General features: G+C 43.4%; 2 protein-coding genes across 4 annotated transcripts; both read right to left on the reverse strand.

Annotated features, from left to right (window-relative positions):
* Positions 1–11,556: 11,556 nt before the first annotated feature.
* On the reverse strand, positions 11,557–95,815 carry MTR4 (RNA helicase, ATP-dependent, SK12/DOB1 protein). 3 transcript variants are annotated; one of them, XM_087399367.1, is made up of 14 exons: positions 95,415–95,815; positions 94,569–94,769; positions 93,371–93,589; positions 92,733–93,071; positions 84,588–84,692; positions 73,146–73,256; positions 72,717–72,967; positions 48,397–48,520; positions 47,906–48,203; positions 47,326–47,480; positions 47,054–47,200; positions 46,645–46,877; positions 46,137–46,401; positions 11,557–12,348 (listed from the first exon to the last, which is right to left on the reverse strand). In XM_087399367.1, exons 1-14 carry the CDS (start codon positions 95,703–95,705, stop codon positions 12,070–12,072), a joined length of 3,018 nt encoding a protein of 1,005 aa, XP_087255493.1. In that variant the 5' UTR covers positions 95,706–95,815; the 3' UTR covers positions 11,557–12,069. The 3 variants fall into 3 exon arrangements, with proteins under 3 accessions (XP_087255493.1, XP_087255492.1, XP_087255494.1); XM_087399366.1 differs by having other exon boundaries at positions 47,326–47,483; XM_087399368.1 differs by lacking the exon at positions 95,415–95,815 and having other exon boundaries at positions 47,326–47,483; positions 93,371–93,576; positions 94,569–94,693.
* Positions 95,816–118,932: 23,117 nt separating this feature from the next.
* On the reverse strand, positions 118,933–120,812 carry LOC147883017 (7-deoxyloganetin glucosyltransferase-like). Its single transcript, XM_087400137.1, has 2 exons — positions 120,198–120,812; positions 118,933–120,059 (listed from the first exon to the last, which is right to left on the reverse strand). The coding sequence occupies exons 1-2, from the start codon at positions 120,748–120,750 to the stop codon at positions 119,113–119,115; spliced, it is 1,500 nt and encodes a 499-aa protein (XP_087256263.1). The 5' UTR covers positions 120,751–120,812; the 3' UTR covers positions 118,933–119,112.
* Positions 120,813–144,179: the final 23,367 nt, after the last annotated feature.

The raw sequence follows: 144,179 nt of genomic DNA on the forward strand, positions 1-144,179 counted from the left end.
ACTCCATCCAGGGTAGCTATTCGACATGCGCCTCTTGGAGTAATCTCCACTACGTGATAAGGACCCATGCCCCTATATTTAAGCTTACACTTGATGTTGCGGATGCTATAGAGGAGTGCGAGATCTCCTTCCTCGAGGTCCTTGTTTTTGAGGTTGTAGTCGAACTATTTTTTATGCCGTGTCCTCCACTCGAAGGCAATAGGATGCATGCACTCTCATTTCATCTAGTCATTCTAGATCGATTAAGCGCTCCGCCAAGGCATTTTTGGTGAGCCTTTCCTTAATCGTGATGTGAAGTCTGGGAACTACATATTCCATTGGCATAACTACATCCACCCCAAAGGCTAGGCTGAAGGGGATTCGATTCATGGCCACTTTGCAAGATGTTCGGTAGGCCCACAATGCTGTGATGAGCTTGTGCTCCCAGTCAGTATGACTGGCTTCAACGGTGCAAGTTATAATCTTGCTACTTGCAGCATTTTTTGGTTGATCTCTCAGCCAGGCCATTTGCCTTGGGGTAGTATGGCGCCGACTTCCTATGTATGACCATGAATTCCCTAGTCAAGATCGCTATAGTTTCATTGAGGAAATTAGTTCCTCGGTCGCTGACTAATTCTAAGGGGCACCCAAACCGTGTGATGACTTGTTTGTATAAAAACTTAGTTGTGGACCGTGCATCAACTTTTCTTGTGGTTCTCCCCTCCACCCATTTGGTGAAATAATATGTGGCCAGGATAATGTATATGGCCCCTATTCCTTTAGCTCATGGGATTATCCAGCCAATAAAATCTATGCCCCATTTCTCAAAGAGTTGATCGGTTAATATTCCCATTAGGGGCATCATGTTCGCTTTATGTGGGATTTGCACTTTTTAGTAGGGATCACATCGCTTCATAAAGTCGGGTACATCTCTGAAGAGAGTTGGCCACCAAAGGCCTACCTGCAACATTTTACGTGTTGTAACGTTAGTGGGCGAAGTGACCACTTGCTATCCCAAAATGGGCTTCTTCGAGATGTCGATATATTCATGTTCACACACACACACCTGCACATGATACCATCCTTGTTTATGCAGTATAGTTGGCCTGCAATTAGTAGCTGATATGGTGTTGTGTCAGAGGCAACCCATTTGCCAGGTAGTGGCCTATTTTGGCTGCCCATTCTGGAATTATGTCAATGAGAAATAGGGGAGCATCTGGGAGGTCATCCTCAACCATTGGGAATCCTTGAGAGGTGGTCGGCTAGGATGTGGGTCTTTCCTTTATGCACTGCAACTGTGAAGTCAAACTCTAGAAGGATTAGCATCCACCTTATGATGCATCCCGTCATGCAGGGCTTGTTAACCAAATACAGTGATGCTTGATGATCAACAAAAAAGACGAACTTGTTGGCTAACAAGTAATGCCTAAACTTCTTAACTGCATAGACCATGGCCAAGCCTTGGCATTAATCGTAAGCGATATATATGTTTGCTCCTCTCCCGTCTATGGTCTTGTAGCTGGTCATAATGAGTTCAAGCATATCTATCGCAAAAATTATCCAAAAGTGCATATATCAGACATGACATGTCCCCCAAAGCGTGTTGCCAAATTCGACAGCACATTCAGCGAGTTTGGTTTAGTGATTTGCCCAATTCAGATCAAGCCTCTAGCAGTTATCTATGGTATTTACAGAGGCATATACTATCAGATCTTCTAAGGAGGTGTTCGAGTTGTAAGAGCAATTAGTGTCGAGTTCAGCAAAGAGTGACAAAACTACATAGAGTTCATAATAATGAACATTCTTACCTTGGATACTTGAGATCCTGAAGATTACTATTGGGGGACTGAACTTGAAATCCACAAAGCACGAAAGCACTCTACAGACAACAGGACACAGCCAAGGCAAATCTTTGCAATAGCATGCAACATACTACGAAAACATTGAAACTGAGTCATGATAAGAAAACATTTGACAACGGCTAACAACATTCAAAGTATGGGGAATAATAAACATTTACAAGCCCCCAAAAACAAGCACAGGGACACTCATGCAAGCATTGGAAAGCCTCCTTCCACCCTCCCCACATGGCAATTTAACATACATTGTCTACAACTTCAACATCAACTGCAACAACACCTCGACGGTGGCAACAACATCTCTTCAAATTTTCATGGACAAGAAAGATATGACTCAAATCATCAGTGACCCCACAACAATCCATGGGACAATAATAAACCACATCTAATGACCCCACAACAATCTATGGGACAATAATAGGCCACATCTGGGCAACCAAAACCAACCAACTACATGTATTACTCTCTGGTATATACTACTATTCCCACCATCGATTCCACATAATTTTAATTTGGCTAAAGGCAGGCCCAATCATCTTGTTTCATTATATTCCCTCCCTTACATGCTCGCCTTGTAGTCTTTGTCATCATCTCTTCTCCCTAGAAGCCATCTTTTGCAACAAGACATGTGTGAGCAGCAAGGAAGAGGGGGGAGGAAGGGGGGCAAGGAGAGACGGTGTGAGGGAGGAAAGGAAGGGTGTGATTTGAAGGTACCTTATCGGTGATCCTCTTCCTCTACCATTATGGGGATGGGAGTAATTTTTACCATTATGACATGATACCATACTTTAATGGTGAGATGTAAATTACAATCATAAAATGTTCAGGTATAATTAGTTCTCACATTTGACAAAGCATTTGCATGTCAAAACATAGGAATTATGTGATTTCTTCTCGATGTCCTAATGAAGCTTCAATACTTGTCTTTTTTCTACATTTTCAATGTTTCCCCCTTATAATTATACACACAATCACTGGCTGTACAATCCAAGAGTGTCCTCCAATCTAACCTCGTCAACTTAAGCTATATCAACTTAAAGACCTTCAAACTAAGAAACAATGGTTATGATAGCCTTGTAACATAAATGGTGCTACTTTTCCTATTCTATTATTGTTTTAGGTTCCTTGCAAAATGTCTAAGTGCACTAATGTTCAAAACTCTTTTGGTTTATGTAAGGAATTGAGTATATGCCTTTCATGCATAGTGTTATGCTAGTCTATGCATGATCCTTACTCAAATATTATTTCCCTCCTCCCCTTCTTTTTTGAAATTGGATACCTCACAATTCTCTTTACTTAAACAAGTGAGGTGATGTCCTCAAGATTCCATCTTTGGTGGGTTGTTCCACTTCCCTTCTTCCTTTCTCTCCTTTCTCATTCTTTAGTCAAAATTGCATTTTTTAATTTTGCATTGTCCTAGATCTCTTAGTTGATTGTTGATTCCATACTGCAATCAATAGTCGGGTTCTATGGCATTTGTAGTTCCTAGAAAGATGTTTTGTTTTTTGTAACATCACTTTTACCTGGATGGATGCAAGTAACAGTCCTCGGCAATGGAGTATGCTTTAGTTTGATTGCCAAGGAGATCAAGGTCTTCTTTATTCTTTATGATTTCAAACCTTATCCAAAAAGGTATTGTGTGTTTAATAGTTTTTACCTTGATATATATTTTCTATTTATTTCAATTAAATGTAGAGAGAGAGAGAGAGAGAGAGAGAGAGAGAAGAAGAAGAACAACAACAACAAGAAGAAGAAGAAGAAGAAATATGTTGGATAGAGTTCTTGTGACTCTCATTGATAGAAATTTTTGAAGAAACTCTTTGTAAGGAAGTGACCTTTTCCACTTGCTATTCATGCATGCCAATGGGAAAAGATATCATGGAAGGATGCAACGGAAAGTTCTTCGTAGAGAGTATGTGTTGCATGTGTTAGTCTAATGATATGCAATCAATTGCATAAATAGCACATGCTAAGGCCAACTCCTTGATATAAATCATACATGTTTTAATTATTCACATAATCATATTCTGTAACAAAAAAGAAATATTTTCAATAGAGAATTTTCTTCTACTATTAGCTCTACATTTAGAGTTTAGCATTTAGTCAGTATTTAGCTTAGATGCCCATGTAATCCACTTCTATTCAAGAATGCCAACATGTTAAGATAATTATATCTAGTGATAAAAAGACACCTTTATAATGTGTCTTTTAATAGAATATGTAAGAAGATGAAAAGTAGCAATGTCTTTGTTGAAAAAGAAAATGGTTTTTTTCCTTCTTTTAAAAACAATCTATCTTGTTTTAAAAGGCTTAAAAAATCCACACAACTCAAGACTTAGATCTTATTCATCTTCTTCTCTATTACATTTTATAGAGGTGATTTCATCTATTCCATTTTTTAGCCATTCCCCACGGAACATTATTCCATCCACTCATAGATGAAGTGTTATCCAATCCATTGTCCTATTCAATCGCTTAAACACATATAGGAATGTTATCTTGGTCATTCACAATGACACTTGAGATGTTATCCCATCCACTCAAAGATGTGGCTTTGTTCTAGGCATTCCCATCCCAGCTTTGTTAGAACCACTCTTAGATGGGTATCTCTAGGCTCTTCAAGTGACTAGACACGATCTTCAAGATTGGAATCTTAAAAGGGGAGCTAGGTATCTTGTAGGGGTTCTCACAAATTATGGGACCCCTAAGTGCTAAAGAAAGGAATCCTTTCATGGTTATACACAACACAATGGTTTTGGTGTACACATAAATCATCCTAAGCCTCAACACCAAACAAACGAAACTTTCATCACATGTATCATAAGTTATAAATATATTGGCATCAAACAACACAAAATCAAAGTCATTAGTGGTATTGAGGAAGAAATTGAATGACAAAGCTAAGCAGATAAAATTTTCAACAAGATAAAAGTTGATATCTATGTAGATTGATGTTTGATCCCATGCTTTACTTGGATTTACTTAAGAGAATGCAAACGGTCACAGGATATGCATCCATGTGTTGGAGTATCTTCAATTGCATTGATGTATGAAGCTATGTACTTTCAACATGATCAAAGGATAATTGGTTTAGATATTCTAAAATTTTTAATAAATTTTTCTCATGCTTTGCGATGAGGAGATTCAATTCACAAGCCCTTTCCTATTGTGGATGCTTTGCATGATTTAATGTCAGTTGGCCCTCATTTATAGTGACACGTGCTTAAAATATTCTATTAGTATGGTCTAAATTCATGTGGCATAAGGGACATTAAAATACACTGAGTATAGAGTCTTGGATTTGATGATGGTCGTGATTATTATCACAATCCTTTCCCACATATGTGCAACCATGTGCATCCAACTATATGCAATAGTTTGCAAAAAAATACATGCCAAGCTCAACCACTTAATTGAAAATTCATTAGCTTGCATATGGGATAGACATCATATAGGTCTAGTTAATTATTCACACTCATATTTTCCATTGATTTTTTTTATTTTGACAAATAATCTACTCAAATTATTGGCTCCACATTTAGAGAAAGTCTGTATTTAGCTTAGATGTCGACATATAAACTTCTATTTAAGTGCTTCACTATGTTTACATAATATGATAAAAGGTAAAAGTTTTGACTTTGGATAGAAAATTTATGTAAATTGTTAGCTCCATTTTGAGAGTCTAGCATATAGTAGTATGTAGCATAGGTGCTCATGTATCCAGTTCTACTCAAGCATGTCGACATTCAAAGACAATTATGGTAAGAAGTAGTGCAATGATTAAAAGCCACCATTATAATATTTTTCTTTTTGCATATGCAAAGGATGGAATACGCAAAAAAAAAAGTATCTATGTCTTAGAAAAAGTTTTTTCTTCTGCTTGAACAAAAATTCAAAAGTTTACATGAAGATTAAGATGTATGTTTTTTCAAAGACCTAGCAATAATAAGGACCTTTTCTTGGGTCTCAAAACAATATTTTAGAGCTTCATCCTATTTTGGGATGCTTTTTCTTTAATAAAATCACAAATTCTAGCTCCAAGAGAAAATTTTCATCCCCGCCTTGTAATTTGCCACCACTGCCTCATTCATTTCAAGCCTAAATGCAAGCCAAAGCATTGGTCAAATTTTCTACTTCATGGCAAGTGAAATTAGCCATATTCAAGGTTCTAGGAGCATCTTGTTCACGATGTCAACTATTTTTACATGCTAGTTGTTGGATTAACATGTTTTCAACTTCTCCAATTTCACTATTTCATCGAAAGAAAGAGATCAAAGCAAAGGGTAGGGGGGAGGGAGAGAGAGAGAGAGAGAGAGAGAGAGAGAGAGAGAGAGAGAGAGAGAGATTAAAGAGCTCACGCATCTATGAGACAAAGTACAACAAAACAAAAAGTGACTTACCACATCTGGATAACCATTAGGAGAGATTTGGGCTCTTAAAAGGGCCTTGAATTAGTGTTTCGTAATTTCAAGGGAATAGAGAGCAATTTGAGGTGTATCAAGGTGTGGGGTAATGCCATATTGACATGGAAAAAAGCATTTAAGAGTGGGGAGACCACTTATCCATGGTTTACACCCATGATCGTCACTCCTAGCCCTTGAAACACTATTGCAAATTGTTTGGGTAATTGCAAATGTTTCACCTTAAATATTTTCTCAAAATTAGGGGAAATTCAATTGTTTCTAAAAAATGTGCATAAATTTTACAATAGCAATTTACCAAAAGGCTAAAATATACAATATTTTAGGTTATTGAAAAAAATTATTACATAGACTATACAATATTCACTAAAATTAGACACTCAAACTTCTCAATTTGGGATGCAAGGAAAGTATAATGAAAAAAATATGTAATTCAATACACTAAAAGATATTAGAACATATGAGCAAATGAAACATTATTGAATTTTTTCACTCCTTTTATTGAATTGGCTCTAGTGCTTGTACATACACATAATTTATCTTTAAATTTATTGTAAATTGAATTTAACTAGAATTATTGCTTTTACTGTACATATGATGCCTCAAATTTATTAAATTTATGAAATGATCATGCTTGAAATCATGAAGATCATAAGCTAAGTGCAGCAATTCAAATTTTAATACTCTAAAAGATAAGAAATGAAACTATTATATGCATCATAACTTATATTTGTCATTTAAATTTGTTAAAATTTGGAATTACTAAATGTTGCATTGTTTGTCACATCAAGGATGCCTTGGCTTATTCATGCTTGAGAGACAAACAAATTACTTCTCTTGACATAGAAGAGATATGCAACATATTGCAAATGCTTTGGGCAACATTTACAATTACCCAAAAAATTTGCATTTTTACAACATAAGAACCAAAATCTAAAACATAAGAAAAACAACTAAAGTATCCATTAACAACATTGAACTTATAACATGAAGTTGTATATCTATCTAATTGAATGCATGGTAAGTATACTTGATTCTCCATACATCACACCAATATTTATTACAAAGATAAACTGCACACGACACAAGCTAACTTCTTTTTACATCGTGCTTTAATTTTAAAAACATGATGATAAATTATTATGTATTAACTACCATGTAACAAAAACAATGTTTGCAAGTTTTCACATGATTTTCCTGAACTACAACATACTCTATAGTTTACATGGATATTTAAAGCATTTAAAATTGAACTTTAGAAAGTGCTAAAGCATGAAAAAAAAGAGTTCCATGCAAAAGTAGCATATTGTAAAGCTGCTTTCAGACATTACAATCAATAGTAACTTCTCAAAACATGTTTATTACAATCACAACTTCAAAAAAAGAACTATCTCAAATATCTGATCTGTCAAACTTAAACATCTCAAATATCTAATCTGTCAAATATCCGATGTTTAACATTAAGTTGAATCTTTAATTCGATGTTTTGCATCAAGTTGAAGCTTCAATTCTATGATTTGCATTGAATTACAGCTTGAAATGATGCAAAACATCAAACTAAGTTCTAAACTTGATGAAAAGCATCAAGTTGAAGGCTCAATTTGATGATTTGCATCAAGTTCAAGCCTAGACTTGATGTAAAACACTGAAGTTGATGTTTGACATCAATTTAAAGCTCAAAGTTGATTTCTAAGGTCAAGTTCAAGCATGAACTTAATATTCAATTTTAATTTGTGTATTAGAATTTGATTTACAAGGAAATATTACCGATTTTCTATGCTTATATTGTAGTCAAACTACTTGCGTAGCCAGGGGGACATTTAGGGGGTGGAGGGGTGCATCCAAGGGTTGAGCAGTAGCATAGCCAGGGGGCATAGGGGGTAGGGGCACAAGGGGCGCAATGATGGGTAGAGGAACAGGGGGTGTAGGGAGGCAAAGGGGGCATAGGGGCGAGTAGGGGCACAAGGGATTTAATGTGTTGCATCGAATTGAGCCTAAACTTGATGCAAAACATCAATTTGAAGGTTCTGAGCGTGTTCAGAGGTTAATTCAAGCACTCTCATGGCTTGAGACTCAACATGCTCAGAGGCTCACGTCTTAGCATGACTACATAACCAACTCATAGGTCTAGGAATACACTACCATCTTGAAACTTGGCTAGGCCTAATAAAGAGACCATCAAAGCCAATAGACAGGCTCCCACAATACATCCCCCTTCTAGCTCCAAAACAAGGTGACATGGAGCCACACACCATAGATAGAAAAGCAATACATCATTTTAGGAGGACTATCCAAGGCTGAGAACTTTTATCGACTCCATTACACAAGACTAAGACACATAATATTATTACAATCAATTTTTGGGGGACTACCCAAGGAAGAGTACCCAAATACATCAAGCTTCACACAAATAACAAAAAAAATGTAGCTCTCTCAAATGAGAGATGCTCCCTGAGTAGCTACCTACACAAATGTGCACATCCTCTGTGTCGATGAAGATCATGGTGTGAGGATGCCCTCAAAATATGTCGATATCATCCGTGGGAGCAACTACCAAGAGCAATCAGCCCATGACTGTCAAAATACAAGACTTTGAGATTAAAAAAGCTCTAAATTTTAAAAATTAAGATTTTTGCAAAAAATTAAAGTTCTCAAGATTTTGAGCTTTTCTAAATTTCATGCATGAAGGACTTCTAGCAACACTCACAAAACCCTAGTTCATGAAAGTCCCAAAAAATATTGAGTATCCAAGCTGAAATTTTAAAACTCGACTTTTAGGTCAAAAAACACAATTTTGACTGTTTTTCTCAAATTCGAACATTGGATTTGTTGTTCAAAGTGTCGTCCTGCAACAATAAAGAAGGGCAACTATAGAGATAAAGGCGATAGCTGAAAAACGACCTCAACCAAACCGTAAATCATCAAAAACAATGACAACTGGTAAAGAGGCCACAAACTGCAGATTCGAGCTGTTGAATAGTTGAAAAGTGACTCTACAATAGTCGCCCAACCTAGCTGATTTTCAGTGATGAAGTGTCTTAAACTCCCTCAAAATGTATAAAAAAGGATCTAGAGCAGTCGCCCTAGCTGGAACAATAGCTTAAAGTGAAGTTTTCGCAACGAAGAGCTCCAAGACCAACAACTTCATCTTCGCCAATGGCAACAACTCCAAGCTTGAACGTGTTAAAGAAGAGCAGCTCATGGAGAGACTAAGGGTGAAATGGGAACTGTCTTCCAAGAGGAAAGAGAGAAAGTAGCTCCTCTTTCTTGGCCTCCCTCACCTCAATTCTTTGGAAGAGAAAGAGGGTAAAGGAAGGAGGAAAGGAATGAAGGAAGGAAGGAGGGAAGAAGAAAGAAAGGGAGGAGGAAGAATGGCTCTGATACCACATGAAGGAACATGGTGGAGGGAGACGGAGAGGGAGAGAGAGGCAGAGAGAGAGGGTAGGCCAGGGAGAGAGAATGATATTCAAATGAAAACATAATGAAAGGAAACGAATATGAAAGAAAGAGAAATGAAAGTGCCAAAATGAAAAGACTCACATTGATAAGCTTGATGTAGACTCCTTGATGTGAGTTATGTGACACACAAGTACAATCATATATAGGATAGACACACACTAGAATACCAAAGCGTATATTGGATATCTCCCAATATGACACGCCGCACTCACACATAAGACTCTACTAGAACTCCTAGTAGAACACACTAAAACACACTCAACTTGGTTTATGGTCTAACATAACTAACATGAAAATGCAAGAGCTCATCTATAGTTCTCACTTTTGGAACAAGTGTACAACAATGCATTTTTCCTAGAAGGATAAAAGTATGGATTCTTATTTTTTGCATAACCTCTTCTTAATGGTGCTTTATTGACGTTACATCAAAGGACATTATTACTCCAACTGTAATTATTTGTTTCTAGTTTGTGCTCCAAGTGAGTATCTGGACCATGTTCGCACCCAAGTCTATTTCTAACATTTTTTACAAATAATATCTTTTATTCACAAACAATAAATTCCTTGCTTTTGCTTCTCCAATAGACATGTTCACAAAAAAAATTGGCTTCTCCAATAGACATGTTCACAAAAAAAATTGCCTTCGTTTTTTAATGATGTTTTGTCCTTGATTTGAACATGGCCAACATATTCATTTCCTTTCATTATGTTTTCATTTGAATATCATTATGTCTAAAGTCAAAAAAAGGGATTCTATATCATTTGAATATCATGATAATTCTATATCTCTATATCATTTGAATATCATGATGTTTTCATTATGTCTGAAGTCGCTTGTAGAACCCCCTCTTTTCATTTTCAACTTTCCAAAGAATCTCCTTTCAACTCTCTACATTTTGCATTGACATGCATAAGAATAATGCAACTTCAAGTGTTCTGTCTATAATTCTCACTTTTGCATGAGGCCTACAAAAATGCACTCTTATCACTAGAATAATAAGTACGGATCCGCAATTTGTTGCAACATATTTTCTTAATGGTGCTTTATCGACATTACATGAAATGACATTTTCTTCCGTCCATAACTATATATTTCTAATATTGCTCTTTCTTGACCAAGTATAATGGGCGACGGTATTGAGGATCTAGACCATGTTCACACCCATTAAGAACCTTCCGTCTTTAACCTTACTACTAAATACCATTCAACAATAAATTCCAACGTTTTTCATAAATAATATATTCATATCTTTGAAGAAACCAATGTTAACACATGCAATCTTTTGGAATCTGAAAGCTAGCAAGCCACCACATGTCATTCTATGATTGCACACACTATAATATGTGAGATCTTTTTGTTCGATATCAAAATACTAAGCCCTACAAAAGAAAAATGTCGACTCTTCCATTCTTTTGACCCCGAATCATTTCAACTTTTTCATCTTCATAATAATTATGACTTTAATCTTACAAATTATATACATCCAATCTTACAACTTATAATTTTTCATACAACAAGTGGAGGAACAAAGGAAAGAAGGGATTCTATAAGCGACTTCAGACAAAATTATGAGTAGATGAGAAAAATAAAATAAAAATAACTTAGTAAGGAAAGCTATACTCATGTTCTCATTGCCATCCGGGTTTAGAAAGATTCTAGAATCTCTTTTCAAAAGATTTCAAAAGGAAGAATAAAACAGTTTCACATGGTTTTCACCTTTTGTGGAGTGAGTCGTAGCTTCCAAACGCATCCTTCAATAGAAAATTCAGAGAGGGATATTTGAGCAAGAGCAAGAAAAAAACAATTCCACACTTGACTGTCGAAAGTATCCTTTATATATTCAGACCCCTCTCAAGACTTGCCATATCCACTTGAACCACCTTTCAGTGTTAACTCTCTATAGAGCAAGCTGAAAACATGTGCACACTGGAATGGTGTCGAAAAATCCACCCATACAATGAAAATTTACAAGAGAGATTCCATGGTAAAACATCCTAGCTCCTCTCACAGCCTATCTACACAAATAATCTTTGCTTCCAGCCGTACAACTTTGCATTGATAAAATTATCACTGCTCAGTCATGCTTCCAACTTGCGGCAATTTTTAAATATAAAAGCTTTCCATCACGGATGAGTATGGAATAGGAAAAAAATTCATCCTTCCTAAAAGCATATCCTTTCATGAATCTCAGAAGATGCTCAACTGGAACTTTACGTACCCCTACTGCATCTAGGAGCTTGCCATGGTAAGACACCTCCTGCTGTTACATATTCTTTTGCTACATGCAATTGAAAACTCCTAGCCCTCTAAACCGCTAACAATAATAATCAACATCAATTAAGTAAATGCATTAGAGATACAATGATGCAGCAAAGACAATATCTCTCTTTATTGAAGACGACCCTTCTGTAAATTTAGCTTCAAGGTCATGTTCTCCAATAGACCTGGCAGCCAAAATAAGTTGTTGTAAAACTTCTTCCAGCCGTTTCATTGCCCTGATCAGGCTGCCCTCAAAAACTTCTCCCATTCTCATGATTTCTGAAAACTTTGCTCCTTTAGACCATGCGTAAACCATTTCCATGATGTCTGGTCGAAATGAATTGACATACTCCTCTACATCGATTGGCAGCTTCACAATTTTAGAAAAAATGAACAGAAACAGATAAGAATAAGCGATCCATATCATAAATAGACTTGATATTATATCACAACAAAAAAAGAAATCAGCTCTTTCCAAATCATCATTTCAATAGGGGCAACACCCACTGCCAAATTAAAAGACAAACAAATGGTAAGGAGAACTACAAAAAGTGACCTGGACCCAAAACAAGACGATCAGTATGAAAACAATAATATATGTTTTGATGGAGCTCTAGCACGTTTCTCATTGGTAGAAACTTGCTTTTATGAGCTTACACTCAAGTCTGTTTAGTCATGTAGTGTGAGCAGTCAGAGTAGGAGGGAAATAATATGGTAGTTGTATACGACAGGATTCACAGGAAAATCAAAAAGTGAACTATCTTGCCACTTCGCAAGTATTCAGTAGAAATACCTTGAAGACTTTCCCCTAGCAATGGTTTCACCAGGTGAATCTTATTAAAGCACAGTAGAAACACTCCAAAAAGGGAGATATTTCCAAAAAATATTGCATCAATAGAACTCCATTGTGCATGGAGGACTGCTCTCCCTGCGCTCCTGCTACTCCCCCCCCCCAAGCCTCTCCCATGACAGCTCCTCCCTGCCTGCCTGACTTCCGCCCCCACCCCTACCCCCCCCCTACCCCACTTCACCTCTCTTACCGACCCGTCTTCCGCCCCCACCCTAACCCCTCCCCCCCCTCCTACCCCACTTCACCTCTCTTACCCACCCGTCTTCTCCCTCTCCCATCCTGCTCTGTTGTGCCACCTCCCCCGTCTCCCTTTTCAACCACCTCCTTTTCACGCCTCCCCCTGCTCCTCCGTCCAGCTCCCTTCTGCCCCCCCCCCCCCCCAAAAATCCTCTCCCACGAAAGCTCTTCCCTGCCTGCCTCCCTTCCACCTCCACCCACCTCCTCTGCTGCTCCTCCCCTGCTTCACCTCTCTTCCCCACCTGTATTTTTCCCTCTCCCACCTCTGCTCTGTTGCGCCACCTTCGACGTCTCCCTTTTCCGCCGCTACCTTTCCACACCTTTCCCCTGCACCACCTCCCCTGTCTCCTTTTTCCACTGCCATCTTTTCACGCCTCCCCTTGCTTCCGTCCCCTTCTGCCCCCCCCCCCGCCCCCTCTGCTGGCTCCGCTCCCCCTCGGACTGGTTCAAACAGTCCCAAGTGACTGTTGCCCCCTTCCTGGCCGCCCAGCTCTGAGCTAGCAACAAACAGGGCACAAACTCTGCTGGGCTTTCCTTGCTTACCCTTTTGGAGCCTCCAGCAAGGTTTGTACCCTGTTTGTTGCTAGGGAACCAGGCCATTAGTCCTGTGCCCCTAGCCTCTCCCTTTTCGCCGCCTGCTGCTGGCTTTTCAACAGCCAATTTGCTGGCTCTGCACCCCCTCGGACTGGTTCTTGAACAATCCAGAGGGACTGTCGCCCCTTCTTGCCACCCAGCCCCCCACTGGTCTGCTAGGCTTTCCGGCCTTTCCTTGCTTGCCCTTTCGGTGCCTCCAGCAAGGTTTGTACCCTGTTTCTTGCTGGGAAGCCAGACTACTAGTCCTGTTCCTCTAGCCAATTCCTTTTTACCATCTGTTGCTGGCTTTTCGACAGCCCAAACAGCCTTTCCTTGCTTTCCCTTTCGGTGCCTCCAGCAAGGTTTGTACCTTGTTTCTTGCTGGGGAGCCAGACTACTAGTCCTGTTCACCTAGCCAATTCCTTTTTGCTGGCTTTTTGACAGCCCAAACAACCTTTCTGGGAGGCAGTAGCCCACCGTCTTCCCCCTTTTTCCCTTTCCCTTTCCATCCCTCTGTTTTCCCCTTCTAGGCTACCCTTCGACGCTTCCAATTTGCTTTTCTCTTTGCATTGTTCTCAAGGGGATTGAAGCCTGGTGGTGACCATTTGATCAGTGGCTAGAGGGGCTCTCATGGCAGCTCCCTCGACTGCCCAAGCCATTCGGATTTCCCTCTCCCCAGATGACAGACAATAGGTGCAAATCGTAGTTCAGTCTTTGCAGGACAGAGCCTTGGTCACAAGCAGCCAAGTTGTAGATTGGATCCAAGCGAGCTTAGCGCTGGAGGGTGACCACATCGAGTAGGTCACCATCTATGAGAGGTGTCTTTCTTCTCCATCTGAGCTTCCCCGACATCATCCAGGCACTGGTGGAGCAGATCTCGATCTTCCTCCGCCCTCATCTAGTTTTCTTCAAGGGAGGTGCCCCTTCCCAGCCTCTCTGTCTGTATCACTCAACCCTCCTACCTCTTGCCTCCACCTCCAGATCCCTACCCCCCTTCCTCTGCTCACCTCTTCGTCCTCGTCTCTGCCCCCTCCACTCCCGTCACAATGAAGCCAGGGGTCAACCTTATCACCCATTCCCCCTCCTATGTCCCAACTACATCTTCACCTATTGTCATAGCCTCTGCTTGAAACCAGCCTTCAGTTAAGCGAAGGGCAGTAGACAGTAACTACCTTAGCATCCACACCATTTACAGTCACATTGCATCATATCCAGTCACTTCCATTAGTTAAGTGCCACTAATAAACAATCTTGAAAACACTTAAAGGGAAGTTAGAATGCCCCTACTCGGTAACCAGACACAAGACACCCACTGGCCCCAAATGCTTTGGGGCCCCTTTCCGTATTTATTTAATTCTTCAAATTTTACAATGAGGGCTCACCCTTGGACTGTGCTTCTTGCAATTCCACTATCTGAGCTAGACCTTGCTTCAAAGGCATCCAATTCTAGTGCACACACTAGTATCCAACTGCTAGGGCAAGACTAGGGCATTCCTCAATAACTGTGCCAACTGAGTGTGACAAGGCATCAATGCAAGATCCCAAAAGTGCTCAACTAGCCTCAAGGCATTCAAATGCAATACAAAAACTCCTTTGGCTCCTTCCCAAGCACACCCTTGACATTATCGCATGCAACCAACATGAGGTTGCCCACGTGAAAATCCTTTGCCCTTTTGTATTGGATGTGCTTCTTTTCTGGAAAACAAGGGGCAAACAAGGTCTCAAGAAGTGTCAATACACAGAGAATTGATAATCCCAATGTTGGAAGTCAAGGGCAATACTATTCAAGTCAAAGGAATGTGGTCGAAGATTATTCGAATATCAACAACAAGATCATGCATGAAGCCACATATACCTAGATGAATGGTGGGGGCGAGATGGTACCTTATCCAAGCTCCCAGCAGTGTACAGTGTCCCTCAGCCCCACGGACCATAGAAGCAAAAGGAGAAGAATTCTCCTCTAGAGGGCAGCAGATCCCATAGCAAAGGCTAGTAGGGAAAAATGAGCAGCTAGGAGAGTGAAAGAGAGGAAGAGAGCAAGCAAGTCTCGAGCAAGAGAGTAGTAGTGATCGACTAGCAATGAACACCTCGGGATTCACGAGCCTTTTCTCAATCTTCAAAAACGTCAAAATCACCAGCGGTAAAGCTTGCAAGAGGGGAGAGGGAGAGGGTAGTAGCAGGTACATGAGGAACTACCACGTGGTCCGCTCATTAATGCTCTAACCCACCCTACCAAGGACAATGTTGGTTGCCCCTTCGGCCCAACACTTGGACCCCTCTTCAATGCCTTAGTCTAGCCCTTGGACCTCACCCTCCCCAAAGCCCCGCTGCTTCTCCTTCCCCCCCCCTTCTTCTGCCTTGTTAGCCGCTCAGTGTCCGCCCCTACCCATGCCCCAGGGCCAGAGTGTAGCTTCACCTCCTAGTCCCAGCCTTCTTCCTCACAGGGTCACGGTGTGACTCCCCTAAGGTTGGCATAGGACTCTTCCCCTTTCCCTCGGATCCAAGGCAAAAGCCCCGCCTACGACAACCCCTTCCACACAGGTTCTGGAAGCTGGGGCCCTAGAACTATCTCGACATTCCAACTGACTACCCGCTTGCGCTAGATGTGTTAGTCGTGATTTTATGGACTCAAACAGGGGGTACCATTGTCACAGTTGGAAACCCATCTTGTCCTTTCTGAGACTTCAAATTCGCTTCAGAGCAATGAAGTCCCCTTCACTTTGATTTGATGATGCAGGATCAAACATTCAAGATGACGGAGGAGTGGCTATGGCAACAAGGGGAGGAAGCTATGGATGGATAGACAGCCTTTTTTTAGTTGGGTTTATATCCTGACAGATGACGCCTCGGCCTTGCAGCGTTGGTGCTCTGCTTAGGTATGGAGAAGCGAATTAGGCAGGTTACACTTTTTCTTTTTTTTCCTTTCGTTTTTGCAAAGAAAAGAACCTTCTATTAATGCTTGAACGACTTCATACAAAACAACAGCCCCGAAGGTGCTGAGTATGGAAAAAACCGAAAAAGGCTGAAAGAAAAAACCCGCCTGTTCCAGAGAAACCCAGCTCACTGCCTAGGGGATCTATGGTACTGGGACTACAATAGGTGGGGAGACTATACAACCAGCAAATCCCTCACCGAGTGAATATGTAGAAAACTCCTACAGGCCAAGCCTTGCAGCATCGAGCACGCCTCGTTACAGTCGCCCTAAAATCTGGGGTCCCATGCTTCCAGGTGGAGCGGAGGGTGTAGATGATATCTCGCCACTCCTTCCCCAAACATCCCACCACTCTGATCATCTGCCAATGAATCCCATCAAGACTCCCATCCATCTCTGGGTCTCTCTCAGTGAGTTCCTGGAGTAGGCCTCTAGGTCCTACACGGAAAAAATCGGGTTGTGTGCTTGTAGGGTGTGACAGGCAATGGAAACTCAGAAAAAGAGTGATAGCCAAAAACAAGCTGCTTGATAAAAAATGCTGCAAGTACAAGTGTGGAGGCTCAAGGGAGAGCCAACATAACAAAACCCTAGGGCTAACTGTCCTAACTAGACTATGTTGGGGTAAAGGCACATTGCTGAAGGGGGGTAGAAGGGGAAGAAGAGCAAGAGGGAGAGAGAGTGTGAGACAGAGAGAAGACTCAAGTGTGCGGGTGTGAAGTGATGAGCCACACCACAAACTCATTTGTTTTATTAGGATTAGGTTTTACCCTATGACTGTCTTAAGACAGTCATAGATGTCTTATCTTTAATAAAGGGGTGGCAATCTGCCTTTACCCCAACAACCTCCCACCTAAAGGCCAATGTGCCTAAAGGGGAGAAAAGAATAAAAATTACAGCAATATACAGTTACTGTATACAAGACCATAAAATAAGAATGGTCTCATCCTAATCCCATGATGTGGCGGCAATGTGCAAACCGCTCTGTAGGCAAGCTCTTAGTGAGCAAATCTGCAGGATTATCATCAGTATGCACCTTCACAAGCTCAAGTTGCTTGTCTTCCAGTACCTCCCTGATGAAATGATATTTCACATCTATGTGCTTGGTCTTCTGATGAAAGACCGGATTCTTTGCCAACATGATAGCACTCTGACTATCACAATGCAAAACTGGCATATCTCCTGTAATGCCCAAGTCTCCCACCAGCCGAGTAAGCCATATTGCTTCCTTGCAAGCCTCAGTGGCTGCAACATATTCAGCTTCAGTAGTTGATAGTGCAACACATTTCTGTAACCGAGATACCCATGATATAGCACCTCCTGCAAATGTGAAAATATAACCGGTAGTAGACTTCCGGTTATCTGCATTCCCTGCATAGTCTGAATCTGTAAAACCATGCACCAATGCATCCTGCCTACCATAGCATATGCACAAGTCTTTGGTACCCTTGAGATACCTCAAGACACCTTTCACTGCTTCCCAGTGCCGCTTGCTTGGATTTGCCATATACCTGCTGATGACTCCCACCGCAAAAGCAATATCCGGACGAGTGGCAACCATGGCATACATCAAAGATCCAACTGCAAATGCATACGGAACCTTGGCCATTTCAGCCTTATCATCATCTGATCTGGGGCTGTCCTTACTGCTGAGTTTTAAATGTGGAGGCAACGGGGTACTAATAGACTTCCCCCCCTCCATTTTAAAGCGCTGCAGTACTTTGTCAATGTACTCTTTCTGGGACCTGTCACGAGTAATCCGCATGCCAAGAATATGATTTGCATCACCCAAGTCTTTCATGTCAAAAGACTTATGCAGTTGTTTCTTCAAAGCACTAATCTCATGCTGAGATTTACTGGCAATAAGCATGTTAGAATGAGTAGCATCAAACTGCCATCCTTTGCCCGTTTGGTGTACAAGCAATGATCGGTCTCACACCTATGATACCCTTGGGACTGCATGAAGGCATCAAACTTCTTGTACCATTCTCTTGGCGCCTGCTTGAGTCCATACAAGCTCCTCTTGAGCTTACACACAAGCTGCTCTTTCCCTTTAACAGCATATCCCTCTGGCTGACTCATATAGATCTCATCATGGAGATCTCCGTGAAGAAAAGCTGTCTTCACATCCATCTGACATAAATCCATGTCATCATGAGCAACAAGAGCTAACACTGCTCTCAAAGTAGTCATCTTGACTACAAGGGAAAAGATCTCATCAAAGTCAATGCCCTTCTCCTGCTTAAATCCCTTGGCAACCAATCTGGCCTTATACCTCGGTAAAGCATTTGAATCCACTTTGACTTTGTAAACCCACTTGCATGGCAAAACCTTTCTGCCTGCAGGTAGCTGCACCAAGTCCCATGTATCATTTTGAAGTAGGGAGTCCATTTCTGACTGCATGGCTTTCTCCCACTTCTTTTTCTCTGTTCTTCCCATAGCTTCCTTGAAGCTGGAAGGCTCACCACAATCTGTCAGCATGATAAAATCAGCCACATTATTGGCTCCTGGAACAAACCTGGCAGGAGGCCGTTGTACACGGGTGCTCCTCCTAACAAAATGTTCCGGATTAGGCTGCTGTCCAGCCTGTTCGTCATGCATGACGGGTGGCTGTACCACCATATCTAGCTGTTCTACAGCCCCATCTGCTGGCATATCCAGTGGTGCATCATTGGCAAAATTATCTGGCTGATTTTCAGCCTGTATACCTTCTTGAACAGGGTTATCTGCAGCAGCCTGCTGCTGCATATAAATGGGCATTCTTTGCTGTCCAACATCATCATAAATAACCCTCCTGTATTCCACAGGTTGCACGGGTTCCTTGTGTACACTATCCTCTTTAAAGATGACATCATTGCTGCGTATAATCTTCCGTTTAACGGGATCCCATAACCTGTACCCCATTTCACCTTCGTCACCATAACCCATAAAGATGCATCTGATAGACTTTGGATCCAGTTTGGTGCGCAGTTCTTTGCGTACATGAGCAAAGCACTCGCAACCAAATACACGTAAGTGCTTATATGAAGGTGGCTTGCCAGACCACACCTCCTCTGGCACTTTCAACTCCAAAGCCTTGTTTGGCGACCTGTTAATAATGTGAACTGCTGTTTGCACGGCTTCTGCCCAAAAGCCATGGGGTAATGCAGCATAAGACAACATACATCGAACCTTCTCCTGAATAGTTCGATTCATCCGCTCACTTGCACCATTTTGAGATGCATTATGAGGGGCTGTGAGTTCCTGTTTGATGCCCTTAGCTTCGCAAAACTGCACAAAAGCATGTGACACATACTCACCCCCATTATCGCATCTGAGGCATTTCAGCCTGCGACCTGTCCGATTCTCAACCTGAGCGACAAACTTCTTGAAAGCATCTAAGGCATCGCCCTTATGCTTCAAGAAATAGACCCACACTTTGCGTGTGGCATCATCAATGAAAGTAATAAAATATTTTGCACCCCCTAGTGATAACTGTGGCATCTCACACAAATCAGTGTGCACTAGATCAAGTGGTGCTCTATTCTGGGGAGTTCTCCTCTTATGAGGAGTCACGGAATGCTTGCCAAATATACAATGATCACAAGTAGGCAAATCTGAAAAAGAAAGAGACGGCAGATAACCCAAACGTGACAGTTCTTGCATTCCTTTAACAGACATGTGTCCCAACCGGCTATGCCACAATGAAACCTTTGGCAGCTCGGTTATGGCAACAACATGATTACCCACACTGGAAACATAAAGAGGGTACAAGGTATCACTCTTAAAACCCTCAGCCACTACAGCCTAGCCATCAGTAATCACCCATTTGGAATCCCCAAATGTGGTGTGGTAACCACTGTCATCCAATAAGCCAGTGCTAATCAGATTTTTCTTGATTTGCGGCACATGGCGGACACCATCAAGCATAAATATGCGTCCATCAGGAAATACTATCTGTATATTGCCAATCCCTGCAATCTGACATGCATAGTTGTTCCCAAGATGAACAACTCCATAAGTACCTGTGTAGGAAGTAAACCACTCCCGATGAGGAGTAACATGAAAAGAAACACCTGAGTCCAAGAGGCAGGTGTGCATGTCATGGCCATCAATAACCAAAGCATGTGCTATTACAGCAGAAGAGCATAAAACATCATGTATGTCACTGTCACTGTCCTCTGCTGCAACATTCACTGCATCCAAGTCATCTGCCTTGGCCTTGCCTTTGCCTTTGCTTCCATTGCCTGCATCCTTTGTTTCAGCCTTCTTGGCTTTCTGATCCCGTATGAACTTGAAGCACTTAGACTTCACATGTCCCTTCTTGCCACAATAAAAGCATTCAATATCCTTTTTGCCACGGGACTGCGGGATTTGGACTTACTAGCAGATCTCCCCTTCTGCTGAGTCCTGCCTCTATCCTGTACCTGCAAGGCATTTGAAGACTTGCTGCTCGCATTATTCTTCCTGCTCATCTCCTCCATAAGGAGAGAGCTCTCTACATCAGCATAAATAAGAGTGACATTCGAATTTGACAGGGTGGTCTTGAAAGTGTCCCAACTCTCAGGGAGGGTACACAGCAAGAAAGTAGCCTTGAACTCCTCATCAAGGTTCAATCCCTGTGCAATCAGCTGTGTAAAGATGGCATTGAACTCACTCAAGTGTGAGGTCATAGCTGTACCTTCCTTCATGCGAAGATCAACCAGCTTCTTCAACCAATAAACCTTACTGGCTGAGCTCTTTTGAGCATACAATTCTTCTAGCCTTTGCCATAGACCATAAGAGGTCTTTTCAGCCTGAACATTGAACACAAGAGTGTCAGAAATAGTGAGCATGATAGCTGCCCTTGCGGACAAATCAAGCTCTTCCCAGTCATCAGCTGCCATGTCAGATGGCTTGACACCCTTCACCCTTATGGGCTTAGAAATCTTCTTTAACAGAAGTACATTCAAGCACTGTTCTGCCCATAATGCATAATTGTGTGCTCCTTCCAGTTTCTTTATGTTCAGAATCGAAGATTCACTTCCCCCTGATGCCATATCAGATAAGGAAAGTATCTGACTCCCTGGAAGTAAAAAGACTGAATAAAAATTCTGATTTCTCAGAAAAAACCTGCTCTATCAAGAGCCAGGAGCACTCACAATAGTGCTGTTTTTTTTTTTTTTTTTTTAAACTATCAGGAAATCTGCAGCAAAACAGAAAATTCCCCCAATTACTGTACCTTCTGAAACACTGTACCGTGCTCAAATAGGCATAAAAACAGTAATTTCAGACTGCTGCAGCTGCTCAACAAGTGCTTTAACAGTGCATAATCAGCTGACAAAGCACAAACACTGCTGTAAACACTGCTGTACTGGCTTTACTGATCACTTCTCCCACCTCAGATGAGGTATTGCACTGAGTTAATATGCATAAATCACTTGGCAAACACCCCAAAAAAAAATGACACTTCAGCCTGTCACAAAACCTGCAACAGAAAATGGGATAAATCCCAAGCAATCACCCTTCTACCAAGGGGATAAAATGCATCTGAAGATCTCTGTCGGTAACCCAAGTGCTATCAAACAAAATCTGGGCAAAAGCCCCTTGATCTGACACCTGAACCAAGTGAAGAACACCTCAACACTGAGGTAGCATGTAATGTGAAAATCTCTCTGACAAAATCAACCAACAGTGTAATGCATATACTGCCCTGTGTAGAAATGACATACACAGATCCCAACGTACAAACACTCAATGAGGAACCTTTTGAGCACTGTCAACGATGGACCGTTAGGGACCGAGTAAACTCGATGCGCCCTGGCCAAGCGTGGCTCAACTGAGGTTCTCTGAGTGTTGCACAAGAAATGTGACCTGCAAGAAAAATGTCACCTCGACACTGCGGAAATCGAGGCAAATGTGTGCTCTCTGGCACCACACTACCTCAAGGCATACAAAGCATCAACTGCCAGGCAAAAGCCCTATGATCTGCTCACCCGGAAACTGAGATTCAAGCCCAGTAAAAGCATAAAAGTCCTCTGCAAAATCAAGGCATTTCCTTCACGAAAACAGATAACTGTGCAATCAACCACACACTGTGGTTTTCTTCACCTCAAGCACGAGGTAAATGAAGGTACTTGCTGTACTTTCAAGAAAACACAAGAGAACTGAAGGATGATCCTGAGTGAAGAGCAGAGAGCTCTTTCTCCTTCTTTTTCTTCCCAAAAAAAAATTCTGCCTGCTGTACTTCCTGTACCTGCGCACGTGTGCAGGGTACGGAATGCCAGAAAAAAAAAATTTTCCGAATGTTCTCCCTGATGCAGCTCCCTGTACCTGCGCCGTGTAAATCCGTACGGATGTACGACTCCTGTACGACGTCCGTACGGCAAGTACGGATGTCCGTACCTGAGCGCGCGCTGCGCGCTCTGATTCTCTGCGCGGCCTGGTACTGTGCACTGGCTGCCCCTGCACAGGCTAGCAGCTAGCAACTGCTGCTGTAGCGCTAGCTGCGTGAGCAGCTGCGCTGCTCGTGCCCTGCTCTACGCCCGCGCCCGCGCCCGCGCCCTGATCTGTGCCCGCGCCCGCGCCGTTGTGCTCCGCTTGCCGCCGGTGCTGCCTGCAGACCTGCGACGCCCATCCGTACGGATGTACGGACGACGTACGTCCGTACGGCACTGTCACCTGCTGGCCCGTTGGCCCGTGCAGAGGCTAGGTAGAGGTCGAGGGGGGTGGGTAGGCAAGGGTAGGGAAGGGTAGAGGGAGAAGTGGCTCTGATACCAGTTGAAGGGGGGTAGAAGGGGAAGAAGAGCAAGAGGGAGAGAGAGTGTGAGAGAGAGAGAAGACTCAAGTGTGCGGGTGTGAAGTGATGAGCCACACCACAAACTCATTTGTTTTATTAGGATTAGGTTTTACCCTATGATTGTCTTAAGACAGTCATAGATGTTTTATCTTTAATAAAGGGGTGGCAATGTGCCTTTACCCCAACAATTGCCACCCCTTTATTAAAGATAGGACACCTATGACTGTCTTAAGACAATCATAGGGTAAAACCTAATCCTAATAAAACTAATGAGTTTGTGGTGTGGCTCATCACTTCACACCCGCATCTTTGGTGTCTACTCTCTCTCTGACTCTCTCCCCCTTGTGCTTCTCAATCTTCCTTCCCTCTCAACTGGTATCAGAGCCAGCCTCTCCTATCCTCCTTCTCCACTCCCTAGCCCCTCGGGCCTTGTGCCCTCAGCACCCTCAGCAGCGAGCAAAGCAGCAGCAGCAAGGGCGGCGCATCGCGGGCCAGTGGGACAGCGCGGTCAGGACCGTAGGGCGCGGGCAGGACCACAGGGCAAGCTGCAGCAGGGCGGCGCCGAGCCGCGCCAACAGCTGCTAGCTGCTACAGCCTTCGGGCTTCGTCCAGGCGGCGCGCAAGTGCGCGCAGGTGTACGGCCGTACGGCCGTCCGTACCGTCGTACGGACTCCGTACAGGCGTCCGTACAGTACGGACGTCGCCGTACTGTCCCTTGGTAACTACGACAGGGAGGTGTTCCCTTTTGTCTGCAGGAAGCAGCGTTAGGCATCTAGGCACGCAGGCCTAGGTGGCATTCGAGGAAGAAGAAGAAAATTCCGATTTTCTTCAAAAGCACAGCAGGTACATTTGTACCCTGCACAGGTACACAGGTACAAAAGTACAGCAGGTACATCTTTTTTTTTGGGGAAGAAAAAGAAGGAGAAAGAGCACTCTGCTCTTCATTCAGGATCATCTTTCAGTTCTCAAAACTGTGTTTTCTTGAAAGTACAGCAAGTACCTTCATCTCCCTCGTGCTTGAGGTGAACAGAACCACAGTGTGTGGTTGATTGCACAGTTATTTGTTTTCGTGAAGGAAATGCCTTGATTTTGCAGAGGACTCTTATGCTTTTACTGGGTTTGAATCTCAGTTTACGGGTGAGCAGATCATAGGGCTTTTGCCTGGCAGTTGATGCTTTGTATGCCTTGAGGTAGTGTGGTGCCAGAGAGCACACATTTGTCTCGATTTCCGCAGTGTGGAGGTGACATTTTCATGCAGGTCACATTTCTTGTGCAACACTCAGAGAACCTCAGTTGAGCCACGCTTGGCCAGGGCGCATCGAGTTTACTCGGTCCCTAACTGTCCATCGTTGACAGTGCTCAAAAGGTTCCTCATTGAGTGTTTGTACGTTGGGATCTGTGTATGCCTTTTCTACACAGGGCAGTATTTGCATTACACTGTTAGTTGATTTTGTCAGAGAGATTTGCACATTGTATGCCTCATCCCTCATTGTTGAGGTTGTTTTCACTTGGTACAAGTGTCAGATCAAGGGGCTTTTGCCCAGATTTTGCTTGAGAACACTTGGGTTACTGTCAAAGATCTTCAGATGCCTTTTATTCCCTTGGCAGAAGGGTGATTGCTTGGGATTTATCCCATTTTCTGTTACAGGTTTGTGACAGGCTGAAGTGTCTGATTTTTTTTTGGTGAACAAAACAGTGTATGCCAAGTGGTTTATGCATATTAAATCAGTGCAATACCTCATCTGAGGTGGGAGAAGTGATCAGTACAGCAGTGTTTACAGCACTGTTTTGTGCTTTGTCAGCTGATGATGCACTGTTAAAGCACTTGTGGAGCAACTGCAGCATTCTGAAAATTTTTTTGAGAAATCAGAATTTTATGCCTGTTTGAGCACGGTACAGTGTGTCAGAAGGTACAGTAACTGGAGGAAATTTACTGTTTTTCTGCAGATTCTTTTGACAGTAAAAACAGCACTATTGTGAGTGCTTCTAGCTCTTGATAGAGCAGGTTTTTTCTGAGAAATCAGAATTTTATTCAGTTCTTTTCACTTCCAGGGAATCAGGCACTTTCCTTATCTGATATGGCATCAGGGGGATGTGAATCATCAATTCTGAACATAAAGAAGTTGGAAGGGGCACACAATTATGCATTATGGGCAGAACAGTGTTTGAATGTACTTCTGTTAAAGAAGATTTCTAAGCCCATAAGGGTGAAGGGTGTCAAGCCATCTGACATGACAAATGATGACTAAGAAGAGCTTGATTTGTCCGCAAGGGCAGCTATCATGCTCACTACTTCTAATACTCTTGTGTTCAATGTTCAGGCTGAAAAGACCTCTTATGGCCTATGGCAGAGGCTAGAAGAGTTGTATGCCCAAAAGAGCTCAGCCAGTAAGGTTTATTGGTTGAAGAAGCTGGTTGATCTTCGCATGAAGGAAGGTACAGCTATGACCTCATACTTGAGTGAGTTCAATGCCATTTTTACACAGCTTATTGCACAGGGATTGAACCTTGATGAGGAGTTCAAGGCTACTTTCTTGTTGTGTACCCTTCCTGAGAGTTGGGACACTTTCAAAACCACCCTGTCAAATTCGAATGTCACTCTTATGTATGCTGATGTAGAGAGCTCTCTCCTTATGGAGAAGATGAGCAGGAAGAATAATGCGAGCAGCAAGTCTTCAAATGCCTTGCAGGTACAGGATAGAGGCAGAACTCAGCAGAAGGGCAGATCTGCTGGTAAGTCCAAATCCCGCAGTCAGTCCCGTGGTAAAAAGGATATTGAATGCTTTTATTGTGGCAAGAAGGGACATGTGAAGTCTAAGTGCTTCAAGTTCATACGGGATCAGAAAGCCAAGAAGGCTGAAACAAAGGATGCAGGCAATGGAAGCAAAGGCAAAGGCAAGGCCAAGGCAGATGACTTGGATGCAGTGAATGTTGCAGCAGAGGACAGTGACAGTGACATACATGATGTTTTATGCTCTTCTGCTGTAATAGCACATACTTTGGTTATTGATGGCCATGACATGCACACCTGGCTCTTGGACTCAGGTGCTTCTTTTCATGTTACTCCTCATAGGGAGTGGTTTACTTCCTACACAAGTACTTATGGAGTTGTTCATCTTGGGAACAACTATGCATGTCAGATTGCACGGATTGGCAGTATACAGATAGTATTCCCTGATGGACGCATATTTATGCTTGATGGTGTTCGCCATGTGCCGCAAATCAAGAAAAATCTGATTAGCACTGGCTTGTTGGATGACATTGGTTACCATACCACATTTGGGGATTCCAAATGGGTGATTACTGATGGCCAGGTTGTAGTGGCTGAGGGTTATAAGAGTGATACCTTGTACCCTCTTTATGTTTCCAGTGTGGGTAATCATGTTGTTGCCATAACCGAGCTGCCAAAGGTTTCATTGTGGCATAGCCGGTTGGGACACATGTCTGTTAAAGGAATGCAAGAACTGTCACGTTTGGGTTATCTGCCGTCTCTTTCTTTTTCAGATTTGCCTACTTGTGATCATTGCATATTTGGCAAGCATTCTGTGACTCCTCATAAGAGGAGAACTCCCCAGAATAGAGCACCGCTTGATCTAGTGCACACTGATTTGTGTGAGATGCCACAGTTATCACTAGGGGGTGCAAAATATTTTATTACTTTCATTGATGATGCCACACGCAAAGTGTGGGTCTATTTCTTGAAGCATAAGGGCGATGCCTTAGATGCTTTCAAGAAGTTTGTCGCTCAGGTTGAGAATCGGACAGGTCGCAGGCTGAAATGCCTCAGATGCGATAATGGGGGTGAGTATGTGTCACATGCTTTTGTGCAGTTTTGCGAAGCTAAGGGCATCAAACAGGAACTCACAGCCCCTCATAATGCATCTCAAAATGGTGCAAGTGAGCGGATGAATCGAACTATTCAGGAGAAGGTTCGATGTATGTTGTCTTATGCTGCATTACCCCATGGCTTTTGGGCAGAAGCCGTGCAAACAGCAGTTCACATTATTAACAGGTCGCCAAACAAGGCTTTGGAGTTGAAAGTGCCAGAGGAGGTGTGGTCTGGCAAGCCACCTTCATATAAGCACTTACGTGTATTTGGTTGCGAGTGCTTTGCTCATGTACGCAAAGAACTGCGCACCAAACTGGATCCAAAGTCTATCAGATGCATCTTTATGGGTTATGGTGACGAAGGTGAAATGGGGTACAGGTTATGGGATCCCGCTAAACGGAAGATTATACGCAGCAATGATGTCATCTTTAAAGAGGATAGTGTACACAAGGAACCCGTGCAACCTGTGGAATACAAGAGGGTTATTTATGATGATGTTGGACAGCAAAGAATGCCCATTTATATGCAGCAGCAGGCTGCTGCAGATAACCCTGTTCAAGAGGATATACAGGCTGAAAATCAGCCAAATAATTTTGCCAATGATGCACCACTGGATATGCCAGCAGATGGGGCTCTAGAACAGCCAGATATGGTGGTACAACCACCCGTCATGCATGACGAACAGGCTGGACAGCAGCCTAATCCGGAACATTTTGTTAGGAGGAGCACCCGTGTACAACGGCCTCCTAGGAGCCAATAATGTGGCTGATTTTATCATGCTGACAGATTGTGGTGAGCCTTCCAGCTTCAAGGAAGCTATGGGAAGAACAGAGAAAAAGAAGTGGGAGAAAGCCATGCAGTCAGAAATGGACTCCCTACTTCAAAATGATACATGGGACTTGGTGCAGCTACCTGCAGGCAGAAAGGTTTTGCCATGCAAGTGGGTTTACAAAGTCAAAGTGGATTCAAATGCTTTACCGAGGTATAAGGCCAGATTGGTTGCCAAGGGATTTAAGCAGGGAGGGGCATTGACTTTGATGAGATCTTTTCCCCTGTAGTCAAGATGACTACTTTGAGAGCAGTGTTAGCTCTTGTTGCTCATGACGACATGGATTTATGTCAGATGGATGTGAAGACAGCTTTTCTTCACGGAGATCTCCATGATGAGATCTATATGAGTCAGCCAGAGGGATATGCTGTTAAAGGGAAAGAGCAGCTTGTGTGTAAGCTCAAGAGGAGCTTGTATGGACTCAAACAGGCGCCAAGAGAATGGTACAAGAAGTTTGATGCCTTCATGCAGTCCCAAGGGTATCATAGGTGTGAGACCGATCATTGCTTGTACACCAAACGGGCAAAGGATGGCAGTTTGATGCTACTCATTCTATATGTGGATGACATGCTTATTGCCAGTAAATCTCAGCATGAGATTAGTGCTTTGAAGAAACAACTGCATAAGTCTTTTGACATGAAAGACTTGGGTGATGCAAATCATATTCTTGGCATGCGGATTACTCGTGACAGGTCCAAGGGACTTTTGTTTCTGTCACAGAAGGAGTACATTGACAAAGTACTGCAGCGGTTTAAAATGGAGGGGGGGAAGTCTATTAGTACCCCGTTGCCTCACAGAAGGAGTACATTGACAAAGTACTGCAGCGGTTTAAAATGGAGGGGGGGAAGTCTATTAGTACCCCGTTGCCTCCACATTTAAAACTCAGCAGTAAGGACAGCCCCAGATCAGATGATGATAAGGCTGAAATGGCCAAGGTTCCGTATGCATCTGCAGTTGGTTCTTTGATGTATGCCATGGTTGCCACTCGTCCGGATATTGCCTTTGCGGTGGGAGTCATCAGCAGGTATATGGCAAATCCAGGCAAGAGGCACTGGGAAGCAGTAAAAGGTGTCTTGAGGTATCTCAAGGGTACCAAAGACTTGTGCATATGCTATGGTAGGCAAGATGCATTGGTGCATGGTTTTACAGATTCAGACTATGCAGGGAATGCAGATAACCGGAAGTCTACTACCGGTTATATTTTCACATTTGCAGGAGGTGCTATATCATGGGTGTCTCGGTTGCAGAAATGCATTGCACTATCAACCACTGAAGCTGAATATGTTGCAGCCACTGAGGCTTGCAAGGAAGCAATATGGCTTACTCGGCTGGTGGGAGATTTGGGTATTACAGGAGATATGCCAGTTTTGCATTGTGATAGTCAGAGTGCTATCATGTTGGCAAAGAATCCGGTCTTTCATCAAAAGACCAAGCACATTGATGTGAAATATCATTTCATCAGGGAGGTACTGGAAGACAAGCGACTCGGTGTGAAAGTGCACACTGATGATAATCCTGCAGATTTGCTCACTAAGAGCTTGCCTACAGAGCGGTTTGCACATTGCCGCCACATCATGGGATTAGGATAAGACCATTCTTATTTTATGGTCTTGTATACAGTAACTGTATATTGCTGTAATTTTTATTCTTTTCTCCCCTTTAGGCACATTGGCCTTTCGGTGGGAGGTTGTTGGGGTAAAGGCACATTGCCACCCTTTTATTAAAGATAGGACACCTATGACTGTCTTAAGACAGTCATAGGGTAAAATCTAATCCTAATAAAACTAATGAGTTTGTGGTGTGGCTCATCACTTCACACCCACATCTTTGGTGTCTACTCTCTCTCTGACTCTCTCCCCCTTGTGCTTCTCACTCTTCCTTCCCTCTCATACTAAGTGTCCTAACTGACCTAGATGGTACATAAACTAACTGTACCAATAGTCCTAACTGACTATAACTAGGCCTACTGTCACGAGGACGTGAAAGTGATGTAAAGTATCTTCGTAACTCAACCTACGCTTAACCCAAGGTTAACCATGATTAAGTGTTGTAATGGTTTGGCCGTGAGGGACTGGCTAGAGGAAGTGCACACTTCCTAGAAGTTCCTAAGGGCAAAGTCTAGGTGCACCACTAGGTCCTAGGGGCAAAGCAAAGGCTTTAAAAGAGGGGCCTAAAAGTTGGGCCCAGGGACAACTAACGTTGTCCTTGGTATGGGGGTTAGGACTTTAATGAAGGGGCAAATGGCAAGGAGGAGATGCCATTTGCCATGCATGTGTATGCATGCCCTTCCCCCACCTTCCATCTCTCTCCCCTCACTCTCCCAAAGTGTTGGACGTTTTCAGTTGTTTTTGTGCAGTTTTTGAGCTGTTTGAGCTGTTTCAAGCTTGTTTTCAGCCGCTTTAACTCTGTTTTGACTATTCCAAGGCTAGTACGCACTTCTAGGAAGTGCCAGAAGTCATTTCTAAACTTTTTGGAAATTTTCGTATGAACTGTACGGACATCCGTACGTACGAACGTGTTCAGCTGCCTCCAGCAGGTGCCTGGGGTTGTCTTTTGCTGTGATGAACCTTTGTGCACATGTTTTTGGCTGCGTGGTGGCTTCTGGAGCTGTTTTGGACCAATGCAGGCTGCAGGAGGAACTTTCCGTGCTGCTTTTGGCACCCTCTCTTAGAAGGACTCAGGGACAGATCCCGAGACAATCATTTTGGGACAGATCCGTGGACCATCTTTTCTCTACAACTCTTTCTTGTTCACCCTCCGCTCTCTACCTTCATTTCTCTCTTCTCCTAATTGTTGCAAGACACATGCACCCTGCGAGGAGCCTGGACAAAGGATAGGTGCGAGGAAGGAGCTCGCCCCTCTGCCACAAACAGCGGGAGTCGGTTCCAGGTTGTTCTTTCTTGCTTTGCAGCTTTTTGCAGTGCATGCGTGTTGTGTGCAGTCCTTTCAGGACTCCAAGAGGTTCTAGGAAGCACCCAAAGGCAAGGGTGATCCTGTAGAAGGCCTAAGGACAATGTGGATGCATGTGATAGCCTTGAGGCTGCCTTGAGCTCAGTTTGCCAGTGGTTTGGATGCCTGAATGCCTCTAAGTTGTGTCACATCAGAAGTGAATGCCTGAGTATGCCTTGCCAGTGGGAATTCTAGTGGTGCACTGGGATTAGATGCCTTGAAGACAAGTAGAGGATTTGCAAAGAGGAACAGTGCAGGGTTGAACCCTTGTTGTAAAGCATTTCCATTCAGAAGCATTGAATAAATACCGTAAGGTGCACTGTGTACTATTTTCATTGAGCAGGGGCATTCTAGCCTCACCTTTGTTGTTGTCAAAGCTTGTTTCTAAGTTGTGCTAAGTGATTGAAGTGACTGAAGCTTGCATTGTGGCTATTCATGAAGTTTATGACTGAGTAGAAGAAGATCACTGCCCTTTTGTTTATCGAAGGCCGGTTTCACCTACAAGGCTCATACCAAGGTATAAGTGGCATCTATGGATAGCCCATGAGATAGCCTACAAACCCCCCTCCATGGTATGGGCTTAAGTATCCTGGACATGGCTTAGGATACCTAAATATCTAGTGTCATGGTTGCACATATTCGTCCCATAGGGATATAGCAACCTATAACTGTACAAAGTACAACAGATCAAGTTACAAAAGGTACTAAGTTTAAAGCTTGCCGAAAAGCCTCAAACTTAGGTCGAGGTAGAGCCTTCGTAAAAAGATCTGCCAAGTTGTCTTCAATGGGAACATAAGACAACTCAATATCACCTGATGATAATCGCTCTCTAACATAGTAATAGTGAACCTCAACGTGCTTTGTGCGAGCATGGAAAAATGGATTCCGTGCAACAGCCAAAGCACTCTAACTATCAATGAAGATGACGGTAGGAGCAGTCTGACATGCACAAAGATCTGCAAGTAGCTTCCGAAGCCAAACACACTCCACTGTAGCTGTAAAAGCTACTCTGTACTCAACTTCACAGCTAGAAGTACCAAGTGTACTCTGCTTCTTGCTGAACCAAGAAACACATGAAATACCAACCATAAAACAGTTGCCACTATGTGACACATGAGTGTCAGAACAACCAGCCCAATCACTATCAGTGAACCCATACATGACAAGTGAAGTGTTAGCCCCATAAAGAAGGCCTAAATGCTGAGTGCCTTTAAGATATCTGAAAACACGCTTCACGGCATGCCAATGGTGCATAGATGGGCTGTGCATATATCTGCTCAACTGTAAGACAACATACTATAGATCAGGTCTCGTATGGCATAGGTAAATCAAACAACCAACTGCCTGCTGATAGAGAGTGACATCACATGTACCGCTGCCATCCTCAGAAGAGAAGTGAAAATCAGTCTCTAATGGTATGGATACTCACTTGCAATCCTCAAACTGAAAATGCTGCAAAAGCTGTCCAATGTACTTGGATTGTGACATCAAAATGCCCCCCTCCCTGCTAGCAAATTGGATGCCCAGATAGTAGTGCACAAGACCAAGATCAGACATAGCAAATGCCTGCTGCAAATCAATTTTAAAATCTGCAATTTGCTGAGTATGTGTCCCAGTCACAAGCATGTCATCCACATAAAGGACTAAAATCAGCAATTCTGTCCCACGCTTGCGGATGTAAAGCGTAGCCTCTACAGGGCTGTTCTGAAAGCCAAGTGTGAGCAAATGAGAATGAATTCTCAAATGCCAACTTCAATCCATAGAAGGCCTTTTTCAAGCGGCATACCTTGCTTTCAGAACCTTCAACCTCAAAGCGGAGGTTGGGAAACATAGGCCTCTTCCTGCAAATGCCCATGAAGGAAAGTTGTCCCACGCCTCTTTAGGACTGTTCTAAAAGCCAAGTGTGAGCAAATGAGAAAGAATTCTCAAATACCAACTTCAATCCATAGAGGGCCTTTTTCAAGCGGCATACCTTGCTTTCAGAACCTTCAACCTCAAAGCCAAGAGGTTGGTAAACATAGACCTCTTCCTCCAAATGCCCATGAAGGAAAGTTGTCTTAATATCAAGCTGATGTATCTGCCAACGAAAGTGGGCAGCAAAGGCAATAACAATGCGAATGGTAGTGATCCTAAAAGTGGGAGCAAAAGTCTCCTCAAAGTCAATGCCATGCTGCTAAGCATAGCCCTTAGCAACAAGACGGGCTTTGTAACGGTCCACTGAACCATCAGCTTTCCGTTTGATTTTATAAACCCACTTAGTTCCAATGGCATTCTTGCCACGAGGCAAATCACACAACCCCTAAGTGTCATTCTGATGGATAGAATCCAACTCAGCTAGAATGGCCTTCATCCAACAATCATTCTGAAAGGCATCTTGAGGACATAAGGGCTCTTCATTGCATGCTGTAGCAACCAAAGCATAACCAACAAAACTAGCATGCTCTTTCCAGACAGCTGTTCTCGTATGGGCTGGCAAAGGAGTGTCTTCTTTGCTATCTTTTAATGTGTCAAGGAGCCGACGGGGTACCTTTTTGGGCTCCTGAATTTCTACTCTTTCCTGGTCAAGAGCCCTGTGCAAATGATCCTGATCAATGATAGGCATATCAGGCTGAAGTTTTGGCTGAAAATGACCAACAAATGGATTTTTTTTTTCAGATGCTATGCGCTTCCTGCATTCAAAGATATCATGCCCAAGTTTCCTGCAATAATTACATTTCTGCTTCTTTTTGTTATCCCCTGAAGAAGAGGCACCATGTGAATGATCAGCATGGGAATGAGAGGGCTTTCCAGCTGAAACCTTGCCTTTACATTTTTGTTTGTGATAAGCAACAAATGCTCACACGACTTTGCTCCTCCTGAAGAAGAAGAGCAACCAGCTAGTCAAATGAGAAATGATTGGCATTACCCCCTACAACCAACCTCAATGTAGTAGCAAAACCTTGATATGAATCAGGCGACCCATCAAGGGTATTAGAAACCAGCTGAGAATCAGACATAATCTCATCAATGTTGGCCAACTGCTCTTTCAAATCCTTCACATTAGTGAGATAGGCATCCATGTTACCACTATTGGGATATCTCAAGGTGTATGCCCCAGGCACACCTTGGGTCCTATGTGTGTGTGTGCTAGAGGCACAGTTAGGTGCCCATAAGCACTGTTAGGTGGTGGTAGATGCCACATAGACTGATTGAGAGATTCTACGAGCTGATTGAGGAGATGATTGTGGAGCTTTCAAGCTTGTCATCGGCCCCAATCATTCCAAATAGATCATCCTTGTAGCTAGCCATTGATGCAAACGGAGTGCAAATACCACAACTGACAAAGGAAATGCAAATGACTACACAAGCCTCAAGGCTTTCAACTGCAAATGTATAGCAGTCCCAAAGGCTGCAAATGAAGACACGCTTCCCGAGGCAAACCACTGCAAATGAAGACACACTTCACGAGGCAAAGATGTCCGTACTGCAACAGCAGAATAGTGAATGGAACAGAAAACTGTCCGTACAGCTGGCACGAGCCCCGAGGTGAACCGAAACGCTGGAAAAAGGCTGCTGCAGATTCCGTACAGGTCCCGTACAGTGTGTACGGACCACACGCCTGAAATGAATACAGCAAAAAATGCCATACAGCTCTAACAGTCTGTGTACGGATGCCCGTACTGCAGTAAATGCAGCCTTCAATGCCTCCGTACAGCAATCAATGCTCTTGTCGGAGACCGTACTGCATTTAATGGACCTGACAGCAGTAAATGAGGCAGTACAGAGCAGTCAATGAGGCTCTACACAGCGCCATACAGTCACACATGCCACAGCAACAGTTTGTACAGCACTAATGGCATCTGTCAACATCCGTACCAGCTGTAAATGCTCCTGTCAGCAGTCCCGTACCAGCAATAAATGAACCCTGCTGTCTGTACACCACACATGTGAAAGCTGAGAGTTCAAATGCACCGGAAATGCAGAGCCAGCTGAAGAATGTTCACTTGTGGTAGACAAAAATGCAGTAGCAGACCGAAAGTAGAGGTTTTTGGCGACAGAACTGTACCTAGCTGCATTCAATGCCCACACGTGTGATGAAAAGCTTCCGTACAGCTTGAAATGTCACATGCACCCCTGCACTTGGGTGCAAGGTGACACACTGGCTACATCAACAAGTGCATTATAGTTCCCAGATAGGAGATTTTGTCATATGCTGTGACCCCTTTGTGAGCCCTTGTCCAGGGACAGTCAGGCACAAGCTATGTAGGTCAGTCTCTCAGTAGGTTAAGTGTTTCCATCTTATAGTTTAGGTCTTAGCCTAGGTTAGGAGTCCCTTTAGGGTCCCCAAAGGCTGGACAGGTAAGCAGGGAAGGCAGCCTGCAAAGGCTGCCCGAAAACTCCCCTGGCAAATGAGCCAAGGAGGGCATTTTATAGGCTGGTTGTAGGCCAGCCAGTCTGTAAAACAGACTGAGTCTCTAAAACAGACTGAGTCAGTCTGTTTACAGACTGGGTTGGCTCAGTCCAGCCCTATAAAAGGGCCCCTTGGCTGCCCTGTTTTCTCATTCAGTTTGCTCCTGAGTCTGTTTTACAGACTGAGTCAGTCTGTTTACAGACTGGGTTGGCTCAGTCCAGCCCTATAAAAGGGCCCCTTGGCTGCCCTGTTTTCTCATTCAGTTTGCTCCTGCCTTCAGTCCTCCTACAGCTCCACTTCAGCCTCCTGTGCAGCCCCTGAGATCCTCAGATCTGGCCCTGCTCTAGCCTCAGTCCCTTGGCCATCAGTTCAGCCTGATCTGAAGGTGACCACGCAATAACAGTCGGAGGTTTGGACCAGCAAACAGAGAGAGGTTTGGACATTGTTTCCTCAGCTTTCTCAGCTCTCTTTTACACTTTACACAGCTCACTCTCAGCTCTATATTTCCGTCATCTCTCAGTTCTCTCATAGGATCTATCACTTCTAGCTTTTCACTCTCTCACTCACGCAGTAACCCTGCATTCCGCTAGACAGCACAAGCCTCTTCCTTGCCTTGCAGAAGCGTCCTACATCGTCAGTGTGGACAGCATCAAGGTCTCGGTATTGGTCGGCGTTGCCTCTCAGGTCTTTGGCTCTGCTATACGTGTTCACAATGAGCTCTTCAGAAGCGTGTTCCGTGCTCTCTTAAAGAGTGTTCTTTGTATTTCTCAGTTCTCCAAGTATAAAGCAAATTCTCCCCTGATTGGGGGAGGGGGCCCTCAGTGGGTACAGGGACCCAATTGGTTGTCGACTCTACTCTCTCTCTACCCTCATCTCCTTCCTCTCTCTATGGTAAACAACGCTCATTCCTCGCTAAAGGTTTAAAGGTCTTGCTGTGAATTACACGATCAAATAACCGTTGCATGTTACATTGGTATCAGAGCTTCGGTCTATATCCAGCTTGACTACCCCGAGTGTATGGTTGTGCTAAGATCCGGAAAGGACACACAATCAAGCACCATGGAAGGGTCATGAAAAGATTTCAACTGTGAAGACTTTGAAGAGGAGAAAGACTACCAACAAGATACGCTTCCGCCAAATGCTCAAGAAGTGATGGCGAACCTTCTAGAGCAGAATCGGGTCCTACTGCAGCAACTCGAAGAACATTCATCCCAACTGGAAGAAAGCAGAAGACAGCCCGACCAGACAAAACAACGCCTAGAGGAAAAAGAAGCAGAAAAGCTGTTGTAAGAAAGAAGAACCACAGATTTTGAAAAACTGCTCTTGTTGATGCGTGAGGAACGCAAAAATGAGGAGGCACTGCGACGCGCAGAGCTCGCCCAGGCAAAGAGGCAACAAAAGCTAGACCGAGAGGGCGCTGCAACTATGCACCCGCCGGTCGAGGCCAGGCGCGCGCTCTCAAACCTGCCACTAAGCCACTGGGATCATGGGTCCTACTCCCAAAGCCTCTCTATGGAGGAAAGGTCTATCCGCAATGCCCTCTCGCGCTCCTGAAGAGCCCTCCTCTGCTTAAGGGCATGAGCCTACTGCAACTCCTCACTGCTCCTCTAGATCGCATCGACCAACCCACGAAGCCTAGCCCTTGCAAGGTGTCGTCTCTAACTGCTGTCAAATCTCTGCCATGACCTATTGCATCTCCTCGTCTTGCGGGAAATCCTTTGGAATGTGGACCCCCTTTTGGTGGAGACCTTGGCGGGGCTGCTCTAAGTGGAGTACTACTGGAGAGTGGTCTGACATCGTGGTGCCTGCCAGAATCTCGGGAGAGCTGCCTCTATGCAGTGCCCAGTCCCCAACGTAGAAGCGGTCTAGCCTCTCGAGTAGTCCATCATGTCTCCTATGTCCGAAAGAGAGGAGGGAGCTGCCAGGTATCCTGCTAAACTCTGGCTCTCGCCACGGGTCTCTACCACTGATCATAAAGATGAACTGCTCCCAAGTGCTCCGCTCTGCTGTTGGCATCTCAGAGAAGGAGGCATGACCTAACTCGTCTTCCCCAAACTCCAGGTTGTTGAAGTCCCCTCCAACAATCCAAGAGTCTACATCCGGAAGACACTCTGCCAACCTCCTCCAAAAGGCCGAACGGTGTTGTCTGCATGCTGGGACATGCACGTTCAGGATCCAATCCTGGACTCACATCCTAACTCCCATCCAAACTGCCCATCCTGAGAAAAGCTTGCGTTTATCATAAACCTCTGGAGCCACTGTCTGTGAGACTGAGATGCAGACCCCTCCGTTCCATCCTACTGCAAGGGACCACACCTCCGGGCCTCTCCCCGGGAGGAGGTGGTGTCACCGCCTAATGTCTAATGCTAAGAACATATGCTTCAGAATCAAAAGGATATCCACTGCTCGGCCTACCACTGCCCTCTGCACCTCTTGCCAAAGGATCAGGTACTGCGGTTGACTACGAGCACAGTCATGGAGCCCGTGCACGTTCCACATCACTAAGGTCCAGCTCATGAGGACGGGGATGCATAAAACAAGGCTCTCCTAAGAGTGAGTGCCTGTTCCAAAAAGACTGCCTTATGTGATTTTGCCGAGGGCTTGGAGTACAAGTAGTCCATGTCTATACGTGGGCGTACTAGGATGGACACCGGCTCAATGTCAATCTTCCGTGCCCACTTCATCATGAAGGAGACTTCCATTCCAAACAACTTCACACACTTCTGAAGTGGCCAGTATTATGCTTAATCAACCTTTGCCTCCAGCGGCAATTTGATAACTCCTACCACCACACGACACATCGGCTTTTCTCGCGTGAAGCACAGCTGAAAGCTCATCCCAAGAGAGGCTGAGGTGTGGTCCCCTACAATGGGTAGAAATGGAGGGGTTTGCATTTTAGTATCCCAGGAGTTGGCGCCGTTTGCAACTCTTGGCGAAGTATCGGCTGTTGTGGCTACTATCTTGCACGATCGTGAAGTTGCGCACATTCCAACTTACCGTGGTCCACCTCATGGGGAGGTGGGGGGTGGCAACAGGGCCCTTCTATGTGTGGAAGCATATGTGACAACAGTGGACTTCCGAGTATTGAAACGGGGCTTGGATGTTAAGTAATCTGTGTCCATGCAGTGGTGCACCAAAGGCCTCCTTCCCTGACCCGTCTCCGCCTCCTCCACATCCTCCTCCTTGCCATCTCCGCCTCCTCCCCGCCATTCCTGCCTCATCTCTGCCTCCCTCCCCGCCTTCTCCCTCCTTCCTTCAGCCCGCCCTCCTCGCCGCCTCATATCCATTTCTCTGCCTCCCCTCTTCACCTCCTTCCTTGTCCACCTTCCAAGTGGCTTCCTCCTTTTTTCCTTTTCCTTCTTAGTAGCGAGAGGTTTTTGTGCTTGTTTGGAGAAAGAAAATCTTGGTGGTGACCCTTGGTCGAACCTTTGGCACGCCCATGGTACTGAGGTAGACAACGCCCGCTTCTACTTTCTCATCGTAGCATCCCGTCCCCTCTCTCCAGTCGGGGGGAGCCAAAGGGTAGGGGCTCGTCCTCCCAGTCAGCAGCTCTCAATTTTCAGCCTAACCATCCCTTACTACCACAGGACTTTTGGAGATTGGGACCCTGGAATTACCTACAGATTTCGGACTCTGAGAGGGGAGACGGGAAGGGCAACGGAGAGAGGAGGGGGAGCGGAGGAGGCAGAGAGGAGAGGCGGGAGGGACAGTGGGGGGCAGGCGGGAGGCGGAGAGGGGAGGCGGGAGGATCGGAGAGGGGAGGCGGGGAGGGGAGGCCGGAGGAGACGGGGAGAGGGGGCAGAGAAGGCAGAGGAGGAGGCGGGGAAAGGAGACCGTGGAGGAGACGGGGGAGAAGGGGAGGCGATGGCGGAGGAGGAGACGGAGGAGGGCTACAAGAAGGAGGAGATGGCAAGGAAGGGCAGCGGGAGCAGCCAGGCACTTCAGCAAGTTGCACATTGGCCACTGAACCAATGCGCAAGTTGGTTAAGTATGCATACCTTTTTATGCAATGGGTACTAAAGGCAAGCATTGAGCCAATCATGTAGAAGGCGCGTGCGCTAGACAAGCAGGGAATGCAAAGGTTTGTAGGCTTTGGCCGGGTCTACTGCAAACCCCGAGATCGGAAGGTCCCGGCACAAGAATGCCTGCAAAACTGATTTCTATAGGCAAGATTTCTTTTAACCCTGAATTTTGGAGTCCCTAAGGTAAGGGCTTTCTCTGAAAATTCAAGCAAAGTGGGAGTCGGATAAGTACCACCAACTCTACAACACTTGACTTTTGCTGTAAAACAAACCCCTTTTCTGAAATTACAGCAAGTCATTTTCTCTCTTGTATTACTAAAACGAAAGAATGGAAGGGGAAGGGAGATTTAATAATGAACTTGTCCTTTTTCCTCCACTACCAAAAGGGGATTGGGAGAGAATACCATCACTTCCTCCAGAAGAGGATGGTCTAGATGAGAGTTACACACATATTGAGTATGATAAACCACGCATAGAATTACCTTCATCTCTCCTTCAAGAATCTCTTGATAGGGAGTAGAAATGAAGGGAGAAATAAGTCCATCCAAGAGCAAGGCATTGAGTTTATGCCTTTAACTCAAAATCCCATACATATGGATTATAATCCAAGTGCAAGAGGGAGAGAGGAGTCTCCCATTGATAAGCTGGTTTCTCAGCTTAGCCATATGATTGAGCAGTCCATTATGACAAAATTAGGGACTAAGAGAGTGCTGAATTTTGGAGATGAAGATTTAAGTACCCCCTCGAAGAGAGCCAAATTCCAACCCCGAGAGAGAATAAAATTCCCAAAATATGATGGAGCAAGAGAGGCGAATAAAATCCTTAATTGGATTCGACATTTTGAGCTATATTTTTCCCATCAAGATAAGACCGATCATGAGAAGCTTGCTCTTGCCACATTGCATCTACAGAGGGATGATTTGTTGTGGTGGTGCTTAATACAAACGGGAAAAGAGACTATTCTTCAACGGTCCAAGTTTGTAGAGCAGCTTAAGGCCACTTTCATGTCTCCAAGGCATGAAAAAGAATTAACCTTCTGTTGAAAAAGATTCAGGCAATTTGATAACGAGCTTAATGCCGACTTTACGACCAGATTTTGAAAACTTCCTTTAGAGTTACCTAAGAAGAGTGAGAATGATTGAAGGAAGAAGTATTTAGCAACTGTAACCCCAAAAGTGAGGTATGAGATTGAAATGTTCAACCCAACCACCCTTAGAGATCTCACTAAATTGACTGAGATTGCTGAGAGGAAATCGAATCCTTGTAAGCCTTTCAACAAAGGAAAAGAGAGAGCTATTGTACAAAATGTTAACAGCCAATCACGTCCTCGATGGATACCATTTCCTTCCATGACTGACGATGAGAAGAAAAAGCTGATTTAAATGTTTTGGATGTAAGAAACATGAGCCAGGGCATCCATGGCATAAATGTCCTACTCTATTAGCCAAATTTGCCAAAACCAATTCTATAAAAGGGCAAGGCAAAGCATCCAAGCAGGAGGGTGAGGCTTCTACCTCCTCATCCCAGGACTCTACAGTGCATATAGAACCAAGAGTAAATGCTATCCATTCAACCAAAACAGGTGTATGAATGTGTGAACTGAATAGAGAGTAGGCATATTCATTGTAGAGTATGGATAGAGAATAAAGATTTTCTCCTCTATGTAGAGCATCTTATAAGATGAATAGGGCTGAAATAGAACAGTTGGAAAAAAAGAGATTGAAGGTCTATAGTTTCTATAGACTAAGTAGTTCTCCATCACAAAATCAACTATGGCCAAGGTTACCTAGTTCAATAACACATTTGGGGGAGCGAATCTTTTTAATACTGACCAGTTTGTTGAGAATATGTTTCAGCTTATTGAGCAGGTTATTATGAAGAGATTTCAGCAGCTTAGTATTCAAAAGAGGATTCTGGGCATAAAGCGATATTGACGAGGCACTGCAGTGGTACTATTTTGGATAATCAGCATAAAGAGGAACCAGAACTTGAAGATGAGATTTAAGTTCTGATTCAGAAGAGATCGTGTACTATCAAGAGAAGACTATTTGCAGATTATGAAGAGGAGATGCAAATGCAGAAGTAAAAGAGAAAAGCGTACGCAAGAGAAAAAAACAAGAGAGGATCCAGAAGAGAACTTCTGCCCATTCAAGCAAGAGGGAGTGTCGTGACGAGAAATTACTAATGTGTGATTAGTAGACATTAGAACATTATTACATATTATACGCCAATGGTGTAACATGTATTTATATTTATGATGGACACCGACTGAATTGTTATGGCGGTGGATCATCTTAGTAGATAGAACTACTTGAGCTGGAGCCATTGCTTCAGACGGCATCAGATTTTGACATGTGACACATATTTTATTAATAAAGATGTGCACCCACGTGTCTAGGTCCTAGGGGCAATAGGAAGGGAAGGGTGCAAGTGGTGCATTGAATGGTAGATGCATGGGTCATAGGCTAAGGGTACGTGTAAATGGGAAGATGGAACTTGAGTGATCTCAAGAGATATTAATGAAAGGGTATCACCTTTCATTGTGAATCTCACATAGCATTCTCTCTATTCACCTTCCATTCATCCGTCATCTCTCTCCCACCTTGCATGTAGGTCAAAAAGAGAAACAAATACTCTCACGAGAATGCTCCTCCCCCATTGGAGGGCCAATTGGCATTCAAATTCTCCATGCATTGCACACATTTGCATTCTTGAGAGTGTCTGTCTTGGGTAGTCCCCCGAAATGAATGTAGTATGTTTTTATGTGCCTTGATTTCATAAAAGGCTCCATTATTTCTTGTACCGAGTTAGGAGCCAGGGGCATTGTTTTGGAAGTACTTTGTTTTGATGTTTGTCCCATATGAAGCCTGATCGAGTCTCACGATGGTGGTGTATATTCACTAGACCTATGCACTGATCATGCATCCATGCTTAGACATGAGCCTTTAATCATGTTGAACCTTAAGCCATGAGAGTCCTTAATTCAACCTTTGAATCATGCTCAAACTTTAGCTTTTGAGAGTGCACAGGGTGCACACTTAGGATCTCACCATCATATTTGTCTTCTAGAGCCACTCACCCTAGTTCTCAAGGGGAATCTGCAGGATATCAGATTCCTTGTGTGAGTAGCTGTCCTACAGTTGTGTGAATGTGAAGTGTCCTAAAGTCCATTTGTTTGAGTGGTTGCATGGTCATTTGATCCTAGATTTGATTTCTTTTGTGTGTGACATCACATGAGGTACAGAGATATACCTACACTCACCTCACCTATGATGGGTGAGTGGGGCTTGCCCAGCCTATAAATGAGGCATTGCACTTTTGCTGGATCTTATCAATCACAACAGTCCATTGCCTTTCTCTCTATGCCGTAATGCGATTGCTTATCTCTATCTCCCTATATACCTGCAATCTAACACACTCATTCTCCAAAACAACCATCTAGCCATCCTTAACTATGTAGGATCAATCTATTATTAGTTTAGTTTCATGTTCTCTCAATTCCACATAGAGGACAGCTTTGTTCACTTCTTGTTGACATCAACGATCATCTCTTGCTTCGTTGACCTCACCTGATTGGTAATCATTTCCTGACTATAGAAGCAAGTAGTAGTGCTGGTGGATCTATATTACATTTGTGTAGTATCTCTTTGACAACTTTCTACTTTCCATGTCACAAACTCTCCTTTCCATAGCTGCAAGTCGGAGCTTGAGCTCTTGGACTCCTATTGTAGATAGAATGTGCTCCTAGAATCAAACTAAAACGGCCAAAAAGCAACCCTTCGTATCAGCTTGCCCCTCCTCCTCCACCCCACTGTGCCCTGGAGCTGACTCAAATGCATAGTAGTATGTGACATGTCTCTATGCTCGGTCTGCCTCAGTAGCCTGTGGCGTTGTCCCCTCTTGCTGCTCTCTGATATGTCGCCGTAGTGTCTATCTGTGCCAAGAGGCAGTGGTATTGCCCCCAAAACTCGTAGTAGGTTGGGTAGGTGCCAGAATGCTCCTCTGTCTCAACCTCCCCCAATGTGCATAGCCTGCAAAATCTTTGCTCTTTGGGTATCCCTGCCGCTCTCCCTGCTCCACCCTCGAAAGCTCAATCCCCCAAAAAGGTGTTGTGTACATGGCAGTCGGCCTCAGTAACGTGTTGAAGAGCCAACTCTTTGTCGGTGGGTCCTAGAAGAGTTCTCGAAGCCCTCTCTCTCTAGACGTACGAAGGCCCCTCGCGCTCATGTGAGTCGTGCTCTAGCTGCATGGATCATCATGAAAATTGGCCCTGTGAATACTGCCCCCAGGTATGTGTAGGCCTGCACTATCTCCACTGCCTCACCTCAATAAGTGAAGCTATGTTGGTGTAGCATTGCACATGAGGTGTTGAAGATCATACCCTTGGTTTTCCCAAGATTGACTGTCTGGTCTCTCTTGCGGTAAAACATCTCTAGGGCCTCCATATGTCTCTGTAATCCCTCTTCTGAAGATGATATGAGGACTATGTGGTCTGCATACATTAGTATATGTATCATCAGGTCAGCCAATAGTGATCACTCGCCTCTGAGGCGGTCTATGAAAGATGTGATCTCATCAATGTAGAGCATGAAGAGAGTTGGTGAGAGGGGACATCTCTGCTTCACCCCAATCATGCTCTCATCCAATCCGAGAGGGATATTAACATCCTTCAGAAGGCCTCACGGGTATATGAGACAAAGTGCACACCAGCTACTACATCTCTCAGTAGCAGAGAGTCAAGGAGTGCACATGGCATCTCAACTCGAGATTATGGGTTTAGATTTGAAATCTCTAATTAATGCCAGTCCGTCTCACTAACCGCCCATTTTCCCGATTTACGTGCATCCTTCACTTTAGTGATTTCATTACTGCTTTTTTGAGCTGGCATATCCTTGTAAAATTCAGCTTATTTGTCTCTCGGAGAATCTTAACTCTTCTTGCCTTCTCTCTAAAATAAGCCTGCACTATACAGCTGATGTCATTTAAATCCCATTCAACTTGTGGTATTCAGTTCTTGAAGCATGTGATTTTTTCGTCTTCTGTGTATCCTTCCTGGCAGCCAAGGCAGTCCCCCCAATGTGTAAAATCTTCTTATTTTGTATTATGGCTTCCTGCTCTTTTACTTCTACATGTATGTAGATCTGCTTTATTAATTTTGTTGTTGGCCACTATGGCAATCTCTTTCTTGGCTGAGCTGACTTTCATCTCCTTGACCGCGGGGACAAGCATTGGTGCTCATGGAGACGTGCTACATTTGTGTTAACCTTTGCAATGATTTCCTGCTTACCATTACTCTACATCACCTTCACCTTTCTTCCAAGAGCTGCATGTTGAAGCCTGAGCTCTCTTACCTCTTGCTGTAAGTAATAGATTTGCTCCTGTGGGTCTGAACTGAACCTCCGCTTGAATGTCAATGCATAGGGGCTGGTTGTTGACAAGGCTGCAATGGCGAAACACGTGGGTGCAATGGCAAAATACAAGGCTGCAATGACAAAATACGAGGGTTTGCTAACTGTGATCGTGGCAAATGTCTTCATCTGAGGAAACTCCATGGTAACCTTTGCAAATCTGAGAACCCCTATGCTGAAACTAACCCCCAAGCTAGGCCAGGGGTTCAGCCCAGCCTGGGGTGACCCGGACTTGAAAGAGAGAAGGATTTGAAGGGGCTGGCGGCACGACTTGGAATTGTCTTGGAATTGTCCTGATCTGCTGGCTGTGCTGCCCAGGACGCAACCTGCTACTGTGACTACCTGCTGCTGCATGCGACCGAACCCGAACCTGGACATGGACATGGACCTGCTGCTGCATGAAGTGACCGCGCTGCTGTTGTGTCTTTGTGCGCTGAAGGCAGCTGCTGCTGCTGCAGCAGTAGCAGCAGCCAGATCTACGGATGCAGGTGGAAGCGGGTGAGAGGCGTGGGAGGGAGAGAGAGAGAGAGAGAGAGAGAGAGAGAGAGAGAGAGATGAACCTAGGAACATGCCCACACTCATCCTTTGAAAACACAACAAATAGTGCAATCACTTACAATGATGAAAACCATAAACCCCCTCATGCATAGCAGAAACTAAACTTAATACTATGACATCCCCCCACAGATGTCATCAACACCCCAATCATGGGTGTAGGCCAAAGTACAAACAAATGCTCTCATATATACACCAACACACACTTGAGTCTTCATACTGAGTTTCTGTCAACGCTCGAGGTGAAGGGCAAACTCAGCTATTATGACGAAGGCTAGCATTAAAAAGTAGTCCACACACTCTCCGTTCAAGCTACAAAATTTCTCAATCAAAAGGGTGACTAAGTGGCGGCCAGTCCACGCCATTGTTCTCAAAGCTGTCCATGCCTCACCAATGGTTAGAGCATCCTCCGATCAGAGCCTTAGTTATAGATTTGACAATGCGGCGCTTTTTTTAGCTCTTCTTTGCTCCACTACTAAATCGTGAGATAATGTTAGCTAGAAAAGCTTTGGGCTCAGACACCAGTATGGTGACACCCCAAAATTGGTAGTATTGGATGCCTATTTGATCCTTACTGAGCTTGACAAGGCTCTCTCTCTTTCTTGATGCCAAGGGCAAAACCTTAAATTGAAGAATCCATAACATTCAAAGCCTAGTCGCTTTTTCAAGATCAGCTGGATAAAACCTCCAAGGTCCACTGCATTAGGTTTTGTGAAAAGTGCCAAGTCTGCAAGGGGCAATTGCGCAGTTTTCAAAACATGCCTTTAGATGGTTTTCCTAAACAAACTTTGATTTGAAAAAAAAGGCTAGAATACATTTTGAGTAAATACCTTGCACTCCAATTGTACTCTTCCGACTCTCCTTGCCATTTCTCGAAGCTGTGAATGAAGGGTTGCCAGATCCTCTCTTAACTTGGAGCTTGATTTTACTTTCTCTTGCCAAACAAAACAAGACAATAGTGCCACCACCTGCTCGATTGAAGCATCTTTCAGCACACCTTTGAATATTAACTCTGAAATTATAAGCTCATCTGCACTGGTGATTTCACACGCAACCTTTCCTTTCAGTTCTACGACGTCATCTGCTGTAGCATACCTTCAAAATCAAAACATCCAAGTTATGAGAGAACAGGTTTGAACATTGAATGAAAAGTTTGATTCCCCATCTTTATTGTTAGTATTATATTTTTAAAAAAAATAAAAGAAAGTGATAAGATTTTAGGTTCCATAGCCCAGTTAGCAGAGTAAAAGATCCCCAGAGAGTTCATAAATGCATGCAAGTAGATATTAGCATTCTGGAAAATAAAGGGAGAGCTATTAGAAGACAATGGCTACTCACCCCAACCGCCGCAACACACGTCTCCTGTATTTCAGTTCATCTTTAAATATAAGATTTGATGCAGCATGGACCTCCTGGCGTGCAGCTCTTACCAAATTCGCAATAGATTTCTTCTTGTGGAATGCTTTCAGCCTGTCATTAAGGACTGGAGAGGCTGCCAGCCCATGATTTTTAAGCAAACCTTCTACAGCTTCAAGCCTCCGAAGAGCTTTCCTATAGACACTGCTGTCCACCTGCAACCAGGGAAGACACAAAGAAAAAACATGATATCTGTGTCTGTGGCAAAGGCCATATCCCAAGTCCCCCCAAAGCTTTTAAAGAACTAAAACCAGTAGACAGCTGAGGATTAAATAGCAAAAGGAACTAGCATACGTCTTGTTACTTTCAACAAACACCAGTTAAAGCTTACATGCATGTCATCTTCAGGATCCAACATCTGCAGACCTTCTGGAAAGCGGCGCAAAACTTCTGAAACTTTTTTTAAAGTGGACTCCCGTGCATCAAGAGGCCGAAGATCTTTTGGAATATATATACGAACAGCACTCAGCTTCTCTATCTGGCAAACAATCACATGAATACAAATGCAAGGAGCCCTGTCAACAGGATTTAATGCGATGTGATGAAAGATCAAAACCACTTGCGAAACCCTTTTGGCGCTTGACCAGGGGGCTGACCCTTTACCTGGGAGAGAGGTACACATGCAACTAGAGATTCTCCTGTGTCATCTAAATCCACAAGCTGTACTGCTTGCCCTTTACTTTCTCCTTGACTCGATACACAGTTTGCTAGAACATCAACCATGTATCCTCTCTCCACTGCTTTTCCTCCAGTGCTGCCTACTAAAAAGCACAACACCACCAACCTTTTCAACAAGCAGGCATTTTCAGGATAACTTGCTGACACCGGGAAATTTTGTTACTATGGAGGTCTCATAGACCACGACTAAACAAATATATCTAGATGAATCCAGGAACATGCCCAAACTCATCCTCTAAAACACAACATAGTGCAGTTTCAATCTCATGACAGTCACTCATAAGGTTGAAAACCATAAACTCCATCACGACTACACAAAAATGCAATTCAAAATGACTGAGCACATAAGCTGCTTGGCTTAATAATGCCAAAGCTGCACAGTAAAAAGAAGGTATCCTATGCACTTTCTATCTTAAACTACAACTAGATGAAAACTATGATGTTTTCTAAACATATAAAAACTCACTAGGAAGGTGAAATCTTAGAAGTACTACATGCTACCCACCTTCAGCAGTCTCAACTGAGGAACCCTGAATCTTCTCAAAATTGATTATCACCCCCCACACAGTCGCTTCCTCCCTTAACGATAGTGCTTCCTCATTTTGATCAGTGTTGCAAACAAGTACACGAACAATTCTTCCTGGTTGCAGATATGGTAAACAATAGTGGGGTCCAAACACTACCCTCCTGATCTCACTCCGTAGCTTTCTGCTCTGTTCCAATAAAGAAAAGTAGTCCTTTACCTGGTCTTCTTCTTCTATTATTATAGAATCTCTTTCCCGTTCCAGCTCTGACACCCTTTTCTGCTCAATAAATTAATGCAAAAATCAAATTCATAAACAACTTAGTAATAATACAATATAATCGTCTCACTATTTGTGATGTAATCCCATCTTACAAACAGCATGATATATTCTAATATACTCCAGCTGCATCAATTCACTTCTATGAATAAGGTGGTTCTTACAAACCAACCATCTAGTTGATCTACCATACCTGTAACAGTGGCAGTGCACGATCACACTGAAACTGATAGAAAGATTTGCCTAGAAGTGCCTCGGGATCACTATCCTCACATCGCATCTGGTTGAGCAGCATATTGTAATTCAAATGAAAAGCACTGTACAGAGAGAATCAATCAGTTAAAATCTCTCTTTTCTGAATTCAATTGAAAAGCTCTGTCCACAGAAAACAACATCAAATTAATCAGTTAAAACCTCTATTTTCTTAATTTCATCCACACCAACAATGATCCAAGCATGTACAAATAGACGCAAATAAACACTGGTTCTGCTCCCCCACAGTCACACCATGATTCATACTGCAAACAAGCCAAGCTTTAGATATAGCCTCTCTCAGCCAGCAGGTGTACATATCCCCTGTGTAAAGAGACTAGGGTGGATAGACCAAGTGTAGGGTGGGGGGGGATCTATATATTCAGAGAATACTCATGTAAGGTCAATTCAGCTAGAAAAGCCTAGCTCATCACTACAATGGCAGAGATAGGTCTGCTACAGACTTCGTTTGAGCCTCCACCATTTCCAGTACGTGCATGCAAAGCAATCCTGGTTACCTCGTTTTTAACTTACGTGAGGTAACATCTAGGACTCTCTAATGTGATGGGAACAATGGAGTTGAAGAGGTGATAAAAGGAATCTTGTCTTTCGTTATATGGTATAACTTTTTGGCAGAGATAGATGACCTGAAAATTATGTGCAATAATATTCGATTCTTTTTAAAAAAATCAACATCCCGATAATTATCAGTATTAGAGGGATTGATAGGAATGCTGAGGACAATTAGGAGGGCATCAAAGGGAAGGTCTATGTGTTATTTGTAAGCCCAGCTATAAGTAGCCAAGGACCTGAGTCTATATAAGTGCCTTAGCCCTCACCATTGCCAGCATCAATCATTGTCACGCTTAAATCCATAGGCAAGCCCCTAGTCTTAACAATGCAGACACCCTTGGCATGTGTGAACAGTACTAGTAGGGAATACCATGGCTTGCTATTGACCTTTAGCTCAAGGTGATATGACAGGTAGTGTCTATGGTAAAAGGGTAAGCCTAATGCTGCCTCCTTTGGTTGTCATCTAACCTTCAAGGTGTTCTGTCCTAGGTGCTTTACCATGTGAGGACCTACCATCAGTATCACAATTGAGAGCAATGCTGATCTGGAGAGGCACTCCCAAGAGAAGAATTAGGATGCCACAAGCTACAGTTGGCTGTCCCTGCTTGGCACTCCCAGCCTCCACCTCTCGCTTTCTCTCACACCCCTCACCTCCTATATCCTCCCAACCCCATGGTTCCCTTCTGTCAACTCGCAAAATGTTGTGCACTCCTGAGTTTCTAGAACCCCCCCCCCCCCCCGCTCAACACCTCCCCCCCCCCTCATGCGACCTCCTTGCCCTTGTGTATACTCTTCCCAGGCCTCCTCATAGGTCACGTTTATTGAGGATATGCCTACAGTAGGGTTCTTGCTGGCCACAATGCAACTATACTCACAAACTACCTCAATGGGTTGACCAAGGTTTGGTCCCCAACTTAAGTGGCCAAGAGTCTGCAATGCAGCATGTTGTGAGGCTCTGTGAATGAGCGAGAGAACCCAAGGCTAGGGCCCCTAATATAGGGCTGGAATGCCCCTAGAACAGTTGACCCCTCCTCCTCGCATTTCGTCTGCAGCTGCTGATACTTCTACCAACCTAGTACCATGGTCTGTACTGCCCTTGCAGAGACTTCTGCCTTTGCCCTCTTCCAGGGCCATGTGCTCATCAGGACAGCCAGCATGTAGCCCACGTGGCAGGCCTACTATACCTGTCAGATCTGCCCCCGTGGCAGACTCCCATGTGGCATCTCTCTGTCCCAACAGATGCTGAAGGTACACCTTCCCTATCCCCTCCTCATTTGCGGACTCACTGATGGCAAGGTGACCTATACAATCCCAACACTCGGAGAGTCCAGACCTCCCAATCCTCCCATGAATTGGACCGTGCTGGGCTGAAAAGGGCACGACTTACATGATTAGTGCTCAATAATTGCTTCTTTGGCAGAAGCTACAACGGGCCTTAGTAGGGACCCTCAAAAGCACATGTTTTCAGCAACAAATATTTGCAGCTGTGACAACTCCCACAGGTCATGTTAGGTCTCCAAAGGACATTAAAATAACCTTTCATTTCATTATCAATCCAAATTGAACTGATCTGCAAAAAATCACTGCATGCCATCCTATGCATGCCTTTGGAGTGTCCTTGCTTTACAAAGGATGATGGGGACAAAAAATTCCACCTGATGACAACTTGGAGTAATACTGGTTTGTCTACCAGTAATGACTTCTAAATTGACGTGCAATCATTATATGTATTGATGTGGGTTTTCTTATATTTATATCTAATAAAACCTAGTGTAAAACGTCCTGATATCCTACAGCGCAGTATGCTTTACATGGAGTTGTGTTCTGATTTCGCATGTCAAATGTATCACCTATGCTTAAAATTATACTCTACTATTTGTAAAATGCATTACTTTAGAGAGGAAGCCATGACAGACTGAATTGACAAGAGAAAATGAGAGAATTTCCAGGAAGTAAATCAAACTTCACCAGGGTGGGGAAGGTTGGACTCAAAATATAAGAGTCAAAACTAGTAATCAATCTCAGAGTCAAAATATATAACCCGGTGCCGGGGTGGCACTCCTATGAGCTGCCAAAATGTCTCGTATCTGTGTCTAGCAAGTGTTCTCTCTTTGCGGCGGGGGGCGTGGGTTCCATGATCTCTGTATCCAGCGGCCCATGTCGATAGTGACACCTCTGATTGGGCAATCCCCCCCAATATAGCTGTGATGGGCTGAAACTCCATCGTGTGTACCCTGCTCCGTCTCTGCATCATGTGTGGCTCTTGCATCTTTCCTTGTCATCGTCTCATCCCACTGACTCACTCGCCCCTTAGATCATCTATCTCCTCCTCCTCTACGCTGCTGTGCCTAGGGGCAGAGTCAAATACCTAGATGAATCCAGGAACATTCCCAAACTCATCCTCTAAAAACACAACATAGTGCAGTTTCAATCTCACGAGAGTCACTCATAAGATTGAGAACCATAAACTCCATCATGCATAGCAGGGACTAGCTACTATGACATCCCCACTGACGTCATCAGTGCCCAACAATGGGTGTAGACCATAGTATAAAAGTATGCTCTCACACATACAAATCCACACGCCCACACATACTTGAGCATCCATTTATACAAAGTCTTCGTACTGAGTTTCTGTCGGCACTCCGGAGGTGAAGGGCAAACTCAGCCATGACGAAGGCTAGCACTAAAGGAGAAGGCTAATCAAAAAGTAGTCCAAATCTCTTCATTCAAGCTACAACTGCTTGTGAAGTCTAAACGATTTCATTTTAGTCTCTCCCAAACGAGCATCTAAATCTAAATCTAGCTGGTAGGGCAACGCACCATTTAAGATAGAAAGATTTATCGCAATACCAACACGCCGCAACTTGGACGAAAACTTCACAAGGTGAAATTTGCATGTCCGCTAATACGGCAGAAGCATATACCTAGACGAATCCAGGAACATTCCCAAACTCATCCTCTAAAAACACAACATAGTGCAGTTTCAATCTCACGAGAGTCACTCATAAGATTGAGAACCATAAACTCCATCATGCATAGCAGGGACTAGCTACTATGACATCCCCACTGACGTCATCAGTGCCCAACAGTGGGTGTAGACCATAGTATAAAAGTATGCTCTCACACATACAAATCCACACACCCACACATACTTGAGCATCCATTTATACAAAGTCTTCGTACTGAGTTTCTGTCGGCACTCCGAAGGTGAAGGGCAAACTCAGCCATGACGAAGGCTAGCACTAAAGGAGAAGGCTAATCAAAAAGTAGTCCAAATCTCTTCATTCAAGCTACAACTACTTGTGAAGTCTAAACGATTTCATTTTAGTCTCTCCCAAACGAGCATCTAAATCTAAATCTAGTTGGTAGGGCAACGCACCATTTAAGATAGAAAGAATTATCGCAATACCAACAGGCCGCAACTTGGACCAAAACTTCACAAGGTGAAATTTGCATGTCCGCTAATACGGCAGAGTCAAATGCGTAAAAATCAGTGACATGTCGTTGAGCTCGATCTAGCTCAGTCTCATGTGTCACTATCTCCTCCTGCTCTCTGATACAACGCAACAAGGTCTCTCTATGCCATGCCTCCATCAAATAGAGACCAATGCAAACAAGATCCTAGAAATGAATCACCCAGGAGAGAGGCCCAAACCCATGTCCCTCTTGAAATAGGGCGAGATATTGTCCTCGAATCTCATAATATACAAGGCAAGTACACAAGACGTGCTCCTTTATCTCCACCTGCTGCAATGTGCATAGTCTGCATATGCGTTGCTCTCTACGTGTATTTGTGGCTCTCTCTCCCTCAATCCTCAGCTGATGGGACGAAACCCGCAACTGTCTAATAGTGATCCTCAGGGTGTATAAGACTCGACTTTCCTGCAGGTACTGGGGTAACAATCACTCCATCCACTAATACTCTCAGGAAGTGATCACGGTAGAATCGGGTCTTGGCAAGAAACTCCTGATCTCCCCCCCAAGTCTGTGACATATAAAGCTAGAGTAGGTCCAACCGTATAATACGGTTGATCTCATCCCTTGGGATCAAATGATCAGGGGAATCTAAGCTGTATAGAAAGGGGAAAAGAAGGTCCATCTAGATGCCCTAGCTGCGAAACCATTTGGATATGTGTCCATACCAAGACATGCTAACCCCACTCTCAACTAGTTGTATAGATGACTCTGATGCCAATCTCACTAATCTCCCTCTAGGTAAGGCCCAGACATTGTGGAGAGAAAGAAAGAAAGGTGTATTAATGTCTTCAGGAGACCTCGCGGGTCTATGAGACAAAGTACAAAATCTATGTAGCCCATACAAGCCACTGTGGGCTAAAAGCAAAGGGCACACTAAGGCCCTTGCTGAGTACTAAGTGCTAAGAATGCAAAAAGATAGTACAAAATAGTAGGAAAAAAGAGCAATCAAGTCTGCTCAAAGCCACAGCTCCAAGTACATGTGTAGGTTACACATAGCCCGTCTCCCTGATGGCCCTCTAATGTGATGCAAAGAGCTCACAAATCTGTGTCTGTCGGGCAGTTTCCCGCGATGGCGGGCGGCGCGCTCTCTTGGATCTCTGTATCCAGTGGGCTACATCAAGAGTAATGCCTCGTCTCTAGCGGTCCCCTCTGAGGAGGGCTGAGATAGGTCGGACCTCAATCGTGCGTGCTTTGGTCGCCCAACGTGTCGTGTGTGGTCTCCGCATCTCTCATCCAAACGTATCCTGGTGACCAATCTAACTACACATCCATATTGCTCTCGTTTCCTCGAGCTCCTCCCCCTCGATCTCATCTGGCGTTGGCTTGGATGCGTAAAAATCAGTGACGTGTCTGTGCTAGGTCTAGCTTGGTGTCCTGAGCCATCAACTGTAGCTGATCTCTGGCCTCTGTCGCACAAGGGAATCCCTATGTCTCCGCATCTCAATCAGGTAGAGCCCAATGCAAACCTGGTCAGGGACCGTGTAAGTGGTCCGAAGCCGAGCCCCTCCTGAAAGAGACAATGGTATCGTCCTCGAATCTCATAATAGGCAGGACAGACACATAGTCAATGCTCCTCGACTCGACCTCCCCCATCGTGCATAGTCTACAGACCCACTGCTCTCTAGGTATGCCAGCCGCTCTCCCGGCCTCAATCCACAACTGGTAGGACAAGACTCATATCTGTCCGATAGCAATCCGCAGGGCGTGTGCGACTCTCTTATCCTCGAGGTACTGGAGCCTGATGATAAATCCCTACTCCGATATCCTCAAAAACTGGTCATGGTAGAACTGGGTCTTGGTGGGAAACTCTTGACCCCCCCCCCCAAGCCCGAGATGTATGGAGCTGGAGAAGGTCTAACCGTATGATACGGTTCATCTCATCATGTGAAAGGAGCTCCGGTGGTGCATCCATGCTGTACTGAAAGGGGGGGAGCCTATCCATTTGGATACCGTGGCTATCAAACCATGTGGACACCCGCGCATACCATGCTGTATCAACGCCTCTCTCTGCCGGTCATCGGGATGACTCCAGTGCCAATCTTGGTAATCTCCACTGAGATAGGGCCCAAACTCTGTGGAGAAAGGTCACAATCTAAAAGAGGGCCTCCACCTAGAGAGGTGTCATGGCGAACTCTGCATATATGATCTCATGGGGAGCCGAAGGCTTACTCCGAATCATCCTAGATCCCATGATCACCTGTAGCCTCTCAAATCCCTTCCAGTCAGTAGCTGAAAGGTCACTCTCCCAAAAAGGTGCTGCATACATGGCAGTCAGTCTCACGAGAGTGTCAAAGAGCCAGCCCTTTGTCGGTGGATCCTGGAAATGCGCCTAGAAGCACTGTCTCTCTAATCTAGCCAGGGCACCCTTCCCACTTGTGAGTCGTGCATGGGTCATCGTGAAGCCTGGTCCCATGAATACTGCTCCTAGGTACGTGTAGGACTACACTATCTCCACTAGCTCCCCTCGGTATGTGAAACTATGTCTACATCGATGTTGATGAAGCACTGTTTGGGATGTATTGAAGATCATAGCCTTGGTTTTCCCAAGATTGAATGTCAGGTCCCTCTCTCTACAGAACATCTCCAAGGCCTCCAAGTGTTTTTGCAATCCCTCAACTGAGGATGAAATAAGGACTATGTCATCTGCGTGTAGTAGTATCTTTACCATCAGATCAGCCAATAGGGAGCCCTCTCCTCCTAGGCGATCAACAAAGGATGTGATCTCATCAAGGAGAGAGAGAGAGAGAGAGAGAGAGAGAGAGAGAGAGAGAGAGAGTCGTCTTTCAAGAGGCCTCGCGGACCTATGAGACCAATCAATAGAAGTGCTCGTAGAAGCCGCTATGGGCTGAAGCAAAGGGCTGGCTAAGGCCTTTGCTGAGTGCTTATCTAAGCTAATAATCTCAAAATCTCTTAACAGACTCAAGCAAGTAATGCGAATGCTCATCCAAAGGCCATGGTAGCTCTTTGATGAGACGTGAAGATGTCACATTTTAGCCGTTTGTCGTAGTGGCAAGGGCATGGTCTCCATGATCTCTATATCCAATGGGCCACAAAAATGGGGATCAATCACACATGCGAGACAGCCTATACGGTAGGCAAACCTGAAGCACCTACAAAGCCACTAGTGCTGAAGTTCAAGACAGCCATGGACAGGAAGACCCTCGTGAACACAAGAGTGACTTTGAAAGGAACCAGAATCTATCCGGATGACGACCTCACCCTCCTACAACAACAGCACCGAAGGGAAGGCTTGCTACGAGTAATGGCAGCAAGAGAAGCAAGAAAATGGGCAGCATACAGGGATGGTAAAGTGATATTCCGAAAGAGAAGAGACAAGGAAGATAAGGAAGACAAGGAAGAGGGAAAATTATGACCATGTCGAGCCCATGGGATGAGTACACACACTGGACTGAGAATAGCAGTGTGGAATTGTAATGGCACATTACGGTCCAATGCAGGAGATTTCCTAGAAATACAATGATAGAGATATGATCTTTTACACTGAGACGCACGAGAGCCCACAGAGAGGGCTGCCCAGAGTGACAAGATACACATGGGAGTCAGCTCATAGGAGGGAGCCGAGGAGAGATGGTTGTCCTCTTCAAATCACCTGAGACCACTCATATTTGTGGTACGACGAGAGGAGCATACACGACACATGTGGATACAATTCCAGCTGCCGGATGCCCGACCTATCTTTATGGAAGTATGCTACTTTCCTCCAGACACGTCATCCTATGCACAAGAGGTCACTGCAGAGGGAAACAGCCCATATGAGTCGATCCATGATGGCATCACGGAGTTCTCTAAAGAGGGAGACTTCAATGCACGGACACGAGATAGACAGGTGGGTCTACTTGACTTCACAGATGATAGAGATCCCGACATAGTCCCGAAGCTACATGCAGCTGAGCTAGGGATACTGAGACACTCTGCAGATGCCCCACAGGTGACAGGATACGGTTGACATCTACGTTAGCTAGGGGTAATCCATGACTTGATCGTCTATAATGGTCTTCAGAGATGGCCATTATCTGGAGGACTCACCTGTTTCCCACATGGCGGTGGGTCAAGTATAGTGGACTATCTAGTCGGCCAACTAGCTTTTGTCTCGCAGATACACGATTTCGCTGTACTTCCCGCCTCTACTCGGAGCCAACCACTCATACTTGGCCTTCCATATCTCTGCTACTATGCCAGCCACAGGGAGAGCCCCCCTCGCGCCACATCACGTATCCAGATCCACTTTAATCGTGCCCTCAACCCAGTGTACTTGAGTCACTTAGCCAGGGCACTCTCGGCCCTACTCGATGATGATATAGACCTTGCACGCACATCGAATGCCCTGGTCTCAGTGGTACAAGACACTACCACCAAATCCTTTCCCACGCCCCGATCCATGCGAATTCAAGATGGGAAGATGCCTTTAAACCCTTAGTTTGATACAAGTGCAGAGAGGCAAGAGTCCACCTCATATGGGAGCAGGTCTTAGGATATTTGACGTCATCTAAGGCATAGAGGATTTTTCGACGAGTAACACGCCGCAAGAGGAGGGCTTTTCTCACACACAGAATGGATGAGATTGTCAGATCTTTTCGAGGATGAGACCCGACCACTGGATGGGGGTTCCCATCGGAGGAAAAGCCACCTATCCCCATCACTAACCCAGGTGTGGCACACTTATGCATGTTCCCTCTATGATGCCCATATGCAGACACCACCAGACATGTCCTCTATGCCCAGGCCCACCACTTGTCACTTGTTTACCACACAGAATGTACAGGCTGCACTCCGTCGACTACACAACCAGTAGCAAGGAGGAGGAGTCCGTACAGCAAGGAGAAGATGCCTTGCAATGCATGAAGGAGCCAAAAACAAGGAGTGGATAACCTTGGGAAAGGTGAGAAAGAAAAAAAGAAAGAAAGAAAGTTTATTAAAGTCTTCGGAAGACCGATGGGTCTATGAGACTGTGAAAATCCTGATACAACGAGCTGTGGTAGTGGAGCTACTAAACGAGCGTCCATACCAATGCAAAATGCAAAATGCCAAAAATGCAGAGTGGCAGTTCTAAGTCCTAAGTACAACATAGTGATGTCGGTGGTCGACTATATATCAATCTCAGCATCATCATCAATATCATCATCATCATCATCCCCAGCAACAGCAAGATATCAGGATGGATGAGGCAGTGGAGGCATGAAGTCGGCAATAGAGTGCTGTCGGCCACTCAGAGGTGCGGTCCTGGCACATCTCTTGGTCGTAGCTCTACGTCTAACTAGGGCTACTGTGACCCCCGTCGGTCGGGCTCCAACTCTAAACAAGGAGGGGATGTCTCCAAGTGTGATCTATGTGTCGACCCTCTGTCTGAGCTGTCGGGTCACGCGTTCCGAGTCACGGTCATGTCGAGGCCTCGTCCCGTTGGGATCCATGTGATCTAGCTGAAAGAACTCCGTGATAGAGCTCTGAGAGGGATCAACCGAGGAAGAAGTCTGCTCTTGTCTCCGTGCTCGAAGTATCCTCTCGCGGTGTCTAAGTGCCTCATGAATGAAACCTGCCAAACACCGCTGGAGGAGTGAAAGGAGCAGCCAAAAATCCCGTAATTTTTTCTACTTGGAACGAGGGGAAGGGACTTGCATGAGAAACTGCCACATGGCTCCTCATAAAAGTCTAACCCTTCCAAACCAATAGAACATTGGTTTTCCCCCACATTAAAGTCCTAACCCTCTCCAACCAATGGAACATTGGTTTGTCCCCACATCCTTGGGCCCAACTTTTTGTTAGAAACATGGTGAAGAGAGAGAGAGAGAGAGAGAGAGAGAGAGAGAGTTAGGGTGTGAGGAAATAATGCTCAAATGAAGACATGAAGAAGGCTTTCCTTGATTCATCAAGTGTGACAAGACAAGTGAAGTACAAGCCTTATGTAGGCTACTCACTCACACTCTAGCACCTAGTGCATATGGGATAAGTCCCATGATGACACGTGGCACTCACACAAGAATCACACAAATAAACTAGTACTAGATCACCTAGTACTACACACTAACACTTCACACCAACACACTCTTTGACTATGATCTCCAACACCCCCCTTCAGAGCAAAGAGGTGTGAGACCCAACACGCAAGAGTAAACCGATCCCCCCTTCATCGCAATACTGCAAAGAGCAAGTCCAACTATCCAACACCTCCCGTGTGATAGTGACTTCTCAATCAGCTTGCGATCGGCAAGGGCAAACCAGCACTCGTCATCCCCCCTTACTCTGAACTGGGTGGTCAATACCATCAACCAAAGTAAAACACAATACAATCATTTTTCGGGGACAACCTAGGACAGAGGACCTCTTAGTGACTCCAAATACATTCAATTTAAAGGGACAACTCAAGGCTGAAAACCTTTAACTCAAACATAGAAATATTTTCATTCATTTTATGCATAGCAAGGGCAGAGAACCCATGATCCCGAAGTAGCTACCGCACAAGAGTGTGCACATCCTGATGCGAAGAGGTATGTCGGTGAAGAACCAGGCAAGGATGTCCTCGAATGATGTGTCGATGAAGTCCATAGGAGCAGCTACCAAGGGAGATCATGTCATGACTCTCAATGTGCTGATCGGAGAGGCACCAAATGCGAAGATCTTCAAATTTGATCAATTATGCCCAAAGGAGCAAAATGCTAAAATGAATGTACAAGATAGTAATGAAATTACATGAATTTTGAGAAATCCCCACATGTCTACATGCAAGAGACTTCAATACAGCTCAGGGGATGCAAAAAACAAAAATGCCCTAAAATTTGAAAATTAGGGTTCAGCAGAAAATTAGGGTATGGGAAAATTTGGGGCTTTTCAAATTTTCTTGCAAGAGAGTGTTCTTCCAACACTTACAAGCCCTCAAATCATAAAAGCCCTAAAAATTTTGGAAGATCTGAGCAGATATTGCAAAAATCAACTTTTAGGGTTTCAGGGCAGTTAGAGGTCCGAAATCTGCATGGAGCAAGTCGTGGGCTGGAGTAGAGGCGAAGTCAGCACCTCCAAAACGTCTTGAGCAGCAGCACCAAAGCATGAACTGTATCAGCCAGTCGTACGACCGGCAAATTAGACGATTGGTCGTACAACCGTACGGTAGATCCGTATGGTGGTGCAATAGAAACGAGGTGGTAGTGCAAGACTGGTACAACGCTGTACGGACAGTCGGGCAGGAGTGTACGGTTGATGTAGATGGCTAGGCGAAAGCTGCAGATGCTCCAGCTCAGCAAGACAGCTCCGAAATGCAAAAGTGGGTCTCGAAAATACAGTAGCTGCCTCAGAATAGCTCGAAAAAGCCTTCGAGGACCTCGAACTTCTGCCAAAAATGCACACAAGGTGTTGGCTCTGCTGCAGCAACTCAGAAAAGCTGATTTTCAGTGATGAAAACCTCCACACGTGCTCACAGGCGTTGAAAACTGTGCAGACCAGCCAGGTAACATGCCGTCAAGAGTGCCTAGAGCTCTGAAATGGCTCAAATGAAGGCGTCAAAACGTGCAAACAGCTGAAAGGAAGAGGCGAATAGAGGCAGCAAGCTGTGGTGGCAAAAGCAGAAGCAAATGGGTGCAAGGAGGAAGTGAATAGAGACGGAAATGAGGCGTCTGAGAGGAGGAGGCAGCATAGACGAAATTTGGGTTAGGGCAAGGGTGATGTGGCAGCTATGGAAGGTGGCTCTGATACCATGTTAGAAACATGGTGAAGGGAGAGAGAGAGAGAGAGAGAGAGAGTGAGGAAATAATGCTCAAATGAAGACATGAAGAAGGCTTTCATTCATTCATCAAGTGTGACAAGACAAGTGAAGTACAAGCCTTATGTAGGCTACTCACTCACACTCTAGCACCTAGTTATGGGATAAGTCCCATGATGACACATTGCACTCACACAAGACTCACACACATAAACTAGTACTAGATCACCTAGTACTACACACTAACACTTCACACCAACACACTCTTTGACTATGATATCTCCAACACTTTTGGACCCCTCTTAGCCTTGCGTTGCCCCAGCGCTTGGGCCTAGTGGGTGCTCTAGGAATCGAGCTAGGGACTTCTAGGAAGTTGATGTCTCCTCTAGGCCAGTCACCGCGGCCAGTAGGGAATTCTAGGAAGTAGACACTTCCTCCAGGCCAATCCCTCGCAACCAAAATATCCACGGGTTTAGGTGCACATGAAATTCACGTCCCCATGACATACCCCCCTCTTGAAACAGCAAACAATCCTGTTTGTTGCTGCAAATTAGAACAAATAAACAACAATGGAAAAGGCACGAATAGCCCATACCAGATAATACATGATCTGTAAGATACAACCAGCAATGATGATATGGTCTAGAAGAGCATGCGATTCCCTCCATACATCGATGCATCACCTGTGTCAAATGACTAGTACACTCATCATAGACGTTCCATGGCAGAAATACTGTCAGCAACCAGTACCTTGGGTGAGACCTGCAGTGTCACCAAGCCACCTCTAGATATCCTGTGAGCTGTCTATATCACAAGGGAGCGCCACATCTCCCTGGGAAGGCTTCAGCAAACTCACATGAAAGGCACTGTGAATTGTCCAATGGCGTGGTAGCTTCAGCCTGTAAGCTACATCATTTATCTTTTGCAAGACTTGGAAATGTCCATAGTACCGCATTTTCAGTTTGGTGTACACCTTATCCCACCTAAGTCTTGCTTCCTGAAAACACAGCAACACCCCATCATCGTCTTTAAAGACCAAGTCACGTTTGTGCTTATCTGCTCCTCTTTTTTGCTCTTTTTTGCTTCTTATGGCTTTTCTCAAGGGCTGTTTTTACCTTCTGATAGGCTGCATCTAAGCTTTCCATAAATCTGCCCGCTTCGAAGATCTTCTCTTTGGTGTGCAAGGTGGGAGGTACGTTTCTTCCACGTTCCATAATTTCAAAGGGTGCTTTCCTTGTATGGATGGCTGTTTTTACCTTCTGATAGGCTGCATCTAAGCTTTCCATAAATCTGCCCGCTTCGAAGATCTTCTATCCGAAATAGGCAATGGCTGTAGCAATCAGCTGCCTTTTGCCTATCATACTTTACCTTCTAACAAGTGATGCATGTCTTGACATAAGCCTCAACATCCTTCCTCAAAGTCGGGCCATAGAAGAAGTGCTCCACACCTTTGACTATGGCTTCAATGCCTCGATGTCCTGCATATGGTGGGGCATGACTCTCCATCAAAACCTTTGGCCTCAACTGCTTTGTGACCAGTGTAACCAAAAAAAACACGTTTCGGGTAGTAGAAACGTGAAGAAGCGTTTCTGCCCGAAACGTTTCTAAGAAACATACGAAATGTAGAACATTTTTTGAAATATAATTTATATAATATACACAATGTTTATCATTTGTATAAAATAATTTATATAAAATACATTTCTAGACGAAACACTTGTCAAGATCTTGAAACGTTTCTTGTGACATTGTTTGTGACACAAAGTTTGCCAAGCATCATCACAAATCCATCCTCAAGCATATAGTGCTCATGTCGATTGCCCTCAACCAGCTGATCATAAACCCTTGCAAAATCATCATCATTGGCATACTAATCCTTCATGGCATCAAGTTCACTGTGGTATACAATGGTGACAACTGAAACTTGTGGTTTCTTTGATACTGCATTGGGACTTGACTTCCTGGAAAGTGCATCTGCAACAACATTCTTCTTGCCAGGCACATGCACAAGCTGAAAATGAAACATCGAAAGGAAGTTTGCCCACCGCATGTGCTTTTTTGACAGCTTTCTTTGAGTGAGAAAGTACCTCAAGGATTGGTGATCCATCTGGACATAAAAATCAGCAACTAAAAGGTAATGCTTCCAAGTAGAAAGAGCATGTATGACAGCTGCCATCTCTTTCTCATATATACCAAAATTCATATCAGAATCGGTGAGCACTCTGCTCTCATATGCAACCACTCTACCGTATGACAGCTGCCATCTCTTTCTCATATATCCCAGAATTCATCTCAGCATCAGTGAGCACTCTGCTCTCATACGCAACCACTCTACCATCCTGCATAAGTACTCCTCCTATGCTGCTCCAGATTCATGTCAGCTACATGATCCTTGACCTCTTTAGACTCCCTAGGTTTGGCAATCCCACAGGCATCACAATAAACTGCAAAGGGCTTGTGTAAGTCTGGCAAGATTGGTTATGGGCTTAAATAAGATTGATACTTTGTTGGGAGAGGATTGGTTCTACGATATTGAGTATCAGACAGCCTCTGCTCCCGCCAGCTACTCTGTCTCCGCCTTCCTCTCCCCCGCTACCTTCTCTCACCTCACACCACCCCGCTGCCCTTGCCTCATCCTCGGCGCCCTGCATTGGTAGCCGCATCAGCTCACAGCTGTGAGCCACCTCAGTTCGCGGCTTGTGGGCGGCAAGGCAACCCTCAGCTGGCTGCTCTCGGCCCGCTCCTACGGGTCTGCTCCTCGACCCAGGCCGCTCTAGCCTATCGATCTCCAAGGACTGAGGGCCTTGCTTGCAATTAGCTCGAAGCAAGGCAGGCCCAGCTTGTTCCTCGCCAACCCGATCCCCGCCAAGAACCAGCCCGCTCCTCGCCAAAAGCAGGCCGCCACTCGAGTTTGTTTGGAGTGCTCAGGGTCGTGTGTGGGCTGCTAGAGTCTTTGCACAGCGTGCTACGTTCGGTGGGTGCAGCGCTTCTCTCCCGAGAGGAGCCTTCAGCCAGCTTTGCTCGCCTTGGAGCTCCCACGCAGTTCGAGTAGGTGTGGGTGGTGGAAGCAAGCTTTTCGAGCGGCCCTTTCTCCAACGTCTTATTCATTCTGTTGAAGGTCGAGCCTCGCACGGATCAGCAACTCTTTCTAGAATTTGTACCTGGGCAGTGACATGATCATAGCGTTTTGTGCGTACCTTCCTTACGGGCACTTTCCTTCCTTCTCTTCACCTTCTGCTTTTGATTTCCCGCCTTTCAGCGGCGGGCGGTGCAGCTTCTTATCCCAGTGATTCGATTCTTTGGTGGCGACATTTGGTCTGGCTTGAGGGACTCTATGGCAGCACCCTCGATTCCCACAGCTGTCAAAGTTCTTCTTTCACCATCGGATAAGCAACAGGTACAGCAGGTAATGAATCTTCTTCAAGACAAGGCAGTGTTAGGCAAGTTCGTTAGCCTCACCCCCTCGCGGAGATAAATCAGGGATTGGATCTAGGCCAGCCTGGCACTAGATGGTGACCACATTCACGAGGTCAGCAATATCTATGGATGCGGTGTTTTCCTCCTCCTGCTAGGCTTTGCTCTCTCTCTCATGGAGCGTAGCCCTATCCTCCTGGGACCCCAATTGGTCTACCTCATCCCTTGGTATCCTGGCTTCACGGTGGAGGACATGGACTTAGCTCACCATGTTCCTCACTTCCCAGTGACACTCCGATTCCTGGGACTTCCGAGGGAATACAAGCCCATCCTTATTTCCATTGGACGAGCGTTTGGCACAGTTTTGGAGCACCCAGCAGAGTCAGAGGCGGAAGTGGTGACGGATGATGGGGTTCCTCGACTCAGACTCGTGATAGAGAACCCGGATACCCTCCCAGACGTGATTCTCTTGGACTCTAAAGGGGGGTACTTTCCATCAGCGCCTGGAGGTTTCAGGCTTACCACGCCAATGTTTGAGGTGTAGACAGATGGGGCACCTAGCTCATGATTGCACACGTGGCCAGCACCGGACTCATCCCTCCCCCCAGGAGACACAAGGACAGCATTGCGACATGAGAGGGAAGAGGACTTGGAGGCCACCTAGGCGGACCCAGCAGGAGTCTCAGAGACAGCAGCCAGAGTCGCAAACCCCCTGGGTAGAACCTTCAAAGGGTAGATGGACTAAGGTGGGGCAAAGAAGAGGCGCAAGTGGGCCAAAAAGAATCAACGATATCGTGCCAACCGCAAAGAGGCGAGCACAGACAGCTACGCAGTCACAGGGAGATCCAATTGGAGACCCACAGGTATCACGTGATCCGGAGAGGGAGACAGTGACCATAGGACATCCCCTCAGGCCCCTCCAAAGAACGGACTCCTCGTCAACCGTAGGTCCCCGCACCGCAGCCAGAGCCGGCAACAGAGACCCTCAGAGCACCAGTGTCCGCCGCCTCTTCGGCCCACCCCCCTCCGAGCTTGAAGGAGGAGCCTTAGAGGACACAGACGCCACCACCGCAGCACCCTTCCCAAGGGACAGTAGCAGACTCCACACAGCCTTCTTCTCCCCCTCCCGTGGACCTACCAGCCTCTTCGTCGCAGCCCCCTCTCGTGCCTTCCCTTCCCACGCTGCCTCAACCTCCTCCTTCCCCGGTGATTACCCTCACTACCCGCCCTTCCCCTCCGGCCCCCTCCCCTGCCCCTCCGTTAGTTGCAGCCCCTTCCTCAAGCACCTTGCCAGGCACTGTAGCTGACCCCGCTTCCACGAGCACGAGCAAGGCAAAGACTCCTCCGTTGACCTCTCCTCGGTAGCAGGTCAACGCCCTAGGCCACCAGGATGAGTAATGCCTCGTCTCTAGCGGTGTCCTCTGAGGAGGATTGAGATAGGTCGCACCTCAATCATGTGTGCTCTAGTCCTCCCCCGTCTCGGGTGTGGTCTTCGTGTCTCTTGTCCAACCACATCATGGTGATGGGTCTCACTGCTGATCCATAGTGCTCTCGTCTCCTCGAGCTCCTCCCCCTCGATCTCATCTGGTGCTGGCTCAGATGCATAAAAATCAATGACATGTGTCTGTGCTCGGTCTAGCTCGGTGTCCTAAGGCATCGATTGTAGCTTATCTCTGGCCTGCCACACAAGGGAATCTCTATGTCTTTGCATCTCAATCAGGTAGAGCCCAATGCAAACCTGGTCGAGGAAATGTATCAGTCAAGTGAGTGGTTCGAAGCCGAGCTCCTCCTGAAAGAGACACTGGTATCGCCCTCGGATCTCATAGTAGGCCGGACAAACACATAGAAAATGCTCCTCTGTCTCGACCTCCCCTATCATGAAGTTTGCAGACCTGCTGCTTCCAATCTCAGTAATCTCCACTGAGGTAGGGCCCAAACTCTGTGGAGAAACATCACGGTCTGGAAGAGGGCGTCCACCTGGAGAGGTGTCATGACGAACTCTGCCTGCATGATCTGATGGGGGACTGAAGGCTTACTCCGAATCATCCTAGACCCCATGATCACCTGTAGCCTCTCAAATCCCTTCCAGTCAGTAGCTGAAAGGTCACTCCCCCAAAAAGGTGCTGCATACATGGCACGAGTGTGTCAAAAAGCCAGCCCTTCGTCGGTGAATCCTAAAAATGTGCCTGGAAGCACTGTCTCTCTAATCGGGCCAGGGCTCAAAACAGAGAAGACCAACCTTAGGAAAGATATTGCAGCTTTACAGGCCACAATGCAAGGGAAGCACACTGAACTTAAAGAGCAAATCAGCAAAGGATAAGCAAAGATGTTGGAATGGAAGGATGTGGTTGGAAAAGGCACATTAGTCCCTAAAAAAGAGATCATATCGGATGCCCTTGAGGAGGACAAGAGGCGGAATAACAAATCCTTAAATGTATTGGTTAGAGGCCTACGACTAGAAGATACTCACGCCAAAAGCCGGTTCACCAAGATGGGGGTCAACCTCACCTCTGAGGCAGCTTGGAGGGTGGTAAGGCTGATGCATCAGCAAGACCATTTGTGGTGAGATTCCTAACAAAAGTGAACATATCTATTCTTATGAGCATAAGGGCAACGTCGAAGGGAATGTAGGCTCACAGAAGCAAAAGGATGCACAAGAGTGGAGCAAGAAGTGGAAGCCGTCACATCAACTAGAAGAATGAAAATGAAAGTACAAATGACTATAAAAGAGAACCCTAGGACCTAGTGTCCTAGTGGTACCACTAGTACTAGGTGTAATAAGACACTAAAAGAACTAGGTGACCTAAGTGCCAATAACTAAAGCTACATGGCACATACCAGGGCCTAGAGGGCATCAATACAACCGGGAGAGGCTCACAAAAGCAAAAGGATGCACAAGAGTGGAGCAAGAAGTAGAAGCCGTCACATCAAGTAGAAGAATGAAAATGAAAGTAGAAAGGACTATAAAAGAGAACCCTAGGACCTAGTGTCCTAGTGGTACCACTAGTACTAGGTGTCATAAGACACTAAAAGTACTACTTGACCTAAGTGCCAATAACTAAAGCTACATGGCACATACCAAGGCCCAAAGGGCATCAATACGACTAAGAGAAGATGGCCTACAAACCCCCCTCCATGGTATGGGCTGAAGTATTCTGGAAACGTCGTATTTTCTGGTCATGGTGGCACATGTTCATCCAAAAGGATATAGCCACCTATGAATGTTCAAGGTATGCCAGATCATGTAACAAAGGGAACCAAGCGTAAAGCCTGTCGAAAGACTTCGAACTTGGAATGAGGAAGTGCCTTTGTAAACATATATGCTATGTTGTCCTCTGTGGGAAGGTAGGACAACTCTATGTCTCCTGCTGACAACCGCTCTCGAACATAATGATAGTGAACTTCAATGTGCTTAGTACGCGCATGAAATGGTGGATTACGCGCAATAGCCAAAGCACTCTGGCTGTCAATGTAGACCATAGTGGAGGATGTCTGGCGAACACCGAGATCTATAAGTAACTATCGAAGCCAAACACACTCTACTAAAGCGGTGAAAGCTGCCCTGTACTCAGCCTCACAGCTGGATGTGGCAACTATTGGTTGCTTCTTGCTGAGCCAAGAGATACATGAACTGCCAAGCAAAAAGCTGAGCTTGACGATGGAGCTGAAGTGTGGGAGCTGGAGCTGGAAACACGAAGCTAGGAGTAGGGAGCACGTCCAGGATGTAAGTGCTCTGATACCACTACAGGCTCACACAAGCAGAAGGATGCACAAGAGTGGAGCAAGAAGTGGAAGCCGTCACATCAACTAGAAGAATGAAAATGAAAGTACAAAGGACTATAAAAGAGAACCGTAGGACCTAGTGTCCTAGTGGTACCACTAGTACTAGGTGTCATAAAACACTAAAAATACTAGGTGACCTAAGTGCCAATAACTAACATGGCACATACCGGGGCCCAGAGGGCATCAATACGACCGAGAGAAGATGGCCTACAGGGAACCTTGACTTTTTTGCATGATGATCTCACCCTCCTACAACAAGACCATCGGAGGAAAGGAATGGTAAAAGTGATGGCAGCAAGGCGGGAAGGGAAATGGATTGCATACAGAGAGGATAAAGTGATCATCTGAGAGAGAACTGATAGAGCAAAAAGCGTATGGCAGGTCAGCCAGTAGTGATCCCTCGCCTCCTACGCGATCTATGAAGGATGCGATCTCATCGATGTAAAGTCCGAAGAGGGTCAGTGAAAGTGGACGGCCCTGCTTCACCCCATGCTCTCGACTCAATCCGATAAACCACTTGGGGCACGTACTCTGCCTCTGGCTGACTCATATAAGCTCACCACACCCTAAATCAACGTCTTTGGAATCTGTGTCTCCTATAGTCTCCTGAACATGTGAGATCGTGGGACAGTAACAAAGGCCTTCCCAAAGTCTACAAAACATGTGCAAACTTTCTAGTGTGTGGACCTTGCCTCCTCAATGATAGCTCTCGGAGTGAATACGTGATCTAAGGTGAGTACTGCCTCCGAAATCCTGTGCCTATCCTAGTGCCCGCTGCCCCCGAGCCTCTGTATGACTGCTGAGCTCCCTCTCTAAACCAATCCATAGATCTTGGCCAGAGTATGACCAATCATGAGGGTGTGGTAGTTCCTAGTCTCCATAGGATCCCTGGCTCTGTGTATTGATACAGTAGTGGTGGTGCTCCAAGTGGGTGGGAAACCATGACAGCCTGGTTGAACATGTGCGCTACAACCGAAGCTAAAACCTCCTGTCCATGTGCAAAGTGCTCAGTCCGTAGGCCCTCATGATTGTCACGCGGACGTGAATTTCATGTGCGAAAAACCCAATATAGCTGCTTATGCTTGGGCACTGATGACAACATAAGTGCTGCTTTGCTTGCTAAGTATGTCTTCCTTTTGTTTTTCATAAAAGTTTTTGTTTACCTCTTTTTTCTTCTCTTTCATTTTCCCTTTTTTTTTCTATGTAGATTTTTGGTCTTTAGAACAACAAAAAATCTAAATTTGTATGATTGGACTTATTCTAGTCTTACAAAGGTATATGAATCTAAACTCGTGGCTACACCCATGAATATTTTTGCCACGAGGGATTGGCCTAGAGGAAGTGTCTACTTCTAGAATTCCCTACTGGCCGTGGGGATTGGCCTAGAGAAAGCGTCAACTTCCTAGAAGTCCCTAGTTCAATTCCTAGAGCACCCACTAGGCCCAAGCGCTAGGGAAGGCAAGGCTAAGAGGGGTCCAAAAGTTGGGCCCAAGGATGTGGGGACAAACCAATGTTCCATTGGTTGGAGAGGGTTAGAACTTTAATGTGGGGGCAAACCAACGATCCATTGGTTTGGAAGGGTTAGACTTTAATGAGGAGCCATGTGGCAATTCCTCATGCAAGTCCCTTCCCTTCTTCCAAGCAAAAAACATACAGGATTTTTGGCTGCTCCTTTCACTCACTTTTCCCAAGGTTACCCACTCGTTGTTTTTGGCCGATTTCCATGCATTTCAATGCCCTCTTCTCTCTCCTTGGTCCTTCGCATCCCAAGCACCTTCTCCTTGCTATACGGACCTTTCAGCAAATTGTACAGCTGATTTCTGCTGCATTTCAGCCCATTTTTGCTGCTACTTTTCAGTTGGTACAGCATGTTTTCTTGATTGAACGACCCATTTTGAAGCTGTATGGGCTATCCTGCGCGTCTAGAGATCGTGTTGCAGATGTTTTAGCCTTTCTCTCCTGTTTCTGGCTTCTACACCCGTGAGCCTTACTCTTCCTTCTCTATTCAGTCTCAAAATCTTTATCCTCACTCTCATGATTGGCCACACGCTGGCTAAGATTTATGGATCGATACTAGAGAGGGCAATCAGCAGTTATAGAAAGGACCATTGACAACTTGCTCTTGGGCAGGCAGGCTTTCGGAGACAGCATTCCACACTGGACCATATTTTTACCCTGAGAGCCATCATCAAGGAGGTGAAGTCGAGACGCCAGAAGGTCTACACTTGCTTCGTGGACTTTCGGAAGGCGTTTGATACTATCCCTCACTCTCACTTGATCAGGCGACTACAGGAGTTGCATCTCCCAAAGGTCATGATCTGGGGGGTGGTGAGTCTATACGAGTCCGTCAGAGGGCGAGTCCGCACTCTTGGGGGGCTATCAGATCGGGTTGAGAGCACCATAGGGGTGAAGCAGCGTTGCCCCCTCTCACCGACTCTCTTCGGACTATACATTGATGAGATCACATCCTTTGTTGATCGCCTAGGAAAGGGCTCCTTTTTGGCTGATTTGATGGTATAGATACTACTTTATTGACAAATGCTAATTCAAGAGATACTACTCCAACATTTGAGAAAATTTGGGGCTTTCCTAAAAATCAATGAGATTCACCGGAATTGATGGAAAACCAAGGTTATGATCTTCAGCACATCCGAAGCAGTGCTTCATCAACATCGACGTCGACATAGTTTCACTTCGTGGGGAGCCAGTGGAGATAGTGCAGTCATACATGTACCTAGGGGCTGTATTCATGCGACCAGGCTTCACAATGACCCATGCCGCCAAAGCACGAATCACTTTCATATATTTGATTAGCTGTAATACAATACCCAATGCATGCACTTTGTCCTAGAGGCTGGTTTTGACAGATTCCCATTCTGCTTTTTCCTTCTCCCACTCCTCTCTCTTGGACTTCTCTTTCCTCCATTCTTCCTGCACCTTCCCCCCTTCCTTCTTCACTTCAATTAGTGTCTTATCCACAAGTGCTTTCTGGCTTCCAAGTTATCTATCTTTTCAATGAGGGCTACGCAAATCTTACTGAGACTAATGAGCATTTTCTGCAGCCTTATTATGCGTCCCTGCTGAATAGGCTGCCATGGCATTCTCTAATGCTTGCTTCCCCCATGTATCTTCAATGCATCCCCGTGTACGCATTGTAAGCAATCTTCCTGCTCCCAATGTGATCAAGTACAGAAATTACCCCTCAGGTCTCCCATGAACATGTGATGATTTTTGAAATGTTTGGGCTGTTGTTGTGGCCTGTGCGAGTCCAGAATCTCAAGAAGGATAGGGGGAATATTTTGGTCATCATTCTTTATGTAGATGACATGCTGCTCACCGGATCAAATGAGGAAGTAATTGCAGATTTCAAAGTCCAATTGAAAGCTACATTTGATATGTCAGACTCGGGCTTGTTACATTTCTTTTTGGGAATCCAGTTTATTCAAGAGAAACGTGGCCTTGAATGTTACATAATTACAACCCCTCAAAAATTCCCAAATTATCAGGATTTTCCCAAATTCTCTAATATGGACTTAGAGGAGAAAGGAGAGGAAAAGAGAGGAAAAGAGAGGAGAAAAAAAGAGTGAAAAAGAGAGGAGATAAGAGAGAAAAATTACCAAGAAAAGAGAAGGAAAGAGAGGATAAAAGAGAGAAGGAAAGAGAGGAAAATAAAGGAAAAGAGAGGAGAAAAAAAGAGAGAAAAAAAGAGGAGATAAGAGAGAGAGAAGTGAACATAGGAAATAAATAGCTTACAAACATCGTATTTTGACAATAACAATCAGTATACACTGTTTTGTTTATATGTGCATATCTCCGCTTTGGTCGGCTTTGCTGACAAGTACACAACATATTGTGGGCTGGTTCAGATGGCACTTGTGACACTCAAGTGCAGCTGACAGACAATGAGACTTCCCCACCCAAAAGGGAGACCAGGCATCATTGATCCTGAGATGCAGAATTGAGCCTTGCAAAGAACGCTTGTCAGCTGCGGCTTTACACAATGAGCCCAGAAAGCAAGATCTGTGATAAGCTCCCACAGGTCATGTAAGCTACTGTATTGGAGCTCCACTAAACTCTCATTCGCAAGCAGAGCTCTCATCATAAACTAGGTTTTCTTAAACACCACCTAGTATATAACCTTATGCTGGACCCTGGTATCATCCAGAGTGCATGAGGCAGCTTTTTGCTGACAAGCACACAGCATATTGTGGGCTGGTTCAGTTGGCAATTGTGACACTCAAGCGCAATTCAGCTGACAGATTGCTTCCCCCCCAAAAGGGAGACTGGGCATCATTGGCCCTGAGATGCAGAATTCAGCCTTGCTAAGAAAGCTTATCAGCTGTGGATTTACACAAGGCTCTGAGCCCTGAAAGCAAGATCTGTGATAACTCCCACAGGTCTCCAAAGGACATTAAAATAACATTTCATTTCATTATCAACCTAAACTGAACTGATCTGCAAAAAATTAACGGCATCCTATGAATGCCTTTGTGGTATCTTTGCTTGCTACAAAGAATGATGGGGACAAAAAATCCTATAACAACTCAACCTGATAACAACTTACACTGGTTTATCTACCACTAATGTCTTCTACATTTGTGTGCAATCAGTTATATGTATTGATGTGAGTTTTGTTATAAGAATATCTAATTAAACATAGTATAACACCTTCTGATATACTGCTGCGCAGTGTGCTTTATATGGAGTTGTGTTCTGATTTCACATGTCGAATGAATCATTTATGTTTAGAATTATACTCTATTATTTGTAAAATGTGTTGCTTATGCTTACAGTACTATATAAGATTCTAGGAAAAAGAAGATATACACAATTCCACATAAAGAGATTCTTTAGGAAAGTGATAGAAAGAAAGGATTTAGAGACAGAGCAAGAAGCCATACTGGACTGAATCAGCACTTACGTGACATTAGATAGAAAGAGAGAGAATTTCCAGAACGCAAATATGATTTAAGACATGTAGCAAATCTTTCCAGAGAAAGAACAGAAATGAAAACTTCGCCCGAGTGGGGAAGGTTGGCAGGAAATGAGATCTATGAGAGAGACAGACAGACACAGAGAGCGAGAGACCCGCATGGAAGTGCGAGCAAGCACGTATCAACACACGCATGCACGTGCGTTCTTTCCTCATTTAGGAGGGAAAGATTGCAATGGGCAATCCCAAGAATGCTCAATTGTGATTCACACTTATCGATCATGATTCTACATGACAAAACCCAATGCTATTCCCCAATAAAATAAAGGACCAAAGCAAGCTAACTTCATTTTGCAGAGCTAACTAGTACCTGTTCAAAGGATCCGGTGACCCTTTAATCATCATCTTGGCCAATGATGGCTCAAGTTTTTCATCCAAAAAAAGGATGCAAATACCACGATCATCAAGCCCCCTTCGTCCAGCACGACCACTCATCTGAATGTATTCTCCACTGGTAATCCAACGAAACTTATCCCCATCAAACTTACGAACATTTGTAAAGACTACTGTCTTTGCAGGCATATTCAGACCAATGCTGAAAGTTTCTGTTGCAAACAAACACTAAAACATGAAAAGTAAACGTAATCACTATCAATAACAGAGAAAGAGGAACATCAAACCGCAAGTGAGGGACTATTAGATTGAGGCAACTTTAAAGATTGACTTGACGAGACAGAAATGCACTATGTAAAGGAGAAGGGTGGAACCTTTGAGAGTATTCTACCCAAGTGCAACAAACCTTTATCAGTCCTTCTTGGAAAAGTATCTCAATCACTTCCTTCAGAATAGGGAGCAATCCAGAATGATGCACACCTATTCCACGCTTCAGCAACGGTAACAGATGGCCAACCTATGCAAACCGTTGGCCAAAAATCTCAACATGTATGGGAAGATAAGGGTACAAAGTGCCAACATGTATGAAAGAATTCACGCTCAATTATTAAACTTACAAAAGCAAGAGATTAGCATTTTAACATTCAAAAATTCCACTAATTCTTGAAGAGAACTTGCGATGCTCATAAATTTCAAGCAATTGATGACACTTAACAAGACACTAGACCTCACCTGCTACCCTAGAAAACGCATTTTACTTCCAGGTAACAAGTCTATTTGTATGATTGTACAAAAAATAGGTCCAAATTATATACAAATATATACACACACCCAGACAAATGTAATGCAAACAGACAACAGGCATTAAGTACCATCATTGTACACAGACAAACGTAATGCAAGCAGACAACAGGCTTAAGTACGATACATATACTTAGTTGGACACATGAAAAATCATGAAAGGCTAGATGTCATATCTCTGAATAAGTTTCCATTCCCATACTTGAGCATCGTAAACTAGAACTAGGAATATGTAATCTGGACATCCTGTAAAAATTACATTGATAGGGATTATAGCAAACAGTATCAGAAACCCCACAGTTAGCATTGTACTCTAAAACAAGCAGTGTGTAATCTTACTGCATAACAGGTCAGCTAAACATAGTAAGGCACAAATGACAACCCATTCAAAATGTCATGTTTTTTCCCAGACTTATCATGAACTGAAACAAAGGCACGTAGAATCTTGACTCGTAATAATCAACGCATCAAGCTTCAAACCATTGACAACCTGTAAAGATCCCACAAAACGCTCAACTATTTTGGACCTAGATGAACAACTTGATTCAAATCTCCTCCAGCATCGTCGTGAGTGGGGAGCCCTGCCTCAATATCCCCCTTCCCCATGTTGGGCAAGGTCCTCAAACACCAAGTGGCTGAAGCCTCACCCCCACCCTAGCCCCATGGGTGTGGCTGACCCTTATAACAGGTACTTGTTCTTTAGACATCCTCTTACTAAGCCAGTGCTCACCCCAAGGCCGTGACTTGGCTCTCCTATGCTAGCTTATAGCCATAGGCATAACAAGTGTACTATAAGGACTTTGGGATAGAAGAGGATAGAGAGTGGGATAGAACAGAACAGTTGTGGAGAGGAAGAGAAAGCTGAAGTGATATTGCGAAATGTCAAATGTTCCAAAGTACAACTCCAAAATGAGTTATATCCCTCTTACATATAGACCTAACCCTACAGGGAAAAAACCCTCCTAGCTGGACGTACAAAGTACCCCAAGGGCTCTGGAAAAAAAAAAGTACCCCAAGGGGGGGTGTTCACACCATAATACTCAATATCCAATAAAGCCTCCATTTAGTGGCAGTGTGAACATGTCAAGGAAAGTAGATCAATCACCACAAGGAATCACGCCTAAAGCTTTGCACCAGAAAGCTTTGAGCTTTTCTTTAGATAATGACTTGGTGAAAAGATTAGAGGCATTGTAATGTGTTGGAGTGTCACAGGAGTACCTGAATAGAACAGGTTCACATTGTCTAGGGAAGAATCAAGGAGCTCCCGAAACTAGATCTGGAACTGTTGCAAGTCCACGTGGCAGTTAGCAGGACATCATCACATATGCTAGGGCAGCTGCGCCATCTGCATGGCAACGAGCAGGAGAAACAGTGAGGAAACACAGCGCGGGTGGTGCTCTATAAGTCTGGGGGAGAGCATTTGCATCATCATCAAACTCCAGCAGATCCCATCGACTTTTGGCAGCAGACCAGGTAGGGCCAATCTGCTGATCTGGTCAGTTATCCTAGCAGACTACCCCTCTCTTGAGCATCAGGCAATGCTCCACGCTCTGCTGAGCCTGAAGGAGCCAGGACCGAAGTTAGCTCAAGCTAAGAAACTTCCAAGTAAAGCTGAAACAACTGAGGTGTATCTGCCAGATCACCCTTTTGCAGCCACTTCACTTACCATGGTGAATGACTCCGAAACTTCAACTTTAGCTCTGACATTCCTTCCCTTATGTGCCCCTACCTGCTCTGGACCTAAGATATCATCAAGTTCCTCATTCTCTGGCTACACACAGAAGGCATATCCTCTGGCACATCTCCTTGGAAAGGTTTGAGAAGATTCACATTTCAAGCATTATGAATCCTCCAAAGATCTGGTAGCTTCAAGCAATAAGCTACATCACCGATCTGCTAACATACGATGCAAATCCCCATCCATCTCTTGTCACAAAGCTGGCCAAAGAAAGTTTCAACTGCTTTCACTAAAGCATCAGTACATCGATGCCCTGCACGCGAGGCCTAAACTGCTTGTAAGAGATGACTATGCATCTGAAGGAATCCATCTCTGAGAGTATAAAATGTAAATGCTGATGTCCATCACACAACTGATCCTAGAACCTTGCAGACTCCCCATCCTCTACATACTAGTCCTTCATTGCATCAAGTCAGGACTCAACACATATGCTTCTCAGACAACCTAGTCTCAGTGAGGAAAATATCTCAAGGTCTGATGATCTCTCTGCACAGTGAAAAAAAACCCCTACCAAGTAATGCTCCCACACGGAAAGAGCATCAGCCACAGCGAGCAACTCTTTCTCATCTACTTGCAAATTTCTTTCAATATTCTACTCTCGTAGGCAACAACACGTCCATTCTGCATGAGAATTGCACCAATGCTATTCCCACATACATCACAGCAGTGGACAACAAAAGCCTGAGCAACATTGCCATTACCCATAGCAGGGTTTGCTATACCAGCCCCAATACCCTGCATACCAAGCATGCCTACAGGATCTCCCGTTATGCCATGCATTCCACTTTGCATCCCTGGCTGCATGCCAGTGTTTCCATTCATAACTCTCTGCATTCCGACTTGCATACCCCCAAGCATAATCCCTTGCATACCTTGCATTCCAGACTAAAAACCAGGGTGATTTTCATTCCCAACTTGGTCAGCCACTGCTTGAAACACAGAACCACCATGAAAATATCACGAATGCACTAAGGGATGCAGAATGACTTGCTGTCCCTGATTTGCATGCTTAAAACCATTGCCTTGGCCATGCAAATCAACACCCGTACTATGAATAAACTTTGCATTGGAGCACCCTGTCCATTTGGCATAAATATTGGCTGTCAATTCAATGGCATAGGGGCCCACATGGCTGCCTATCAGCATTCAGATCAGCATCAATAGAAGCTCCCTCAAACAAGGATTGCCCATCTTGAGAGGACTCATGTCCCCTATCCCAATCCTCGTCACTATGTGACATACTTGCTGAATTGTCCTTGCTGCAATCCCATTACAGCGACCAATACTTGCACCTGAGACAACCACAGGCTCACTTCCTTAAAGAAGATGGTGATGTCTCCTCACCAAGCAACCACGGACTCACCCCCTTGAGGAAGTTGGTGATGTCCCGGCAACGGAACCATGAAACTGGCCTTCAATAAATTAAAGGGCAGTAAAAATAACAAGTAACCAGTCAACACTGTTACATTAAAGGGCAGTAAATATAACAAGTAACCAGTCAACACTGTTACATTAACAATTCAGCAAAAGTATTACCAGCAGACTGGGAGCTAGAGTGCCCCTACACCAAGACAAAGACACAGATTGGCCCCAAAACCTTGGTGCCCCTTTCGGCATTTCTTTATTTAAGTGAGAGGCCCTGAAATCCAGGCTACATAAAGGATACACTCCTTCTTACAATTGGGGCATTCCACATCCCAATGGGCATTTACATACCCTGCATTGCCTTTACTGTTCATCGCTCTCACTAAACCTGGCAATAAGCATCCATCACTATTCCAAATTGACTGCACTCAGCCTCGAACAGTTACTGGCAGCCCACTCAGCCACTCAGTTCCCCACATCTGTCACTAGTGCCCACTTAGTCATCCATCTGCTCAAAGTAGAAAAGGAAAGCATACAAGAGCTTTCTCCACTGTCCAGGACTGCCATGACCAATAGTCTCTCACCCTATTGACAGCATACATCCTGAGCCATCAACTTGATTCCCATAAGAGAACTAGCATCACAACACAGCAAAAACTATGGCAGTCACACCTGTACCATCCCTCTCGGGGTTCTAGGGACACTTCCTATTCCAAGCATACCCCTGCCTACTCCGCAACGATGTTGTACTCAAGATGTGCCATCTGCCTAGCAACCACTGCCTGCATGTGACCCATCTCCTAAAGAAACCAAAGCATGATCTCTATTGAAAGTGTTCTCCATCAAGCATAGCAAAAGAGTATCCATTTCAGTTTAAAAAGACTTACACTCAGCCTAGGATTGTTGCTAGCCACCAATACGTGTTCACACAATCCTCCACAACCTGCTCCCAACAAAGATAAAGCATGGACACACAACTACCATTCATTGACAATGCTTTACACTCTAAGAGGCTTCAATCCCCCTTGTTATGCTTTGCTCTGACCAAGCTTGACAGTGAGCATTCAAATCTGTCCCAAGCAATTGCTTACACCTCAAAACTGTTACTAGCAGTTCACTCTGGATCACAGAGTTCCTCCGTGCCACAAGTACTTCCCCGAGACATTGTGCATTCAGAACAATGGATGATTGCAATCTTGACCAGCCAAATCCAAGGCAATAGATGATTGCAATCTTGACCCAAATCCAAGGCAATAGACTCAGCTCATACATGAGCTTATGCATATCAAGAGGGAGCCTTGTATCCATGCTGCCACACAGCTAGCTGCCCAGGCAACCAAAACAGCCCGTACAAAGCAGCAGGCATAACTCACCCTTCTTAGCTGTCCATACACTTGCACTCACACATGGGCATCCGAACAATCTCCCCTGCGCTAGCCGTACATAGCTCCTATGTAGTCCGTACCTCAGCTGTCTTGGGTGCCATTTACAAGCCGTACATGCTCTGTATGTTCTCATATGCCATCATCCGTACAACCGTATGGAACAGCAGCCCGAACACCTCATAGCATCCCATACTGCCGTCTGTACACAAATATGCACCCCACCTTCCGTACATATTGACGCGCCTTCCGTACGACTAATTCTTCAAGTTCCTACACAGCGTGCTGTCTGTGAGCTCATACTTCAAGGTAGCCGTCCTCTGCCAGCCCGCGCGACGTGCATCCAAAACCCCTGCCTGGAGCCTTCCAAGGTACTCGTTGCCTAGTTGATCTGCATGGGCATGCCACGTGGCAGCCCATGCCTTGGTTTGCCCCCAAGGGCTTTAATTTGCCCCTAGACCCTAGTTGGTCAACAGTAATGACCTACTTAAGGTTCATTTGCGCCTTGCCCCTTCTAGTGGGACCAAACCAATGGCAAACTTGTGTCCTAAGGGTATTTTGCCCCCTCTTTGGACTTAAAAACAAATTCACCCCCAAGGTACCATTGCTAGGGGTTCTAACATATCAAGCAACCCACGACCTCGCTTTTTGTTTTCCCAGAATCTTGCCCACATGCAGGCCTACATGCATGCGCTAGAAATCACGCCCTCGTGACACACACCCACATAGAAGCCCTCACATCCTAATATAGAGACAGGAGCTGACGAACTTTAACATCTCTACCACCCCCATCTGGCCTGTTTTTGAATTGGAGTCAAAAGAACAATAGTGCTAAAGATGAAGAATAAAGAGCATCACAGGTACTTGCCATCACAGCTGCAATGGCAAGTACCTGTGATGGACATCAAAGCCTAAGTTAATGGCTACAAACACATGATGCATCATGTAGGACCACATGAGGTTTGGTGCCATCTAACTTAAAGATCATTGTTTGCCAATCCTGATATGCAAACAAATCCCCAGAGTCTGACTGAACCAAGTGATTGCACACGTATAGATGCAAACATCCGATCCTGACAGCCCATTGTCAACTGCCTGCATTAGGAAAGCCTCCGAGAAAATGTACAGCAACTGCTGACTGAATGCAGACAAATGCCCATGCAGAGTCAATGATCTGATCAGGACAGCACACAGTCAAATGTGTTTGACAGTTCAGTCAAAGAAAGTCAACCACAACCAACCTGACTACTGCAAGTCCCCATCCAACAAATGTCTGCTCCAAATCCACCAAATTTGTGTCAAGTCAGCTAATTATAGCAGTTGTATGTGCTGAACAGAGTCAGCCTGTGCCCAGCAAGAAAGGACAGCATGTTTTAGCAAAAATCCCCGAAAATGGTGGCAAAATAGACAGTAGAAATGGCGGCGAGTTTTAGCTAAAAGTGACGATGGTTCTGCCGAGACTGGAGGCACACTACTATAGTCGCTGAATCTGAAAGCAAATTCATGATTTTTTTCCCCCAAAGAAAAAAACTTCTATTAAGTATGAAAAAAACCCGCAAGAGCAAGCTCGGAGTGGAAATACATCATGGATAGCATGAACAAAATCGCCACAAACCTCAGTACAAACTGTAAAGAAACCAAGGGAGAGGCTGAAAATGCCACCTCAGTCTTGCCATAGACTCTATGAAGAAGCGAGAACCCATCCATTCCCTAAGAAAGGTATCCCTCCTGGCAGAGGCACCATGGTCGCCCAACTGGCCATCAAAGTATGTATGATATCACTCCAGAGGGATAAAACTGGGATCCATCCAATGCCTCTATGCATCAGGCTCTCCAAATATACCCGAAAGAGAAAGCCAAGCCATTGAACCCCGTGTCATGTAGAAACGGGAAGGCAGCAAATGTCCTAAAGATCCAATCCCCTTTCAAATAACCCTCGCCTATTTGCAGTCCCATAAGCAATGATGAATCGACTCCTCACCAAACCTGCAGCAAAGACAAGTAGAGTCTGCCCCAAACCTCGAATGCCACAGGTTCACTCCAATCCCTCCATAAATAGACAGCCAAAAGAATAGAGGGATTTTTCTATTCCTGAGGCATTTCCAGAGTCCCCTCAAAAGGCTCTCTGCAAGTCAGCAGAAACATTAAAGTTCTCCCAATGAGGGGCTCTGGAGGGTCCTCATCAACAAATAGGGACAAACTACTGTCAAAGCAGGTGCAGCAGAGGAGGAACTCTTCTTGAGCAGAAATCGAGCTGTTTTAGAACTCGCCTGTGGCAGGAATGGTTCCTAAAAGAAGCGCGACTACTTCAGCTTCCAAAAAGCAGCAATGCAGCAACTCTTTTCTAGAAAAATCATGGCCTTGCAGTAGGAAAAAGTCCCAAACCTGGCGGCAATATCTGTCCAACAAGTCTTCTGTAAAAATAAGGTAACGGAACTGAATGTCGACAGCTTAAGGCAGTGACCTGATCTAAAGATGACTCCAACCAAGAAGTATGTTGACTACTGGAGGCCAAGTGACTTCAAAGGACAGGGCTGGATCAACTAACCTGCTCTAATACCACTGTTGAGAGCAAGGGAGCAGGAGAGAACAACATAATTGAGCTGTACGTCTATTGTAGGATAGTCAAAATGAACGTACAAGTGAAGTAATAGCTAACCCTGGCCTTACACTAGGGTAGGACTCAAAGTCCTAAGAGTCATACACTTAATAACTGAGCTAAGTGTCCCAAGTGGACTGAAAGCTAACTAAGAACTAACTGTCCTAGGCCTACAAGGATAAACCAGGGCTAGGTCTAACATTAAGTACCTTTTCTTCACCTAAACCCATGGTGAATAGAATGCTCTCGATCCCTTCTACTAAGCACTTCCTGCTGTCACCGATGAATCCGGATGTGTATGTCACAATACTTTGAACCAATTCTTGTTGTTAGACGTGTGTCTTGAAGCCATCACTATCATCACTCACTAATCTGTACCTAGAACAAGCTCCTCTTGGGCAACATTTTGACTCTCCTCTTTGGATTTGTCACCTTCCTTCCACTTTTGGTCTGCCTTCTTCTTTCTACAATCTTTAGCTATGCGGCTTGGCCTTGTCGCAGTGGAAACACTTTTAGGTCCAGATCCTCTTTTTCTTGTCTCCACTATCTTCTAACTAGTTTCTTTTAGAGTCATTTTCATCCTTGGTCTTGCCTTTCTAGGCCTTATTTATCTTTTTCTTGTTTCCAACATCTCTGTCGTATGGCTTCTCTCGGGCCTCTTCTTGGAGAGGACCAACTTCCGCAAATGTCATCGAAATAGTCCGTTGGCCTGCTGTCATTGTTGTGACAGACCCTTTGGAGCTAAAGGAATTGAGCAAAGTACAAGCATGGCCAAATACTAGCTTGTGTTAACCTTGTGACAAATTGCAATAAACTACTCCCTCACAACCTTCACCTTGGTGAGATGGTCATGGATCTGGTCCACATCCTCTATCCCCATAGTGAATAGCTGATTCTGGAGGGAAAGGATGTGTGCTGTGTTGGTGGTCTCATATAGATCCTTCAAGATCTTCCAAGCCTCCGCAAGCTGGATATATGGGGTATGACCAAGTCTGTAGTGTGCCGATTATCATAGAGAGTGCCTATATCTCTCTATACCGTTGTGCAGATCTAAACTATCCCAGGAAACTTGAGAGACAGTATTGTGCAGATGTAAGCTGCCTTGGAAAACGTGAAGGAAAATTGATTATAAGCATTGGAAAAGTGAAAGATAATTGATTGTACATGTGGACAGAATTGGACAATGTGGAAGATAACGAACTTTAACAGTGGACAACATCGGAACAAATCTAGCCTATGGCACGAGACGTTTGGGCATATCGGAGACACCACTCACAAGAGATGCAGAAGGCACATATCGTGGAAGGACTTCCACCACATGTATCCAACAAACAGAAGTTTGCACAGCTTGCACGGAAGGCAAGCAAAACCGGGCATCCTTCCCAGCGGAGGCCACGAATCGGGCCACTGAACCACTAAAGTTAGTTCATTCGGATATCTATGGGCCCATTCCTACCAAATCACTTTCTAGGATACAATACTTCCTTGCCTTTATTGATTATTTCAGCAAACTGACTTCGGTATATTGTCTGTCTAAGAAGTCACAAGCCCTTGAAAAATGCAAAGAATGAAGGGCTAAGGTAGAAAAAGCCAAGACTTTCATAATAGACCAAGGGGGAGAATTTGCATCAGATGAGTTCAAAGCATATTGCAAGAGGATCGGCATCAAACGTCACATGACAACAGCACGTACATCCCAGTAAAACAGGGTAGCAAAGCGGGGATGGGTTTGAGCATGACGTTCGAATGTTCCAAGGTCCTTTTGGGCAGAGGCGGTCAATACGGCTGTCCACATCCAAAATAGGACAATGACTAAAGCAGCCATGGGAAAAATACCATTGGAGGCTTACTCAAGTAAGAAATCTGAAACCCATCGAAAAAAAATTGAGAGCTTTTGGTTCTGACGCCTGGGTGCGTGTCCATAAAGACACCAGAAATAAAATAGATTCAAGAAGCAGCAAGTGCATGTTCATCAGATGCAACGATGAGTCCCGAGCTTATCGAAGACACAAAAGGTGTTGGTCAGTAGAGAAGACGTCCTTAAAGAGTCTGAGCCCTATCTAGACAATGAAGCAGCTTTAGCACCTGCATTACTCCCTAACGGTGCCCAAGCTCAAAGCAAAGGAATTTGAAGTAGACTCAGCAAGTCTAGGATCAGATTTAGAAGAACAGAGCCAAAGCCACCAAAGAAGAAAACTCTTGCAAAGGAGAAAAGATTACAACGGTGGTACATGAAGACCCTCGAAGAGTCAAGGGTGCCTGATATCCTTGAAGTGAGTTTGTATGGTGAGAGAACGTCTCAAAATGTTGAGTGGAATGCAATGGAGGGGAAAAGCACAAAGTACTTGCAACAAGCTGAGGGCATAGATTATGATGAGACCTTTGCACCAACATCCTGGATGGAAACAACAATTTGGACATTGATAGCACTGGCTACCCAATATGAGAGGCCCAGTAGACTAGACATAAAGGTGAAATCTGCTTTTCTCAGTGGAGACTTAGAGGAGGAAGTCTATGTGAAGCAGCCCCAGGGCTTTCAGATCAAGAATACTATGGTGTGCAAAACTCTATGGGCTGAAATAGGTTCCCTGAACACGGTCCCAACGCATTGATGACTACTTCTCACAGATTGGGTTTCTCAAAGTTCGTCAAATGTAATCATGTACCTTCATTCAAAGGGAGACAAGAAGATGGTGGTGATTCTCTATGTGGATGATCTTAAGCAAGATAAGGAACGCAAAGGCTCTCTTGCATGAAGAGTTTGAGATGAAAACCTTGGTCAATTTCATTGTTTTTGGGGATTGAGATATGGCAGGAAGGTGAAAGACTTTCATCTCATACATGCACACACACAGAAGTACACACCGGTGCATGCGCATCACACATGCACGCTCATGCGAACACACGCAAACATATTAATGCACGATCATTATATTTCGCCCAAAGGGCACTACATTTTGGTAGATCTCCCCATTTCCTTGAAGCATGCTCCTCTGCACCAGATATTATACATGGATAATCACGTAAGTGATCAATACTGTTGAAACATGACCAAGAGTAATCTGCATGCTGCTGAAATGCCCAAGCCAGAAAAGCCCCACCTGTGAAATGCCTAAAGAATGTGTGTCCAAAGTGAATGTACTGGCTTGCATTATAGAAGAAGTAACATACTTTGTGTTGGAAAAGGTGGAACAAAATCCTTTGAACTGAGCCAGCAAAAGAGGAGACGACAAATACCAAATCTTCAGTTTCAACCTGATAAACACAGCAGCCCTTCTCAGTCTGTAAATGGACGTCAGTCTATGTTGTTTCACCCTGTAAACATCCTTCAGCCGCTGGCTTCAGTCTGTAAACAGACTTCAGTCTGGTTGTGGGAATAGAACTGCCCCATCCAAGACCTATATAAGGGACACACATGCCACTCCTCTAGCATCTCACTATGGCGCTATGTATACAGGAGCAGGAGGCCAAAACCACTCCTTGATGCAAACAAGAATGATTCAAGGTGTATTGATAGGCCGCACAGAAGAAAGTGTTAGTTTGAGCGCTTGTTAACATGATTGACTGTGGTTGTTTGATGTGCAGTTGATAGGCCCAGAAAACGCACTAAAGAAATTGTAAGTTTGAGAACTTACTAGCATGGCTGACCGTGGTCGATTGATGTGCCATTTACGGAAGAAAATTCAGCAAACTAATAGTAATCCCGGTCTTGAGAGTTAAAACCAATGCAGCCTAATCCCAGGAAAAACTGAAAACCTAGTCGGAAACGTGTTATAGGGACATTTGGGCATGCATAACTTTTCATAAAACTTATGCAACAGATATCCTTTGTCCCTATGCTTATCATTTCTATAAATCCCAAGCCAACATCTACTAAAGGCTAAGCTCCAGATATCATTAAGGTCGTATATACAAGATAAAACAAAATAGTACAAAGCAAGAAGAAAGACAAAACCACTCCACCTGAGGCAGCTTCTTGTCATCATCTGATAAAGAATCTATGGCATTCCAAAAGATGCCATTCACAAGATTTTTCTCATCTTCATCATTTAAATCAAGTTTTGCCATCTGCAAAAACAGGCCAGAAGTAAGAACAAATTCAGAATCAAGCTCTTCCTAAGCTTCACACATTGCAGCACAAAATCAGGTTCTCCTAAGCTATATACAAGAGCAAATTTCGAGGTAAATTCCTGAGACGTTATTGCATTGCATAGAACGATTCAAATTTCAACTAGAAAGAAGCACGTGCATATTGCACCTACATTTCGAAAAGTGGATCCAAATAAGGCATTTATGAGCCAGACGTATGCCAATAAAATCATGCTGTAAGGGTCTTGGGAGAAAAAAAACCTGCTGCGCAAAAAATAATCAACTCAAAAAATAACCGGTTTACAGTCACATGTAAGTACTTTTATTGACTTCAAGATACTAATTGTATAAACCGGGGCATGTCGGTCTCATTCATCACAATTTGTCTTAAAGATGTAATCAACCAGACATCACATGACCAATACGCAATACTATCTTTATAAACAAATCACATAGAGCACAAGCCAAAAGAAAAAACACAGCATAATAAAGCATAAAAGTAAAGTTCATGACCCGCTTGAGCAAAACTTGATCCTATGATCAATGTTCTGTGATCTACAGATTAGTAATAATAAACATCTATTGGGGGGCATGCAACTGATGATTAATGTATGGTATCCGTGGCTTCCTTTGTATCCATGGCTTTCTCAATAAACCCAAGACTCGTCTATGCTCGTGAAGTCCCCTTCTAGAACTAAGTCCAGATCTTCATCCGGATCCCAGTTTGGGTTGACATTCAGTAATGTGAGACTTGTGCAAAAGTTGAAATGAAGAAAGCACAAGTGGGTATGCTAAGGTCAAAGCTTGTGCAAAGCAGCAGACACATGTTGGCAACAACTCCAAACAGGCCAACCTGAGGGCCAGCAGCAGCCTCAGGTGGCCGACCATATGCTGCTCTAAGCAGACCTTCACACTGCCTCCATGGTGCGCAACAGAGAACACCTCCAGGGGCTGCTCACACAGCACACAATCGGGCCCGTGAGGTGCCCTGATCAGTTGGAACAACTGGAGGAATCCATCGTGTCATACTCCACCATTGAAGACCGCCACAAGTAATGTTGAAGAAGCCTCCTCTTGGCAAGAACCACCTCAGCACGATCACTGGAAACCTAGAACTGTTGCTCCCAAGCCACTGGTGCTAGGCACACTCCTCTAGTCGGGTAATGGTACAGTGGGTCATCTGGTACAACAATACAACTACTAGAACTGGTACATGACTCCCACAAAAGGTACTCGTACAATAATCCAACTGATACTGCCTCCAGTGCAAGTTCTGCTTCCCTACATGGGCACCTGTATCTCAGAGCTAGATAGCCCCCTCTCAAGTCCAAACTAGTATATTGTCGCTAGATCGATGAACTTCAGAGCTCCAATGACAACAAGCATATAGCAACGCACAAGGATCAATCAACTGTGTCTAGCTTCCCGCATTGGCAATCTGCTCACCCATCTGGATCTCCAACAGCATCAGACAATAGTTGCAGCAGAACAATAGGAGACTGCCATGTCATAACATCCAAACAAAATGCAAACTGGTAACATATTGCCACTTGAGTCGGCGGGAACAACTCTTTGTGGCTCAAGGTCCTACCTGAAAGCCTGCCTCGATAAACGACTCCCTGCTAGGTGCATCTGGATTCAGAAAGCCTGCTAGCAGCGCCTGCCAAGTGCTACTAAAAGGCTGGAATATACGTGGTCGCAACAGTAACACAATTGGCCAATTGGTTACTGGACCCCTCAACATTCCTTTGGGGACATTCACACCAATAATGACCTTTGGCCACATCGGTAACATGTACGGGATGCCTTGAGAGCTTCTTGTTCCTCAACTGTCAATTGCTTTCTGCCTTTTTGATCAGTTGTCAAAGCCTCAGGCTGACTATCATAGGTACGATCGACAAAGCGCTCCTCCTGGTCAAGCACCACGGGGACCAATTCCTCCCAGGTCAACTCATTTACCCTACCACTAGTGATCAAGGATGAATAGAAGGCCTTGTACCGAGAGGATAACTAGGATAGTAGAGTTATGGCCATGTTCTCAGATGAAATTTGCTTCCCTGCCTAGAGGATCTCCTACTAAAGTTCCTGTCACTTGTTGATGTGGTCCCGCATCGATGAAGACTTCTTGGGATCCAACAAGCACATTTGGACCTCCAGAGAAACCCTCTTCATGGGAGAGGTTTGATTATACATGGACGCCGAACGCTGCTAAGTACTTTTGGCCACTGTCATGTGCTTCACGTGATTAATCACCTGAGGAGTACAGTTAAGAAATATAAATGATCTTACCTTGGCATTGACACGGTCCCAGAGCTGAGAAAGGGTCTCGGCCTCCTTCTGCTCCAAGATGCCAAGGTCCTTTGCGGTCGGAAGACATCTATCAAGATGAAATCTGCCAGGTCGTATGATTGTAACATAGACTCCATCATCACCCACCAGACGCTGTAATTGAACCCATCCAACTGCCGGTCAACCGGAAACATGGGCAACACTGGAATTCTAGTCTTGTTCTCTGCCATCTCAGACAAAGTCGCCATGTCGGAGTTAAGAGGAAGCTGAACTGAAAGAGAAGATGGATGGGATAGAAGGGAACAGAGGATTGAACAAAGAAGAGGGCTGGGGAAGAGGATGAAGGGGCTGACAGCCCAATGTACCTTCACACCTCGCTATCCGTCCCTCGGGAACACCTCTCTAATCTGAAAACACCCTTCAAAGTCACCCTTTGCTGGACACCCGAATAGTCCACTCCTCACACACCCTCCTCCTCAACGACACCTCCGAACAGCACCCTAATCCTGCTCTCTGTGTGCTGGCTCAAAACTCTCTCCGCTGCTTGGGTCTCAAGCCAACCGTGGCTCTAATACCATGTCAGAAGTCCAGCAGAAATGAGCGGGAGAGAGAGGGAGAGAGAGAGGGAGAGAGAGAGAGAGAGAGCCTCACACACACACCACACTGAGAAGGTCAGAAAGGCACAAGAGAACTGCAAGTGATCTCTGAAGAAAACCCCGCTACAACTGGGCGAAATCCTCTGAACAAACAGGCTGCTTGAGAGCTTACATGGACAGCTCAACAACCACGAGAACAAGAGGCACGGAGAGTGGAAGAACTGCTCCACACCTTTGCCTTAGGACTGCTCCTGAGGTGCTGCACTGGGCTGGATATCCTGCTCCACCAGGCAACAAACAGAGAGACACAAAACACGTGGGGGGGGGGCCCAGCCTCCTAGTCGGCCAGCAAGGGGCAGGGCCAACCAACCTGCCTATGTGGGCTGACCGCTACAGCCCTCCAAGTGGGCTCCACAAGGCCCTATATCAGGGCTGACTCCTGAGCCCCTGCTCCAGACAGGCCGACCTGAGGGCCAGCAGCAGCCCCAGGTGGCCAACCATATGCTGCTCTAAACAGAGCCTCCACACTGCGTCCATGGTGCGCAACAGAGAACACCTCCAGGGGGTGCTCACACGGCACGCCCATGAGGTGCACTGATCAGCAGGGATCTGACCCGCAACCCTAGGCGCCTCCAAGAGATGCCACACAGGACATAGGCTGACCTAGGGAGCCTCTGTCCCCTACCTAGAAACAATGCGCCTGCACATGGGGCTGACACGTGGGCTTGGAAGGACCACTCTATCCTAACAGGGGCAGGCACACCCACAACATAGGCCCTCACTCAACCTACCCTAGCTTCACGGGGGGCGGGCACACCCACAAGCACTTGGCCCTCTCTCACTAAAGTGACATCAAGAGATGTTGACCTCTAACACAATCAGCGTCGAGTTTCTGCATGATTGCACCCATTTTCATTCTTGTAAGTCTAGAACTTCACATTTGGTATCAAATCCGCGACCATCTAGTACAGGGACGGGAAGAGAAAGAGAAGGGAAGACCGGCAAGAGGAGAAAAAGAGGCAAACCACCAAGGCTGGACGGCCGGAGGAGGATGACAACAGCATAGCGCACTGACAGGTGAACAGTGCACGACCAGGCAGCCAACATAGCAGCCACACAGCTGGGCGACAAGATAGAGAAGCCATACGGATAGCACGCAGGAAAGCAAACCCTCGTTTAAAATCCAGAAATCCGAAATTGAGATCCATGGCTGAGATTTGATTCATGCTTTCAGTTCTGCCGGATCGGAATTTGGAGGTTTCCGAGGAAGGGCTTTTCCAAAATTTTCTGCTCTTTGGGCAGGGAACGGGGTGACTCCCCTCTGTGTGAACCCCCGCGCCCCCTCTCGATTCTCCCTAACGGAAAGTCGGATTGGAGCGAGGCTTTAAGGGGGTGATCTACCCATCAAGTACCCCTGATAACAGTGTCAAGACCTTCGATTCAGCCCAACAGCCAAAGACAAGGAAGAAGAGCTCAAAAGAGAAAAATGAAGAGCTCATTTCAGGTTGTTTTTAACACAAACAAAGCAAGAGTTGGATACGTACAACTAACCCTATAACATTTGACTTTTGATGTAAAATAAACCTCTGTTTTGAAATTATAGCAAGTCATTTCCTCTCTTTTATTAGTAAAGGAAAAGAATGGAATGGAAATGGGGGTATAAATGAACTTGTCCCAATTCCCCCATTGCCAGAAGGAGAGAGGGAAAGAACACCATCACCTCCTCTTGAAGAGGATAGATTAGATGAGACTTATACACAACTTGATTAAGATAACCCACAAATAGGAATACCTTCCTCTTCTCTACAAGAATTCTCCTTTGGAAATGAGAGGAGAAATGACTCCATCCAAGAGCAAGGTGATGAGTTTATACCCTAACCTCAAATTAGCTCACACATGGATTATTATCCAAATGTGAGGAGAAGAGAAGGAGAGTCTCCCGTTGATAAGCTTATTTCTCGGCTTTAGCAACGTGATTGAGCAGTCCATAGTGACAAAATTAGAGACTGAGAGTTCTAAATTTTGAAGATGAAGATTTGAATAATCCTTCAAAAAGAATCAAGTTCCAACCACAAGAAAGAATTAAATTCCCTAAATATGATGGAGCAAGGGAGGCTAATAAAATACTTAATTGGATTCACCAATTTGAGCTGTGTTTTGCCCATCAAGACAAGACCGATCAAGAGAAGCTTGCTCTTGCCACATTGCATCTACAAAAGGATGCTTTGATGTGGTGGTCTTTGTTACAAATGGGAAGAGAGCCTATTCTTGAATGGGCTTAATCTGTGGAGCAGCTGAAAGCCACTTTCATGCCACCGAGGCATGAACACAACTTGACATTCATGTTGGAAAGGTTTAGGCAATTCAACAATGAGAGTAATGCTGAACTCACAGCTAGGCTTTGGAAACTCTCTTTCAATTTACCAGAAAAAAGTGAGGAAGATAGAAGAAAGAAATATTTAGCAGCCCTAAGCCCAAAAAGTAAGGTATGAGGCTGAAATGTTCAACCCAACCACTCTTAGAGATGTCGCTAAACTGGCTGAAATAGTTGAGAGGAAGTCGAATCCTCATAAACCCTTCAATAAGGGAAAGGGAAAGGCTATTATACAGAATGTAAGCCAATCATGTCCCATTTTCCTTCCATGACGGATGAAGATGTTTAAGGAGGAAAATCTGTTGCAGGCCTACAATGCCTGTTTTTCTTACAAATTTCAGCATCTGAGGTCACCATAAACCTCAATAAAACGTACGCTATCTCTTTTGAACAGCATAAAATCCTCACCTTCGAGTATTGCCCCCTAGCCTCGTTCTTAGAGGCCACTTTTTGACGTCTTTGATATCCACAAGTGCCTGGCATTCTGGACTTGTGAAGACACACATTGTTTGTGTGTATTTGCCTCATCCTTGATCTTGATGTGATTGGTTGATCCTATGTTCTCTCAAAGAAGAGGACAATTGTTATCCTCGAGAGAAGGAAGGACCTACAATAGCCAGGAACCCTCACACACTAAGAGAAACGCTTAAGATAGCTAGGAAAACCTCTCGCACTAAGAGAAAAGCTCTAGTTGCTTGGAAGTGCTTTTGGATTCCATAAAGAGCATCATCGCCACTCTTGGTTGACTTTGAATAGAGCTAAGGAGTAGGTCTTAATTTCTATTTGGTATGGGCTTAAGTTGTGCTTTAATTAGAACATATCAATGATTTGCTTAGGTGTGTTTACTTTTATTTGATTTATCTATCTTGCACTCACACAATGTTTGCAATACACTAATTGAGGCACTATAAGTCAAACTAATGAATGTCCCCTTCCAAAGTGTGCCAAGTTGGATGGAACCAACTGTCGCATCTAGAAAATCAAGTTTGAGAATATTCTCAAAGCTAGAAAGTTTTGGGGTATTGTTGATGGGCACAGCCATGAAAAATCCCCGACAAGGTTTCAAGAAAAATAAGATATCCTTGAGCTAATATATTCCGGTTCAGAAACGAAGACACAGCTTACTTCTTGAAGGAGAAGTACTATAAGGAATTTGTTGCAAACATTGAAACCAGACTAACAAGCTTGTTAAGGCTCTCAAAGGTCTCTAGATCTCAATTCCTAGACAATCCACTGTGATTGATAAAGCTAAGGTCTTTCATATCACGGGCTTTGTTCAAGTTCAATTTGGCTTGCTTCAGCTTTCCACCACTTGGGATTGTCGCTAGCATCCTCATATCTTTTAGGCTTGGCTATATATTTCATAGTGGTAGTTAATGCATGACTCGCATTATGCCTATAAGTGCTCTTCAAACGCTTGTAGATCTTGTGGGTCCTTTCTTACTAGTTGAGGGTTTATCAATGACTTGACCTTCTTTGATGGTTTCATATCGATATAGTTCTTGACTTAGGTTCAACCTCACCAATATCTGATGAAGGTTCTTGAGCAACAGGCGGTTCTCTCTCTCTCTCTCTCTCTCTCTCTCTCTCTCTCTCTCTCTCATAGCAAGGGCCCTAGCGCGCCCTTTGCTTCAGCCCACTGAGGCTTGTATGAGTTCGCTTTTCTGTGTACTTTGTCCCATAGGCCCGTGAGGCCTCCCGTGGACGTTAATACATCTCTCTCTCTCTCTCTCTCTCTCTCTCTCTCTCTCTCTCCCCCAATTGCTCAATGATAGAATTGAGCAATGTATTTATTGTGACGTACAATGAGTTTCTCCTTCATCAAAGATTATATTGTGTGCTTTAGGACTTCGAATCCTATGGGCCTTCAAAATGCCACTATAGCCAATGTACACCTTTAATTGATTTATTGTCCAAGGTAGCCCCACAGTAGATGCCGATGACTAGTGTGCTCGACTATAGAATTATTGTATTCTTTAATCTATGGGGGTGTAGAAAGTACCTACATGCCAAGTCTTGCATAATCATTGATGGCGCTCTAAGGTCTTTTTGAGCCCTTGTTACCTTTCTCCTAGATCGAGCTGTCACATGCACCAATTACCACTTATTGGCTAAGAGGTTAAATAGGGCACATATACCTAGATGAATCCAGGAACATTCCCAAACTCATCCTCTAAAAACACAACATAGTGCAGTTTCAATCTCATGATAGTCACTCACAAGGTTGAAAACCATAAACTCCATCATGCATAGCAGGGACTAGCTACTATGACATCCTCACTGACGTCATCAGCGCCCAACAGTGGGTGTAGACCATAGTATAAAGATATGCTCTCACACATACAAATCCACACACCCACACATACTTGAGCATCCATTTATACAAAGTCTTCGTACTGAGTTTCTGTCGGTACTCCAGTGCAACCATTACATGCAACTTTTAATGCAGATTTCTTTTGGACAAGGCAGTTGCAACATAGGCATATGGGCAATTTTGAAGTATGCACCCTACTTAGATGGTATGTGATTAGATTACACTTCATTTGCACATCCTACTGATTAAAGGGCTTAGGTTTGGCACTCTTTGAATTCTCTTAACAACTGAACATTAAACTTACTGGAGCCGCTGTGATTAAGATTAACTAGATGCATATGCATCTTTGTTTATTTCGACACTCTGCCAAAGTGTTCCAAAGAGAGAGATGCAGTAGACTTCAACTTTGAGAGAGCAGAAAGACTAGCAGAACAGTTGCAAAATACCTGCATAGCCAAGCTTTCACATTCCCTTTTGCTAAAACTGAATATTATGACAGGGTCGAACTGTCGCATCATTATCATCTTCACAAGCTTAAAAGTGTCTCCTGGCTCATTGCTTTCACTGCCCTTCCCGCCCCTCTTTCGTTTTCCATTTGCAGTTCTGCTTTTTGTTTCATTTCCCACAGAGAGAGCATTCACAGCTTTTTGAAAATTGTCATCTCGAAAAGTGCCTTTCTCATCCACCACCAGGTACAGACCATCACCCCCTGCTGGGAAAATGTAGTGTTGCAAAGGAGTAGGCCTAAAGTCTGTGTAAACGATGTGACAAGGTTGTTGGTGCACCTGAAAGGCCACAGAACCCTCAAATCGCTTGGGATTCCAAGAAAAGTGCTTATAAAATGCTGCAGCACACATACAGAAAAAGCAAGCACCAAACAAAGAGTTGTGAAAAGAGCAGTGCATACCCAAATTAACAAATTTACAAGCTAAGATGGATAAAAATAAAAGCTTCTCAATAGACAAGACATGTATATGTTGCCACGAGTACCCAAATCTGCAATATGCACAGTATATTTAAAAGCCTCAGCAAAAAACTTCATACACCAAATGCATATCTGTTTCAGAAAAATGTAGGCATGTACCTTGGCAACCCAATCAGCAAACTCCTTTGCATTGGGTACCGTAGCAGACAGGAAAACAAAGCGAGCATTTTTGGGTGCCATGACAATGCTCTCTTCCCATACTACGCCCCTCTCTCTGTCTCGCATGTAATGTACTTCATCAAATATTATCCATGCCACCTCCCGCATGATCTCTGATCCTCTGTATTGCATACTTCGAAGAATCTCTGTTGTCATCACCTGCCAAACATGAATTAATATACACCAAGAGTGCAACAATCAAGACGTAACTATATTTAAGAACACTCTGCATTTTATCACACGTAATTGCATGCAAAGACACAGCCATCCACATGGACAGACTGCCAATGCTCCCTGCCTTTAACATACAATTGTCGGGAGCAGTGTACAAGTATTAGAGGCAGTGGCCTTCACCTCACTGGCTCGGTTGATTAGGGGCCTAATACAAATATTGGTGACATATATGGCAATGGGGAACTAATGATATACAAACAGGTGATTGACAGAGTGTGGTATACGTGTGCTAGTGGCCACTGTCCTACAGACTGCACTGAGTTGCAGGCCGCAAAACATGACATGTGGAAGGCATAATGACAATTCAGGCTGTTGTGGAGTTTGTGGAAGGGGACTCGTGGCAGCAAATGTGCAATAATGGCAGCGGCTGTTCATTCACGAGGAGCTCCACAATGGCAATAGGTTGTAGTGTACCAAGATTTGTGTATGCTAGTTGGCTGCTTGTGGTCTATGGCCAGCAGATTGTGACGGGTAGACAGAAGTTTTGGTGTGGTGGTGACCGCGATGACACATGTGATCTGATGGGAGGCCCATGCAAGTGTGCAAGTTTCAGCAGCATCTTCCTGGCTTGGCCAATGGGGGATAATTAGGAGAATCGGCCTCCGCCTCCTTGGTCTCGTTGGTTAGAGGCCTGATAATAACATTGGTTACACGTGGCAATGCGTGACTCCATTGGTTAGGGGCCTGATATCAACATTGGTTAACATGTGGCATTGGAGGACCAATTGGTTAGGGGCCTGACAACAGTGGTGAGTTCCAATATGTGAATATGTGATCGCACACTTGGCAAGCAAACGCCCACCGCCCAGACACACGAGATGCACACACACATAAAAGCCTCTCGTATCCTATCTGAGAATCTATACAACATTTAAAATGCATAACGGGGGACTATTTTCCATACCAAACAAGAGGCATTCTCTGAAATTGTTACATCCCCAGTCATGAGACCCACGTCAGAAAATTCTTCAGACAATTGACGGAATTTTTGGTTGCTCAATGCTTTGATTGGCGAAGTATATATCACGCGCTGATTGTCTCGCAAAGACATAGCAATGGCATACTCAGCAACGACTGTCTTCCCAGCAGATGTATGAGCTGAAACCTGCAGTGTTCATAAATAAGTAATTGGCCTGATCCGTCCTTACAATAAGTAATTGGCCTAATCCGGACTCATCAACCGCTTAAAATTTAAAAAAATACAATAAGAAATTGGTCCTCATCAACTCCTTAAAATTAAAAAATTTCCAAGCAATGAGCCTGTATGCAAACGCTTAAAAAAGAAGGGCTAGAAATCTATATGGCCGTAACGAGCTATTTTCTCACTAAATTCAAGAAAATGCTGATTTGCTAGCAAACTCTTTTAAGATTCAACATGAAGTGTGCTGAACACATGGTGTACAAGTATAGCTTCAAAAGATGACAACATATCGAAACTAGGTGCTTTTCAATCTGTTGACGTACCTAATACCTAAACTATGCAAAGAGTATTAATGCTTGTCAGTGTCTTGGCATTGTAAATCTTTGACGTTGTGAGCATTTATATCTGCAAGAACTCTTGAGGTACGTAAAATGGGATGGTGCACTATTGAACGCTTGCCTTACACTACAAGAAATAAATGAGGTGTTTTGCGCAGCTTCTGTACGTAATTACATCCTTTCACAGAGATTTACGAAGCTCCACATGCATGGTGAGTTCTATTCGCGCCTACCCACAAATCCAAGTAAGAAGAATAAGGGAGCTACGCACCAGGACGGATTCAGCAGCCTCGAGGCAACGAATGGCTTCCTGTTGGAAAGGATCCAGGGTGAATGGGTAGTCCTTAGCAGGTTTATTGGTGCTGGTACGTTTCTCATGTTGGTAGACTTCATAGCCGGGGGGATAAGAGACTTCATGAAGGCAGGAATACAGCAAACTGTCAGTAACCAGCACAGACGAAGGTTGGATCAACGATGACTTGGTGTGTTCGTCTGCCATTGCCATAGCATCTACTCTCAGTCCAGGCTCCACATAATACTCATTGCTCTTTCGGTCGGCCATATATCTATCTTTAATTAGCCATCTTCGTTACTTGTTTCCTGACTCCTCACTTGGGACGAGAAAAACCTAATTGTTGATTTCTCTCTCTTAACTTCTTCTTTTTTTGGCGCCGCAAGGGTTCTAAGGGATGACTTGGTTAGTGAGTTGCTAATGAGGGCCATAGTTTTGAAGTTCGTTCATTTGGTCAATTTGACCTTGCAAAATATGGTTAGTATGAGGCTTAAGTCTGGGTTAGTAGAAGTTTAAGGTGTTTAGGGTTTAAGGCTTTTGTTTGCTTGTGGAGGTCCTAAATGTTTTTGTCTTTTCTCCTAAAGCATTTGTCTTTTGTTAGGTATTTCTCTCTAAAGATGGAGGCTCTCTTTCTTACTTGTATGACACCACATTTATATTACTCTTGCCAAAATAGGCAAGTCCGCAGTTTTATTTAATGGCCCATCCACCACATACACACACATACACCTTTTCACCTCTTCTCTCCTCTCTTTCACTCATCTACCGTTCCCGATATTCCTTCACCTTCACTTGCTTTTTCTCCTTTCCTCTCCTTCCAAGTTATACCTATTGTTTCCTTTCACAAGTTATTCAAAATGAGCTACGTACACTTAGACTTATAATGACACTCCAAAAGACAGGGCCATAGTGGGATCCCCACCTTATTTTAATGCCATTCCTATCACTTTAGCTGTTTTTGCACCTATTATAATTATAATTCTTTTAAGTTTCACAAGGCTCTCCTCTCAACCTCTTCTTTGATTGCTTTGATGCTCTCCTCTTTAATGAAATGGATGGTATGATGGGACTTACATGATGGTATTGTATGATATGGAAGAAAATTGGCGATTTAGTTAAACGTCTTTGCTATTAAATCCATGAACATAAATTGTTTAGGGATATGGGTAGAGATAAGGACTCCACCCCGAATGGGAAATAGTATTGCAAGTCTTTCATCTCTAAGTTGTGTTTGGGCAAATCCAAACCTTTTACCTATAGAGCCCTTCTACATTTAGACCTAATGTTTGTCTTTGAATAAAGTCTATGATGCTAATCTTTTACATATCTCGTCAACCCCCTTAGTCAATCTAGTTAATCGCCTAAAATGATTTAGTTTGGATCCATTTATCCCCACTCCAATTAAAAGTGACTATGCTTTTTTAAGTGCCTCAGCCTCCATGTGGCTCATGTCTGGCCAAGTGTTACGAGAATTGGAATTATCCCATTAATTTAATCCTTCAGTATTTAGTTTGGTGAGATCCAGCATTTTTGTCGTGCAACCGATGCATGTGTGCTCGCTGTTCCGTAGTGATGCATGTGTGCTCCTACATGGCTAGATATACGGCTGCGGCTATATGAGTGTGTAGCATTGTGTGCACCACTTACACAATGACAGTATGTGTAGCATGTATGCACCATCCATATGATTTTATTCATGTGTAGCATCAGGTGCACCATGAGATGGTATATGTCGCATGTGTGCACCATTCATCTGTGATTTATTGATTTCGCGTTGCTATAATACTGAAAGGTTGATTGATTGTGGTGATTAATTCCAAGGTTATCTTGTGTTTGAAATATTTCATTACTATTGATCGTGTGAATTTAGGGGAAGAGTAATTGATCGGGCAATGGCATCTGGCAAGCATGATCCGCCATATTTTGGGCACGTAGGCGCAACTCTAGTGATGCGGGGATGAATAAGGCTTATGCCTTATTTTTTATATTACAAAAGCTTACGTACATATTTGAATTTTGGATTATTAGTGGCTTGGCTAAGTGTATAAACTAAAGTTAGAAAAAGCTTTATTTTTAGAAAAAGCCAACTATTCTAGAAGGTGGATGGGCTTTTTGTAAAAGGGGTATGGAGGAAAGCACAGAGGTTTTTTGTATGATTTTTGCTCGGAAGCTTTTTGGGAATATACATAAATACATAGGAGGTGGAAGGAGAGCACCACACCTATGGGGGGAGATTGTACACAGCAGGCTTGTTCTGTCTCTTCCGTTTGTGAGTTTTGAGAGTTTGTGCGTATTTTCAAAGAGTGTTGCTGTGTTTTTCAAGGATTTGCAGGTTCCGTGAGCGTTTCCCGTCACACTGAGCTTGAAATTATCCACAGTATCCACATTAGTACTTCTCTAGCTACAATCTTTACATCAAGTCAAATCTCCCAATTAACGAAGCATGCTTGTGCACAAACATTATTGCTAGGATCATACTTTCGAATTGTAATCATGCATGTATGGACTCCCATTTGTTTTGTTACTATGCTCGGCCAACTTTGCCTATTCGTGAACTATATGTCAAACATTGAATGCCTAAACAATTGTATTTCTTCCACCTTCCTTGTCTATAGTGGGCCAAGCCTCTATGTCCTTACTCAATTAGGTATCCACAAGTTCCCATATCAAAATGGCTTTGCCCAAATGGAAAATAGTTTCGTTACTTTAATCACGTGCAACTAATAAATGGTTATGCTTTAGTTAATTTGCTAGGCTTTAAAATGGAAAAGGTGAATCTCTCTTAAACCATTTGTAAAGAGGTCTGTGTACGCACACACTCATACATAGTGTTCCAATTCTTTGATATCAATGCCACAATAGGCTTGATTAGGCTTTCTATCAAGGATCTAATTTGAACCAAATTAGTATGTGGTATGATTCCTTCACCTTTCCCTTACGAATTGAAGTCTTACATGCACGAGAACCTTTATATGGCACTTCCTCAAGAATTGGCTATGTATCCACCTCCATCTATTCTTGAATGATCTTTCCTCTTAGTTTCTCTTCCCTTTGGCCTCATGCATATTTAATTGAATGACACAAGATAAAAGAACGCAATTGCTTCTCTAGTTGCTACTTGGCATTTGCCTACCATGTAATTAGTTCTTCTCTTTTACAATAATATATTTTAGGGTTTTTATTATGTCCCTCCCCCCCATATTAAGCATAGAAGAAATCACTAAACAAGGTGGCTTCCCTCTCATCTAAGGCCATACCCTATCAATAGTTTTTGCTTTTCCAATCCTCTATCAAGCTCGAGTCAAAAGAGAAGATACATTTACATTGTTTAAGTATTCTCTAAATCCCCTCCCAAATGTCATTTCCCACTTGTTGAAAGGTAAGATACATAAGGGATCCTGTTCTTGATTCCAAAACTCTAGGCTACCATTCATTATAAATATACAACATCATGCAAATTAATATGAAATACATTTTATAAACTTGTAATCTACGTGTGACATACATTGTATATAAAGCTTTGGCCTCCTTTTAAGTATGTATATCAATGAAGTATCTTGAATACATAAGGCATATTTAAGACACTTCATTGGAGCTTGGTTGTCAACCTTTGATATGAAGCTTCGCTATGTCCTATTTATTTTTTAGGCCATGTGAACCTTTTATTCCCATTAGATAAGTTCCAACTCATTCTTTCTCAACTAGTGCTTTAATGTTTTAAAACCAAGGCTTCCTTATAGCACTCAATTCCCTCCACCTATGAACTTCCCAATTCCCACAACTTATGACCTTGCTTTTACTTCTCCTCCATATTGAAATCCCCAACAATGAAAACAGCTCCATTGTTCGTATTGGAAGAGCTAGTTTCAACCATATATGAATTCTTTAATTATTTCGTTTGAGACATATTTTTTTATACACTAAGCATTTTATACCTTTAAGAACCATGCTAATCTAATTTTCCACAACAATATATGGTGATTTCTTGTTCAATAATACAAAGCTAGAAACTTCTAATTAGCATAGTGAATCGATGTTAAAGTTTAGAAGAAAGTAAATTATAGTCTTGTAATGAATAACACTAACTGAGCCTACTAAAAGAATTTGTGACCCTCAAATCTTGTTTGTTTCCTAATGCAAAGGGACTTGTTTTCCATAGTTGATTGTCATGTATTGAGTTCACTTAGAAAACTTCCTATTTGGGTGAAGTAAAACATAATTCCTAGCCCTCAAGCATGCTTATATATTGTCATCCTCTCTAGCCTCTACACATAAAAGAAAGGGTACATTGATGATGTTTTTCATGCTCTAACATCAAATGACACTTTTGTATTCATTGGTCAAATGATAAGAACAAACTACAACGTAGAAGTTGATGGCAACATGTAGTTGAAAATAGAAAAAAAAACAATGATGAAGTGGATTTAAAAGGTATAAAGAAAAAAAGAGAGTGACCTCCCAAGTATTTGAAAATAGAAAAAAAAAACGATGAAGTGGATTTAAAAGGTCTAAAGAGAAAAACAGAGTGACCTCACCAAGTGACTTATGAACATGAGGTGAGTTTTACAAATTTTTAGTTTTCAATTTACCAATGTTGCTTTGATGATGACAAATATGCCATAACTTTAGAGCCAATATACTTTGAAGATGCACACAAGAAACAAGGAAATTTGTGATGTTCCATGCCACAAAAAGGTAGCCAACAAAAGGGTATACAAGGGCACTATAATTCAAAATGAGGATGGGAGCCTTAAATGGTTGCATTACAGTACAAAGAGGACTACGTGGAGATTTATGGTTCAATTCCAAGCATGGAGCTTATTGTAATAATTGGCAATTATCAACATATGAAACATGTATGCTTGTGCATGCACATGCAACGTGTCAATGCCATAGGTGCACATCATCTTAATTGTGCATATCTATATGCATTTCACATGCTAGTATGGGCACACACGCATACACCCCTAAAAAGGAGTGATGTCAATCTAAACATTATTCCACTACTTGAACTTTTGGGTAGAATAATATGAAGAAAAAATAAGGAGAAAAATATGCAACAACTCAAAAACTCGACAAAGTGTATTTCATAGGGTGTGGACTAGCCTCACCATATAAAGATTTGTGTGTTCCACATCCTTTAAGGATATAATTTTCTCATTGCATCCTTCAAGAAGTAATTTTCCATTTTATTTTATCATCCAATTGAAGACAAAATTGATGAATATCACCATTATTTTGGAGCTATCAATCATGGAAATTTTTGAAATTTTGGAATGGAAAAAACATATATTTAATTCTTACAATAGGCCATTTAGTAATACAAATTTTTCTTATGTACTTTTGGTGATGTGGATTCATCTTGTGGTGTTAATTCTCTTTCTTTGCTTATATTTTGTCCTTGTTTTTTTTTTAAAAGAGAAGATAACATTCTATAAATAAACTACTTGGTGACAAGGAAAAAACAACTCCCCAATGGAGGGTATAGTATGAAAATACAAGGATATCCCCCTAGCTAGCCATAGTATGGGGAATTACCTTGTACAAAGGGATAAACAAATAGCCACTACAATGATCCATAATGTTTTTATTATATCACCATCTATGAGATTAAGGAAAGGGCCTGGCTCCCATATAATGATAAAGGTCTCCATTGCTTGGTCCTTGTTTTATGTCAATCCATTTTGGATTTGTTGTGGGTTTTCCCTAATTGGTTTTTTCATTAGTTTATTCAAAGGGTTTGATGGTTAGTATGGGTACGAATAGGTTTACCTTAATAGATATAACCTTAAATCCTTGGTTGATATGCGTCCCTTACCTTGGTTTATTAGTCTCTTATTGCATACATAACAATACATATTGCCATAGCAAAAATGACAAGGGCTTTCTAAAAAAGTTTAAGTTTGTCAATCTACTCATGGAGTCAGATCTCCATTTCTTGTAGATCATTTTCATCACATACAAAAGTGTTAGTTCATCGAATGTGTCCCTCCATATTCGACAAGTTTTATAATGTTGAACAAGTCCACAATTCCATTCATAATACGTGAGTGTACATGTTTGTGAAGCATAGAAAATGCCTACTACTTTTGTAAGCCTGCTAACTCGTATTATCTCCAAGCCAATACTTTATAACAATGCTACAGGATGTTACAGGTCCGTTGCCAAAGCTACGTGACCATGAGCATGGTTTTGATTATATGAGTGGCTCCTCAATATAAAATAATTGCAATAACTATCTATGCATCTCATGCGCAAACAGAGGAAGCAAAAACTTTATTTAGAAGGGATGAGATGCCAGTTCTAAGAACCGTGGCTACAAACATTCCTAATATATATGTACTCATGCCATATTTCCAAGAGCACCATATTCCAGAACGTAGATGTCTACTGAAACCACTCAGGCATCAGAAAAAAAGGTTTATGCCGACTCTTAGGTCTTACAAAATTCGTTAATAAAGCGATCCCATGCAAGCTATCATGTTACCATCGTGACGAACAAGGAGTAGTCATGGTGGATCGGCCACGCAATCAGCATGCATCTATTGGAAGAAATCAGATATATACTGTAAGGTTGAGCTCATGGAGGAATCTCAAGTGTCCTTGCTCTCTACCTTAATACTACATGTTCTATATCTACCTGCTCAGGCTTTTGCTTCGCGTATGAATCGTAGGAGAATGTCCAAGTTCTCTGGGTTGCTTTGGGGCATCTGTTCCACCCTCAGCCTTCCTTGAGTAAACCAATCATGTTAACGTAGGTCTCTAATGACTCATATTGGACAAGATAACATCGCCTGACTCATTCCTCTTTACATGGCATGTAGGTGTTGATCGGTGTAATATAGTGTGGTCTTCACATGCAAGCAACCTACTATTCTGAATAGCGCTAGGTGCCATTGCACCTTCTCTTCCAGCTCGGGTCTCTGGGATAGCATCGTGCTATCATTATGCAACAATGCAACTAGGAGGGGGGGAATGGCAAAGCGCCCTACTATTATTAGGTTTGTTAGAACATGGCTGAGAGATGGAGTGGGTATCGATATACATGGAAGAGCTTCCCGCATAGGGATATCCTCTATCTCCTCCATCCGCTGGCTATGTAAAAGTATACAAAATAACTGGGGAACGAACATGGAGCTAGGCTTCCATGTTGTAATACACTGGAGGAATATGCATTATCCTTTCTCACGGAATACCTCAGTCTTGAATGAAGGGGACGACCTATTTCACTTGCTTTGGTCATGAGCCATCATGAGGGCAAACCTGCATATTCCTTTTACCTGTGCTGGCTCCATTGATTGTTGCCACGTGTGTATTGAGTGGGTGCTCTTCATAGTTACGTGCAGTTCCAAATGATCAGTCCTTTTACAGTGTATCCATTTGGTTTCGCTCCTGCTTCGACTAGTGTTCAGGACTTCTGATCCCAGTTCCTAAGGTCTCACACATGTAGAGCCCCTTAGATACTAATCCAGACGGCACATGGTGAAGGAGGTTTGTTGTTCCCTAGCAGTGGGGTATGAGTATATAATTAATGTTGGTAACCTGCAGGGTCAGATCTCTCCCCTTCTCATCTCTATCAAGCTTATCCCACCAAGATCTGTGGCCGTTCTTCCTGAAATCCTTTTATCATAAATAAGGGTGCATTCCAAGTTGGTAGACATCTCTAGACCTCTACTTCTCGTGTGATTAGGTAAGACATTCTAATGTCTAATATATAATCAATTGTTTCCGTGAATATCCTTTGGTTGCCCCTAGTTCCCATTTCGTGGTGGTTAACAATAAATGGTCCAATGGTAATGTATAATTCTCTCTAGGACTATCATGGGTTCACAATACCATTTGTTCTATGGTCTACAAATGGTTTTCAAATTAGTCTCCATTTTTCATGCATATCACTATATATACGTTTTTCTATGTTTCTATACAATGGTGATTAAGTACATACTATTTTCATGTCTCCCTGAATTTCTTCGTTTCTCATTCAAAATTCTTTGTCTATATAAAATTATTATATAATCCATGGATTGGGAAATATCCAAGCTTCACATAGTATGTCTATATGCATGTTATCTTCCTTGATTGACTCCAATAAGGTAATTAGTATTAAAAAATTACCCTTGTTTCCACATCACAATACATATCTCCTTCCAAATATAGGTAAGTAATTATTTCCAAAGTTCCTTTTTTTATCCTTGCTATCTATTGAGAAATTATTACTAGGATTACTCTTTTAGCAATCTAATGTATTGCCCTCCACTATATCTCTCATCCTTGGGTCAGAAGTCATGGGCTATCCAAGCAATGCATATATAGGGGGTACGTGCTAGTGTATCTCGCTGTTATTCATCTAAGCACTTTAAATCCAGGTGCTAAGTATATTCTCTCCATTGGAACGGTGTGTGTGTGTGTGTGTGTGTGTGTGTGTGTGTATAGTAGTAGACATTTACAACACCCCTTTCCATAGTGAAGAGTAGACAAATTTGGAGTAGAAAAGAGAAATGTTTAATAGATATACTTTGCAATAAACATCCACAAAAAATGAAGTAGCATATTAAAGGATGAACAATCTTTTCAAAAGAGAAAAAGTGAGCAATAGAGCTTTGATAAGTCGTTAGCAGCATCACTTTTATTGAAGATGGGAGTCTACCTACTTGCCACCATCCAACAAGAAAAATGACAAGAACCATATTTTAACTTGGTTGGGAAGACAAGTGTCATAACACCCCTCCCTTGTTATCGGGATCACAATACAAATAGTTTGCTCACACTACAAACTTATAAAGCTAACTTTTGGTATTGTGCTTTAAAGGAGGGAGAAAAGGTAAAAAAGAAGGAGGAATTTAACAATAGGAGCACTGTTCTTAAAAGAAAATTTAAGAAAGACTAGGGTATATTTAACAATGAAAGTTTAAAAAGGAGGTCATTAAAAAAAATGAGAAATAATAGGAGCATTAAATTGAATTTAAGAGGGGGCAATAAACGTGAAAGTGGAAATGAATCTAAAGTTCAAAACAGAAGGAAAAATTAAAGGTTTGAGAGAGGTAATACAAGAAATTCTAAATATTGAGGAAGATAAGGGAAACAAGTTATGAGAAGACATTTAGGAAACAATACTTGGGAGGGGAGGTGAGGAGATAAATTAGGATATGGAGTACTAAATGTGACATAAGAATTAAGGAGGACTTTAAATCAATTTTGAATTTAAAAGGAAGACTTGATGTATTTATTTATTTGAAAGAGGGGAGTTTACTTTAAAAATGGTTAGAAGAAAAAGGTGGAAGAATGGTAAAAAAGGATTACATTTAATGAAGCTAAAGTATAGTGGAAATCAAGCATAAAGTATTAAGATAAAGCTCCCAACCGGTAATATTAGAAACACCTCCAAGCAATCTCTAGGTTGGGTCCTGAGATAATCTCTTGTATTTCACTATGTTGACAATTCATGTCCATCACACGATGACTTCTCTTATGTGATAGCTCTTCCCTGTTCTATTTTTGTGCTTGATCTCACCTCCTTGAGTATTCATGTTAGCATTGACTTGCATACTCCAATGACACCCAGCCAGCATTCCATCTCCATCTATAATGCTAGAGCAATCATGTTTCCTTCTCATGCCTTCTTCTTCGCCATTGAGCTCAACTTAGCAACCGTTTAACACATGCTTACGATTGTGATCCACTCAGGAAGGCTTGCCCCTCTTTTTACGTATATTATTTTCCTTTTTTTTTCAAGGACAGTAGGCTCTCTCTCCAATGGGATGGTAGTAGAACTCGCCTTCTTTTTAGATTTTTCACAGTACGCTCTCTCTCTAATGGATGGCAACAGAACTCACCTTCTTTCCTCCTTGTACATATATGCTTCACAACATAACGATCTTGCTCTCTTTCCAATGAAACTACTCCTTCTTCCACTAAATTGTTATGCATCTATGCTCCCACCACTCATATCGGATCTTTTTGTGTCTCTTCCATGGATCAAGCATCACAAAATAGTCTAACAATAGCTCCCTTTTGTTTACCGTTATGAAGACACCCATGGAATTCTCAATATCTTCTTGAAGTCACACTATCTCTTGATTCCTTCTATTTGGAGTTTCTTAACCATTCGACTTTGGGTATAAAATGTTGGTTATGTTTCTTGAAAGAGAATTGGGTCAATCATAACGTTGGTATGCTAAACCAGTCGACTTTGTTAATTTTCTTGAAAGAGAATTTGGAGTTGCTTAACCATTCGACTTTGGGTATAAAATGTTGGTTATATTTTTTGAAAGAGAATTGGGTCACTCATAACATTGTTATGCTAAACCATGAAAGTTTGGCATTCCAAATACCTTGCATCACATGCTTTTTAATGATGATCTGGCAAGTCAATTGATGTTTTTATTGGGTGTCGGCTTAGCTATACAGTGTATAGGATATTAACACTTCTCTTACCTACTAGTAGTTTGTTGCAACATTCATGATTTAAATTAAGTTCAATCTTACATTTGGTTGGTGACTTATACGTGTGCTTTTTTATTTATACAAGATTAAGTTTAGAAATAAAACAAGAGATAGGTAGGTACCTTGATAAAGTGTATCTCCAATGGGTTCCTTTAGTTTTAATATTGTTAACCAATTATCTAGTTTCTATATTTTTATACTTTTATAGACACTTTAGCTCAATCTATCCTATGGGAACTTGGTCTTTCCTATATTTGTACTTGTTTATACATGCATAAACAACAAGTTGTGTACGGTTTCATTATATTAATTGCAATCATGAGTCCCTAGATTACTCGTGACAACTTGTAAATTTGTTCAATACAATGTTTATTTTTCCAATCCGATTGACTCTTTAATTAGCTTGAGGGAATGTGATATCATGATGTTTCACAATTTGTACTGATAATCAATAATGGGAATCACTACACTTTGACACAAGTATTATACCTTGAACCATGTTCACATCTTTTGGAATGTACAATGGTTGATATTTATAACCTTGACACACTTATTTCTCATTAGACTTTCTTCTTACATATCTCAATAAAGGTAGTACTACGGCATCTTCCTTACATAGTCCTAGTCAATTAAAATACCTTTTTGCTCTTTTACTCTATGCTTACTCTAGACATCAATAACAAGTAGCAAGGATCCACGACACCAGATGCACACAACCTATCTTTCCACTGCCATAAGTGGAGAACCATTCCCTATGGGGAGTAACATGAAATGAAGCACTAGAATCCAAAATCCAATCCACCTATCCTCCCTTGGACTCTCTTCCTTCTTATTTGCACCCCAATTTGTATTCTTTTTATTATCCTTCTGCTCTCTTTTCAGCTTGTAGCAATTCTTTTTCATGTGGCTCTTCTTACCACAATGATAACACTCAATGTTCTGTGCCTTGGATTTGCTACGAGACTTCCCCTTGAATTGTGATCTGCCCCTTTGCACATTTAAGACTACATCCTGCTTGTGGCCATCCATTGACTTTTGTCTAATCTCCTTGGCCAACAAGCTACCCACAACATCATCAAACTTTAGTACTCCACCAGGTGTTGAGTTATTGACAACTGTACGGAAGGTATCCCATGAGGATGGCAATGAACATAAGAGGAATATTGCCTTAGTCTCTACATCAAAATTCAACTTCTAAGTCTGAAGTTGGCTGAAAATAATATAGAATTCATTCAAGTGAGAAGCAGTAGAGACCCCTGCCTTCATCTGCAGTAGCAGCAACTGAAATAACCTCTTAATGAGGTAAACTTCATTAGAGGTAGTTTCCTTCTCATAAGTGGCACATAATTTCATCTACAAGTCTTTCATAGTCTGCTCATTTACTATTGTGAAATAAACTCACTCTATGAGATGAAGTTTAATAGTAGACTTTGTTTATGCATCCAACTCATTCCAATCATCCTCATACATATCTGTAGGCTTAGCTTCAATCCCTGCTAAGGGTTTAATCTACTTCTTTTGACTAAGAACATCCCTTGTCTGTTCTTTGCACAAAGAAAAGCTTGTCCCATCAAACTTTTTAATGTTGAAAAGCTCATTTTCAGACATGGAACAGGATGCCATGATGCAGATGAAACAAAATCCTAAATGTTAGAGGTTCCAGGGTTAGGAGGAGTTCAAGGTTTAGAAGGAGGTTCCAAGGTTTAGAGAGAGGTTCCAGAGTTTAGACGGAGGTTCCAGAGTTTAGACGGAGGTTCCAAGGTTTAGATTAGAGTATATAGTGAGAACTTGTCTCCCTTGTAGATCATGGAGGTTAAGGATTGAGGAACTAAGGGTTTAGGGGGAGCATAGGAGTGGGAGAGGAAGAAGGTGTAAGAGCATGGGGGAAAGAAGAGAGAGGAGGGAGGAGGAAAAGGGAGGAGGAGGGAGGAGGAGGAGGAAGAGGGAGGAGGAGAAGGAAGGAGGAGGGAGGAGGAGGAGGGAGGAGGAGAGGGAGAGGATGGGTTGCAAGGTTGGAGGAGAGGGGAGGAGGAGTTGCAAGGTTAGGACATGCTTTTGGATGTGGAGTGCAAGGAAGCATGGACACTTGAGACAATTGCTTGGAATACCAAAGTAGAACTCAACACAATGCCCCAAAGAGTGTGGGCTTCTTTCCATTATGGGGTATTTATACAAGTTGGAGAGCTTCTCTCTCTGCATGTAGGAATTATAAGACACACTCTCTCTACATGTAGAACTTGCATATAGAAGTTGCATGTAGGAGTTGCATGTAGAACTCGCATGTAGGACTCGCTTGTAGAACTCGCATGTAGGAGTTCCATGTAGAACTTGCATGTAGGAGTTGCATGTAGAACTTGCATGTAGGAGTTGCATGTAGAACTTGCATGTAGAACTCACATGTAAGAGTTGCATGTAGAACTTGGATGTAGAACATGCAAGTTGGATTTCTAAGAGGGATTATTTCTAGCTTTATGCAAGTACAAGCGGAGCTTTGCCACTACTCTTACATACACATTCTGTTCTACCTAAGTCCATGTTGGCATAGAGACAACAGTGATTTGTAGCATCTGTCTATTGATAGTAGCAAAAAAAGGCAAAACTTCCTGAGCTACTGCATACTATGGACGAAGCTAAACGATTGCATCCTATAGTTAGATTGTGTCAAGTTGTACAATTTTTTAAAAGTTATTTATAGCATCCACCTGATGACAATAGTATAAAAAAAGTAGAGAATGTCATGCCAAGTGGCAACTCGAGTGGCTATTAGGGGAACCTAGTGGCATCCCCTTATAAAATAAGGTGGCTATTGGGAGAACCTAGGGGCCTCCCCCACAAAACTATAGTGGGTGGCCCATGTGTTCCAAGCATTAATCCTGGGCAATGTCTTCCATATGCTATCCTCTAGAAAAGGCATAAGATGCTATTAAGAAGGATGCATCACCTCTTGTGTCTCCATCCCAAAGACCCATTGTTCATAGATCATGTAAGATGGAGAAGTGGATTGATAGAGAAGGTATGAACCTCCTCCGTCAACCAAAGAACAATTTTCCAAGTTAAGTGCCACTACATCCTTGGTGTCCTAGGAACAATCTAAAGGGCTCTCATCCAAATCCTTTGCACTATGAGGTAGCCCTAAGAACAATGCATGATGATCTCCAAATCTTTGTTTACACAATATTGGCATCTACCATCTACATGCATCTACTATAGCCATGGATCAATGGGTAAAACTCCATGAGTTGACATCCAAAAAAAGTAGGAATTCCTTTATGGCAAGCATTTGGTCCACAACTATGACCAAAATTTGAAAATAACCTCTCGAGTAACCTACTGCTCAACAAAATGATGCTCAAGGAAGTCTCGACTACAGCCTCCATCTGCAATTGTTGACTAATGTGGGTCATATACGAGAAGGGTGCCTCCTCCAACATGTCCAATGTCTTACTGGTGTTGTTCAAAGTCATTGTCATGGATCCCACTACACCTCCCATAGAGGCTAGCCTCCTATAACCACATGCACCATCATGGCCCCTCTTGCAACATCAAGATTGGCACTAGGTTGGTTGTCTAATTCTTGCCCTACTAGTGGTCTGTTGCGCTAATCCTCTAGCACTCAAGTGTTGCTAAGGACCCATTATTCTCTAGTCTCCCACTATATTTTGACTAAAAAAGGCCTCAATCCCCCACTCTATTCTAATTGTAGTAAAAACGAAAGTATATATGCAAGAACTGGATCTTAAAGAACACCCCAATCCTAGAAATTTGTCTATACCATTATGGGGGATTAAGGCTTATGCAAACCCTCCCAATGCTTCCATGGAATTGTAGAGTTGATCTCCAACATCCAAATGCATGTCCCCCTTAGTTGAGAGACGGCTCGATCTCATGCCTCTACCTCTACTATGGAGAGGTAGCTCCATGCCCCAAAAGAATTGGTTGGGCCCCTATCCCACAGCACCCATCCAATTTGCATCCTCCTTAGCACGAGAACCTCGTAATCTAAAACCTCTAGATGCCACTAGAATGCTTCATGCTTAATCTCCTCATAACATCATGGATTGGTAAGACCTCCTAATTGATGCTAGCAAAATCCATGGAGACTCCTCATAGATGGGGCCCTTTCCCATAAGGGGAGCATTCTAAAAGAGCCATATGTGGGACTACCACATCTTGCCAATTCGTTTTGTTCTCAAAAGAATCCCTTACTGAAGTAGGAGATTCCAAGGCTCTGATATTGGGGTAAGACTTTGTACCACTAACTCACCCAAGAGGCTCTACATCTTCCGATTCATGATGCCAAGTCCTCCTGTCTGTCACAATAAATTGTGCACTAAGCACCTTAGTTTACAATGCAACCTCTATGAAAAACAAGCACAAGGCTATATATAAAGCTATAGCCAAGAGGACCTAGTTGTCGATGAGGGCTCTCTCTAGAGGAGAGACTTTGGTTAATCACTAGTACAAGAGCTTGCACTGCACTCTCTTGAGCATGGGTGCAACATATTACTATTATCAAATTTCACTCTTTGCCCCCATGAAATCCACAAAAGCTAGTCATGGCTCCCAATCCAAGATCTCTTGAACCTCTTCAGTCACTATGAGAAAGCCAACTAATTTGGACCATTTGATCTTAGCCTTGAAGCCAAGCAATATCACTTTAGGCAATTTACTATTGCTTGAGGACACAAAAAGTAGCCTAAAGCCTCTACCACAAAGAGAGAGTGGAAGGGAGCAAGGGGTAGCCATGTAATGATCTAGAAAGTGCAAAGGTCTCCCCCATATGGCTACCATAAGCATTTGGCTAGCAATTCCTACGTAGATGGCCAAGGCCCCTTGGATCCATTTGTCTCTCTAAAACCCAACCTTAGAATAGCGCCCTCTATAAAAGACCACTCCACCTATCATAATTCTTCTTAAATTCCAAGATAAGGACTACAAACGATTGGAGATTCTCTAGGTTCCCAATTTTTTGCCTTCCAAAATTGAAGATATTGTTCAAGATACTAGCTCCTAAAGAAGACATGTCTACGTGTCATGGATGATGTCAGCAAGGTGGAGATGAACCACAAGATCAAGACTTTGGCTAATATTTTGTAATTAGTGTCTAGCAAGGTAATCTATCTCCACTATTAGATGGCAAGCTTATCACCCCCCCTTGGGATCAAACAAATCACCCTTGACTGAATGAATGGGGGAGCGAACGAGAGTCAAAAATCTCATGAAAAAGATGAAGGGGGGATGAATGAACTCCCAAAAGCATCTAAAGAAGGACAACGCTAATTCACCCTCCCCAAGGCACTTTTATGGATGGAGGGCCTTGAGGGCCTCAAAATCTCTTCATTAGCTAATAGGGCCTTCATTTATGTGATCATACTCAGGGAGATCATCATTGTCAAGATATGGGCCTAGATTGCCTCACGGGTTACAAGGGCCTTAAGGGAATCCTCCTCGGACTGAAACAACAACCAACAGAAGTTTGTGGTCAGCTCTAGGATCTCTTGTGGGTCTGAATGCATCTGGCATTTTACATCTCACAACCACTAGAGCTGCATCCCTCTTGAGTGGGACCAGTGGTCTAAAAGAGCTGCTTGGTCATCATGTCTCCTTGATAAACCCATTGTGCCTTGGAGAAGTGATAAAGAACTGATCTCAACAAATCTCTGTGGCTTGTAGGTCTAGTTGAGTACCCTTGTAGTAGTTTGCCTAGGTCCTACTCTCTGAGCCACTCCATGGAAGCCAAATCCCATCTCAGTGCTCTCTCATGCTCCTGGAGAGAATAATATCAAAGAAGAGACTAGGCCTGTAGCCCCTCAATACTCCTCTGAATTGCTTCAACTACCTAGGTAGCCCAACCATTTGCAAGGGGGCTTTCTAGTTGATGCCAAATCATTATCATAGCTTGCTCCATCTTCTACTCCTAAAGCAAAGCATCAAGGATATAAACAGTCGTTTGTGAGAGTCCACAAGACACGGTTACTCTAAGTGAAGCATGATCAGAGTGATCTAACATTGGCATTCATGCCAAGATACCCATGGCTCCTCCGCTATGTGTCACCCAATCTTCCACATAGATTCTATCTAGCTGCTATAGCAACCATCGTATTGCTAGGTGATCAAAAGAGAAATGAAGACCATCGGGAAGTTTGGAAAAGTTCACCTCCCTCTAAGGATCACGACCATTGATTACAACAATGATGAAATACTCCAAGTTCTATACTAGAGCACTAAGGAGGATCTACTTTGCTTGTCCTCTTCAACTCTAGATTGTCACTTCCAACAATCCAAGAGCCAATATCTAGGAGGCCCTCTATGAGCCATCTCCAAAAAGGAGTCTCTACAAGTAGGGGCACAACATTTAGGATCTTGTTCCTAGAGTCACACATCTGTAAGCCAACCCATTTTGCCCACCTCTAATAAGGATCCAAGAGTCAATATCTAGTAGGCTCTTTGTGAGCCATCTTCCAAAAGGAGGGCAATCCTGTCTCTAACAAGCAGTGGTGGAAACAATCAGGATCCCCATCTTGGAGTCACCCATCCGTAAGATGATCCATATTGGCCAACCTGTTGCCAAGAAATCAAAAGATAAATGAAGACTATTGAAAAGTTTAGAAAGCTTCACCTCCCTCTAGGGGTCATGACCATTGATGAAATACTCCAAGTGCTCTGCTCAACCAAAAAGGAGGTTCTGCCTTGTTTGTCCTCCTCAAACTCTAGATTGTCACCTCCAATGATCCAAGGGTGAATGTCTAGGAGGTTTTTTGTGAGCCATCTCCAAAAAGGAGGGCAATCCTATCCCTACAAGTAGGGCATAAACGTTTAGGATCCCAACTTTGGAGTTACCCATTCATAAGTCGATCTATGTTGCCCACATGTAATAAGATCATCTTAGTTGACCACATCTAGGACCAGGGTTTAGGATCCTGAAATGCCACTCCTATCCAATACAAGAAAGAGACAAGAAATCACACCTTAGGGCCTCTCCTTGGGAGAAGACGGTGCCAGTGTCTAATGGATGTTGTTGAAAACATGTGCTCTTGAATCAAGAGGACATATATTGTTCATCCCACCACAATCCTCTACAACTTTGGACAAAAGCCATCGATTGGTTGGCTAGCATTTTTTAGGGACACTCACTGGCTTGGTGTGGTCAGTGTGACAGGTATAGCATTGCATAGTTGGTTTGCTGGTTAAAGTATTCATATCCTAGGCTTGTAGCGGGGACGAGCATTTTCCGAGCGAAATCTTCCGAGCATTCGAGCGAAGGAAAAAAAAATCTTCCAACTATGTAAAAATATGCCAAAAATATATCAGAACAAAACCTAGTTTCACTTAGAAATATGCAAAGTATTATAGCAATGCCTATTTTATACACAAATATTTACATGAATCTTTGAGAATGGTGAGTAACATAATGGGATGGCTTTTTAAGAAACCCACATGTGGAGTAGACTTCTCTATGAAAATTCCCTTATGATCCTTTTTACAACTTTTACTTAATAGGGGGTGACATTGAAAATCCTCTCTCAACCTAGCCTATGAAAGGATTTATCCAAAGAAACCTCATTGAAGTAAGCCATCAAGGTAGTTTCGCCAGCAAAACCCCTTTGAAGTAGGTCTTCCAAGGTAGTTTCGCTAGCGAAACTACCATGGACAACACTTTTCAAAGTGGCATAACTTTCACATCCAATGTCCAAATATAGTCATTCAGCCACTCAAATTGATCAGAAAACACCATTTAAGAACATCTATGGAGTTATATTTTGAAAATTCTTGCATCCATAGTATTTAATATTATATATTTTTTATCATAGTGATACATAAGCCCAAGTTAATACTTATTTATAATAATGTAAACTTCTTTAGAAACATATCCATAAATATCTTGTTTTATCTATGCTATTAAAATACTAGAAAGCTCTTTTCATATTGACATAAATGTGTTTAATAAGTAATTATATATGTATAATATTATTACATTGAGAGTGATTATGAGGGATGTTTCTTAAAGGAATTGTTTTTCAACACTTTTTGAAGGTAATAAGTCAGGGGTACAAAGGAAGTCTATGAAGAAGAAAATTTGTGTTATGTAAAATTGAATGAGTGACAATTCTGTATGTTTATATGATAAAGGGATCTAGTTCTAGTGAAAATAAAAGTGTAAAAACCATGTTTCCTAAAGAAATAAAATTTCTTAAATCTCTTGAAAAACATGCTCAGATAAATCTGCTCATAGGTTTTTGCTCATAAAATTGACGCATCCGCTCGTAGCGTGGTGGGAGCCATTTAGTATACCAGGATGTATTGTTCATCCTACAGCTCTCTTTCCCCCCCCCTCTCTCTCTCTCCCCCCCCATATGTGTGTGTGCGTGCATGCGCTTATGCGTGCACACCCATGTAAATGCACGTGTGCACACACGCGTGCACATGCACACACACACATGCACACACAAGCACACACCAACATGTATATATATACATTTTTGTGCATGCACGTGCATGCCTGTGTGTGTGTGCACAATGCACATGCACACAAAAACATGTGTATATATACATATTTGTGCGTGCATGTGCATGCCTCATGTGTGCGCACATATGTGTGTGTGTCTACACACACACATTTATATAGAGTGTTATTTATTGATTCGGTTGGATACATATGTTTATGCAATCACACACGAGTGCATGCATCAAGATGCACACACATACACACATAGCTTTGTAGGGGAGGGCTTGTGTCCCTTCATCTAATATAGCATAAAAATTGAATTTAAGCTCGGGATTCCTATGAACCCCCAGGAACTTGATCTTTTTGCGTTGTTCTCCAATGCCGATACCTATGCTAAATACAAATAAATTTTTGTTCAACAAGTTGAAAGTATCCAAATGTCCATCGGTGTCCATGTCGTAAAAAAGGCATCGGTATGGGCATTGGTATGAGCATCGATAAGTGATAGCTCTTAGTGTCGGTATGGGTGTCAGTATTACCGTCAATATAACAATTCTTTGAAATTCGAACCCTTGCTCCAAGTGTGGCATTCATCATACTTTTGCATCTCATGTCGTTTCATGGTTGAGACTCTTGAAGATGATCCAATATCTTAGATCTCTAGTTAGGAACTAACTAGATGCTAGAATAGTTGCTGATGGGAAGAGCTAAGCAGTGGATAAAATATTGATTCTCAAGGGGCAAAAAAAAAGATTGACTTGAAAATGAAGCAAGGCACAATGCATGCATTGATGCTCCATTGATGCAAGTATAGGGGGAGTGTAGGTCTCAAGGGCATTGAGTGGCAAGTTAAAAGCTTCATTTTCGTGAATCATAAGAGTGTCTAGAATTTCAGAGATGAATCTAATGGATACAATCAAAATTTAAAAAGGGAAGTAATTAACAAATCCATTATCCAAGCAGCAAAAACTTTATCTTCCTTTGCGATGGCCCAAGATCAAAGCATATGACCATTTGACATTTGGAAATTCATAGAGAACTTGAAGATTATCGTGACTTTATTGGAGATAAGATCGAAGTATTACAAAGCCATCCTATTTGTCAAAGTTGTTGGGCATTACCGATCAAGTTGTTGGTTGGCAAGGAAACCCTCACCATACTATTTAGCATCTTGAGCTAAGATGGGATTTTGAGGGGGAGATGATGCATGGATAGATCAATGTGTTGTAGAGCTAAGCAATTAATCGAGGCAATTGATACATCACCCGTTAAATTATTTCTATCAAGAGCAAGCCACTACACTTAATTCATCATACCAAGCTCCTACTGAATGGCTTTGGAGAGCTAATTCAAGTTAAGATGAAAGCTATTTTAGGGCCAACCACATTCCCAAGGTCATAGAGATATTCCCAATAGTCTATTAATCTAGAGATACGCCCATGGAGTCCACTGAGCTTGGGTGGGAGGTTACTGAAAAGAGTTTTGCATCATTCATCATACTAGGATTTTGTCTTCATTGGTTCAATGACACAAAGCCCACATGCATGACACACACCCCCTAATACACACATGTACATACAAATGCACATATATCGCCTGAGGAGGAAGAGAGAGGGGTTTTGTAGTTGAAGGGTTTGGGGGGCATCTAGGAGAGAGGGAAGCACAAGTTTGGGAAGAGAATGGGGAAGGGAAGGTGCACAAAAATATATCCTCACATGCACACACCACGCATACGTACATGGATAGGTGTGTGTGCTTATGTGTGTGCATGTGCACAAATATACATGCATACATACATACATATATCCATATATACACATATATGTGTGTATGCATGCCTATGGACATTACTCCAAATTCCCTTGAGCATCTAAAAAATCGTAGCCTTTTCATCATGTGATTATAGGCCTTGATCATGTAGTGTTTGACATTACAAAAGGCTTCCAAGGGGGGGTATATTGAAGAGGATGAGTGTTCCCTAAAGACTTCAAATAACTATATTCAAAGATTGCTAGACTTAGGTTATGATAAGCTTCTAGAAAGTGGTTAAAGTCCCTTCCAAGTCTTTACCCCGGGGCTTCAAGCACCATTTGTCCTTGATGTAGATTCTCATTGCAAGCTACCACCTTAAGCCCCTTTTGTTCTAAATAGTAAATATAGGAAATAGCATAGAGAAAGAGAGAGAGAGATGCATGAGATGTGTGCAAAGCCACGAAAAAAATTTCTCCCAAGTGCAAGCAATGACAAGGTTTAACAGAGGTCAAACTTTAAAATTTCGTGACAAGCGTTTATATATTGAGATTTATATGTAAAATCTTAAGTTGTATTCTTTGACATGAAAGGGAGCCTAAGATCCCAACCTTGAGACAAGGCGGAGCATGTCTCTAACCCATCATAGATGGGTCATCCTACTTGTGGATATAATATTTGGCTTCCATTAGGGGAGATTTGGGGTCCAAAAGGGCCTTTACTTAAGGAGCTAATTCATGCTCAAAAAATTAGCAATCCACCAATGAGGAGGCTTGTTAGACATTTTCCCACTTTCACCACTGTAGAAAGGAATTTCCAAACTCGGGAAACTGATTTTTTAAGACCATCAATGGCCTTCCTTTTCTCCTCATGAGAGAGTGTGCGGTGTGCGACATTCAATGAGCCCCCACTTGCTTTGCGGCCGCATTTGAACCATTACGTCTAATGGATCTAGTTGACTCTGTAATTGCATTCCTCCACATGGTGCGTGTATAGTAGCTTACAAATGGCAAGCCTTCGATCAATTGTAGATACAATGGTCTAGAGTGATTCTCACTCGCGACAGACTAAGGTGGCAGAGTAAAAGCCCCAATCAATCTTATGATTGTATAAACTTTGACATCATTTGCACGCTATCAAATTCAATTGCAACCAACAATCCTTACGCGAGCTCTTAGATCAATATTTGGTCCAAGGCTGGTCCTTGGTCTTTTGGTAGCCATCGGATCAATATTTGATCCCCAGGCTGGTCCTTGGTCTCTTGGTAGCCATCGGATCAGTATTTGATCCAATGGTCTAGAAAAGGCGCTCCATAAGAGCCGCTAGATTTGAATGGAGATCTAGATTAGTCCAACACCCTCATTATGACATGTAAATTCTCTCTATCCAATGTTCAAACTCTCATTATCACTTGTAAATTCTCTCTATTCAAAGTTTTTCCCTTGAAATTAAGGAATAACCCTCATTCTTAAGCTTCTCCTTAGGAGGCCCTTTTTGAGCCCACATGCCCCCCAATGAAATTTCTCAAAAAGTAGATCTTAAGTGTTAAAAGCTTCTTGAGCACTATGGTCGAGAATCATGCTTTTATCTTTCTTATTTTCCCCTTAACTTAATCTTTATTATAACCTTTCAACCAATGAAACCCAATTGTGCTAATATAATTGATTGCACATACAAGTGTCACTGCAATGATGAAAAAAATTGCATTTGTATTAGTTGAGGAGAAACAGGAGGGGGAGGGAGACGACTGTGTGGAGGAGAGAGACAAAGCAGGGCGAGGCGACACGGAGGAGAGAGGCAACGCAGGAGCATTCAAAGATGAATTTAGGTCCACAAAGCTTCGCTTAATACTATTTATTAACGTTGAAGGGGCAAATCCAAAGACAAATTAAGGCATTTTATTTACTCGAAACCAATATGTAGTATGAGGCTATTTACACACCAAAGCCGCCCATCTTTCGACGGCTGATATTGCCCAATCAATTTTTAAAATGATCATGGGCAAGCAGAACTCTCTACACACCCCAACCTCTTACCCTTCCCTTGGTTGAGGTGGCAGGCAGCTGACTAGTGCCCAAGATAACCAAGTTCTTGGGTAGCTAAGGTTGACTACCCAAACTTGGGCACCCACCTCATCAACCAATCAAATGCAAGGAGAGTTGAGTCCTCCATTTAGAATTTTGATCCCACTAAGACTTTTGTTGCCCGAGCGATGTGTAAACTCCCTTCGCCTACCCATTGATGGACATGTTCCCACGCGTCTTAGGTGCACACCCAGGTGCGTGGCAATCACTTCAAGCAACGGTGCGAAGACAAATTAGTCCAAGCCTCCATGGGTTGGATTGGCCTTTGGTGGTCAATCCATCCCTATCACACACCCAAGGCACGTGGAAACAAGCCCGAAGATCACCTCCTGCCTATACCTTAGGATCACATTGGGCGGGTTAGGGCGATGTGTAAACAACTTGAATGCATGTGGATGGAGAAAAAATGACAACATGTGGGTTCTCTTTTTTTTAACACCCCTACGTGAGACACACCCTTGTGGTCCTATCGAGGGGCACCCCACCGTCGATCGATGGGCAAGGGTCCATAGTTGTGGCACTCACACACCCCACACCCACCCACTCAACCACAAGCTAAGACTCCATGCCCCAACCTCCAAGACTTGAACCCATGACCTAAGGGTTGGTAGCCCAACACTCAAACCACTAGGCCAAAGCCTTGGAGGCCAACTACATGAGGGTACTTAATGTAATGGAGTAATAACAAAAAGTGCTAATGCAAGTAATGGATACAATGGAGTAACATCCAAAAGCACTTGTAAATTTGTAGAATTGTAAATTTTCATTGCACATGGTTATCTTGTAGAGAAATGATCCTCTCAATTGATTTATGCACTCTAGCAAAACAAATGATTGCTAGCGAGAAGGCATTATATAATACACAAACAAAATACAGAGCCCCTCCGTAGCTGCAATGACCTTACCCCAATAACATTTGCTTTTCGTGGGATAGATGCGAGACATGAAAGAAAGATCAAACGTTTTGCGGTTGGGCGCGGCATCGCATGTCATCGACAAAGAGGCATAGGTTGGAGAAAGAGGAGGCGGAAGGGGATTGTAGCAAGGCGGCGTGGGCGATGCTGCGAAAGCGAGCGACGCGATCGCGAAGGGCACAAGCGAAAGGCGAATTGACGAGGAGGGTGCGAATCTTGGCCGCCACAGTTGCACACGAGGCGTGGTCCGGCAATCGGAGGCCTACTTGCCACTGCTCCGAAATGTAAAACGCATTCATTCGCTGCTCGGCAAAGCCACCCGGCTTGGCCAAAATCGGCACGCCGGCGCACAGACTTTCCAACACCGAATTCCACCCGCAGTGCGTCATAAACCCCCCCACTGCCCTATGGGACAGCACGGCCAGCTGAGGTGCCCACGCCATTATCAATCCCCGCCTTGGCCCCTCTTGGTCAGCCAACTTGCGCCTGAGCCGTGTTAGCGCTTCGCCTCCCTGATCCGGCCTCACCGCCCATAGAAACGGCGCGCCGCTCTCCTCCACCCCCCTTACCAGCTCCTCCATCTCTTCCGCCTCCATGCTCGCCACACTCCCGAACGCTATATAAACCACAGATCTCTCCTCCTGCTCCTCCAACCACTCCTCGCACCCGCCCTCCTCCGACCATATGCTCGGCCCCGCTCCCCCGCTGGCCCTCTCTCCCTTCACAATCCCTTCCGGCAACAGTGGGCCTATCGGCAGGAAGTTCCCCACCTCCTTCCTGAACGCGTCTACAGCTTCAATCTCCAGCTCCGTGACATTGTTGCCCAGGTTCCAGACTGCCTCGTTCGCCCTCCGCATGCACAGATTCAGATGCCATTGAAACAAGTAGTCCGATTCGTGCTGTACCAGGAAAAATGAGATGTATTCTGAGAGCGGCATTGGTGCCACTCCCGGTATGCAAGAAACGATCTTTGACGCATTCGCCTTGTCTGAAATGACACACCTCGCGAATCAACCGGTATCTAGGGGACAAAAAAACATTTCCACCGCCAACGCGCAGATAAACTCGAAAATCGACGCTTTACAACTCAAGCATATAGAAAAGGACAAGTGGTTTGTCTGCAGACCCTTCAGAGGAATGTAGCCTTCGGAGATGAGAGCAGACTGAAAGTGATAACTCAGATTAGCATGCACTGGAGTAGTCCAGAGGGAGACCCTGGGAATACCGAGCTTGTCGCCTACGTCCTGCATCCACGAGCAGAAAGAATCCGCTATAATACACGTCACCGCAGGCCCCGAACCGCTCATAATCCTCTCCACGAGCTTCGTGAAGGGTTCAGGTAAGGACAGAATGGCAGCGGTAACCTCAGGAACGCTCTGATTGAAGCGTCCGTGATCGGGAGGAAGGCCATCTGGGAGGTGCTCAAAGCGAAGGTTAGGAAGCTCGAGGAAGCTGTCAGAGTGGGCGCCATTTCGAAACATACGCTGATGATTGAAGTCAGTATTGATGAAGGTGATGAAGAAACCATCGGAGAGGAGCTTCTTGGCGAGCTGCATCATGGGATTGATGTGGCCCTGGGCAGGGTAAGGGAACATAACGGCGTGTGGCTGGCAATGGAGTTCCATGGTGAGCGGTATGGAGAGAGGAAGGACTTCTAACTCTGGCAATGCGTAATGCATTAGAGGGAGCACGGAAAAGGCTGGTGGGTGAGACTGTCTGCGTGGGCCTGCAACTTATCAACCGACTGAAAAACAAAGGCTGTATAATGGCTCCCCCACAAGCTCGGCTTTCTTGCATGCGCCCTTTATGTAATTATTATACCGTATTGGAGAGGGGGCGGGTAGAAAGTTAGGATGAGCTCATATGACATCACAATGATGCAAGAGCTCACCCACTCCACTCAACGACTCTACTGGGTCTACTCGATTCTCCCTCACTTTCAACTCGAATCACTAGGAGATCAATCCTAATTTTATGAATAAAATTCCTTTGCGCCCCTCTCTCGACCTCTCGTGCTCTGTCCCACTCTATCGCTCCCCCTTTGTTCGTTAATTGTTTGCATTGTTTTGATATTTGATTAACTTATGGTTTTGCTCAATTAATTAGCTTAGGTGACTCAAGAGGTGTGGCTAGTGATTAACCTATGGTGGCTAGGTGAGAAGGGAGGACTGGTAGCTGGCAGGTAGAGGGTTGAGAGAGAGAGAGAGAGAGAGAGAGAACCTGAGTAGCAAGGAGAGGAGAGGAGAAGACAGCCGACTAAGAACGCATCGAGGAGAGGATGGAGAGGGACATATAGAGGGAGAGAGGCACTTCGAGAAGGTTCGAGTAGGAGCTCGATACCTTAATCGACCTTTGCTTACTTCTTATTGCGCCAAAAGACCTTGGTTTAATTCTTCTCGTAGCTCCGGCTCCTAGTCCAAATAGGCGAATAAAAGTCATCGGGGCGTCCTACTCAACTCTTAACGTGGATGGATGAAATAAAACCCCACAAAGTAATTTGAACTTTCAAAATGAACCATTAGGAAGACCCTTCTAAATGTCAAAAACAAATAATTAAAAGAAGCCCTATTTTAGTTTTTCAAGGTGGATGGATGATATTAAATCCCACAAAATTGTTTGAACTTTCAAAATGAACCATTAGGAAGAGTACCCTTCTTTGGGAAAAAATGATTGAACCATTAGGAAGACCCAGGTTAAAAAATGGAGTCGCATGTGTGTGTGTAGAGAGAGAGAGAGAGGGGGGGGGAGTGTTGAAAGCTAGGATGAGCATGACATCACAATGCTCATGCATCCAAGTTAAAAAAATAAAGCATGTGTGTGTGTAGAGAGAGAGAGAGGGGGGGGAGTGTTGAAAGCTAGGATGAGCATGACATCCAAGTTAAAAAAATAAAACAGAGTCAAATCTATATGCCCACCATAGTCTTCTACATGTGCCTTTATGTCACAACTCACAAATATAATAGCATTCTTTTTCAGGCATTCTAGAGATTCGGTGCATAACTTAGGTCAACTTTCAACGTAAAGAGGGGGGAGAGAGAGAGAGAGAGAGAGAGAGAGAGAGAGATAGAGACAGAGACAGAGATAGAGAGAGAGAAGGGCAAGGGGGCAAGGATGAGCGATGATGAAATTGGTGAGAGAGAGAGAGAGAGAGAGAGAGAGAGAGGGGGGGGGGGAAGGGCAAGGGGGCTAGGATGAGCGATGATGCAATTGGTGCATAAAATTAAGGGCTTTACCTTATAGCTCCATAAGAGGGCATTCTCATGATTGCATGACCAAGGAGCCTATTTTTACAGAAGGGAGTCATGGGAACATCTCGTCTAAGAGGTAAACCGTAAATTTTTTAGCCTCATTATAAAAAGACAGGTCGAATGACATTAGTCAAAACTCTCTCCCTCCCTACTTTCATGCCTAACATCGCCCAAATCCTCAATGATAGGTGTGAAAATAGGACAGTCAATCTTGTAGGCAAATTTCATGGACAATTTCTATTCCTTGCCTCTTTGCATATTTCAAGAGGGCAATTCCCCTATCTAGGAATGCCCACTAACTAAGTAACAACCACTTCCAATTCCACAAGTCCTTTCTCTTCAACACCAAAAAGGAGTCACTTGAATGCCGGACCCCACCATCATATTCTATATGTGCTACAAAGATAATAGGCTTTTTTACATTAGTAGATGTGTGGATTTCTAAAGATTTTGTGTTGAACTAGGTCAACTTGTGAAAGATGAAGCGTTGATTCCCCTAATTCCATATGTTTAGTAGTACAAACTTTTACCAAGTGTATATCAAAATTTGAAGCAATAAAATATTAGGTCTTTGAACCACCCAAGGTTGACATATGCCTCACTCACTTGTGACCATTTATTAGTAGCATCATCATTACAACAATATGACTTGGTAGTGCTCTCACCATTGAATTTATTTTCATGGATGTTGCACATAAATTTCTCTTCTTTTACTTAATGATGATACATATTGAATATATATGTCTCTCATTAAAAAAGTATATAAATTTATATATTTGTACACCACTTTTAGGTAAACTTGCAAGGTAATACAACGATACATATTTTATGGATTTCAAGCAATAAAAGGGTTTGTTGCTCCATATTATTGCATGATAAAAGTTTAAATCAGGTTACAACAATAAAAGTTTAGGCTATAGGCTAAGGGAACTGTGGAATGGTGATGGATTTTCTATATTCAACTTATCTAGGGTAGGCCAAACAAAGGCTAAAATAAAATCCTTCAATAATTTTAAAATGGAAGAGGAGAGGGGAGTAAAGCAAACTAAAGTGAAGGCATATAGGGAGAGAGAGGAATAAATAGGGAGGAGAGGAGGTAGGCCAAACAAAGGCTAAGATAAAGTCCTTCAATAATTTTTAAATGGAAGAGGAGAGGGGACTAAAGCAAGCTAAAGTGAAGGCATATAGGGAGAGAGAGGAATAAATAGGGAGGAGAGGGCATTGAAAGAAATACTGTATGATGGAAACCTTGCTCTCTCTTAAAAACTAGCCCTGAGATCTCTTCGTCGTTGTCAAGGCTTTCTTCATGCCCCCTGTCATCTTGTTATGTAAAACATAACCCATATCATTATTTGTGAATTACACCGTGACCCCACCTTTATGCTCGAAGGAGGAGTACCCATACATTGAGGTATGGTTCCTGTGTTTCTAGATATGTATTGGCTAAGGAACAAGGATATGGACCAATCATTCAAGTATCCTCATGAGGAGAGGAGGATGAGAGAGAGAGAGAGAGAGAGAGAGAGAGAGAGAGGGGGGGGGGGGGACTAGAAATCTAAGATGAATGACATCACAATGATACAATTGGTACAAGAGCTCACCCATGCAACTCTTTAGAAAAAGGGAAGAAAGATAAATAGCATTCATCACGCATGCTCTGTAAATGTTAGAAAGATTTAAAGGATTTGCCCCTATTTTAGTTTTCCAAGGTGGATGAATGATAGAAAATTCCAAAAAATAATTTTAGCTTTCAAAATGAACTATCATAATAACCATCACTAAAGCGCAGACCAAAAAGGGGAGTCATGAACACACACACACACACACACACACAATCCTTTCTTCTCTTTGATTTAATATCTTCCTATTTTTTCCTAATTTCCCCCCCTTTTTCCCCTATTTCTTCTTACCCCCCCACCCCATTTTTTATCCTACCCTCCCCCTAATTTCCTCCACTTTCCCTTATGTTCTCACTCTTCTACCTCTAGTTCTCCCTAACTTTTGCCCTTTTTTCCTATTTCTCTCTTTCCCCCCAACCCCCTAATATACTCCTCTCTCTCCTTTTCCTATTTTTTCTAATTTCTTTCCCTTTTTCTCTCACTAACACTCCCTTATTTTTCCTAATTTCCCTTAATTTTCTCTATTTTTTATTTTATACACTATTTTCCTCCACCCCCCCCCAACCACTTCTCTCCCCCTTTTTTCCCCATAGTCTATCCCCTAATTTTTTTCTCTTCTTCCCCCATTCTTCCCTGATTTATGTCCCTAATTTCCACTTGGTTTCCCCCTAATGTTTTTTTTATTCTCTCAGCCTACCCCTCCACTTAACTACTCGCCCTTACTACACCTCCCCCTAAGTACAATCAACTAACCCAAACCCCCTTTGCCTAACCAAAACAATCTCTAGTTAGCCTTTCACCCCCAACTATATTGCCACCCCACCCCTTCGCTCTGCACCGACCCCTTATCTTTCTCTCGTCAACAGCTAGGGTCGGCAGAGGCCAAATCCTAGCCATCCAATTAAAACACTTCCGAAATCATAATACAATAAAAAATTGATGACCGGCTAATTTACCAAACATTTCGCAAATAATTTTACAACCAAAAAATTTCCTAAAACAAAATTAACGAATAACCAATCATAAAAGAACACATCTAATTTAAAAGCTTACAAGTAAACTACATAAAATGTCAAAGCCATCAAACAGTATTCATATAAAAGAGTTTATCTACAAAAACTAAATCAACCGGTTACCAACAAAATTTGGTTGCCCCAAACAACAAAATGGATGCCATATAAACTTCGCTGACAGATAACTACTAGAAATTTCCCCTTCCGTCAAACCACACACAACAATACATTCCATCAACCATCCTTGCTAATGAATTGCACAAAGTGATTCTTAAAAACATCACCACTAATAACAGCACAACCAAAGCATCTCGACCATGATATTTTAAATCCAGAGCACCACAAGCAACATGTGATACGAGAGTGAACTCCTTCAATATCTCATTGTCATTTTCATCAACATGCAGAGAGCCATAATACCGACCAAAACTTCCACCAGATTTCTCTGTCGACACACCAATCGATGAATTACCACCCTTTACATCATCAACAACCTTTAGAGAGCCACCAGCATCATCCCTTTTCATTATGACACCATCAGCCACATGCAAACCTCCAATAGCACTAACCAAACTACCACTAGAAGAAACATTCACCAAAGCAATAGTATCCCCAACCAAACACAACACACTAAAGGATTGATAGTTAAAGGAGTCGCTAATGTAGATGAGCCTCCAGAAGTCAAAATAGAAGCTCCAACAGAACCATCGACACCAATAATACCCGAACCATCGGCGAATTCATATTCAAACATGCAGTACAAAAAAAAATCAACACACATGCATAACACAGACAACACAACATTAAAACACAAAAATAACACCAACCTAAAGAAGATCGAAGAGAACCACCAACATCAGAAGCAATAGCACTGTGACACCCGGTCACTCCATCAATCTTCTCACTGTACATCCTCACACTCTCACAAAGAACATTCGAGTAATTACGTAGATTTCCCAAATTGTCGTAAGGATTCGCCAGGACAGCAACTTTGATAGCATTACTTTTATCGTACTTACAATACGAGGAAGCCCTCTGATGACCGATGACCAGTGGACCCACCTCCTCAGGAACCTGACAAAGACTTAACTTCGTAACGGTAGAAGAGCGTATGCTCTTGTTTGTCCTCTTGCCAACACAACCACAATCAATTATAGCAAGCATACCCTCCACCAACACACTCAAACTTTTCTCACTCACCCTATTTGTGTTAAACCAAAACCTAAAAACAAACAAATACAACCATCAAAACACTCATAAACTAAAAACTAGAAAACAAACAACACAACCAAACAACTTACAACAATTACCTGAGACGTGAAATTATTAATACATTGAAGAAAAAGCATCATCAACCGCTGGCAGATGATGAACCAACTGCTCATATGTCCGCACAATGTCCGCCTTGTGAACATGAACGCCAAGCCCAAAATCACTACTCTTGTACTGACGAGTAAGACTCACATAATAGTTCTTACTCAACCTTTCATTGTACCTACAACAACACACATATCAAGACATAAAAACAAACAAACAAAAAGCAAAAACAACAAACAATTTGGAAAATTACAAGAAAATAACACCCGGCACACACATCAACGGCCACCAAACCACCCACAAATTAACCATCATCTACCTGCCACGCGTCACGAATACCTAACCACCACAGGTAACGCAAATACTCGCTCTACAACACCAAATCTACAAATGCCACACGTCATCATGCCTCCCCTACAACTAGTGTTGGGAAATCCATGTAACAACAACCAATTAAAACACACCACGCGTCACCTCCACCTCCCCTATGCTATCAACGATTGGGCAATCAGCATGTCGATCGCTGATCCCAGTCAAAAACTAAGGCAATCGGCTCCCAACCTACAACCAGTCGTCACTGGGCGACCCCACTTTCCTCTTGGGAATTGACTCTCAACTCTGATTCCCTACGTTTTCCCGACTCTGTCACACTCCTTATTTATCACCCCTTCCACACCTCTCCTCCAAACCCTAGCTATCTCACTGCCTCAAAATAGTTGATGCTACCCCTTTGCCGATTGCCTACTCCACGTTGACTTGCTGCTCACTATCTACCTCTTCTCCCACATGAGTGGTGTCACCTCCTGCCACCCTCTGCTCTACTGGGCTCCCCTTCAATCCAATTACGTTGCCACTTTCTTGCGCTCATTGTGAACCTTGCCGCCTAGCTCTCTGCAAACTTTGACTAGACCAAAGACTGCGATTAGTCCCAACTCTCTACAGGCTACAATGCACACCGTGCTAATAACCCAACGCATGCGAAGTTAGCCTATTGATTAGCAGTAAGAGTGGAAACCAAAAAGGGAATCCAGCTATGAAACTACTTATCTTGACCCACCTACATGCAATCAGAGCCAACAAAGCTAGAAGATAGTGCCTCCAACAACATTGTATTAGACCCCACAACCTCTCTAGTATGAGCCTCAGTATGAGCCTCATTTAGAAACTTAGCCCCAAGCTCGTACTTCATACATGGCCCTCCACAAGCCAACAGCTCTAGGTTAAAAGAATCAATCAGCTTCGACACGGAGGTCGGTGAAAAGTTGAATTCTGAGGCCTCCATGGCTCTTAACTCTAGCTAGGCCTTAGTCTCCCACACCATCAACCATAGCCTCACGATTGAGGGAATGGCTCTCTAACTTCATGGGGCGATCCTAGAAGGCATTGCCTACCTAGAAGGCACTCCCTACCCTACGGTTGCACCCTATAGGCCGGTGCCTAATGTGAATATGCCCATGCCCAAGCCTTCATTCACCTGTGTCACCACCAGTATGGCCAATCTCGTCATGTATGATGGCTCCAAGTCCTATCAGGACAAGACTAGATAATGCAATGCTTACAAGACCTATAACTTTTGCAACCCACCTCTAAGGCCACCCAACTACAGCATTGTGCCAGCCCCACCAGCACCTCCTACTGCACTACAAACCGTACTTATAGATGAGGCTATGAGAATCCTAGTGCAAGCACTAGGAAAGGGGGCCATGCCACCAGCCTTTGTGGGAAGGGACACTGCTTTAAGGAGCAAGCCTGTGACCATCTCCAAGCTCATTACTAAATTTCTAAGAGAGGGAGATTTGGTGTCCCATGTAGGTTCGCGCAAATTTATGAGACCTTCAGGGACATAGGTGACTTGGAAAAGGCCAATGCATTTGGGCTGATCCTTGATGGTAGGGCATGCCAATGGTATAGGGCCCTAAGCACTGAAGAGAAAATCAATTGGGAAACACATAGAAAAGCATTCATAGTGGGGTTTTCCCCCCACTGGTCCTAAATGGAGCCCTATCAACCAACTTTATGAGGTTAAGCAAAAGGAAGATGAGACCTTGCGTGAATATATCACAAGGATTAAACATTTGAATTCCCACTGCGAGCCTTACAAGAGAATAAGCGATGAGTGATTGTTGCCATGTTTCCTCATTGGGTTAAGGGATGTAAAGTTGCATGATCGTATGTCCACCCTGAACCCCACATTGTTTGAGTTGTGTGCAACACTGTTGTACTCTTGGATGACAATATGAAAGACAAGGCCCAAACAGAGAAGTGGCAAGTGGCCTCGTCTAACACATGTAAAACTGTTAGCACGGGTGAAGCCAAGGAAGAAACTCCAATTGCCAATGGCATGAATATAGAGGAGGTGGCCATAGATCTTTTTAATTGAGCAGCTCAATAACTCAAGGGGGATTGGTGAGGGAAGGCATGAGCAACCCTCACTTTGTTTCCCATAAGAGATAATGTGTGATGTGGTCTCTGTACAAGCAACCACCCAATGAATGAGTGCCCCCACCTCAAAGAAAATTTGATGCTCTATTGTGCCCACTATGCTAGGTGAAGAAATCATGAAACAACTCAGTGCCACTATCCCAAGGTTATCCCCCCACAAATGTATCAACAAAGGTGGTCCCTAGCATTGCCTACACCACCAAACCAATACAATGAGGGACAACTAGATATTCAAGGGGCCCCCTCTGCCAACCAAGCCTAGCAAGTGGGAGAAACTAGATTATGTCCCTTTGGCAAGTGACCATACAAAAGTTCCCTATATCAATCTGGTCAGATAAGTCACTACATCTTGTAGGATAAATAGTACATCCCAATATACAAAATGGCTCCCACCCCTCAAAGAGACGGGGACATGAATACCTTGATGCAGAAACCAATGATACAGTGTTATACATGTTAAGGACCACACGAAGCTAGTGAGTGTCCCTATAAGACACCAACCATCCAGTTGGTAGCATGCTTTAAGCATCAAGGGCCTCACTTCCTCTACCCCTACAAGGATGATCAACCCCTGCCCACAGTGACCACTTCCAACACAAACGCTCAGTGTGCTTGGGTGGGGTGGATCACCTCTTCAAGGGATGTCTAATGAGGAGAGCCACAGGAATAGCCCCAGATCTTAAGACCAGCATTAGCTTGTTGAACATTGAGAGGGACTACATTTCTTCAGTGTCTTTAAATGTGATCATTAGGGCCCAGTCTAGGGCTATGAATAAGGAACTCTGAAAGCAGACTAAGAAAGACAAAGTGGTCATAGCCCAAGCTAAGGACAAGGGACACAAGGGTGTGGTTAAAGTAGGGACGAGATCCGATAATGTTATCATCCACCGGTGACGACTACCTATCCATTTCCACACCTTTAGGAAACACCCGATCGATACTAGATCCTACCAACCCTTGGCTTGAGGAACTGGTTAATGCAAGAGGGGTATAGTCACACGAGAAAAACTCAAACGAGGTGGGTCATAATGAATACCTTGACCTCACCATTGAGAACAAACAGCTTGCGGAGGCACTATAGCTAGTTTGTGATTTTCAGGAGAAATTTGAACAAAAGATCCTGCAGGAGCAGCAACGGCATGGATATTATTCATCCAAACTACCAAGCTCTAATAGAACCCCTAAACCCTCTCCCAGCTTGGAAAAGGTGGATGAGGAAGGATCATATGGCACATCACTGCGACGATCACTCTTAACACACAAAATGCATAAGGAGGACCCCACATTGCACCATGCTATAAAAGAGGACCCCATGTCCTTTTATGGATATGAAGAGCCGTAGTTAGATGGCCAAGAGCCGATCACCTAATCTTGAGATGTGGTAGGGCTAGCCGCATTCTTGTTCACAAAAGTACAAATGCCATAGCAACCCTATTTAGAGGGAAGCCCATCCTTTGGAGAGATCTCTGATTTGATGAACAAATAGATGGTCACCCTTGAGAAAGTGGCCACTGAGATAGTTAAAGCCCCCATGGAAGAACCAAATCTGCTAAAGATATTGGTCAATAAACTAGGCCAGTATTTTGAGAGTGACGACATTGATGTTGTACTCCCGATCACCTACCAAAAAAAGAATGCTACAGTAATCTTATATGGAGAAGCGGGTGTTAGCATTATCACCAAATGGGTCAAGTGGGGGAGACCAAAAATTGAAAGTATCAATCTGGTAGTTAAGATAGCTAATGGAACAATAGTCGAACTGGTAGGAGTCTTAAGGGATATCAAGATTAAAACTTTTGGCCTCACCTACCATGTTTGGTTATTGTGATGGATTTCCATGGATAGCTGGATGGTTCATATGTCATTCTAGGAAGACCCTTTATGCATGCAGCAGGTCTAGTCCATGATTGGTCCTCTAATAGAATCTATCTATGCAAGGATGGACAAATCATGAGGGTCGACCTTTAGACTTGGAAGGCCCACCTTAAGATCGATAGCCGAGTCTGATACCACATGGCAGACCGCCTCCATAAATGTGTTCTACGCTTGTGTTGAGAATGTTGCAAGAGGGGACTAGGATGTAAACTGGTATGCTCCGCTACCAGAACCCCAATTCTCACAGAATGGGATGCATGTCCTCGCGACCATAGACATGGTCGAGAAGATAGGGACACAGATCGTGGCATATGGTTCCAAGGTGCTTAGGCCCATAGTCCCCTTATATATGATTAATGTCTTGAGGGCACTAGAGCATGGACAAGGGATTCAAAAAGTCAAGATGCATTTCCATTGGTTGAGATGCGTGGGTTTATTACGGTGCAACACAATTTCTCTTTTAATTGGGGAGCCAGGTTGGATAGGATTAAGGCCCCCCTAGGATCCCTTAAGGTACAGGAAGCCCCTATCCTATATCCATGGCTAAGGCCCCACTAGAAACTAAAGCTCCGCAAGGAGATAAGGCCCCAAGGGCAAAAACACAAAGACTTCTCCTAAGGAGAAGCAACCCGCCCTAAAAGCCTTGGAGGATGACGAAGAAGAGGAGGCTAATTTATGATAGTCCCCAAGCATTTTAAAGCTTACATGGTTCAAGACCATAAAATACTTATTGAGCAGGCAAAAAAAAGACAAAGGAAGGGAACCAACATGGTTATGATGGTCCGGCTAATGTCAAGTAAGTGGAGCTTGCATTAGAAGACGACGAGATCTACATAGCCACCGATGACCTCATTATCGAGCAAGAAGAGGCTCAAATCGACCTCTTGCATGAATATCAAGATTTCTTTGCTTGAAAATACATTGATATGAAGGGCATGCCACTTGAGGTTGTACAACATACCATCCCTATCATGGATGGCATTAGACCGGTGAGGCACATACCCTACCTTATGAATCCAAAATATGTGACGATCGTGAGAGAAGAAATATAGAAGCTAATCAATGCAAGATTCATTTATGAGATCAAACATAAAGATGTACATTCCTCATGGGATGAAAACCTTAAATACCTTTGACTTGTTTTTGAAAGGCATCATCTGTGCAGGATCTCCCTCGACCCTCTCAAATGCCATTCTGGGTCAAACATGGGGTCATACTAGGACATGTTGTGTCCAAGAATGAGTCTCCATGGACTGCAACAAAATCAAGTTCATCCTAAAGCTACCACCCCCTACAAAAATGCAAAGGGTGTGCAAATATTTATCGGACATATGGGCTATTATCGTAGATTTAACTATAACTATGCGGAGGTGGCTTGCCCTTTGTAGGTTGTTGATCGTTTTCCACTAGACAGAGGATTAACAAACCTCGTACAAAACCCTTAAACCCATTCTGGCTTCCATCTCGATCTTGCAAGCACCAAACTAGGATTTAATATTCCATGTTCATATAGATGCTTCTAAGGTTGCAGTTGGGTACATGGTGGTGCAACCAAGCAAGTATAATTTGGTCTATCTGATATATTTTGCAAGTTGCCAACTTAATGATGAAGAGATGAACTATACAATGATGGAGAGGGAAGGCCTTGCCATGGTTTATGTAGCTAATAAGTTTTGACACTACTTGTTGGTGAACAAGTTTGTATTCTTTTTTGGGCCCTCTTATATTTAGTAAATAAATCCTACATGATCAGATGCATCACATGATGGATGCTTATTCTTTTCGAGTTCAATTTCACCGTATCTATATGAAAGGGATGCACCCACTTTATGGCTAACTACATGTCTCGAATTCCAAATGGAGAAATGACAATGAGAGTGGACGATGATCTTCTAGATACCCCATTATTCCTTGTAGATCTAATACTAGAATGGGCTTAGGAGGTCTGACATTTTTGGCCAATGGGTTTCCACAAGACAAGGCCCTCAATAAGGATAGGGGAAGAAAACTCATTAAGGATGTGGCCCCATACCAATTGATAGCTAGCCAACTCTATTGTCTAGGTAAGGATGGTATAATGCATTGTTGCATCTGTGAAAATGATTTTGCAGAGGTGTTGAATGAATCCCATTCGGTCACCTTTAAGAGGTGATTTCATAGGAGAGCTTACAGCTTGCAAGGTACTGCAAGTAGGTTTATGGTGGCCCATGCTCTTCACGAATGCTACTAAATTTGTTAAGCATTGTGACCCCTGCCAAGTAGCCTCCATACCCCAAAACTAGGATTGCATGCCCCTAACAGGAGTCCTTACCATTTAACCATTTGAAAAATGGGGCATCAATTTTGTAGAACCAATTAGTCTAGCAACCAAAGGGATGTAGGCTAGATACATTATCATGGCCACATACTATTTTACAATGTGGGCTGAGGCCAAGGCACCAAGAAGGTAGATGCAAGAATGACCACTAAGTTCCTATATGAGAATGCCATCTCATGCTTCGTCCTCCCACTTGCAGTTGTGAGTGATTGAGGGACTCACTTTATCAATGACACAATTGGCATCCTAATGAGAAAGTTCTTGATCATCCATGGGAAATCTACCCCCTACTATCCTAGAGCAAAAGATCAAGCCGAAAACTCTAACAAGACTTTGTGTTGAACAATGACGCATGGTGGAGGCCAATCATTGTAATGATTGAGAACACAAACTCACTATGACACTTTCTTTGGGCATATCAAATGACATACAAAGTCGCCACTGATCGCATGCCCTTTAGCCTCACGTTTGGGGTTGAGGTCACTATGCGTATGGAATTCATAGTCCCAAGCCTCAAAGTCACTATCAGAGGCAGACTATCAGATGAGGCAATTCTTGAAAGGCTAATAGAGCTTGATAAGCTCGATGTGACAAGACTGAGAGCGACATATGGCATCAAGGTTGAGAAACTCTGTCGTCGCAAGAAGTGGTTTGACCACAATATCCAAAACAAGGACCTCAAGGAAGGTGACCTTGCACTATTATATAGTATAAGGAATATGAAACATAAGCTAAAATATCACGATATGGGTTCATATCAAGTTGTGGAAATCATGCCACAAGGATCATGCTAAATTGTGACCCTTAAGCTCAACATTATTATGGCCCCTTAACGCTTCAAACTCTACAAGCCATCCATCAATAAAAAGAGCTAAAAAAAGAAGTGGCCTGTATGAAGCGACCAGCAATAGAGGAAGCTGAAGCTTGGCAAGCCAAGGCAAAACACTTGGGCTCATAACAATTTGCAAGGCATTTGTGGAAGGGTTAAACCCCATGGATGATCTAGCCATTCCACCCAGTAGAGGATTTCCAATTGTGCAAGGAGACTATTTGCTCCACAGAAGCCTTTGGGGACCCCGAGGTGAGCCACAACCTGATATTCTTCGAGGTGTGCACCGAACTCTTGACATCTAAGGTAACACTTGAACCTAATGTCATGGTATGAGTAGTACATGGTCATATCTCACTAGACATAGGTTATGTGGAATTGCCCATATTAGTAAATAAGCACACGGGGTGGCAAGTAAATGGTATGTGATGCCTCTAGGTGCCATGCACGAACAAGATAGAAGGACCTAATGCTGGAGGTCAATTGTGAAATCGATTAGCAAGAACACACAGTTACATTGACAAAATGATGGATGCACCTCGGTGGTTTCAATCAATTTGGGAACCTCAAACCCAATAATTCCCATGATCGACAAGTCCAACAATGAGCCTGTTCCAAACAACAACAAGGCCGCAAGTGCACTAAGCATAATTGAAGCTTCCTCATCCGATCCTATTAACACTAAGGCGAGGCCAGCTTCCTTTAACACCAATACCTAATCTTGTCATGGTATGAGCAGTAAATGGTCATATCTCACCTGCCATAGGTTATGTGGAATTGCCCATATTAGTAAATAACCACACGGGGTGGCAAGTAGATGGTATGTGATGCCTCCAATTGCCATGGATGAACAAGTGATCTTTGAAGGACCTGGTGCTAGAGGGTCAATTGCGAAATCGATTAGCAAGAACACACAATTACATTGACAAAATGATGGATGCACCACGAAGGTTTCAATCAGTTTGGGAACCTCAGACCTAATAATTCCCACAATCGACAAGTTCAAGAATGAGCCCGTTCTAGACAACAACAAGGTCACAAGTCCACTAAGCATAATTGAAGCTTCCTCATCTAATCCTATCAACACTAAGGCGAGGCTGGCCTCCTTTGACACCAATACCATCGTGGCACTAAGAGGAAAGGCTAAGGCCATTGTTAGCTATATCTATCATATTGATGGACCCAACCTCTACCACTTTCTCAAAAGAAAAGGGGCACTGCTAGATTCCAAAATGTATGCTTCCGATCAATGCTCTTCAATGGCCAAAAGATCAACTTCATCGTGCAGCTTTGCTCCACCTCTACCATCCTACACTAACTTGGATACAAGCTACCAAACTGAAGAACTCTCGAAGAAGGCAATGTGCATCAAAAAGCAAAAAGCAAAGATGCCACCAGGTGGATCCCTAAGAGACCACTTCAAGCTCCAAGCTCAAGGCTACGTTGAAGGCAATGAGTATATTTGGGTGCCTAAGTACACAGTCCCTACACCTTCCCTTGGAACCCCCATTAATTCTAAGAAACCTTCAAAGTCATCTAATGGCAAGGCATCGCTAGCACCACAAGAACCTACTGCCATCCCCTTGAGGAAAAAGATTGTTAAGGCAAAGTCACAGGCATCTCCCTTCTACCCATGAATTCTTATGTTGCGAGGGAAAACATTGTTGAGTACTGCAACAGTGACACAAGAAGAAATTGTTGCAACAAAGGAGAAGTCCAAAGACCAATCACATGGTGTGCCCCAATGGGTTCCAAAAGCATACCACTGAGTAGCGCTTCTACTTCTACCTCAACATCAATGGCTAGAATGGTAAACCCAGAAGAACCTGCTCCAAAAATGAAACAGTGCCACGAGAACATACTGATGCCTCTATGCTATAAGTACCATCTTTAGGTGTTGACATTGTCCCCACAACTACCACAGAGGCTTGAGCTATTCCTCAAGTTTAGGAAGACCTTATACTCATTCCAATAGACATTGGTGCCCATAGCACATTAGGGGAGAAATGGGGTCTCAAAATGGCCTCCAATTAGTGTTTCCTAATTTCAAGGGATTAGGGAGGGATTTGAGGTGTACCAATGAGAGTGCTCCAAGGTGTGGGACAATGGTATGTTGAGGTGGAGGGCGGGCAGGCCTACGAAGAGCATCTATTGGTTGTTCCCCATATAGTAGTAACCACCCAAACCATCCTTGCTATGGGGGTTAAAGGCCACTATACCCACTATTATGTACAATACTCAAACACATATATATATGGATGACATAGAAGATAAGAGTGTTCTGCACCCACTAAAACTTGTGTGGTTGTCTCTCTCTCTCACTCTCTTCCATTTTGCTTTCCTTGAGAGCACTCTCAACTGGTATCAAAGTCTTGCCCTTTGCTTTCCAACTACTACGTGGAAGCTTGTGGGAGAGCTTCTACTAGCTTGTGGCTTCAAAACGGAGGAAGAAATCTCGTTTTTCTTGCTATAGCAGTGATTTTTAGCTTGTTGCCTACTTTCCATAGCTTGTTTCTAGCCCAGGAAGGGTTATCTTCACCCGTAGTTGCTACGTGGAGTCTCCTACTGCCGTGGGAGCTATATTTTGACATATACTAGGTCATTTTTGCTGTTTGGCGTGTATACAAAAGGCTGCCCCTCCTTTTCGAACAGTTTGTGGCTTGATTCAAGAGTGGGAGGTCATCTATTATCCCCTAGGAAGAAAAAACGACCTACTACAATGTGATTCTAGCTTGTGATTTGCTATTTTTTTGCCTTCAGAAGCAAAAAGCGAGTTGCTTTCTGGAGAGATTCTACTGCTACGAGTAACAAGCTACACTTGGAGGGTAGCAACATGAGTAGCCAGTGTTGGGATATATGTGATCAAGGGCTTGCTAGGTGCATGTGTGCATCCACTAGTAGTCATATGATTGTGTGTGTGTGTAGAAGAGGCACACTTAGTGCCATAGACCATGACACAGGTGATGATGTAATGCAAAGGCCCCCACATGGGGTGGTGCCTATGATTGTGGAGTTCCTATGATTTAGGAGCTACCTCCTTTGATGTAGGAGAGGTGCCATTGATTTAGGACACCCTCTCTCCATTTCTATAAAAGAGGGACTTCCCTCTCACAATGAATCGAACACCCATTGCTACATCTTTTGTGTTCTCGCTCCTCTTCCCACAATGCATCTATTCTCCCCCATGTTCCAACAGCTAGCAGCAACTAAAAAAAGTTTGGAAAAACAATTTGTGTTGAGTTTCTGATCCTCTTCTACGTTTCGATGCCCATGTGCTAGATCGGCTCGTAGAGATCACCATTTGCAATTTTGATACTCTTGGTGGATTTAGAGCGGTCCAAAACTTCTACATATGAAGCTACTTCCAATTGTATGGGGATTTGGAGAAGTTTCATCTCTAAAAGCTCTTCCTACATCTAGACACCCGTGGTTTGGACCCACTCGCACAGGCTACCATTTTCGGATCTATCTGTTCTTGTGGATCGGGGGCAGAGGCCCGAACTATTATCTAAAAATTCATGTGTGATTCACTGAAGTATTCTTTGAGCTACGATTCTCTTAGTCGACGCTCTTCTTTTCTATTGTTGTAGATTTCTTGAAATTTCTACACAGGTGCCACGCGGAGTTGTGGTAAAAGAGAGATATTTGTAGATTTTCTTGATGAGTCTAATTATGCAATGACACCCATGTTTTGAGGCATCCTAGGTTCTATTTTCACTAGTGGTCATTGCTGTGGGGCCGTGATTCTTTTGGATGTACCTTATGCAGATCACTTTAGTTGCAGTTTGAGCCATGTGTGCTCATTCATGGTTTGCATTGGATTGTAGTGAATGCTTTACAGGCCATTTTGATGCATTGCGATCCTTGTTGGATGCACTGATAGGCCCAGATTTCACTGTGGGATGATTTATTGATGGATGTTTAGCACATAGATACTATTTTATGCTGAGGGACAACTTTGACACATTACAATTGATGCACTAATACTGCTATGCTCTCTTGGATGAGATATTATTGATGGTTAAACCATTGGACAATGTTTATGCTTGAGGCATTTGGCTCTTATTGGCATTGGGTTTGCCATTGTTTTGTCATTGCAGGTTGACATTCTCTTTTGGGCCAGATTAGCTCTTATGGATGCACAGTATATGCACGAGTCAGATGCATTTTGATGCTTTGAGCGTTGAGTTTTGGTGACACTATTCTTCATTAGGCATACATATTTGGGTGCACCTAGTATTTGGTGTGATTTAACCCTACACAAGACACTCCTCCCTCTCCATTGACCACCACCCTACTCCCATCCTCATATGGTAAGTTACTTCGAGCCCGTCTCGCAGCGATAACCTAGTGATCCACCCACCGTCCATTGGTCCTCAACAATCCCGTTACATCGAGAAAGACTTAGAGAGCATTCAGGTGACCATCTCTTCCAAAGTCCATTTCTGAAACATCAAATGAAGATCACCTAGAGGCCATGACCATGAAGCTGAAAGAAGACATGATGTAGGCCATGGAACAAAAACTTCACTTAACTCAGCTACCAACTCAGACATATCCACGGTGAGAAAATATCTGGTGTCCACACTGTATGGCCGATCATACAGCAAATGAGTGCCCAGTCCCAAGAGCCAAGATCAGTGCACAAGCAAATCCACTAGCAAGGTTGTGGTGCCATATCTACGTCATCAGCGGCCATGATGAAAACAGTTGCATCTTCAACATGCGCAACAACCCGCCTCGATCTCAACAATACCAAGTGGCACCCATGCCAGTGTATAGGCAACCGACACTTGCACAAGTGCCCCCAACTCCGAGGCTAAATCCTATTCTCGTTCGAACACAAGTCCCACAACTACTCGGGAATCTGAATCCACGACCATATCCAAGAGCACCAAATCCAGCTCCTCAGGCAGTTCCAATACATCAATTATAAGCCGAGGAAGTAGACTCATCATTTGAGTATGAAACAGAGTACTCAGTGTACTATGTAGAAGGTGCAAAGAGTCTAATACTAGTTTATGCAAATCAAGTATGTCCCAACACATATCGAGCACACCAATCAAGTGCTACAATTGTGGAGAAAATCACCGGATCGTAGAGTGACCCCATTGTGGTAGCCCCGCTACTTTCCAACCACTCTGCAAAGATTGTAGCATAGGAGATGCCTGTATGGATTGTCCCATGAAAAATAAAGTCCCCCAATAAACAGAGGTTAAGCTTGACATCCCAATTGGCATCATTGGGGTGGACCATCAAAGTCTGAGTCCGCCGGTGAGTGTAATATCACAACCTGTAAATGTAATTACACGCCAACAGAAAGAGGCCACCAAGGACCCTAACATTCCAATAAAACCAAAGCAATTTCTTAAAAAGAAAGCACAAGTGCCTTCACCTCGGCCAAGCAATGAGCAGCCGAGCTCATCCACATCAACTCTTGAGCCTCAAATAAAAGAAGATCCATACCCAAATGCAGAGGTGGAGAAGGCTTGTTTTCAGGCACTTCAAAAATGGGTACAAAAGGAACAAGCTCAATTTGAGGTTGAGAAACAAGCTCAAGACCCAATCCATGACTTGGCCCCACAGAGTATTGATACTGTACTCGAGCTCTGTTCTAACAACAGACTCCACAACATAATGTACCGCCATGTCGACTTGAAGGAGCCGCACTCTCTAGCATCCTGAGTTGCCTTGTGTCGATTCCCATTGGAATCTTCCTAGAAATTGTCCCAATCTCCATGAGAGTTTCAAAGGATGGATTGAACTCACAAATCCTCCTCCACCTATGAACGACATCGAAGATATCCTTGTGCAGATGGGTGATGGAGATGACATACGCAACATTACTGTGCCTTTGATTCACAAGGCATATAATGAAGTCCAAGCCATAGTGGATGGTGGAGCAGGTGTACATGTCCTATCAAAGGAACTCTACAAAGAATGGGATCTCCCACAACTGCAGAAGGCTAATTTCAACATATGCCTTACCGACAATGATTCACGGGCTAAACCCTTGGGAATAGTAAATGTCGTGTCCACAAAGGTCGCAGGAGTCCACTTTTCCCTTCAATTCACAATCTTGGATCTTCCCAAAAAATGCTATCAAATCTTACTGAGATGTCCTTGGTTATACAGGAAGCATCAGTCCTCCATGATTGGGGAACTGATAGACTGACAGACCATGAATCCTTGAAAGAAAGCTCTATCAATTGAGAAGCATACAGAGACAAGACTAGTCGTCTACCATGCCACGACAACAGAAAAACATAGAAGAAAGGCATGGTTTGACAGAAATCTTAAAGCTAAAGACATCAAGGGAGGTGAGTTGGTCCTGTTATACAATTCCAAAGTACACAAGGGGAAACTGAAGTATCTAGGTCAAGGACCATACCGAGTACGAAAGATGAATCCCATCGGAGCTGTGCTACTAGAAACATTGTAGAAACATTGGATGGAGTCCAATTCAACACAACAATAAATGGGAGTCGATTGAAGTGCTACTACTTCAATACGCAAGCCATCCCCGACAAAAATGAAGATTTGGAAAACCAAGTCTTCCTTAGTTAGGATTAGATTGTATCACGAGCACTCACTTGCATATGTACGTCTTCGCACATATAGGTAGCATCAATCGATTTTAACCTACGGCTCATAAGTGACGCTTAAGTTCAAGCTGCCCTATGAAAATCCCAGTAACAAAAAAAGCATATAGTTAGTCCCTACCTAGCTACTAGGTCACGTGGGGGTCACGTGCACTCACACGCTTTCACTTAGAAACATAGATGATTGCATGAATAATTATGCTACACACTTTCATTCCACACTCTCAAAGCATGTATAAAAATAAGATCTCTCACAAACACACAAAAAGTCATACGTGCATGCCAACCAATCTAATGATCAATGATACACCACATGCACATGGATGCAAGTTCAGAAAAGATGCTGCCACTAAAGAGGATGCGCAGAAAGAGCCCGCCACCTCAACCATGAGACCCCCTCCAAAGTACGCAACCATCTACATCCTCTCAACCATGGCTACCACAGGTATTTGTGGTCCAGAGTGATAGCTCTAAAGAGGATTCAGTGCATGACCAAGAAGAACAAATGCCACCCCAGTCACCACCGGCCTACACAACCATTGACGGGGCCCAGTCACTAGAACTTGTTTGGCCACCCACATCGACTTATGCTCTTTCCCAAGAAGCGATCTTACTTAGAGCAAAGGGGTCTAGGCAATTTGCACGAGAGCCTAAAATCCTTGGAGGACAGTCCTATAATGACCACATACATCAAGGACTTTCTCCATTCTTACCAGTCCAGCAATGCACAGGTTGGTAAGTATGGTACAATCATTGTACATCAAAGCCCACTAAACATTATCCTCAATAGTACAGTCATTCAAAGGGCTTTCTCACTACCAACGCACGGTGCTAAATACCCTACACGGCCTGCCAATGCAAAGTTTCTCAAAGTACAGTCTCTCACCAAGGGCACATTGTTCCCTAGGGACGGCATATTGCTTCACATAATCATCCTTAACCATCGCCTCAAGGAAGCAACACAATTCCTATCCACAATCCTGGGGGTTAAGTGCGGGAAGAATCGATCCCTTCCACTTCACACATTTGTTTTGCTGAGTAGGAAGCTAAAGCCAGACTGGGTCCAACACTTAGTCATCTTCTTTACACAAAAACTAGATGGTTCATCAAGCCAAAAATGTAAAATTCCACACTTATTGGCTATAATCATAAAAAAAGAGCTACAAGAAAGAGAAATGACTCTGCCCCACCAGTCACCAAAACCAATTGAGGAGTTGGACATACCCTTCTCACCAGTATGGGAGCCGTCACCAACTTCTCCTACTATCACTATGGTAAGTGCAGATGTCTTAGAAGAAATACCTATTCTAGAGGTCGGGATTGAGGAATCGCCCCACGAGATGCTACAACTCGGTGCACAACTGCAACCAATATCCCCCAATGAAGACGAAAGCCTTCATTACCTCAATTATGATGATACACATTCCTTTTACACATGCATGCACTATGTTTGGTTACCACACTTAAGCCTATGTCTCTCACCGGAATACGACTCGAGGTCCTAAGCTACATGTATACTACAAACAATAACCCCAATATATCTGTAGGTAACAAAAGCCTTGGAACCTTGTATACTGAGAATACCCTGCTCTTCTTGCGAAAGCCGTAGGAAAGAGCCAACAATCACTTCTATGTAAGTTGTGGCAATATTCTAAAGCAGCCAATAACTATAGCTAGATGTATTAATAGGGGAGTCTACCCCATAAAGTATATATTCCTAACCGTATTTTCATAAATATGATGCTCTGGTTTAAGAGTAAACAGGGGTTTGCTATACCATCTCTTCAATTTAACTTGTCTTCAAAACTTACAATTTAGATTATTTTTACATTAGCTTCAATTCTTACATTCAGTTATGTACGTGTTTTGAAATGGGGATAAATTAGATGTGGAACATGTATATCTTGTAAGAGATGAAGGCTTGAGCATGGAAAGTAACACCTATAGAGTAATAGGATTTAGCGAGTGGGTTCATAGGCCTCAAAGCATGGCCTATGATCTTAGTTATTCTCTTAGCAATCTATTCATGTTTAAGTCCATATCTTATGGGGGAAAAGAACTGATCAATGAAAAACCTTTGGCATGAAAGAGTGCCAATCTTTTGAATAGTAGTTTACAAGCATACATACATAGGAATGAGGAAAACTAAGGATCTTAAGGCTAAAGCATGACTCATAAAATATATAACAAAAACAAGACTCACATAGAGTAGGAAATGCATAAAAAAGGAAAGCTCAACTTAAAAAGCTCACCAAAAATCCAACCCCTAGTAGGACGAGGTACTCTTGACTTTAAAAACTATGATGTATGAGGTTACACACAAACCAAAATTGTAAATAGATTAGTTTTTTATGTAACAACCGTTGATTAAATTAGAAATGATTAGGTCTACTTGCTCACATAAAATTCCATAGACTTTAACAAATTCAAAGAATTCAACGCCATGTTAGAAAATAAAACAAGTAAAAAAAAAACAAGGTCCTTTGATTAGGGAGAGGAGGAGAATATATTTTTATGGAATTTATATCTTTTGAAAAGTTCATGGAATCATAAGACAATTCACTTGTCTTGATATAGCAAAATGGAATTGCAAAAAGAAAGAATAGAACATTAGTAAATAACGTTAGAGCAATGCTTAATACAAAAAATATACCAAGTCAATATTGGGAAAAAGCCATCAAAATAGCCAGTTCATTTTTGAATATGCTACCAATAGAGTCTATACAAGGTAAACCATCGTTTTAAGAATTAACTTGTTATAAGCCAATATTGGAAACCTCATAGTCTTCAAAAGCATTGCATATGCTTATATATACACTTATTATAGGAGGAAACTTGACGTGAAATAAAAAAACTATAGTATGGTTGGCTATCGTGAACAAAGCAAACCTTATAAGTTGTATGGTCTAGTTAATAGAAAAGCTCTAATATTAAGAGATATAGTTTTTTATGAGAATGAAAAGTGGAAAACACCCATATCATAAAAAATGAGAATACAAACAAAAGAAGATACTCAAGAGCAATTAGAATAGGTAGGAGAAGAAGAAGAACAACAAGACTAAGAAGATCGATCACAAAAAGAAAACAACTAGCCATCTTGAGATATGCTCAAAAAGGTAAAGCAATCCAAGTTGATAGTACAAATTATGCTCTTCTGATAACTATCATGTAAACCGAAGAGCCAATATATTTTGAAGAGTAGTTCAATAGCGAAAATGGTAGAAAGCGATGCATTCATTATATAAAAACAATATTGAAGGATTGTGTAAATTGCCATTGGGAATTGAGTAAATTGAAAACCTATGGGTTTTACAAAGTACAATTCAATGGTAGCATCAAGAGAGAGAAAATAAAGAATTAATGCAAAAGGATTTACACAAAAATATGGGCAAGCCTACGAAGAAACATATGCTCTAGTAGCCAAAATGAACTTTATTAGATATTCAGTTTCATTGGCACCCATTAGCAACTAAAATATGTGTCAGAAGGTAGATGTCAATAATATATTTCTCAATGGATATTATGATTAAGAGATTTACATGTAACAACCTCAAGGACTTGTTGAAAATGGAAAATCCAGTCAAGTATGTAGACTAAAGAAGAGCGTATATGTTTTGAAACAAGAACCAATACGTAAGTATAACAAAATTGACCAATTGTGATAGGGATTATTCTAGTGGTCATAATACAAGTATATCGACACAATAGATATGCACTTTTCTTAGAATACATGCTATTTCTTGGTTATCCAACAAACACCTATGGTTGCTTAGCCCTCAAGAAACATATAATCAATCAAATCAAGCCTTGGCATATATCAATCAAGGACAAAGCATATTGATGTTA

This window comes from Dipteris shenzhenensis, chromosome 28, assembly GCF_047967505.1.
Source record: "Dipteris shenzhenensis isolate YYH24624 ecotype China chromosome 28, Dip_SZ_1.0, whole genome shotgun sequence".
In the NCBI taxonomy this organism is placed as follows: Eukaryota; Viridiplantae; Streptophyta; class Polypodiopsida; order Gleicheniales; family Dipteridaceae; genus Dipteris; species Dipteris shenzhenensis.

Bases quoted from the DNA above. Each gene is read 5' to 3' on its own strand.
- LOC147883017 (XM_087400137.1), bottom strand. From the start codon at position 120,750: ATGCATTACGCATTGCCAGAGTTAGAAGTCCTTCCTCTCTCCATACCG. The intron at 120,060-120,197 runs GTCTGCAGACAA...GTGTCATTTCAG, and splicing joins AGGCTACATTCCTCTGAAGG to ACAAGGCGAATGCGTCAAAG.
- MTR4 (XM_087399366.1), bottom strand. From the start codon at position 95,705: ATGGCCGACCGAAAGAGCAATGAGTATTATGTGGAGCCTGGACTGAGA. The intron at 84,693-92,732 runs GTATTTTGCAAC...CTGTTTTTGCAG, and splicing joins GTGAAAGCTTGGCTATGCAG to ATGGCAAAACTTGATTTAAA. The intron at 47,484-47,905 runs GTGGGTAGCATG...TGTGCTTTTTAG, and splicing joins CTCAGTTGAGACTGCTGAAG to TAGGCAGCACTGGAGGAAAA.